Source organism: Maylandia zebra, linkage group LG1 (genome assembly GCF_041146795.1).
Source record: "Maylandia zebra isolate NMK-2024a linkage group LG1, Mzebra_GT3a, whole genome shotgun sequence".
Lineage (NCBI taxonomy): Eukaryota > Metazoa > Chordata > Actinopteri > Cichliformes > Cichlidae > Maylandia > Maylandia zebra.
The window spans coordinates 41,684,177-41,805,506 of record NC_135167.1 but is presented as its reverse complement, the minus strand read 5'-3'; the positions used below and the strand labels follow the sequence as shown (position 1 = coordinate 41,805,506).

Below are 121,330 nucleotides of genomic sequence, written 5' to 3'. Positions count from 1 at the left end.
AGTAATCTGGACGCTACAGCTTTAAGCAGCTGCGCGCTCCTGCGGACGGTAATCACTTTCTGCCCGACGACCACTTTCTGGCACAACACCTGGAGCTCAGGGGGCAAAACAATCACATGAGTGCTGCTGTTTGACTGAGGAAGAATAAAGTAGTCGTGGTAAGACAATCACATGACCACTTAAAGACAAAGCAACAAGGTGACATATACCATTTTTTAAATTGCATTGATAGGTCACGTAAAACCAGAGTCAGGATAAACAATATATACGCGTGTTTTTCCCTCAATAGTTTCATGTTTACTCTCTAAGGACAGCGCAGCGAGCGCCAGAGATGGGCAGTAACGCGTTACTTGTAACGCGTTACTGTAATCCGATTACTTTTTTCGAGTAACGAGTAAAGTAAGGGATTACTATTGCAAAAACGGTAATTAGATTACCGTTACTTTCCCGTAGGAGCGCTGCGTTACTGCGTTACTAAAACCGTGATTTTTTTTGCGAGAATGTCTCATGACAGTGACGTAAGCGAGTGCGACGTTTGTGACAACAGCTGTGTGCAGATCAACAATGGATCATATATCGAGTGCTAAAATACTGCTCATAGACCCAATGGGGAAAGAAGGTTTTTATGACAGGAAACTTCTGCGCAACTGGAGGTATGTATGATACTGAGGTATTATTCTTAGATAAAACATTTCTTGTTTCATTATAAATTGCTTTTTCAACTAGGAATTTTCTGAGGATGAGAGGGCATGAAGACACCATGGAGGTTACAGACTGCAACACAACAAGCAACAGGATTCCAGCAGTTGCGGAGTTTATTATTCAAATGAGTCCATTTATTGTTAACTATAATTAAGATTTTACATTATAATTATGATAAATCTCACCGTTTGCAGAAAACTACCTTGCTTTTTGAGAGGTCAGTGAGGTGTTAACCACTACGGAAGTAGTTGTGCTGGAGCGAATGCAGATAGCTTGCACCCTCGTTGAACATCGAGTCCAGTAACGTCCCTATCACGTTAGAGTGTGTAATTCCAATTTAAATAGTGTTTTTCAAACAGCACAGTACAAATAGTATTTTGTAAACACTTTCTGATAAGACCTTTCTTAAATTCTAATTAAAAAGATTCAGGAGACTAATTTGCCATGAAGTATTTTCGGAAAAAATGTGCTACTATTTTTTTTTATTATTCGAGAAATGATGTTTGAATAACAGCAAATGGCCATGAATGTCACGGTCCGGGGCAGCGGCCGTGTGAAGAGTGGAAAGGAGGACTCAAATGCAGCACTTACTCAGATGTGAAGGCGATTTATTGACAATATCAAACATAAAGTGGAGATGGCAAAACAGAACTAAGGATGAACTAAACTGGGTGAAACTACACAAAGGAGTGGCAAACCTGAACATGAAGGGAGAACAGCAGGGAGAGCACGCAGGGGATTCACCGGGTATGAACACAGACGACGCGACGAGGAGCAGAGGAAAACACACACTATAAGTACACAAAGAGACACTGGGAAATCACACACAGGTGGGGGAAACAGCTGGACCTGATTAACCTGACGAGACAGGGGAACACTAACACCAGGGACCAACAGAGGGAGCACAAACCCAGAACCCAGTGTCTAAAATCCCAAACACAAACCATCCCAAAACAGCCATGAATAATAATGAAAGTAATAACAATAAAGAACATAAACATAAAGTCAGTGAGTCATGGTCGCAGGACCATGACAGTACCCCCCCCTCAAGGGCCGGCCCCCGACAGCCACAGAAACACACCACCAGATCCGGGCGGGCGGCAGGGGGCCCAGGACGGAGGGACCGGGCCAAGACCAAAGACGGAGGCCCCAGAGTCCCAAACAAATGTACACAAAAAAAAACTCACAGGGGAGCAGAGTCCAAAACACAGTTCAGGTGGCCGGCCAGGGGCCCGATAACACAGGAGGCCAGGATGGGACAGTTCAGGAGGCCGGCCACGAAGAAGGCCGTGGAGGCGCACAAAAGGTTCAGGAGGCCGGCCGTGCGGAAGGCAACGGCGGCCACTCAGGCGAAGAGGGTCCGGGGGCCGGCCGTGCGGAAGGCAACGGCGGCCACTCAGGCGAAGAGGGTCCGGGGGCCGGCCGTGCGGAAGGCAACGGCGGCCGCTCAGGCAATGGCGGTCCGGGGGCCGGCCGTGCGGAAGGCAACGGCGGCCAGTCAGGCAACGGCGCCCGGCCAGTAGCCCGGCCAGCGGTCCAGAAAACGGCCGTTTAGCTCCAGACCCAAACGAGGCTGGGCCAGGCGAGGCTGAGGGCACGGAAGCCGGGACCGCAGCAGGCGGAGATGATGATGCAGACACGAAGGCCGGACCAGACGAGGATGCAGACACGAAGGCCGGACCAGACGAGGATGCAGACACGAAGGCCGGACCAGACGAGGATGCAGACACGAAGGCTGGACCAGGCGAGGCTGATGAGGATGCTGAAGCGGAGGCTGGACCAGGCGCAGTGGGTGAAGATGAGGATGCTGTGGCCGAGGATGCGGGCACGAAGGCTGGACCAGACGAGGATGCAGACACGAAGGCTGGACCAGGCGATGCTGAAGCAGAAGCCGAAGCCGGACCAGGCGTGGATGAAGCTGGAGATGAAACCGGGCCAGGCGTGGATGAAGCCGGACCAGGCGTGGATGAAGCTGGAGATGAAACCGGGCCAGGCGTGGATAAAGCCGGGCCAGGTGTGGATGAAGCCGGACCAGGCGTGGATGAAGCTGGAGATGAAACCGGGCCAGGCGTGGATGAAACCGGGCCAGGCGATGAAGAAGCTGTAGCTGAAGCCGGGCCGGGCGAGGACGAAGCTGTAGCTGAAGCTGGGCTAGGCGAAGCTGACGCTGTAGCTGAAGCTGGGCCAGGTGAGGATGAAGCTGGACCAGAATCAGGCGAGGATGAAGCCGAGGATGAAGCCGGACCAGGCGTGGATGAAACCGGGCCAGGCGAGGATGAAGCTGTAGCTGAAGCTGGGCTAGGCGAAGCTGACGCTGTAGCTGAAGCTTCAGGCTGAGGCGTGGCAGTAGCAGGTGGTAGCGCTGCAGGTGATGGTACTGCAGGAGGCGGCGCTGCAGCCACAGGTGGAGAAGCAGCCACAGGTGGAGAAGCAGCCACAGGTGGAGAAGCAGCCACAGGTGGCCGGACGGGATCCTCGGGCCCCCCAGCCGACGTGGCAGTCAGTGTGGCATGAGGCTGGACGGGCTCCTCGGGCCCCCCAGCAGGCGAAGCAGGAGGCTGGACGGGCTCCTCGGGCCCCCCAGCTGGCGAAGCAGGAGGCTGGATGGGCTCCTCGGGCCCCCCAGCTGGCGAAGCAGCCGCAGAACCAGTGGGCACCGGGGCCCCCGGCACACATGAAACAAAACCAGTAGGCACGTGGGCCTCTGGCACATATGAAACAAAACCAGTAGGCACGTGGGCCTCTGGCACATATGAAACAAAACCAGTAGGCACGTGGGCCTCCGGCACACATAAGGAGGGCTGCAGCTGCGCAGAGCACTGACCCTGCTCAGGCAGTGACAGCCCGGTGCAGTTCACAGCTGGCATCTTGGCCTCCAGGGGTCCAGAGTAAGCTGAGGGCAGAAACCCAGCCTCTGGGGAAGCCCCAGAGTGAGCAATAGTCTCTAATGTAGCCAGCTTTTGAGGAACAGGTCCGTAGTGAAACAGTTTGTCTCCCTGCTCAGAAACAGCGGTGGAAAAACAGTGTGAAAATTGTGGCTTAAGGGAGGCTAATGGTTGAGCTACAGACTGGGAAGCTTGTGGTTGGACACAGAACTGAGCTGGAGAATGGCAATAAAGTCCTGGCTCAGAAGGAGCGGCAGAGACACAGTCTGTCAGTTTTGCAGCGGGTTTGTACACGCCCACTTGGGAAGGATCCGTTACCACGAAGGTAGGTAAGCGACCCGTACAGTCTCCCATCCCGCTCTGAATAGCCCCAGAAAACAAAGTCCCGGAAACTGGGGAAAGCAATGCATCCCGCTGACTCACCGCATCGGGCTGCTCGAAAGTGAATGCAGACGGGGGGTGAAGTCCAAGGTCCAAAAGGAGAAACTCCTGCTCCCACGAACAGAGCGAGTCCAGCAGCCATGGGAGACCGGTCACCAGACGCTGTAGCCGCCTCTCTATAGCGCGCTGGGACGTGCCACCCGGGCTTTCCAGCCACAGGTCGATCAGCTCCTGTGTGGCATCGATGAGCGTCTCCCGTAGCTCCCTGGACGGATTAAGCGCTGCTGGGTCCATCTTGTGGTCGCGTCGTACTGTCACGGTCCGGGGCAGCGGCCGTGTGAAGAGTGGAAAGGAGGACTCAAATGCAGCACTTACTCAGATGTGAAGGCGATTTATTGACAATATCAAACATAAAGTGGAGATGGCAAAACAGAACTAAGGATGAACTAAACTGGGTGAAACTACACAAAGGAGTGGCAAACCTGAACATGAAGGGAGAACAGCAGGGAGAGCACGCAGGGGATTTCACAGGGTATGAACACAGACGACGCGACGAGGAGCAGAGGAAAACACACACTATAAGTACACAAAGAGACACTGGGAAATCACACACAGGTGGGGGAAACAGCTGGACCTGATTAACCTGACGAGACAGGGGAACACTAACACCAGGGACCAACAGAGGGAGCACAAACCCAGAACCCAGTGTCTAAAATCCCAAACACAAACCATCCCAAAACAGCCACGAATAATCATGAAAGTAATAACAATAAAGAACATAAACATAAAGTCACTGAGTCATGGTCGCAGGACCATGACAATGAATGTGTTTTAGGGAATGCTGAGGTCTACTGCATTGTTTGCTGTATGTTAGATGCTGATGCAGACCGCAGCATGACTGAAATATTAAAAACAAAAACATAAGTCTTATTACTTGCTAATCATGTTTAAAATGTTATATAATAGTATTTACCAAAAAGAATATGAGCTATTTATTTTTCCTTTCCAGGTGCCGTGTGATTTTTGCCAAAGATGGGCACATTTTGAATGTGCAAAATACAAGGAGAGCAACTGAGAATACAAATGCAAAAAATGTGAGGAAACATGTAACAACTTCTAATAAAAACAGCTATCTTTTCCTCTCCGTTTCTCCTTGTATTCTGTGTTAACATTAGATGACTGTGTGCTGGAAGCACGTTTTGATAGTGTGATTTGGCATCAGAGCCTCCTACCTTTAGATATGTACGATGGAGGCATAAACCACGTAAGGCAGTATATTCTGATTGATAGACATGACTATAAATTTACACAAAGGTACAACGTTTTGTCAGAACACCGGCAAATGCTCTGCTCAGCTGGTATAAAGTTGCCTACCGAGTGTCACAGAGTAAAAAGCTGCACACAATTGCAGAGGGATGAATACTTCCCTGTGCTATGGATATGGTTTCAACTATGATTGATGACACAGCAGCCAGCAAACTACAGGCCATTCCTCTGGCCAATAGTACCATTGGCAGGCGCATGTATGATATGTCAAAGGACATAGAGGATCCGCTTAATGATAAGGTGCGTGACAGCCGCCTGTCTATGCAGATGGATGAAGCCACTGACAGTAAGAAAGACTGCTTACTGATAACATGTCAGATTAATTGATGGAGATGAGATGAGGGAGGAATTGCTTTTCTGCAAACAAGTTCCTGGCAGAGCCACTGCAGAGAAACTGTTTAAAATCACTGAGGACGGTGTGGGGAGCTTATGGCTGGGAAACGAGGTCTCCTCCAATGTGCAGTGGATGCACTGTATGATACACCGCAAAGCACTGGCATCTAAACAGCTGGGGCCTGAGCTGAGGGACGTAATGACTGATTTCATTTTTGTCACAGTCAAGTACATCATCACACGACCTGAGAAAGCCCAGATTTCTCCGCCACTATGCGACCACATGGCCGCTCTGTATCACAGCAAGTCCCGATGGCTGTCACGTGGTAAGGTGCTGTCCAGGTCTTTGATCTGCGAGTTGAGATCTGCATGTTTTTGAAGGAAGAGAGCAGTGATATTGCCAACAAATTCAACTCTAAGATAGAATTTGAAGATTGTCTTGTAAAACAACAGCGCAGTGAGAATTGTTGCAGTCTGGTTTCCTCTAGGCTAGGGCGTAAACAGGATGCAGAACAACATGGACCCAAACGTCATTATCGATAATTGAATCAGACCGAAGGTTTGCCCAGAGCAGCATCCTGTTTGGCATCAGTCCTGATTTTTCTCTCATTTCCAGTTTGCTCTGGGACTTGATGCATCTAAAAGAAGCTGATGACATTTAAAGACCTGATCAGAACAACATCTGCTCGGTGACACATTCTACGATTTTATGTGTAAAAGAAACAAGCCTACAAGAGCTGAAGTATGTATGATATGTATGAATGTATGTATGAAATATGATGAAATGGTGAGTCTGAGTAAAACAGAAAAAAACAGTGAGCTCAACAAAACATGTCTGCAGCAATCTGCTAGAAACCTGAGCATTATTTTCTTTTCCAAAGTCATCCAGTGTTGCTTTGTACAGATTAGATTTGCAAAGATCTGAACAGCACTTCCAGCACAAGGCAGAGTAAATCAATTTGTTGATCAGTTATTAAGTCATGTACTAACAGAAACTTGGAAGAGAGAGACGTAATGTTTAATAATTCACATTTCACTGTTTTACTTTTTGGTGCTGTTGACGATACTGTATTGTGTATATATAAAACTAATATAACTTTGGTTTAGAAACCTGCTATAGAAAACTGTTGCAGGAACGGCAAACAGCTTGTACTGGATCATTTTCATGGCCGATGTGCCAAAATATAAATAAATGTTTACCAAAAATGAAGCTCAAGTGAGTAAAAAGCCTTTCTTTGGGATAAACATAGAAAGACCAGCCTTAGTCAGACATTTCACTTGAAGGAGCGAGCATCCAGTGAAAAAAGCAGTAGGAATGAGTCAGACAGCTGACGTCAGGGCAGACCCACCCCAGAGTTTATCTGCTACCAGCTGTGACTCTCGTGAGCTCAGACATGCAGCAATCTCCATCAGCAGGGGCGGCATCGGGCACCGTGGTCGTAGTTTTACGCCGGGACCACAGCATCACCAGAAAGCAACTGCCGGCACTGGGGGTGAGACACCTTTACATCCTGATGGGGTCAGATTGAATCCAGACAGAGATGATTAAACCACTGATCTTTAACCTGTGGATGCTGAAGGCATGTGATTCACAACCACGCTGCTGCTCTGCTGTCGATCTCTCAGCTGACTTTAATGACAGAGGACGTCTGTCCTCAGAGGCTTTTGGATCGCCTCGGAAAATAATCTCTGTTGGAAATTAAAGTTCAGAAAGATAATGTCCAGAAGACCAGCTAAATGTGAATACAGACTCGTTACCTTTTAAAGATAACCAACAAGTTTATCCCATTTATCTGCATGTGAAAATGTTTGGTGTGTTAGTTCAAACTTCCTCTCAGCAGAAAGTTGAATGGTACTCGTGGCCATTGATAAATGGTTTTTGATCAGTAGTTGTTGATCAATAGTCGTGACAATTTCCATATTAATGATCAAGGAACTGACCTCACAGCCCATTGCTCATTCAGTGGCGCTAGTTTCAGTCATTGAGCAAATGTACTGTTTATAATGTTGGAAACCTGCAGTCAGCTGAGACTGAAGAAGTCCCTTCTTGATGAAACGTTTGTCCACTGAAAATGCTGTGTCTAGTCACGTACGTCATCTTTGGCATCACTTGTTCTCACAAAGGCTGAATGAGCCAAAGGCTCTGAATGTTTCCTCTGAGACTTTATGTCTTCCTGCAGGTGATTCAGATCATGGTTGCTCTGACTGTCATGGTCTTTGGGATCCTGAGGGCAACACGGTCCAAAGGTCTGGTGTCTGATTCCTTGGTGTACATCTGGGGACCAGTGTTGGTGAGTATTATTGTAGGGTCTTTGAATTGAACTGAACTGAGTCAGCTAAGACTTCTTACTGCTCTCTCTTTCAGTTCATCATAGCTGGATGTATGAACATATATGATGGGACTTCAGAGAGACGATCAGGAACTCATCTCTGTGATATCACCATACCTGTACTTCAGGTGAGTCTCTGCAAATTTGTAGTCCTGCTGGAACACACTGGAGTGAGGCTCGACCTGATTTTTCTCCAACCGAGGAAACAGAAATTTAACATTTAGTGTAATTTGACTGAAATCCAGTCAGTAAAAACAAAATGAGGCCATAGCTCATTGTGAATTTTTAGAGCCAAACAACTCGATAATATCACAGCTCAGTTAACAAAGTGAGTTCAGTCCCATAAATGCTGTATTTCACTTTCCAGTGACTGATTATTTTGGACTTCAGCTTCTGGAGATACCTGGTCTGTTCTTCCTTGATCTTTCTGAGATGGTCTGATAATCCATCCATTAGAGTTTCTTCAGAACTCTTACACTGTTACAGACAATGTTGGATAACACCTCCCACCCACTCCATGACATGTTGGTCAGTCACAGGAGCTCGTTCAGTGAGAGACTGAGATTACCGAAAAGCACCACTGAACGACACAGGAAATCATTCCTGCCTGTGGCCATCTCCCTGTACAACGCATCCACTTAACACACTGTTTGCTGCTACAGCTACACATGTTTCTTTTCCAAATATTTATTTATAAGTGACTTATGTATGTATGTATGTATATATATGTATATATTGTACTATTCTTAGTTAGCGTATTGTCTGTCTTGTCTTAATGTTGGTTTAAAATGGAGCACTGTAACAAAAAATAATTTCCCCCAGGGATCAATAAAGTATTCTGATTCTGATTCTGATTCTGATTGCATGACCTGCTACCCACTCTAAAGTTTCAGTGGAAAGAAACACATTTCCTAACCAGGCTCTAACCTGTGATGGAAAACAAACCAGATAAATGGTACTTGAGTATGTCTGTAGTAGAGATGGCACGATACCACTTTTTTATGTCCGATACCGATATCATAAATTTGGATATCTGCCGATACCGATATGAATCCGATATAGTGTTTTTTAATCAACAAAACTGTTTTTTAAATATCTTGCTGCATTTTGTATGAGTTCATACTCAAGTTTAAAACAACAACTACACTAAAGCTATTCTGTTATACCTGTATGCAAAAAAAAATATTTCATAGTTCAGCAATACTGATCAATCTAATAAACTCAAACCTACACCATCCTCCCTATTCTGGTATTTTAAAGAGTACTTAGCATAAATATTAAGCAACCTAACTAATAGGGTTCCAACTCCCAGCAACAACAAAAATAAATAAATAAAAAATAGGGAACCACCCCTCACGCTCCACCTCATGATGCTTAATCGACGTAATCAACCTTAATTTGATGCAGTGTGAAAAAAAATGCACAGAAATCAATTATTTTTCAAGAAATATTAAATAGATTCAACATCTTTCTTCAACAAAATTGCAGACTGCACAGATGGTACCTTCCCAAAGGAAAAAGTACTATAGCTTACTAGGGTATATTAGACTTAACAGTTACTATATACAGTAATTGACTTCTATTCATTTTACATCAGATTAAAACTTTGGGTGTCAGATAATTATTTATTAAAAGCTAGACATTTTAAATGAGAATAAGAAAGAAAAGTATGTCTTTGTGCCCCCTTTTCCCTGTTAATGCCCTATCGGCCCCCCTGGCTAAACTTTGCTAGATCCGCCCCTGCACAGTTACCAGCGTCAGCTACGTAGAAAAAGATCCTCGAGTAGAAAGTAATATTAAATACATTCTAACAACAGCTGATCAAGCTTAAACGTGCTTCTGTTGTTCAGCCGCTGGTTTCCTCTTTCTGCTGCAAAGTGGGCCAAAAACAAAGGAGAGACGATCAGCTGATCATTGATCAGTTTCATGATTGAAGTAGCAGCAAGAAGAGGCAGTCGCTCCATATATCGTTTGTTAAGCTTAACGCAGGAATGCTTTACATTCAGAGATGGACTTACACACTTGCTTTACTTCTCTCGGGATAACTTTGTCGGAGATGAAATGCTGGGTTGCTAGCGAAGCTCCACATGCTATCCAGACCACCGACAGGTCCCGCATGCCACAGCCGCTCTATCACGTGATGCATACTGCTCCGACGTGCTAACGTTCTGAGGCGAGTTACGGCGTGTTGCAAGTTTTGTGAGGTGCTTTCGTGATATTTAATGGATCGGATTACATTTTTTATTTTTCTCCGATATCCGATCCAGTAATTTAGGTCAGTATCGGACCGATACGTAATATCGGATCGGTCCATCTCTAGTCTGTAGACAAGGAGAGCAAACACATCCAGAGAAATGAGAGAAGAACTTAGAGTGTGATTAAGATTGTCAGATGAATATGACTTTATGGTCAATTCGTAAAGTCAAACTAGCCTGCGATCATGGAGTGAGACCCCTGGTCCCCAATCAGACCAGGAGTGACATGTTTTGAAATCTGCCCAAATTTATTAAACCCCCAAAATATGACTATCCAGGGTTGAGACCAGGAAGCAGAGTTGCAGTCTTACACGCCTCTCTGCAGCTTCTCTCCTCCTGCTACCCCCCCAAAACCCATCTCCATAGAGACTGTGTCAGCTCCCAAACAGACAAAAAACAAACTAAAAACCAGCAACAAACAACTTAAACATAAACAATCACAAAGAAAGAACAATACAGTATCCACATCTGAACCAAAGAGTAAAACAGTGAAATGTGGATTATTAAATATTAGGTCTCTCTCCTCCAAGTCTCTGTTAGTACATGACTTAATAATTGATCAACAAATTTACTCTGCCTTACAGAAACATGGTTACTAGTGATGTGCGATACCACTGATTTCCTTTCCGATCCGATATCAAGTAAAATTCAGGGTGCTGCAGCAAGAGTCCTGACAGGGACTAGAAAGAGAGCAGATTTCTCCTGTTTTGGCTTCCTGTTAAATCCAGAATTCAAAATCCTGCTCCTCACATACAAGGTCTTAAATAATCAGGCCCCATCTTATCTTAATGACCTTGTAGTACCATATCACCCTATTAGAGCACTTCGCTCTCGCTCTGCAGGCCTACTTGTTGTTCCTAGAGTATTTAAAAGTAGAATGGGAGGCAGAGCCTTCAGTTTTCAGGCCCCTCTTCTGTGGAACCAGCTTCCAGTTTGGATTCAGGAGACAGACACTATCTCTACTTTCAAGATTAGGCTTCAAACTCGTTTCTCTAATTCAGAGTCAAGGCTGTGCCCTTGCCAGCTCTCATAGGGTGAGAGATGGAGTATACCACGGGCAGGTCACCAGTCAGATGAAAGTACAATATTAGCAGACTGACAGCATCAAAGTGTGACTGAGAGGAAAACGATTAAAAGTTCTGTTTAGTCAGGTTGGAAAAGAGCTCCATTTCTGTATTTATAAAGTTAATGTGAAGCAGAAAGGAAAGCTGTCCCATCATTAGGACACAGGTCTATAATCAATGTTAAATAAAGTGGTTAAATGTACTTTTTTCAGGATTAAATATTCTCTAACATCTGTTCTAAAACTAGTCTCCACACTGTCCCGTGACTCTGGTGAGCTGCAGTTTCTACAGGTTTAATCTGCCTTTCAGGTGCTGCCAGGTTTTCCAGGTGTGCTGACCCGTTTTGTGCTCTGCAGGTGAGAGGCGCTCTGGGAGCCAATATTATTGCTGCAGTTACTTCAGCTGCTGCCATCATCATCTACATCCTGGAAGCCTTTTGGCCACATTATGCTTATCATTATTATGGTAGCTCTTACTTGAACACCAGTACCCCCGACTGGTCATTCACTCACAACTATGAAAGGGTAAGACATTTTGTTTTATATTGTACAAAATCTTCTACACGTCTGATTTCAGCCTCTTGATCAAAGCTGCTGAAGGATTTTGGGGGGTGGATCTTGATTGTGGTCACACCTCCTCTGCAGGTACCAGATTCTCAGAAAGCGCTTCAGTGCTCTGTGTTCAGATGAGGGAGTTTTTAAAGACAGGAGAATCAGAGGAGCATTGAACATCGTTCTGATTTAGAAAACTACAGACCTGCTGCCAGTAACATCCATGTAAAAAGCAGCAGCTAACAGGGCATCTGAAGGACAGACGTCACTCAGTGGTTGTGTGGCGCAGAAGCAGCCCTGTTATTCTGTGTAAGAGCTGAAATGTATGTTTGATAAAGGAGGGATAGAATTTGGTTATTAGAAAAAGGGATTTCATGCAGTCACAGTGTACTAACATCTAAATGATCCCTGCATACTGGAATGACTGAACAGGTTGAATCATGCCTTAGGTGCACCAAGGTGAAAGAAAACCATCATCACTTTTACTACAGTCTTCTTTCCCAGCGTTCACTAACATGGCCTCTTATGTAGTATTTATTTTACCCTCCAGTGTTGTGACTAAATTATCCAGATGCCTGTAGAGGACAGTGCCATCTAGATGGCAGCTTGAACAGTTGTGTTTTTTCAGGAGCTCCGAAAGACCGCAAAATTTGCTAAGTAACTTTATTCTCCTTCCACTCGAACTATAACTATGGATGCCCAAAAGGTTATTAAGAATGCAAAGCTGCAATTTGTGTCGTCAAACCCCAATGCTAAGACGTCTTCGCATGCTAAAGTCAGTGACCATGGCTATGCTAGCACTGAAGCTGCCAACGTGGGCCTAAACAAGCGAGAACGGGGAGCAGACTCGGCGCCGCCAACTCCATCAAAACAACCGCCAGAGGAGAAGAGAACAAAATCTTCAGAGAAGGAAGATGATATCTCCAATAAAACTATTTTTGAAGCCATTCTGGGAAGAAGAAATTTGAAGTACAACTGGAAGATATCAAGGAACAAAACAGACAAAGTGCAGCTATGGTTGCCAGCTTGATTAAGGCTGTAGAGTTTAATGCTGCAGAGATAGTCGATTGCAAACTGAAAGTTGTTAAACTGGCAAATGCGAATGAACAGCTGCTTAAAGAAAATGAAGACTTGAAAAGAAGAGTGAGGGAACAAGAGCGCTACTGAATGAGGTGGTGCTTAAAGCTGAAAGGGGTGAAGGAAGACAAAGATGAAAACATTAGAGTGAAGGTTTTGCAAACGCTTCAGAAGATTGCCCCTGACTCGGACTTAGAAGAGGCCGTTGATATTGTCCACCGCTTAGGGAAACGAGTTGATGGCAGAAACAGAAACATCATTATTCTATTCACACAGAGGCGAATTAAAGAAGAATTGTGGAGGCGCACCAAAGACTCTTCAACCTGCAAGCAAGAAGGCATCAGCTTCGCAGAGATGTTGCCGCAGGAGGACATACAAGATCGACAGCGCCTATGGCCTCTGGTGGAGGAAGCAAGACGTGCGGGTAAACGAGCCTACTGTCGTGGTCCACATGCCTTCATTGATGGACGCAAAGTTGAGGAAAGACAGGAGAACTAAAAATGACAAAAACTGAAATAGTGGAAACTTGTTCGCGGTCTGAGGAGCTCAGCATTTAGTACTTTTTTTTTTCTTCTTTTTCTCACGTGGTGAGTGATATTCTGTCTATAGTTCATGTTGAATGTTAACATTTGTTTTGGTTCTTTAAATGTTAGGGGTTTAAGAGAATCTGTTAAAAGAAAAGCCTTATTTTTGTACTGCAGAGGTAAAAAATCAAACTGTATTTTTCTACAACAGACTCATTTATCTGATAGTGATGTATCTTTTTGGTCAAACCAATGGGGTAGCAAAATCCTGTTCAGCCATGGCTCAACGAGGTCGGGGGGTGTAGCGATTTTATTCAATAACTTTCCTGGGGATCTTGTAATACAACGAACTGACTTGAATGGTCATTGGTTGATTGCTGCAATGAGAGTTGAAAGTTTGTTTTTCATTTTAGTCAATGTTTATGGATATAACAATGAAAGTCAGAATAAAATTATGTTAGAAGATATAACTTCAAATATTTTTGAACTTAAAGATCGATACCCTACAGAATACATTTTAATGGGTGGTGATTGGAATATGACTCCTGATGAATGGACTGATAGATGGCCCCCAAGGACAGGTAGACCACAAAAAATAACCTAATTATAGATTTTTTGATAAACAACAATTTGACAGATATTTGGAGAGTAAGAAATCCAGGAATTAAGAGCTTTTCCTGGTTTAAACCAAATGGAGCTTGTAAGTCTAGAATAGACTATTGGCTAGGAAGTGACATCATTCTTAACCACACTGTTGATGTCAAATGCACCTCTTTCAGATCATTGCTTTATTGAACTGTGCTTAGAATCGGAAATTAGACAATCAAATAAAAGAAGTTATTGGAAGTTCAATGCCAAACTTTTACAAAATGAAGACTACTGCAACATAGTCAAAAAAATTATAAAAGATATTATGGCTGATCATCTAATTGTAGGATATATCAATAAATGGGAATTCATTAAATTCAAAATTAGAGAATTTAGTATTCAATTCAGTAAAAACACAAGTCAAAAGTGTGGAGCAGGGAAATTATTTTACTGCTATTGTTAAATAATTGTCATCATTACCATTGCATTAATAATATAATCTGGAGTTTATATTGCATTCAGATGTTTAAACAGTGTGTGTCTTTCAGAGAGACTAAGTTGCAGGCTGACAGGAAGTTGCAGGTTTGCAGAGTGTGCCTTTTGCAGAACTGAAACCGAAAGCAGAGTCTAAGTGTAGGTTATTTTGAGGAGCATTTGAGGACGAGACACAGACAGTTAAGAGGTGACACAAAGAGCATGTGAGGTCAACACATACACACATATTAGTTAGACTTATTTAGAGGAGAGATCAGTTATGTCTAGACAAGAAAGAGGAACAATTCACTTTGAGACAAGAACGGAAAGTACCAAGCCATGAAAATAGAAGATGATTTTCTGGGTGAAAAGTCATTCTGGTGTTGATCTGATCTATGTATAAAATGTACCGGTGACGCATGAAGGGGCGTCAGTAAACAAACCCTGATGCTATAAAATATCTGTTCATGCTTTGATTAAGTCGAGGACTACTGGCTGTCTGCGTACAGAGTGTCTTCCCACACGTGTGTTCATTAAAATCATTGTTTGACCAAGAGCTTCTGGACCAAGGCTGGTTTGTACTCTCCTTCCTCAATTTTGAACCTTAACATTTGGGGGCTTCGTCCGGTGGTTGAGGAGGGAGGATTGGAGGTGTAGACGGTGATGTATGGTCCGTTGTGGTCAGACAGGCAGGCGTGACCCGGCAACCAAACTGAGGGGACAGGCGCCTTTAAAAAGAGGTAGGCACAGGCCTGTTGATTTTATCCGAAGTGTGCTGAATTGGATGATAAAATTAAATGTCTATTCAGTAAAAGTTGCCGGTAAATGTCTGCTTTGATTTTGATGAGAATCTCATGACAGTACTGAGGATTTAAAAGCAGTTGGACTGCTGGTAATGATTGAATGCGGTTGGACCGCTAAAAGGAAAAGCAGTTGGACTGCTCAATGTTTTTAGTATCTTAGGGAATTTGGTTATTTTTTTGTTATAAGGTTGGACCTGCTTCAGTCTTACACTTTGTTGGGTGTTTTACTGTTGTTTCAAAGTATTATAAATTACTCAAGAACGCCAGTTGGACTGGTAGGAAGCGCAGTTCTCGGAGGTAATGCTCCCTCCCGGCCAAGGACGCTTGGCCCTGACCTATCGGCGAATAGGGTTAGTACGGTTGGCAACCGGGGAGAACTTGGGAACCTCCAAAATAGCTAGGAGTTAGAGTCTCCTTACCGTTTGGAACGGTATCTGCGCTTTTTTGGGCAGCAAAGGTTGGACCTTGGGTGTTGGACACTTTTAAATTGAGTTAGGGACTTTAGAGATGAGGCCAGAAACTGTTGGACAGATACTGGTTAATTGATTACAAAAAAGTTGGACTTTTATCGGTTAGACCGTTAACTTAAATTTTTCGAAATTCGGTAGGTGTTAAAAGGCCTAAAATCTGTGCAGTTGTAAATATAAGACGTCTTTGTGAATATAAAATAATAGATCTCTGTGTGAAAGGAGTCTGAGGCAATGCTGGAGCTATTTTCAGACGGTGTGTGTGTGAGTGAAAATGCAAATGAGTAAGCAGTGAACTGTTTAAACCACGGTTGGTTTTACAAATACTGCTGCAAACATTGCTGAGTGTGTGTTTAAAATGCCATTTATGTTTATTAGAGGACTATAAATAAAGTTTTGAGTTGCCGTAGTGGATGTATAGTAATTGACTGAGTTTGGATGCAGATATATAAATATATTGAGTGCACTGTATATACTTAAGACTAACAAATCACTTTCAGTAGTAACTTTTCTCCAGCATTAGTTGCTGGTGTGTTTTATTTTTTCAATTTCTTGTGTGAATGCGGTGACTAGAAGGTTTTGAATGATGAATAAAGGTGTGAGAGGTATTCCTTTGGTGATGTAAAGTAGGATGTTTTAAAGTTTGAAAGTGTTTTTAATTTAAGAGATGCATGAGTGATGTTATAAGAGTTTAGTTTATTTAAAAGGTGTGTGTGAGAGGATTATGAAATCATTGTGTGAATGATGCTACATTTTAGATCAAAAGTTAGTAGAATTACAGAGGGTTTGTAGATTGTAAATACAAAATAAGTTTGATTAGCCTGGAGAAACAGCAGAGCAGCTGCGTGCTGTGTGTGTGTAACAGGAAATGGTGTGGGTGACAGGAAGTTTGCATGCCCATATAAGGTGACGAGTGAGCACCCAGAGAGAGAAATAGAGGAGTTAAACTCTAGGCAGATAAAGCGAATGGAGGTTTTGAGAAAAGAAATGAAAAGGATAGTAATCGTATGCTTTAGTGTGTTAATACAGGTTCCAGATAAATGAAGGTGGACTTCTCTCAACCTGGAATTTTGAGTACGGCGCCAAAACCACTAGAGTAGCATAATTGGGAGAAAACAGGCCAGATTTTGGCTTAAAATTTTACAGCTTGACCTCGCACTTGTCCCCATCCTGAGAAGAAGCTCAAAGGACAGTTAATCTCCTGATGAAGACCGACAGAACATTGTGGACTTGAGAAGAATTAATAGCAGGCAAAAGACAGTGCAACTGAAACCACACTGACGACACCAGCAGCAGCATGAAAGGAACCACGAGGTGGAAACATGTACTGTAAATTACAGGCTGGGCAGTTGAACAGTGGGATAATGAACGGTGGTAAAGCACTGGACACTGATTGTCAGATTTGTCTTGCTTGGAGTAATCTTGAAAGGGACGAGTGAAAGGATCAACAGGAAAGAAGAAACGACGTGATGAACCATGCACGGTGGACAGCAGGCTGGTAAGAACAGTGTGACATGACTGTTTAAAGGCACTGAATGTGGTATTTTGCCAGGCTGGGACTTGATCCAAAAGGAAAATACTGAAGAGAAACAGAGAAGAAACAGACTGTGTTTGCTGGAATTCAAGACAACAAAAGGACACTGAGAGAAGAGGACGGTGACCAGTGAGAGGCGAAGCAGGACGAGTTCGACTGTGAGAATACAGGGTGTAATTGGACTGAAAGTGAAGCTTGAACTCATGATGGTTTAGAGATGTCCACCGTCACAAAGAAAAAGGGGTAAACAAGAATAGAAAACACACATAGACAAAGTGTTACATGTGAAATTATTTCTGGAAAGGATCAGAAGTGAGACAGTTTTGAATTAAGAAATCAGAGAAAAGATGCATGAATTAAACCTGACTATAACATATAGAGGCAATGAAGAAAGCAGCTTACACTTACTGAACATTAACAAAATACATAGGAAAAGCAATGAAGACCTGCTTACACGTATATACATGACATAAGTTGGGATTTCTGACCAGAGAAAGGGAAACGGGTAGTTTAAGTACTTATGATAATAATGAAAATGTCTCAGTTGTGTTTCTATAGGGGCGAAACAGATCTGGATCAATTTTCCACGTGCAGCGGTCGGAAGAAACCTGTAGGTTAACTTGACTGGACATGCCAAGGCAAGTTTCTGGTTGAATTGTTTACAGCGCCATGTCTCCATAAACCTGACAAGTGGGCCCTAACTTCTGGCTGAGGAGCAGGAAGGGTGTTAATAAGGTGGGAATTTAAAATTTGGGTTAGCAAATTTGGGAAAGAGAACTGACGGCTTAAGTGGAGAATTGTGCAGGAGTCTGACACACTGCAAAAGCAACATATGCAAGTTCACATACACAAACGGAAAATGCATTAACCTTATAAAGACAAGACAAGCTCATGGAGTTTAATGCATAGACACTGATTAAACCTGGCTAAGAACACAAACATATGCAATGAAGAACAGCTTGCTATTTTGTATGAATGACACAATGGTGTGAATGTTTAATAAAATACATTTGAGTTTGTAATTGAGGAATAGAAGAAGCCATATGACAAAGGGAGTTATGAAAACAAAAAAGTGATTAAAGTAGTTTTAAAAAGAGTGACTTAGGAGTGCTCTCGTACTGAGTGATCAAAAACAGTGATAACTGTAGAAAGAAATAACATAATTTAATAAGTTGGGAATGTTTAAACATATGTTTCTGTTGTTACAGCTTTTTGAGAGATGACTCAGTATGCAAATTAGCTGGAGTGAGTGGTGACGAAGGAACTTCCTGTATGTGTGTGACTGAGGAAGTGACTTTCAGGAGAGGAAGCATGGCAGACAAGAGAAGTGCAGATTGGGGTAGGAAATTTATAGTTTAGTGATATGTTGTTGTAAGGGGGTTATGTTTTATGCTGAATTGAAGTATGTTACAGAGCATAAGGGGGTGATTTTTGTGTGCAAATTGTGTGGTTTTAATGAGACTTTCGGTGTATTGAGGAGGTGAAATTATGTGGTGGCAAGACTTGTGTGTTTAAGGTTGTTGAGGTTGTTGTGGTGATGGGTTGATTTTGTCAGTTAGGTTTGGGTTGTTGTTTTTGTTTTTAATAGAGGGAGTTTTAGGAAACATGGACATGTCTAAAAATTGGGCCCATTATTTTGTAACAGTGCACTTAAAGAAAACCTGTCGGGTGATTTTGTTTTGTTTTTATGAGCTAACAATCAGCTCTATTTTTTCATTTCTGTTTTAAGCAGGCCTGCAACAGTGAATAACGGCGCTGAAAATATAAGGGGGCTCTCCAGATTACAATTGGCTGAGGAGAGCTACCTGTGGGGACTGATCAAGGTCGTAAGTCCCTGTAAAAAGGATTTTATGCGAGTCAATCCAGTCCAAAAGCATAAAGAAATATTTTCCTATGGAAAATAAAAAATGACTGAGCTCATTTTGCTGAGGGTGGAGTATCTGATCGTGCGGGAAGCTCCACTATCAGCAAATACATGGTGTGACTGCATGTGAGTGAATGTGTGACTGCATGTGAGTGAATGTGTGACTGCATGTGAGTGAGGATGAATTAATGTGGACAAACAATTTGCTTTTACCAGAGAAAATTTCTGTTTTGTTTTGTTGACTGGGGTTAGATTATGGGATTATAGTATATTGTTGGGAGAATGCCAAATGTTAAAGGGGAAATATTTTTTGATGTAACTCAGTTATCATTAATTGAAGAAACACATGACTGATAATTGTTCTGTTTTAAGTTTATTTTTATGATATAGATTGGATCATGAGTGGGGAAAACTGAGCATTTTTAAGTTTTGTATAGTATCTTGACACATGAAATGTATCAAGATAAAGGGGGTTTAGGGTTTAATAATTTAATTGTTTAATAATTTAGGATCATTTTAGGACCTTTTGGGTTTTTGATCATTTGGATATGGTAAAACTGAAACTGTTATTTTTAAGTTAAGGTTAAAGGATTAAAAGTGAACTTGTCACGGTTTGCGGGGCAAGCCGTGTGGAGTTGTAGAAAAGGACCCAAAAGGCGGCAGCTCTGGTGCAGGTGAATATTTATTTACAACGGTGGGCACAAAACAGCACTGGTGGAAAAACAAGAAACCGGAAACCTAAACTGGGTAAGCTAATAACACAAACCAGAAACGAGGATGCAGGGAGGTCCGGGGAAATACACAAGAGACGCAGGGAGACCGAGGGGAAACAACACAGACGAACCAGCAACTACCATAACAGAAGACACAACTTAAATACACCCAGAGAACACAGGGAGATTACACACAGGTGGGGAACACAGGTGACACTGATAAACATAACGAGACAGGGCAGGAGTGAACACAACATTACGCATACTGACGAGAGACTGTCAAAGTAAAACAGGAAGTACACAGAGGTTCAGACAGGAGGAGAGAAAGCACGGGGAGAACACAGACATAACAGGCTGGGGGAAACATGGGATAAACACAAAGAGAGACGAGAGCTCATAAATAGACAGAGGGGCACAAGGGGGTAAGAGTCACAAAGGGAAAAAACACTTAGGGAACACCACAACAGGACACCTCAGAAAACCTGGCCTAAATAAGGAGCGAAAATACAAGGAACCAAGAATACTGGGCCAACATGGCCCAGGACCATGACAGAACTGAATCCTGTTTAGAAGATACAATGCCGGTTTTTCAAAGCTGTGAATAATTCTTAGAGGGAAAATTAGTGAGGGTTGAAGGGGTAGAACAGCTTTGATTTCTTTTTGATTTCTAGAAGTAGTGGTTATAATGTAGGCTTACACATACAGATATTACATAGGAGGTATTTTTAGGATAAAGGGGGAGCTTATAAATAGAAATGATTTTTATACATATTGCATTTTGTGCTTTTAAAGGAGTTGTGGCTCAAATTTGTCTCTGGAGGGTCACGAGCCTTTGGCTAGCGCTATGATTAGCCAATCTACTGTGAGGATAATATGAGTTCATGAAGGATTGCACACGCTTACAGACACAGAGTTAAGAAACACACCTGACAGTATTGATTCCAGGCAAAAGGCCTTAAATTCATTTAGTTTTTAACTGAACTTAAAGAAGGACCTAAGAGGAAGGAAAGCATATATTTTGGTTAAGTCTGATAAACTAGAATTAGGAGGTATGGTTACATTAAAGGAGCAAAATGAAATAAAAAGGCTATACCAAAACGGGTTATAACATAGGAAATGTGAGGTTAAAATGAAGTTAGTGTTAACACACAGGAGTTGTTTCAAGGCAGCATTTAGCTATGATGAAATGTATACAGGAGTAATTGCTTATATGCTTAAACTTAATTGATTAAAGTGGTTGTTTTCTTTTGGAGTAGAGGAACTTGCAGCAGCGACAATTTGTGCACAGGATGTTGATGATCAGATAAGGGAAAAATAGAGCGAGCAACCGGACGTGAAAGCAGGGCTTAAAGAGTTTAAAGGGATGAGTAACGTTGAAGAATATATATACATATAAGTCAATAAGTTAAGAAGATAATTAGGATCAGGCTTTTGATTAAAGAGTCCCAGATAGGATAGGTTAGGGAGGTGCAGGAAAAGGTGTTTTGTTTCCTTTGCAGAAGATCTCGGCGACCACAGGAGGGGCGAGGATCCTGGAGATCTCGAGGTCCGAGACCACCAGAGAGGGTCTGAGCGAGGACACAATGTATTGCGACCTCTGGTGTTCCAGAGGTCGAGAGAGGGAGTGTGGAGCAGGGAAATTATTTTACTGCTATTGTTAAATAATTGTCATCATTACCATTGCATTAATAATATAATCTGGAGTTTATATTGCATTCAGATGTTTAAACAGTGTGTGTCTTTCAGAGAGACTAAGTTGCAGGCTGACAGGAAGTTGCAGGTTTGCAGAGTGTGCCTTTTGCAGAACTGAAACCGAAAGCAGAGTCTAAGTGTAGGTTATTTTGAGGAGCATTTGAGGACGAGACACAGACAGTTAAGAGGTGACACAAAGAGCATGTGAGGTCAACACATACACACATATTAGTTAGACTTATTTAGAGGAGAGATCAGTTATGTCTAGACAAGAAAGAGGAACAATTCACTTTGAGACAAGAACGGAAAGTACCAAGCCATGAAAATAGAAGATGATTTTCTGGGTGAAAAGTCATTCTGGTGTTGATCTGATCTATGTATAAAATGTACCGGTGACGCATGAAGGGGCGTCAGTAAACAAACCCTGATGCTATAAAATATCTGTTCATGCTTTGATTAAGTCGAGGACTACTGGCTGTCTGCGTACAGAGTGTCTTCCCACACGTGTGTTCATTAAAATCATTGTTTGACCAAAGAGCTTCTGGACCAAGGCTGGTTTGTACTCTCCTTCCTCAATTTTGAACCTTAACAAAAGCAAAGAGAATATGAATGTAAATTATTCCAAGAAATTACTTATTGCTGTAGTAAAGATGATCTAAATATCCAAGAAAGGAGTAAACTTATGGAGTTGCAGACTAAATTAGATCAGCTCTACCTAAATAAAGCAGAAGGAGCTTTTGTGCGTTCATGGGCCAAGTGGATTGAGGAGGGGGAAAGAAATTCCTCATATTTTTTTAATTTAGAAAAGAGCAGACAGAAAAGAAATTGTTGTTGTGGTGAGAAGTGCTCAATGAAATGTCTCAAAACACAGATCTGTGGTCCCGTCGTGCCTTATTCTCACCACAGTGAATTCAGAGCACAGGTGAATGTGGCATGTGAACCAGCTCCAGAGGTCTTTGGTACCGAGATAACAGGTGTTTCACCAGCTTGCGGTAGAAACAGTTTCGAGTTTTTAGTTAAGGTGAGGAAACTTCAGAAGCCTGTTTTTCTCTCTTTCAGTTCAACAGTCCATTTTGGGGATTTTCAGCCATGCTGTGCTTGGTTGAGCTGAGCCTGTGTGGCATTTGTCTAGGAGTAGGGGACTCTAATGGCAGTTACAATCCCACATTTCAGGTGAGTCCATCTGCAGAGTCCTCCTCAGACCAGTTTGTACACCTGCCTAATAAATAATGAAGTTAATATTTATCTGTGTAGCCAATTTAAAGATGACCCATCCTAAATCCATGTTACCAGTCAGCAAGCATTAATAGCATGCTAGTGTATTCTGATCAAAATCATCTTAATTGAGAGAAAAAGTGAAGGAAGAAGAGTGGTTTTATCCAGGCTGGAAATTAAAATCAAATGTTTTGTCCAAAGGCAGGTGGAATTCTTTATTTTACCCGTTTAGCGTCATTCGCGTTCATTAAGTACTAGCTGAGAGTGTCCCCCTGCTGCAAACCTGACCTATGACTAAACTAATAAAGCTTTATAAGCTTTAAATTATTTTAGTGTCTAATAACTGACATTTTTGTTGTTTAGATGCCATGTACCATCACCAATCAGCATTACGGAACTGCCTCAGTGACGGCACAGGATCCTTCCACGTAGACTCTGCCCACATACCTGAACCCACCCGCAGCAATGGCTCTGCCCTGCCCTCATCCAAGCTCTACACAAGTGACTGATAGTTCCGCTCAAAGGAGTGATGGGTCAACATTGTTAGTCATGTAATCTTCTTACTATTGAATAAAAATACTCCAGATTTACCTTTATGTTGCCGTGACACTTAAGGTGCTTTGCAGCTCTGAAAGATCCAAAGAATCAATAAACTGAAGCTGAAAGATTTATCCATGTACGGAGAGGTGTATCATCATCATTAATGTTGCTTACAGTTCAGTGCAGAGAGAGATCATTAGAAGGAATTGAACATGATTTATTTAAGTACAGAATTTAATTTGAGGTATTTGGTGGTTAGACGCCGATGGCCCATCACAGCAGAACGGAATCCCAGCGGCAATGACAATAAGTGAGAAAACAGAGGTCCAGCGAGCAGCGAGCAAAGGCAGAATAGAGACTGAGCCTGCAACAAAGTTTGAGGGCCATCAGAGGCCAGGAGGGTGCAGAGACACTGAGATAAGACCAGTGTTGGTCAAGTTACTTGAAAAAAGTAATTAGTTACTGATTACTTCTCCAAAAATTTAATCACAACACTACTGATTATTTATTTTAAAAAGTAATTAGTTACTTAGTTACTTTTCAAAAACATGATACACAAACTGAATAAGTAAGAACGCAATAGACCTTTCAGCCCACTTCTATTTTTACTGCGTAATCCATCATATAACTGTGATGGATAGTTACAGTGGGGCAAAAAAGTATTTAGTCAGCCACCGATTGTGCAAGTTCCCCCACCTAAAATGATGACAGAGGTCAGTAATTTGCACCAGAGGTACACTTCAACTGTGAGAGACAGAATGTGAAAAAAAAATCCATGAATCCACATGGTAGGATTTGTAAAGAATTTATTGGTAAATCAGGGTGGTAGTATTTGGTCAGCTCAAACAAGGAAAATCTCTGGCTCTCACAGACCTGTAACGTCTTCTGTAAGAAGCTTTTCTGTCCCCCACTCGTTACCTGTATGAATGGCACCTGTTTGAACTCATCATCTGTATAAAAGACACCTGTCCACAGCCTCAAACAGTCAGACTCCAAACTCCGCCATGGCCAAGACCAAAGAGCTTTCGAAGGACACCAGGAAAAGTATTGTAGACCTGCACCAGACTGGGAAGAGTGAATCTACAATAGGCAAGCAGCTTGGTGTGAAAAAATCAACTGTGGGAGCAATCATCAGAAAATGGAAGACATACAAGACCACTGATAATCTCCCGCGATCTGGGGCTCCACGCAAGATCTCATCCCGTGGGGTCAAAATGATCATGAGAACGGTGAGCAAAGATCCCAGAACCACACGGGGGGACCTGGTGAATGACCTGCAGAGAGCTGGGACCAAAGTAACAAAGGTCACCATCAGTAACACACTACAACGGCAGGGAATCAAATCCCGCAGTGCCAGACGTGTTCCGCTGCTGAAGCCAGTGCATGTCCAGGCCCGTCTGAAGTTTGCCAGAGAGCACATGGATGATACAGCAGAGGATTGGGAGAATGTCATGTGGTCAGATGAAACCAAAGTAGAACTTTTTGGTATAAACTCAACTCGTCGTGTTTGGAGGAAGAAGAATACTGAGTTGCATCCCAAGAACACCATACCTACTGTGAAGCATGGGGGTGGAAACATCATGCTATGGGGCTGTTTTTCTGCCAAGGGGACAGGACGACTGATCCGTGTTAAGGACAGAATGAATGGGGCCATGTATCGTGAGATTTTGAGCCAAAACCTCCTTCCATCAGTGAGAACTTTGAAGATGAAACCAGGCTGGGTCTTCCAACATGACAATAATCCAAAACACACCGCCCGGGCAACAAAGGAGTGGCTCCGTAAGAAGCATTTGAAAGTCCTGGAGTGGCCTAGCCAGTCTCCAGACCTCAACCCCATAGAAAATCTGTGGCGGGAGTTGAAAGTCCGTGTTGCTCGGCGACAGCCCCAAAACATCACTGCTCTCGAGAAGATCTGCATGGAGGAATGGGCCAAAATACCAGCTACTGTGTGTGCAAACCTGGTAAAGACCTATAGTAAACGTTTGACCTCTGTTATTGCCAACAAAGGTTATGTTACAAAGTATTGAGTTGTATTTTTGTTATTGACCAAATACTTATTTTCCACCCTGATTTACCAATAAATTCTTTACAAATCCTACCATGTGGATTCATGGATTTTTTTTTCACATTCTGTCTCTCACAGTTGAAGTGTACCTCTGGTGCAAATTACTGACCTCTGTCATCATTTTAGGTGGGGGAACTTGCACAATCGGTGGCTGACTAAATACTTTTTTGCCCCACTGTATCTGCTATCAATACCGTCTGAGATTTAATTTGGGTTGAGACTTTGTTGATATTATGATTAATATTCATGATTAATGATGATCAATATCCCTGATATTTACCAAGAGATGAATATTTGGACTCTTGTTCTATCATTTTAATAATTGGAAGGCTGGCTGTCATTCTCGAGAGGTCATCTTTCAGGGCAAGTGTCTTTGACTTCAGACTTGTGAGTGTTGGCCTTAAAGCCCCATAGGTTCACTCATCCCCTTGTAAGATGTCCAGAGCTGCTGTCAGGGGCTTCATCACAGTGCAGTACTCTTTCAAGAATTGGTACTCCCTTTCATTAAGGCACTTAATTCCCAGTTTTACACACAGGGGATTAAGTTCATTCAAGGGAATTGTGATGATTCTGGAAATGGCCTCATACAGGGAATTCCACCTTGTGGATGTGAGCACCCTTAGCTTCCTGCAGCTGACATCCTCCACCTGTTCAGAGGCTAATGTTGATCGACTTGCTTTAGTCCAAAGAGCAGAACATTTTGCAATGCTACTCCTACCTGTCTTGGCCTTGGTGTCGGCACAGGAATTTAGATGTTTATCAACATCAGTTGTTGGAATCAGGTTAATTGTGTACGATGCACATCTGTAGTATGGAGGGAGGCTAAACTGTGCATCACCAGATGTGGTTGAAAGAGCTTCTATTACATCAGTAAAAGTCGGTTCCTCATCATCACCTTCTTCATTTTCAGATTCAGACTCCAGATCACAGGGCTGACATACTCAATGCGTTGGCAAAATTGGATGCATTATCCATTACAGTGGCAACAACTTTAGCTTTTAGTCCATATGATAAATGGATTTCTTCAATCTCTGCTCTAATTACATCATAGGTATGGCTGCCTATAATTCTCTTGCATGCTAGGGCGGCCTTGTTGCGCTGTAAAGTGGAGACCCGTAAAACATTTATTATTTACTGTCCAGATGCCAGCAGTGGTGGAAACAAAGTCTACCTCTTCGAGTGTAGCCTTCAAGTTAGATTTCATTCAGTCGTATTTTCTCTCAGGGTTTCCTACCAATTACTTTCTCTGGGGCAGCTTGACACCACTTTTAGCCGGTATTTTTTCTACAATGCATCGCAATGATTCAGTCTACAGTGCACGATCGTACTCTCTCTCTGTTGAGCCAACCATCCCTTTAATGTTAACTAGTAATGACTTCATGAACTTCTTCACAAATAAAATTTTAATCATTAGAGAAAATCCCACAGATGTAATATTATCTACAGCTACTTTCAGTACCACTGATATTCATTTACTCTTTTTCTCCAATTGATCTTTCTGAGTTAACTTCAATAATTACTTCCTCCAAACCATCAACGTGTCTTTTAGACCCCATTCCTACAAAACTGCTCAAAGAAGTCCTGCCATTAATTAATGCTTCAATCTTAAATGTAATCAGTTTTCAACACCATCGACCATAATATCCTATTAGAGCGATTAGAACATGCTGTAGGTATTACAGGTACTGCACTGCAGTGGTTTGTATCATATCTATCTAATAGACTCCAGTTTGTGCATGTAAATGGAGAGTCCTCTTCACACACTGAGGTTAATTATGGAGTTCCACAGGGTTCAGTGCTAGGACCAATTCTGTTTACATTATACATGCTTCCCTTAGGCCAGGGGTCGGCAACCTTTAACACCCAAAGAGCCACCTGGACGCGGTTTCCACGCAAAAGAAAACTCTGGGAGCTGCAAATACTTTTTGACATCTAAAATGAAGATAACACTGTATATATTGTTTTTTACCTTTATGCTTTGTGTGAATAACTAAGGTGTGTTGCTTAAATCCATGAAGTGCTACAGAGAAAGTTACATTTTATTTATGCAATTAACACGTTTTGAACTCTTAAAGAAATATAACAAAAGGAAAGACACCCAGCTGAACTAAAATGATCCAGCAAACAAAAACTGCTGTGAGCCGCCACCCTTATATCTCCTTTGGGCTTTTGGAGCCTTGACCTGACTTGTAAAAAATAATTGGATAAAAGCTCTATGCTGCTGAAAGATGAAAAATAGATATTTGTTAAATTCTGCCTAAATATGTATTTTACCTGGTTAATGTGTGTGGGAGGGGGAGGCGGACGCACCTGAGCGGCACCCACAATCACGCCTCGCCGCCTTTACGTCTGTGCTCTCTCTGCTGTTGTGTTGGTGTGTGTCGGGCTGTGAGCTGCAAAGCTACAGTCGGCTGTGTGCGCACAGCAACCGTGTGTGAACAGTGGTCAATAAAGAGATGCTGAAAAGCCTGTTCATGGAAACATCGTCGGGTCTGCCGTGATATGTTTACAACGGGACTTCTGCTCCTGAACCTCTGCGCACAGCGTCTGCAGATCGGGGCTGTACGAAGTCACTTTCATCTTTACGCAGGACTGTAAGCTGTCGTCTGTGAGGCGTGAGCGTGTTTGTTTTAACATAGTTGGGGAACAGCTGCTGACATGATGTGGATCCGAAGAGCCATAATTGGCCTGGCTGGGGTTGAAAGTCTCGGTAAATGCACGCCGTTTCGGCAGGTACACCAGCTTCCACAAGTGTGACGCTTATTTTGAGCGATGAAAAAATAGAATATAATTTTATTTTTATATTTCAATATCACAATAATCTTCCAATTTAGAACTACAAGTTAAAAAAGAACTAACATAAATAAATTACACTTCAGCTAAATACTTTAATTTATTTTCCCAAACCACGCGGAGCCGCACTATAAGGACTAAAGAGCCGCAGGTTCTGCTACACTGGCAGGGCTAGGGGCCAGGACTCTCCTCTTCGTGTTTTTGGGGGATGTTGCTAACTCCGGGTTGATAACAGGCACCACACCCGCAGTAGATGTGCTCGGTGTGAGGTCTCGCAGCAAGCTATCAAATACGGTGCATTTCTCGGCTTTTAAAAAAACGCTATACGTCGCCAGGTGTTTCATCAGATTCGAGGTGTGACCTCCTTTGACAGCATCACAGTATCAGCTTAAAGCACTTGTTGCTGCTGAGTTTGCATATTTTGCTGTGAAGTACAGCCAGACTTTTGACCGCTTCGCCTTGGGCATTTTTAATCTGTAGCTCTGCTCTAAAAGAACCTACGTACCTGGCCCCGCCTACTATCCTCGGAAACGTAAAATGATTGGCTAGAATCCAAAGTGTATGACATCTCAGGAAAAAAAAAAAAAAAGAAGCAACATTCAGCTTGTTCGTGGCCATCATCAGTTTTTACACGCACTCGCACTCTTAGTCTTTTAACTTTTAAATTAAAAATAGAAATAATGACTGAAATGTTCATGTTTATTTATTGTAGCAAAGACAAAAGAAAAAGGAAATGACAGGAAATATTTACAGGCATTGATCAGCTGGTATTGATTGGTCACAGCTCAGTGCAGCTAAACATTACAACCAGACATCAGTGACCAATGCGCCACTACGGAGTCCTGAAAGGGTCAAACCTTTCAAAAATAAGACAGCTTAGTGTGGTTTGAATCCTGAGAAACAAACCAAGATGGGATAAAAACACTGATGTGTCACTCCTCCAAATTAAACTGAAACACACGTTCCCATACAAAGAGAGACACTGAGGTAAGATGCCTCACTCTGCACCACATCCAAATACTGTAGTGAGATATTAAAACAGGTGTTTGATTAGTATCATATAAACATGCATAAAAATATCACGTGAAATAAAAAAGAATCACTCTAGTTAAATTTTACAGACATAAAAACAAAGACAGCGCTGCAGACAGAGCACTAACTCAGTGATTACAGCACAGACAGGAGTATATGAAGACATCCCACTGAGCGAGATATAAAGTCAGTCAAATTTAGTGAGATTCATCCTGATCATTTGGTATAAAACGCCGTTCAGTTTCCTGTTTATAGACAGGAGTGTGGGACGAGGCCTCGCCGCAGAAGCCGAGTATGAGTGCCGCTCCTCTCACTTCTTGAAGAACTTCTTGTTGAGGAGGAAGATGAGGAGGTTCACATTGACTTTGGCCTTACTGAACATCTTCATCACAGCCACGCCCTCATACTGCAGCTGCAGCAGGTCCTAACACACACACACACACACACACACACACACACACACACGTTAAACTCGTATCACCTGGTTTATGTGGCCCGGTTCGACGTGGTCCGGCCTCGGTCCTACCTGGTATTTGAGCAGGAACTCCTCCATCTCCACGCCGAGGAATCGAGCTTTTACTTTGAAACTTCCTCTCTCAGGCCCGGCAGCAATCTCAAACATGACGTTCTTAAACCTGGAAACAGAGAGATCGTGAGCACGCGTCCTCACCGCGTGTCATACGTGTGCCGGCTGTGTGTTCTGCGCTCACTGCGTGACTGGCAGGTCTTCGATCTCCAGCAGAACGCCCTTCTCGTGCAGCCGGGTGGCACTGTAGCTCAGAGCAGGAAGCTTGTTCCTCCCTTTGCCGTCTGCCGCCTTCTGATTGGTCGATTTGCTGCAAGAACAAGCCAATCAGTGATGGACCTTACTGACAGGCCTATCGCCTCACTGACAGCCTCGTGACGTGCACCTTCAGGACACACGCGGTCTAAGCACCTCTTTCCTGTTTCAGGAGCCGTTGGTGGATATTTAAGATCAGCTGATGGCAGGTCAGCGTGGATGCCGGCTCAGCTCGTGACGCCAACGCTCTTGGTGATGTTTGAACTTTTCATGCAAACATTCAGCTCGTACCTCAGCGAGCTTCTCCTCACTCAGATTTTGAACGCACGGTTTAAAGCTCTCGTATTCTGGCGCCTCTGATAGAGCTTCCTGTACCCGGGGCTCGTGGTCAACCTCGGCTCACCTGTTCCCGAATTACTTTGTTTGTTGTACTTTAGTTTATCCCTTGTGTTGTTGATTGTGTGACAAACGTTTGTTCGTCCCGCCCCACCGCCTCACAGCTCTCGAGGTGAAAACGCCTGGTTCACACCACAGTGGTGTGATGTCACCACAGCCCCGCCCCATTACTGTTCATTGCTGCGGTACTTCTAAACATTTGGCGCCGCCACGTCCGAGAACAGAAAGTTATATCTGATGCTAATGGCCTGAGATGAAAAATGCTAGGTCGTTACCCAAAAACACCTGCTTGTGCATACCTGGCGGTGAGGTTGTCCAGACAGGAAGTGATGTAATGCCTGTAATAGTCCACCTGCTCACTGTGGAAGCTGCTCTTAGCCTGTAGGCTGCTGAGAGTCTGATGGAGCTTCAGGAGCTCCGCCCCTCGGCGCTGGCGGTGGAGACGTTGCTGACGGATGTCCTGGTGGGGAAACGTGCAGTGACATCATAGTCAGGGACGTTTTCAAAAACATGCAGGCAAAAAGAACAAAAAAACCGCAACCAAAACCAGAAACATGCCAGGATGTAGCGAAGGAGGACGCTGGAATAGGAGGAGATGGAGGCAGGTCTTGTTACCTTGGCGATCATCTGCAGGATCTGGTTCTCGCTGTCTGGCGGTTTCAGGGTGCCGAGTCCCTCCAGACGACGAAGACTCCTCAGGATCTTCCTCTTCTTCTCCTCCAGGCTCAGGTTGCCATTGGCGACCAGCGACTGGTTCCGCTTCATCTTCTCAGGAGTCCGAGCATCCTGCTGGGCGCGGCGCTGCATCAGCCAATCGTGACACACTTCCTGTTTGAAGAGATCAGATGACATCATTAGAGATGGGCCGATCCGATATTACGTATCCGTGTCGGTCCGATACGGACCTAAAATACTGGATCGGATATCAGAGAGAAATAAAAAATGAAATCCGATCCATTAAATATCACAAAAGCACCTCACAAAACTTGCGACATGGCGTAACTTGGCTCATAACCGTAGCACGTCAGAGCAGTGTGCGTCACATGATATAGCGCTGTGGCGTGCGAGACCTTTCGGCGGTCTGGTTGAAAGAGGAAACCAGCGGCTGAACAACAGCAGCACGTTTAAGCTTGATCAGCTGTTGTTAGAATGCATTTAATATTACTTTCTACACCAGGATCTTTTTCTACAGCTGATGGCTGTAACTGTGCAGGGGCGGATCTAGCAAAGTTTAGCCAGGGGGGCCGATAGGGCATGAACAGGGAAAAGGGGGCACAAAGACATACTTTTCTTTCTCATTGTCATGTCTAGCTTTTAATAAATAATTATCTGAATCTTACACCCAACGTTTTAATCTGATGTAAAATATATAGAAGTCCATTACTGTATATAGTAACTATAGTAAGTCTAATATACTCTAGTAAGCTATAGTACTTTTTCCCTTTGGGAAGATACCATCTGTGCAGTCTGCAGTTCTGTTGAAGAAAGATGTTGAATCTATTTAATTATTCTTGAAAAATAATTGATTTCTGTGCATTTTTTATTTTATTTTATGTTTTTTTACACGTGCATTAAATTTAGGTTGATTGCGTCGTTTAAGCATCATGAGGTGGAGGGTGGGGGGTGGTTCTAGTGCAGGGCGATATGACCAAAAATATTTATCACGATATACATTTGAAAATCTGCGATAACGATATAACTGACGATATAATTGATGCAAGACAAAATACTTTACAACTCCACAACTTTATTAGTGCAAAAAACAAAAAACAAAAAAAAAACGTCAAAGTATTTTCACTTAAACAAGCAGCTGTTTTTTATCTGCATTAAAGTTATATAAACATTTAACAGTGCAAACTGACAGTTTAACCAAAAGGCATTTCCAGTGGAAACTGGCCGACATATCCTCAGTGTAACCATGTATAATATCCACAACACTTAAAAAGAGGTCATACACACACAGTACGGTAACATTATGCTGAAGCGCAGTACGTATCACTCCGCGAGGCTCCGCCTACGACAGCCGTAACGCTCCGACAATCCATCAAGCGGTGCGGCTTCGTAGCTCAGCAAAGTCGTACTGAAACATTTGACAGATTTTCAAGCGCCGTGCACATAAAATCGTTTCGAGGTCAGTAAACACAACCAGAGTTCATACATAAGGCACACGGGATTATAAGGGGCTCTGTCGACTTTCAGAAAAATCAAAGGATGATTTTAAGTGCGCCGTATTTTCCAAACAACGCGGTAATAACGACGGCCCGCTAGCATGCGCTACCAAAAATAGTGCTTTGTTGTGTATCTGACGGACGAAAGCTAAACCAGTTCCACACCAGTGAAGCTGCAGCATTTTACAAACCAGTTCTGGTTCATGGTTTCATTCAACGATCCGCTTTCGCTCTTCTCCTTCTGCGTCGCCGCCATGTGCGCATGTAAACAAAGGCACAGCGCATGCACGTTTTACCCATATTCTATCGCCATGTTTCATTTTCTTATCGTTGCCCAACATTACACCGGTATCACCGTGAACGGTATGATATGATAATAAAAAAACGTTTTATTGATTATAAAATACACTATCGGATTCATATCTGTATCGACAGATATCAAAATTTATGATATCGGTCATGAAAAAGTGGTATCGTGCCATCTCTAGACATCAAGACTGCAGCGGGTGCCAGTCACCAACCAACCTATTAGTGCGAGTTTTACCTGGTCGCGTGACGGTGTCGTCCTCAGGATGTCACGCAGAGAGTCACCTGACTGCGTCCTGATGACATCGATGATCAGCTGCTTGGTGCTGGGAAAAACAAAACAAATGTTTTCTGTGAACACCGGGTTCTTCTTTAATGTTCAGGTAAACAAACTGACAGACACTGAGCAGGTGAGGCTAATGGCTTAGAGGCGGGGTTACCTGAGCAGAAGTCCTCTGGGGTCCGGTGTGTTGTTGGCGTCGTCGAAGATGTCAAACTTGTTGGTCAGGGTCAGAGAGACCTCCATCTTGCTACTCTGAGAGTCTGATCCTGGATCAGCCGCGGACTCACCTGAAGGACAGAAAACAGTCAGACTCTGACCGGCTCAGACCGGATGGCAACAGCAGAGCATCGGTTGGCTGTACCGATGAGTTCCTGCAGGCCGGGAACCGGACCGAGATCCTTCAGAATCAGGCCGAGGGGGTCTGAGGGGTCCGGGCACAAAACCTCCTGATGCTCCAGCAGCAGCTGCAGAGAGACATGTGAGAGGTTCACGGGTTTATGTAGACCAGGTACAGGTGCGCATGCACCTGTACCTGGTCTAAAGATGACGATACAGCTGGAGGCGGAGCTTCCTGACCTTGTGTGTGTTGAGCAGCTCGCTCACAGAGATGTAGATCACGGGTCTGTTCACGATCAGCAGCTCCGAGTACTCATCCATGCTGAATCTGTCCTCCGGTTCAGGAACGTCGCAGACGGACTGCAGGAACCTCCTGAGACACACAACACCGTCAGGAGAACCTCCACCTCCCCGACACCTCAGAACGGAGCAAGGTCACCTGAAACCCACCTGAACCTGCTGTGGGTCTGGCTGATGTACTGGTTCAGGGCTCTGATGTGGTAGCCACCTCCATGGAAGTGTTTGTTGGCAGCGGCATGCTGCAACACGCGGGCAATGGAGCCCAAGATGTGGCGCTGTTCGGGCTGCAGAGCAGAGCCGGCCGAACGGTCCACCACGTCGAAGCCGTCCGGGGCCACGATGGCCGGGTTCATGTAGCGGTAGTAGACCAGGTTACCGACGATCTGCGGGGAGTAGGGCAGACTCGGCGTTATTGGTTCAATTCAGGTCACGGCGTCAGAGCCACGTGGTTCTGACTTCAAGACCCGCCGCCGTACAGAGACTAAGCTTCACGTCAAGCGACCAATCAAATCTCAGCTCCGACCTGCGAGCTGTGATTTCTGTAGACCTCCAAATCTGCTGATCACACATCCATCATGAGTCTGAGCTCACCTGAGCACAGCAGGAGCAGAAATTCACGTGAAACACAGCCCACCTTCATCACCTGCAGCACAGGTGTCCAACTCCAGGCCTGGAGTCCTGCAGGCTTTAGATGCATCCTTGATCCAACACAGCTGCTTTAAATGACTAAATGACCTCCTCTACATGTCTTGAATTCTCCAGAGGCCTGGTAATGAACTAATCGTGTGATTCAGGTGTGTTGATCTGTGTTCTCACCTTGTAGAGCTCGTCCTCACCGGCTTCAGGAAACTTTGCCTTCAGGGCGTCTCTGAGGACCTTGGCAGTGTAACGCAGACCATACCTGCAACAACACAGAACCGTTTAGCAAAGAAGAGACTGGTGACGCGAGGTGCAGCAGCAGGCAGACACGTACGGCAGCTTGTGGAGGCTGGCGGTGATGGCTTTGAGGACTCTGTCCGTCAGGTTCTTCAGGTTGATGATGGAGATGTCGATGCGTCTCTGGACTTCAGGCTGAGCCAGAGCGTCTTCGGGAGAAACCTCATAGGGCAGCGAGCTGGTGAGACAGGTGAGACGCACAATAGAAGTGAGACGCGCAACGCAGGAGAGACGCGCAACGCAGGAGATTACGCGCAACGCAGGAGAGACGCGCAACGCAGGAGAGACGTGCTCTGACCTCTTGTGTCCGGTCTGCGTCTCGGTCTGGTTGATCCAGGTCTTGTAGACGTCCACGGGGTCGGTCCTGATGCTGAGCGTGCGGTCCTGCAGGACGTCCTGTAGAGCTGGACCCAGCACCTCGCGCAGGGCGTTTTGACCACGAGCATGGCGGTAGAAGTTTACCAACATCCTGATGACGGTGGGGTTTCCTGTGATCACGTCCTGGGGCTGCTCCACCTTCAGCCTGACATCACACACACAGGTAAGCAGTGACAACACGTTACTGCTCAGACACAGGTGCAGTGACATCATCGTTACCTGATCTCATAGCGGAGCGCTTCTGTGAAGAGCTGCAGCAGCAGAAAGGCCTCGCGGCGGTCGGAGCCATAGTTAAACAGACTGAACACCACCATCTCCATGAAGGAGGTGGAGCGACTCTGAGGCATCAGGAAGATCAGCTGAGCCAGGTACAGGGGCAGTGTCTGACACACACACACACACACACACACACACACACACACACACACACAAAATAACTGGCCAGCTGCAGATATAATGTATCGTCTGTTCCACTTGCAGTTGCACAATATCACCACCAGGTGGAGCCCCTGCCTTGTTGGTGAAGCAGAGATGACTGCACGAATCAGGCAGGTACAGTAATGTGATGCCATGGACCTGCTCAGGTCAGCTTGAGGTGAGCGAGCGGCGGGCAGGTGTGCCTTTTACCTGCAGCAGGTAGAAGAGGTGCTGGTAGGCCTCCAGTCTCTCCCTCCTGTCTCGGCTCAGAGCCTTCAGGCCTTTACTCCTCTCCACATCCATCATGTCTGACAGCTGCTCCTTGTTCTTCTTCGTTAGTTTCTTACAGTGAGACACCACTTCCTGTTCACAGACGGCGCTTTGTTAACGAGGACAACAAGGAGCCAATCAGTGTGTGTGTGTGTGTGTGTGTGTGTGTGTGTGTGTGTGTGTGTGTGTGTGTGTGTGTCGATGAGCTGAGGTGGCGGGGCCGTACCTGCAGCGTAGCACGGTTGCGGACCAGCAGCCCGATCTTCAGGTCCATCAGGTCCAGGTCGGCCTCCAGCTGTCGGTTGAAGCGAATGCTTCTCACCACCTCCTCCCTCAGACGCAGCAGCTCCGCCTCCTCTCTGATGTCACCATCCCCGAGGTCGAGGAGGTGAACGAACTTCCTGACCACAGATAGAGGGGGAGTGGCCGAGTGCACTAAAACAGGTGAGGGGGAAGAGGTCTTATTAATGAGTCATCGATGACACGGCAGCTTGACCAATCAGAGGCATCTGTGAACTCACCAAGCATCCTGTACTGCTCGCGAGCTCGGTTAGCTCTGAAGAAGGCCTGGATCTTTACGACGGCGCCCACCTGTGGACACAAACCGTTACTGTGGAAACAGGAGATTTTGTCTGACTGGCTGACGCAGTTGTACACACCGTCCTACGTACTGCATCAGGACCCCACAGGTGGATCTTGATGAGATGCTGAGAGTATCTGAGTCCACGAGTCATGTGAGAGTGACATCAGCAAAACTCACGTTACTATAAACTAGAATGTAGTAACCATCCTGAATATTGATCACAAGTTGTTCACACCCATCATCTCTAAGAGACTAGAAACAATATTACCTGGGTTAATACATAATGATCGAACAGAAACAGGACAACATCAGAAAGGTTTGGCACATAACGAGGCAGGTCGATAAACAAAAATTAGACCTTAGTGTTAAGTTTAGATGCTGAGAAGGCGTTTCAGTGAGGTGGTTCTTTTTATATAAGGTGCTTGAGAATTTTGGTTTTGATAAATCCGTAATTGATATTATTTCAGGGCTATACAATAATCCAACAGCTAAAATCAAAATCAATGGAGACCTCACTGAACCATTTATATTGGAAGGCGGGACACGACAGGGCTGCAGTATTTCACCACTGCTTTTTGCTTTGTTTGCTTTGTTTGTTGTCGGAAGGTTGCCGGTTCGAGCCCCGGCTTGGACAGTCTCGGTCGTTGTGTCCTTGGGCAAGACACCTCACCCGTTGCCTACTGGTGGTGGTCAGAGGGCCCGGTGGCGCCAGTGTCCGGCAGCCTCGCCTCTGTCAGTGCGCCCCAGGGTGGCTGTGGCTACAATGTAGCTGCCATCACCAGTGTGTGAATGTGTGGATGACTGGATATGTAAAGCGCTTTGGGGTCCTTAGGGACTAGTAAAGCGCTATATAAATACAGGCCATTTACCATTTGTTTGTAGAACCATTAAGTCAGTGGATCAGGCAGAGACAGGATATAACTGGAGAAAGAACAGCAGGAGGGGAACAGAAATCAGCACTATTTGCCGACAACTTACTATTAACGATATCCTATCCCTCACAGGCACTCCCCCAAACCATGGAAATGTTATCAGAGTATAAGGTTAAGTATTAACTTTAAACTATGAACCACCAGTCGAAATTAAGAATCGCTATAAATGGAAGTGAGATGCAGACAGAATTAGGTACCTATGGGTGGTAATACATCGTGACCTCACCAAAATGTTCAATGCCAACTACGCCCCGCTAAACGAACCTATACAATCAGACAAAGATGGAATACCATACACTCCAGGATCGAATCAGATTAAATATTCTTCCCCGACTGCTGTATTTGTTTCAGTCTTTACCGATTACTAATACCACAAACTGTGTGGTGGATACGATGTTCTCAAAACACATCTGGAACGGTTAAATATAAACGCCCCAACTAAAGAAAGAAAACGGAGGTCGTGGGCTTCCCTGTCTACGAGAATATTACTGCACAGCTAAGACCACTGATATAAAGATGTTGAAGGAACAATAGTTAAAGGAAAACCAGTTACAGCTTTAATATTGGACATAAAGTTACAGAATAAAATACAGATGGCAGACGCACCCAAATAATGACATCTGCTCTGAAAGAAGTAATCAGAATCTGCAGTTTGGAAAATGCCTCCAAGGTTTTAAGATTGTGTGCATATGATTCAGATTTTACCCCGAATCAGTACGATAATAGATTCAAGAGGATTTCAAAAGGTATAAAGGTATATGCCAAAGCTTTGAATTCTTAAGGAGAAACATGATTTAGGCTGAGATGACTTCTTTAGATATCTACAGGTCAGAAATGATTTTGATCAAAACTTAAAATCATGGTTCATTTTTATGAACCATGATTTTCTTTACGTTGAAGCCCTGAGTTGAATTCCCATTTCAATATTAAGATGCTGACTTACCTACCCGTGTGTTTCTTTCGTTCTCTTTTTTCTCTTTGTTTTTTTTCTCTTTTCAATTACAAGTTTAAAAAAGCAAAGACTGTAAAAAGTCAAACTACTGTTATGTTCGACTGCTTTCTCAATAAAACAGACAACGTTAACAAAAAACAACTCACGTTACGTCTGAAGAAACTCAGCCGAGCGCAATATCGTCTCCTCGCCAACCACATCCTCGCAAACGCCTGGATCTGTTCACACAAGCGGACGACGTGAATAACGCTCATCAGGTGAGCTGCACCTGCTAATCTAATCTCAGTCACATGATTAGGAACAGCAGCTGTTACCTTGACGACAGCTCTCCAGTTCATGTAGAGGAACTGCAGGCGCCGTCTGTAGACCCTCTGCTCGACGAACCTCCTCCAGTGAGACTGAACAGAGCAGAGCACACCTGTGACACACCTGTAGCTCCCAGACGAGCCTCAGCTCTCCAAGGGGGCTCATGCTCACCTGGATGACAACGACGGCGGCCATCTGATTCATCAGGAAGTGACGTCGTGCCGTCATCCGCCATCTGATCAGGAAGCCTCGACAGAGCGCCTGCAGGCGAACGACGAGGGCCTCGCTGTTCCGCCACAGCACGCCGCGACTGTACTGGGCCGAAACGCTGCTGACCACTTCCTGCAGGGGGGGGAAAGTGGCACAGCGAGCTTGTAGCCAATCAAACTTTCCAAGCACAGAAACACTGTTCTGGTTTGACAAGGAAGTGAGCAGGTAAGCCTCAGGTGTGTCTCACCTGTATGTCGTGGCGATCCAAGAAGACGCTGTTGTGCACGAAGCCGGGGGGCCGCTCCCAGCTGCCCTCCAGTCTGCTCAGGTGGAAGAAATGAACGGAGCCGTCCTGCAGGCGGACTCGAACCCACTGACTGCGGTTATCTCCTGAACACACACACGTGATTCTCTGTGTGTGTGTGTGTGTGTGTGTGTGTGTGTGTGTGTCTCTGTGTGTCTGTGTCTCACCTGTGCGTGTGCGGCGTGCCATCAGGGCGCTCAGCTCTCTCTGATATTCTGCAGCACAGTCAGGTAGAACTCCGTGAAGCTCCGCCTCCGGCAGAGACAGCACCCGCAGCGTCTGCTTCGCCCTGTTCTCCTTTACGGCCTGATTCACCGCGGCAACGGACAGACACACTGACGGACACACAACCAATAATCAACACACGGATCAATAATGAACACGCTGACGGGAAGTTCTGTCCTTTAGTCGTTTCTTCTTGTGCAACTCGGAGCGATGTTCACACCTGTCTCCCAGCACACCTTCAGTGATGTCACTGCTGACAGCTAACAGGTAAGATGAAGACGTTTCGCTCTCACAACCTTCCTCCGTCTGACACAAAGCGCCGCAGGTGCGTCGCAATGATCACGAATATCATCAAACACAAACGATGGCGGTCCAGCCTCTGATCGTTTCTAACCCACATGCTTAAAAACTGAACAGGTGTGGTTACTTGTGCAGGTAAATGAATCTGTGACTCACACTTTAGAGCTCTCTGACTCTGCTGATTGGCCATCCTCACGGCCTCCTGGATATCAGCCAACCACAGCTCGGCTCCCGGGTCTCTGCTCACCTGGTTGGACAGGAGGGGGACCTGTGACTGAAAGTTTAAACCTCACCTGGATTCTACCTCCAGAGGGTCATGATAAAGACTAAAGTCACAGTTCTGAGGGGCTGTTGAGGTGATGGCTCGGTTACCTGTGCAGTTACACCTGAGCAGTTACCTGAGCTTTGATCTGCCTGGCTTGGCTCAGCAGGGTCAGGTACTTGCAGGCATTGGCAGGTGAAACCTCGTCCACGCCACAGGAGGGCAGCAACAGGGCGGAGATAAGCCGCTGAGGGTCTCCGCTCATCACGGCCTTGTTTATTAGGCCGACAGCCAGGAGCTCTGAGGGTCACAGGGGTCAGAGGTCGCAGTGTCAGCTCAACAGAATTCAAAGAAGTTAATGTTTGTTGTTTATAATGACATCACTGTGTGTTTGTAACGATGTCATCGCGTTGTCGTACGCTGTTGTTCGTCCTGCGCCGAGCCGTTCACAGCGGCGATTCCTTCCTGCAGCTGGTTCCAGGTAAGCAGGTCTCGGCCCACCTGTTGTTTCACACCAGCCAGAGTCTCAAAGTACCTGTACGACAGTGACATCATCAACAGGGACGTCATTATCAACAGTGACATCATCAGCAGGTAAATGGGTAAGAGGCGGTACCTGTCGAGCAGGGCGGGCTCTACATCGGAGAGCCCTGCAGACGAACTGACCAATGAGGAGCTGAACTGCTGTAGGTGTCCCGCCTCCAGACCCTGATTGATGAGAACAACGGCTGACAGCATCTCCACGGCAACAAAGAGCTCCTCCTCCTGCAGCTCTCCCTGGAGGAGACAACAGGAAGTGCCAGCTGAATGACAGTGACGCCAGGGGCGGAGCTAGAGGAATTTTCTTAGGGTGGCAAAATCAAGGCTCCCCCCCCCCCCCAAACACACATGCAGGTGGTCAAAGGAGCTTGCAAAGAAAAGCGTCTGGACTTCTCTAAGTTACTTGAAGACGTTTCACCTCTCATCCGAGAAGCTTCTTCAGTTCTGAACTGAAGAAGCTTCATTGACATTATGTCATTATATAAACTGAAGAAGCTTCATTGACATAATGTCATTATATAAACTGAAGAAGCTTCTTCAGTTCTGAACTGAAGAAGCTTCTTCAGTTCAGAACTGAAGAAGCTTCTCGGATGAGAGGTGAAACGTCTTCAAGTAACTTAAAGAAGTCCAGACGCTTTTCTTTGCAAGCTCCTTTGACCACGATGACTGAGAACCTTCACAGACACACATGCAGGTGGTTACATATGGTTAAAATGATGCAAATGCAGTAAGTATACACGTTTTTCATAGAAATATAGTCCATAACTTAATTATTTTCTGTAGCCCCCATAATTAAACACTTTAGTGACATAAAACATGTGATGTTATGTACTGTATAGCCTGGATAATAAATAAAGATGTAACGCTGTAAGTATACGATCCAGAAAGCTACACCACATGGGGCGGTTCATTTACCAACACAAGTCTAACTTAAGTTTCACTGTTTATTGTTAGAAAAAAAGGTAAAATCGTTACAGCTTAAATTACACAAAATGTCAGAAATCTGCACTGTCATGCACAAAAATCTAAACCTAATTTTTCATGATTTGTTGGATTAACCCTCTGAGGCCCAAAATATAACCGGTCATTTTTGACTTCTTTTGATTTCACGTTTGTATTTCACCTTCAAATTGTGCCATTTTATTTTTTCCCCTCTTTGTTTGGTATCATTCTTTTCAGCTTGACCTCACGTGTCTGAATTTAGTTGTTTTTTCATTGACATACTGTGTTAACACAACTGATCTGAAATCACACAAACTTCAAATCCTAGTAGTATCTTTTTTACTGTAAACAAAAAAACAGACATGTTGAGTAAATTATTCTTATAACTTGAAATGTAAATATAAATTGTACATTTTGTAAACATATGCCACTATTTATCTAAAAAATGCAGCCAATACACCTGCCGTTTTTTTATTTTTATTTTGTACAACCATTTAAAAATATTACTAAAACTAAAATCAGGTGTCGCAATAAGATGCCCCACAAATTATGTGTGACAGTGAAAAGAAATTGTTTGTCCACCACAAGACAGGAGAACAGCACAGGGATAAACCTGCAGGCCTGACAACAGGAGGTGTATCACTCCACTGGTTTTCTACTTGGTGACAGTGCTGGGTCATATCATACCGTTCACGGTGATACCGGTGTAATGTTGGGCAACGATAAGAAAATGAGCACTATTTTTGGTAGCGCATGCTAGCGGGCCGTCATTATTACCGTGTTGTTTGGAAAATACGGCGCACTTAAAATCAATCCTTTGATTTGTCTGAAAGTCGACAGAGCCCCTTATAATCCCGTGTGCCTCATGTATGAACTCTGGTTGTGTTTACTGACCTCGAAACGATTTTATGTACACGGCGCTCGAAAATCTGTCAAATGTTTCAGTACGACTTTGCTAAGCTACAAAGCCGCACCGCTTGATGGATTGTCGGAGCATTACGGCTGTCGTAGGCGGAGCGATACGTACTGTGCTTCAACATACTTTTAGTTAATACGGTAATATTAAGTAAAATTTATTTATATAGCACATTTCACAGATAAAAATCACAAAGTGCTTTACAATAAGATCAGACATACAAGTTAAAATTAATTAAAAGCCCGTTTGTATAAAAATGTCTTCAGCTGCTTTTTAAAGGAGTCAGAGTCTAGACAGCGTAAAGACAACGGCAGGGTATTGTGTGTGTATGACCTCTTTTTAAGTGTTGTGGATGTTATACATGGTGATGCTGAGGATATGTCGGCCAGTTTCCACTGGAAATGCCTTTTGGTTAAACTGTCAGTTTGCACTGTTAAATGTTTATATAACTTTAATGCACATAAACAGCTGCTTGTTTAAGTGAAGATAGATTGATGGTTTTTTTGCACTAATAAAGTTGTGGAGTTGTAAAGTATTTTGTCTCGCATCAATTATATCGTCAGTCATATCGTTATCGCAGATTTTCAAATGTATATCGTGATAAATATTTTTGGTCATATCGCCCTGCACTAGTTGGTGACAGTGTTTACATTGCAATGTGCCTTTGTGACATTAATTGGTCGACATGGTACATTTTTCCACCAATAGGAAAGAGGCTCCCCCCCTTTCTTTACCATTTTCGTGTTGTCCTTAGAAAACATTTTTTGTTTTTAAACACAAAAAACGTGACGACAGTATTTAGAAATATATATGGCTCATATATATTTTTTTCATCACTCTGGATTTACTGGCCTGTAATTAAAATTAAAAACTTTGAAGTCCAAACTTCAACACGGGCTGAAAGACTCAGCGTGGCTGCAGCTTATTGCGGTGTCATCTTAAATCAGTCGTTTGATTTGGAGGTGCAGCGTGTGCGTGGACCCCAGAGGGTTAATAACTCTCACCTTCCTTCCATTTCCACAGTGTAACATCCACCCACCTGTGTGAAATCTGAAATTCCCATGGTGTTGTTTAAAATGTGCTCTGGCACAATCATAAGCATCGCTTGCTACTGAATACAAGGAAAAAGCCGGTCCTGCTATGGGCTGAACCATTTGTTACTGGTGCAGGGGGGGACACTATGCAATATATTCAGTTTTAGCATTTATATTCACTGTTGACTGTAACTATGCTCAAACTGTTAATGCTATCTTATTTTAATAAACAACACTGTCACATGCAAAACTAGGGTGGCACTTGCCACCCGATGCCACCCTTCTAGATCCACCCCTGAGTGACGCTGTCACTCATCTCCAGGTAAACCCGGTGTTGCACCTGTGCCGTCTGCCTCTGCAGCAGCTGCAGCTCTCGGTGATAAAATGTCGCCGCAAACGGAAACACTTCAGGCAGCTGGAGGTCAGAGGTCATCAGGCAGCTGACTGTGCGTCTGGGGTCATTTCCACGCAATGCCGCATTAACGCTCTGGAGGGCCGCCACCACTGAAACACACAAACACACACACATACTGAGGCGAGGTCAGAGGTCAAAAGGTGAGCCTGGTTCGGGCGTGGGAAGAAAATGGCGTACTGTTTCGCGTGCTCTGAGCTTCCTGGTTGGCAGCGGTGACGCCTTCCTGCAGCTCTTCATGCTCCAGAGGATCCACAGAGCCCTGATTCTGGGGTCAGAGGTCACAGAGAGGTCAGAGGTCACTGAGGTCAGAAAGAGGTCAGGGGCCGCACTTGTTAGTTTACCTGGGCCTTCTGCTGGCGGTCTGCGGTAAGCTGATCCAGGTACCAGGGCCCATTGTCAGTACGGAGGCCCCTGAGGGCCAAACACGGCAGCTGGAGTGCCGACAGCAAAGCAAGCTCGTTGGCGACATCCAGAGCCTCGTCGACCTGCTCCACCGCTGCCCGCACTGACGCCCACAGTGACATAATCGTTAGGTCATCAATACCAGCATTAATGCCATCAGAACAGGGGGAGGGGCTTATTTCTCACCATTGACGGCACTGATGTGGTCCTGGATCTCCCTCTGAGTCAGATACTCCTCGTACATGTCTTTGTCCTCTGCCACAGCCTGCTGACACACACGCACGAACACACACGTCAACAGTCTGCTCACCTGACTGGACGGACACAAATCTCTTTAACCAATCAATGTCTTACCCCGCCGGCGGCCCGTTCAGCCTTCCTCCTCCTCGCTCGTTGCAGAATCTCCTGGTAGACGCTCATCAACGCCTCCTGCAGGTCAGTGAGGAGAGCAGCGGGGTTCCTCAGAGCCACCGCCGTCACACCCACATCCCCTTGGTCCACAGCCTCATTAATGGCTACCACCGCCGCGTGGACTGTTGGCAGAATGCAGGGTCAGTACCCCCAGCAGCCAATCAGTCTGTTCCTATCCTGTAGCTCCATCCGCTATCAGCCAATCAGAGTCTGGTCCTACCTGCAGCCTCGTCCACTGACAGCTCATTGGCCAGGATTCCTCCGATCTTGTTGAAGGCGGGCATCTGGATCCCGTATTTGTCGAGCTCCAGCTTCATGTTGTTGATCTCTTCCTCTGAACAAAGTTACAGGTCAGCAAAATTGACCGTGATTGGTCCAACACCCAGTACTGTAGCACCCACCCCCCGGGTGTCAAAGCCCCTTCCAAACCTTCCCAGCACCAACTTCTGTGAAAGTACACTAAAGCCAAACTAATCCCAAATTATTAGTTACCTATGTGGCGTTTACCTGTGAACTTGACCTTTCCATACAGGTCGTGAATCTGTGGGGCCAAACCGAGTCTGTACAGGTACAGGCTGCAGAGAGACGTGAGCACAGGTGAGCACAAGTGAGAGGCGGCACAGAGGATAGGTGATCAGACGAGCAACGAGGCGTACCTGAGCGCGTGGATGCAGTACACCGCTCTCGGCATGTTCTTCTTGTCGTACACGTCGGTCGTTTCAGGATGGAAGATCTGGAAACAACAACAGGTGATCAGCCCAGCTTCAAACCAATCGGCTAATCGATACTATGATCCGTCGATGTGTTCACTGACCGCCGGCAGCCCAAGTGCCGTCATGGCGTTTCTCCAGTGGTTGATGTTGTCAGTGTGGCGGAACTGAAGACCGACAGCCTGCAGGGATCAATACAGAGCTGATCATCGAGTTGATCAATAACCCCGCCCCCCAAAGAGCGGTAGACCGGATCAGACTGGTTCTAGCTGGTGTGTGTCGTGACCTGGTATCGCAGCTGCTCCGGGTCGTAGATCTTCTTCTGAGGAACAGTGCTCGGAGCGAAGCGATGACCCAGTTTGGCGAGAATAACGCCGTTCCTCAGCGCCTCCTCCAGCTCTGTGGGAGCAGGAAGCTCCTCCCCCAGACATGCCTCCATCCACCTGAAGAAGAAACTGGTTCTGTTAACAAAAGTGAGCAAACACTTAAGGTGCTCCTGGTCCAGGTCACTGACCTCTTGGCCTCCTCCAGCCTGCACAGGTACTGATAGGCCACATTCTGGATCCTCTGTTCGTCCATCTGCTCGGCGGTCAGACGCTCATCTGCAACACGCCAGGAAACATGACATCACACCCGTGTCACTCCTTTAACCGCAGATCAATATTGTGCTCTCAGTTTGTTTAGATGACGCTGAGCCCGTTTCTAACACTACATCAGATCAAACTGTTGATTACAAAAGGTCGACTGTGTTCGTCTGAAGTGGGAGAAGCGTTTCACCCTCATCAGCTGACCAACGACAGGCCATGGGGTCAGTTCCGGGACCAATATTAAAGATATCACCTGATGATGATGGTGGTGAAACGTTTCTCCCTCTGAAAACGCTTCAGATGAACAGAAGCAACTTTTCCTTACCTGGATGATCGATCATCTTTATCAATGAATGTGATCAGCACCAAGTTACAGACAAAAACACTGAGTCACATCATTAAAACCAGCTGCACTCCTGATGCTTCCCTCACACCTGAAAAAAATTCCAGCTCAAAAATAGTCTTCTCACAGGAAGTGTGGAATATTCAGCTTCCTGCCATCATCAGTTTACAGTCCCGTAGGTGATGAAGGTCTCGAGGTCTGGAGCTCTTTGGGGTGAGCTCGGGCTGATGATGATGGAGGACGTGACGCACGTTTGATCCACAATCTTTGAATCGGTCTGAAGCAGCTGAAGCTTCCTCACACGTTACAAACGCGTCTTCATCCAGATGCAGGCTGATGTTCCCGGGAACCATCTTCATCACTTTAAGAAGTTTTATTGAAACTGATGACAGCAGGCTGCTGAGGACCTTTGACCTGGAATCTTCTTCAGGTAAGTCTGACATGGTCAGGTGGGAGGTAAACCAGTGAGCTCAGAAAGCAGTAATAATATTTGACGTAAACTCCGAGTCTTACAAAGGCTGCTTGACTCTGATCCCAATCACAGAGGAGCCACAAGGGACCGTCCTCTCATATTATAAAGTTACAAACATAAGAAATTGCTCTAATATTCACAAACGCTCGGTTATAAATATCCAGAACATTACAGAGGTGAAAGATATACGATTGACATTTAACCCGTGAAACTTTATTGCACATTGCTTCACTGGTTCGGCGCGTTGCTCTTATTGTCTTGAAGTGACTGTAAACACGTCATTTCATTAAAGTCTTGCAAACTTTGGTTTGTTTTTTCACACAGAAAAACTGCAGCACGTGGGGCTACGGGTCTTTTTTTTCCCCCAAACCTATGACATCATCACGCCGTAAACTAACCAGACCGAGAATGCCTCCTCCACAGGTTGTTTCACACCAGCGGTGTCCACCTGTGCAGGTGAACCAGAACACCGCATGCGGGAAAACGCCCTTAGATCTTAGACTGAGACCCGGATCATAAGGAGTCCACCTGGACAAGTGTCCATCGATCACCTGACCTGTGACAGGTGACTCACCTGTGGTGGTTTTAATGTTGTAGCTGATCGGTACAGCTGCAAGCAGCAGCACTGAGGTCAGCTCCTTTGAATTAACCCCACAGACGCAGAAAATCACGGAGTGTGACACCGAGTTAATTACATATGAATCTGATTGACGCTGCGGTCATTCCGGACTCTCTGACCGACACTCACAGTGGCCGTTCGCGGCTAAATCCGCCATGTTGTCCCCCCTCTCGGTCTCCCGGGTCTGTGTCGGGTCGTTGCGGGTGTCTCGGTGTCCCGGTCCGGGTCCTCTCGGTGCCCGAATGTGTCCCAAAGTCTCGGTTAAAAACACAGAAACCGCAGCGGAGCTCCAACCGTCCTCCGACTGTTTCCTGCCTGGAGTTTCAAAGCTCCCGCCGCTCTCTAATTGGTCGAGCCGTCAGCCTTGCCTCCTATTGGCTAGAACCTCATTGCGGTGGATTGTGGTCTATGGAGTTCACTGTCGTAATAGCTGAATCGAAAACGGTCTTCCCGCAAATATTTACATCTTATAACTCACCTGGCGTGACGTCATAATGCAAAGAGTTTACTTGCGAAGTCTTCTTCTGTTGCTGCCGGTTTTACCGACCACTTCCGCGTTACCATAGCAACGAGTCAACCTGCAGGTCAGAGCGGTTTAGCAGAGGGGCTAGCTGCTTCAAATGTTCGGTTTCAGGGGACAGGTGAGCAGTGAGGAGGAGGAGCTTCATCATCCCCTGCAAGCTGTGAGTGTTTGTTATCGGCAGCAATTCAGTGATGTACTCTGCTGTAGCTGATTCAGCCCTTTAATAACCTCAGTATAAGCTCTTACTGATTGATCAGACCTTTCCTCATGGATCAATAATAACGTAGATAATCACTGTTACTGATTTGTCTCACTGACCTGCGCCTGATCCTGAGGATGGATCTGACTGATTGGTCCACACACCTGAACCTGCAGGTTCTCCGGTAGTCAGCTGATTCATTGATGAAGGCAGCAGGTTAGCACATCTGCATGTCTTTATCCAGGTGACTCTTCCTCCTTCAGGTCCAGCATGACGTCCCGTGCAGCCCCTTCAGGTAAAGAAGCTGTGAAGGTGAAGAGGAGGAGTGGGAGTGTGGGGCGGAAGCAGACAGCAGACATTGAGGAATTGACATCTTCTGGGAACAAAGCGCTGCAGGAGGGACGCCCACAGGAGGCGCTGAGGTACTTCAGAGATGCCCTGAAGGCTGCAGAGCAGGTGAGGCGGTTACAAGAACAGATGTGGTGTCAGCAGTGTTAGTGGCACTCCTGGCACTACATTTCATATCATGCTCTCAGCTCCAGGACTCGCGGGTCCTGCGGGCCTGTTCCTTTAACCTCGGGGCTGCCTATGTGGAGGTAGGACGACCTCGGAAAGGTCTGGACTTCCTGCGGCATGCTCAGCCTGGTCCCAAGGCCGACCGCCTCCCTGACCTCCAGTTCAACCTTGCCCTGGCCCATGATGCACTGGGGCAGAGCCGGGAGGCCACCACCTACTTCCTGCAAGCTGCCCAGCTGTATAGGTCACAAGGAGACGGCTGCAGCGAGGGGGATGCCTGCGTGGAGATGAGCCGCTGTTACAGCAGGACACGGGTCAGGACCAAAACCTGAATTTGACACAGAATAGGTGAGCCAGGTGACTCAGGTGTGTCTGTCTGTGTGTCACAGGACTGGGCGCTGGCGGCTCAGGGTTACTTGCGAGCTGCAGAGAGTTACAGAGTGGCCAACATGTTGGACTATGCAGCCACCGCCCTGTCAGAAGCAGGAAGTCACATGACCCAATCAGATCAGTGCAACCAGGAGGACATCATCGGTGTGCTGTCAGAGTGTCTGAGTTTGATGGGGAGCATTACGGACCCGAGGACTCTGGGTAATCACCTGAAAGAAGGTTGCTTGATTCAGAATGGAATAGAATAGAATAGAATAGGCCTTTAGTGTCACTGTGCAATCGAGCTGTGGTGCTCCAAGGCAACTATGCAGGAATAAATAACACACAGGAGACACAAGAGAAAGCCGTTAGAGAAAAAACCTGCAAAATGCTTGGAGGTGGTGCAGAGACTTGGTCTAAGTAGAGTCTGTGTGTGACTGACCTGAGTGACGAGGGTTCAGGTTGGTGGGTGGCCAAGGTGGGGTGTGGGGGGAGGGTGTTTGTTAACCGTCCGAATGGTCCAGGGCAGGGGTCGGCAACCTGCGGCTCTTTAGTCCTTATAGTGCGGCTCCGCGTGGTTTGGGAAAATAAATTAGAAGTATTTAGCTGAAGTGTAATTTATTTATGTTAGTTCTTTTTTAACTTGTAGTTCTAAATTGGAAGATTATTGTGATATTGAAATATAAAAATAAAATTATATTCTATTTTTTCATCGCTCAAAATAAGCGTCACACTTGTGGAAGCTGGTGTACCTGCCGAAACGGCGTGCATTTACGGGAGACTTTCAACCCCAGCCAGGCCAATTATGGCTCTTCGGATCCACATCATGTCAGCAGCTGTTCCCCAACTATGTTAAAACAAACACGCTCACGCCTCACAGACGACAGCTTACAGTCCTGCGTAAAGATGAAAGTGACTTCGTACAGCCCCGATCTGCAGACGCTGTGCGCAGAGGTTCAGGAGCAGAAGTCCCGTTGTAAACATATCACGGCAGACCCGACGATGTTTCCATGAACAGGCTTTTCAGCATCTCTTTATTGACCACTTTTCACACACGGTTGCTGTGCGCACACAGCCGACTGTAGCTTTGCAGCTCACAGCCCGACACACACCAACACAACAGCAGAGAGAGCACAGACGTAAAGGCGGCGAGGCGTGATTGCGGGTGCCGCTCAGGTGCGTCCAGATGGCTCATTGGGTGTTAAAGGTTGCTGACCCCTGGTCCAGGGGAAGAGGTGAGTCTGGAGGTGTGGGACCTGATGGACCTGTGGTACCCACTAGAGAGCCGCGGGTCAAACGGGTTTGTGGGCGGGATGTGAGGCATCACATGGCCCTGGTTTACCTGAGACAGGAGGATCTGGCGATGGCCTCCAAGGCGGTGATAATAACCATCTGTGCAGCCTTCCTGTTCTCAGTCGTGGGCCCTGCGTACCAAACACCCAGGCAGGAGGAGAGCACGCACTAGTTACTGTAACTGCTTCTCTGTCACTCAGGTGAGCTGTACCTGTCGGTGGGCGTGTCTTACTGCCGGCTCAGGTCTTTCCAGGAGGCAGTGCAGTGTTTCCAGAAGGCTCTGAGCCCCGCGGCTAAGTGGCCCCCCCTGCTGCCCAAGGTCTTGCACAACCTGGGAGCGGCGCTGAACTCCATGGGCCAGTTCAGGTCCGCCGTGGACTACCACAGGCTGGCCGCTGGACTGTACGGTGAGGCGCACACCTGCGGCTCACCTGTTTAAGCAGTTCACCTTTGACCCTCACAAACACTTGCCACATCTTTAATCAGGAGTCTGACAGGAAAATCAGTTTAGCTATAACAATGCTCTGTGTTTGTGTACAGGCTCTCAGGGTTGCCGTGGCGACCAGGCTCGCTGTTTCAGTAACCTTGCGTTTGCCTTCAGTCGGATCGGTGAGGAAGAGGAAGCAGCAGAGAGCTTAATCCTCGCCCTACAGGGATTCAGAGACACAGGTAACATCAGTACTGTCTATGTACATCGGACAGGTGAGACCCCTGTGCTCACCTGTGTGTGTGTGTGTGTGTGTGTGTGTGTGTGTGTGTGTGTGTGTGTGTGTGTGTAGGGGACTACCTGGCACAGGCTCAGGTGTGCGAGGTGCTGGCTGAGTGTTACCTGGTGCAGAGGAAGCAACACAAAGCGGTTCAGCTCTACAAACAGGCTCTGAGTGCGCTCTCTCACTGCCAGGTAGGTACGGTGGTAATGTGAGGTCAGCACGAGTGTGTACTCACCTGTTGGAGGTTGTTTGATCAGTGAGAGCGATCAGAGCATGAAAGAGTCGCCACAGAGCAGCATTGTCGTGTCTCTGTTCAAACTGTCGATGCAAACTTTATTCATACAGCATTTCATCACACACATCAACTCTACACACTTCACACAAAACAAAACTACACAAAAAAACACAGACACACACACTCGGAGCAGTTCAAATATCTGAGCTGAGCAGGTCACAGCTGTATGACAGTATCGGGAACCAGAGGATGGACTTAAAGGTCATTCTGTGCTGACCTGCAAGCTGATGCAGTGACTTCAGATTTCTGCATACCCATGAGGACTCTGCGTTCTGTATGAGGTGCAGTCGTTGTGCTGCAAAGAAAGCCTTACAACAATCTGTCCTACTGAAAGCTTGGACCTCGGGTCAGAGTCAGTTTGACAGAAGTCCATTAAGATCTCTGTCAGATGATACACGGGAGCATCAAACCTCGTCTTCTTCGCTTTCAGGACAGCGGCGGCATCCAGGACCAACTGGTGGAGCGACTGACTGCCACGCTGCAGCAGAGTCTGACCGTCGGTCCTCAGGTCTTACCACAACACCCATTCACTAAACCCATCACTGGTTATAAAGCCCAATAACCTCAGTTTGATCTGAATTAAGAAGCAGAAAGTTAGCGGCCATCCAGGTCTTTTTGTCTTTAAGACATTCCTGCAATTTAACTCATTGGTGTGTGTTATCTGGCTTCATGGACAGATAGAGCTGGCTGTCATCAGCATAGCAGTGTGTCTGTGAAGGTTCTCAGTCATCCAGGTCATCGTAGTCTAAGGAGCTTGGAAAGAAAAGCGTCTGGACTTCTTTAAGTTGCTTGAAGACGTTTCACCTCTCATCCGAGAAGCTTCTTCAGTTCTAAGGTCAAATGGCGGAGAGTCCCAGATATAAACCCGGTGGGAGTTTCCCCCCACAGAGGGACAAAAGGACCCCCTGATGATCCTCTAATCACATGACCCAAGGTGTGAAACTGGGTGTGGGTCACAATCAGCCAGGGTTTCAGGTGAGTTCATTGTGAAACCTGGCCCCACCTTATCATGCGAATTCCTGAGGTCAGATGGCCCAGGATGTGAGTGGGCGTTAAGGCGTCTGGGGAGGATCTCAAAACTGGATTATAGATGGCAGAGAGTTGGTGTCGTAAACCACCGCCTCTGTTCAAAGATGGTCGCTCACAGTGGATATAAATGGCTTCTTTCACTCCTCTTTCAAACCATCTGTCCTCTCTGTCCAAAATGTGAACGTTGGCATCCTCGAAAGAGTGACCTTTGACCTTTAGATGCAGATGGACTGCTGAGTCTTGTCCTGTGGAGGTGGCTCTTCTTGCGCTTATGAAGTGGCTGTTTGGTCTCTCGAAAGGGACAAAATCATTGACCGCCTTACATATCACCGCCTTTACCCAGGGGATGCCATACCCTGCATCTACGGACTTCCTAAAATCCACAAGGAAGCTGTCCCACTCAGACCCATAGTCAGTAGCATAAACTCAGCCACTTATAACATTGCTAAACACCTTGCTACCATCCTTGCTCCTCTCGTGGGGAACACCCCACACCACATCAAGAACTCCACCGACTTCACCGACAAGGTCCAGAAACTTACCCTGGATCCAGATGAAACCATGGTGTCCTTTGATGTAGTCTTTCTCTTCACTTGCAAACCCACCACGGAGGCCGTGGAGACTGTCAGAAAACAACTACAAGAAGACAGCTCCTTGGAGGACAGGACCAACTTCAACCCCGATCAGATCTGCACACTGTTAGACCTCTGCCTCACCACTACATATTTCAAGTACAACGAGGGTTTCTACAGACAAAAACATGGCTGTGCCATGGGCTCCCCCGTGTCACCTATTGTAGCCAACCTTTACATGGAGGAAGTGGAAAGGAAGGCTCTTGGCTCTTTCAAAGGAAGAGTACCCAGCCACTGGTACAGATATGTGGACGACACCTGGGTCAAAATCAAGACACAAGAAGTGGAATCCTTCACTGCGCACATTAACTCTGTGGATAAAAACATCAAGTTCACCAGGGAAGACACAAAGGACAACTGTCTGCCTTTCCTGGACTGTGCTGTGCACATTGAAGAGAACGGCAACCTCAACATCGAAGTTTACCGGAAGCCCACACACACGGACCAGTACCTCCTCTTTGACTCCCATCACCCTCTGGAACACAAACTTGGAGTAATCAGGACCCTACACCACCGGGCAGAACATGTTCCCTCTAAGCCTGAAGGGAAAAGAAGGAACACACACATGTAAAGGAAGCACTTAAAACATACGGCTATCCTAAATGGGCGTTCTTAAAGTCAGCAAAGAGGCACAGAAAAGAAGACCAGACACCAGCGAGGGAGGATAAGAAGGACAGACGCAACAACATTGTCATCCCCTATGTAGCCGGTGTATCAGAGAAACTCAGGAGAGTTTTCTCCAAGCACGACATCCCGGTGTATTTCAGACCCAGCAACACGCTCAGACAGAAACTGGTTCACCCGAAAGACAAAACGCCAAAACACAAACTTAACAATGTGGTGTATGCTGTACAGTGCAGCGAGGAATGCTCAGACCTCTACATTGGAGAGACCAAACAGCCACTTCACAAGCGCATGGCACAACACAGAAGAGCCACCTCCACAGGACAAGACTCAGCAGTCCATCTGCATCTAAAGGTCAAAGGTCACTCTTTCGAGGATGCCAATGTTCTGCCATCTATAATCCAGTTTTGAGTTCCTTCCCAGACCCCTTAACGCCCACTCACATCCTGGGCCATCTGACCTCAGGAAATCACATGATAAGGTGGGGCCAGGTTTCACAATGAGCTCACCCGAAACTCTGGCTGATTGGGACCCACACCCAGTTTCACACCTTGTCTCATGTGATTAGAGGATCATCAGGGGTCCTTTTGTCCCTCTGTGGGGGGAAACTCCCACCGGGTTTAAATCTGGGACTCTCCACCATTTGACCTTAGAACTGAAGAAGCTTCTCGGATGAGAGGTGAAACGTCTTCAAGCAACTTAAAGAAGTCCAGACGCTTTTCTTTGCAAGCTACTTACATCTGCACAGCAGTGTAAATGTATGCTATGTCTTCTAATGATGCTGCCTAAGGGAAGCATGTATAATGTAAACAGAATTGGTCCTAGCACTGAACCCTGTGGAACTCCATAATTAACCTCAGTGTGTGAAGAGGACTCTCCATTTACATGCACAAACTGGAGTCTATTAGATAGATATGATACAAACCACTGCAGCACAGTACCTGTAATACCTACAGCATGTTCTAATCGCTCTAATAGGATATTATGGTCGATGGTATCGAACGCTGCACTGAGGTCTAGCAGGACAAGCACAGAGATGAGTCCACTGTCAGAGGCCATAAGAAGATCATTTGCAACCTTCACTAAAGCTGTTTCTGTGCTGTGATGAGCTCTGAAACCTGACTGAAACTCTTCAAATAAACCTCTGCAGATGATCTGTTAGCTGTTTGACAACTACTCTTTCAAGGATGTTTGATATAAAGGAAGGTTGGAGATTGGCCTATAATTAGCTAAGACTGCTGGGTCTAGAGATGCTTTTTGAGTAAAGGTTTAACTACAGCCAGCTTGAAGGCCTGTGGTACATAGCCGATCATTAGAGACAGGTTGATCATATTTAAGATCGAAGCATTAATTAATGGCAGGACTTCTTTGAGCAGTTTTGTAGGAATGGACATGGTGATGGTTTGGAGGATGAGAGTTCTGTCGTTAGTTCAAAGAAATCAATAAGAGAGGCAGGATTCAATAAATATAAGAATGTCACATGACATAGTACCACCTGCCCACACCTGTGAATGAGCACAGGTGATATCAAACAATATCAAACCATCAGACAGGTGAATATTGTCCTGACAGCAGTATAATATGTCCTCCTGTTTAAATGACTCAGAAGCCCCACCCACCGGCACCACACAGCCTCTGGCCACATCGACACAGCCTACCTATTGGACCTCATGTCAGGTAAGTCCCATTGTTACACGCTACACAAAAGGTCAGACAGGTCACTGATCAGCTTTGTCCTCACAGGAAGAGTGACATCACAAAGAGCCCGGGCACAGCAGCAAATCAGCAACCAGATGCTCCAGAGACTGATGCCCCAGGTGAGTCTCACCTGTTCCAGCTAGAAACAGGCTTGTGTAGGACTTCATAGTTTGTGTGATTCACGTTGGGTGTGTGTGTGAACAGGATCTCAGCAGGAGGCCTCTGAAACACCTGAATACATGAGCATAGCACCTGGACAGAGGTAAGACCAACACAGCCCAAATCTGGACCTCAGGTGGGCTCCTGTTTCCTCTGAACAAACCACAATGTTTGTATTTCTGTTTCCAGCTCAGACCAGTTAAACAAGCGGCAGCGCAGTGAGTCTCCACCACCTCATACACATCACAGCACACCTGAGGAACACCTGTGGGACATGTGGACACTATCACCCCATTAGAGCACTTCGCTCTCGCTCTGCAGGCCTACTTGTTGTTCCTAGAGTATTTAAAAGTAGAATGGGAGGCAGAGCCTTCAGTTTTCAGGCCCCTCTTCTGTGGAACCAGCTTCCAGTTTGGATTCAGGAGACAGACACTATCTCTACTTTCAAGATTAGGCTTCAAACTTTCCTTTTTGCTAAAGCATATAGTTAGGGCTGGACCAGGTGACCCTGAATCCTCCCTTAGTGATGCTGCAATAGACGTAGGCTGCCGGGGATTCCCATGATGCACTGGGTGTTTCTTCTTCACTCACTATGTGTTTATTGACCACTCTGCACTGAATCATTTAGCTCTCTTCCACGGCGTGTCTTTGTGTCGTCTTCCTCCTCTCACCCCCACCTTCCCTGAGCCTGGTTCAGCCGGAGGTTTCTTCCTGTTAAAAGGGAGTTTTTCCTTCCCACTGTTGCCAAAGTGCTGCTCATAGGGGGTCATATGATTGCTGGGTGTTACTCTGTGTTATTGTAGGCTACACCTTACAATACAAAGCATCTTGAGGTGACCGCTGTGATTTGAATTGAAATTGAGGTTGATGAAGAGCTGGGGTGCACCTGTTGCCTTGAGTCAGATTTATAAAGGTGTGCACAAACATGTTGTCTGATGTCTGTCTGCACCTGAACACCACAGGAAGAGGGAGGCAGGCTGTCACTGCCGGAGTCACTTCAGAGCTGAAGCTGTGTGAGGACGAAGAGAAGCTATTTAAAGCTTCACAGTCACCGTGAATAATAAGGAGCCTGATGAATTATTCACTTTGTACCCATGAATATATTTATATGTGAAAGCATGTGCACAGCTGCAGTGAGGTCTACGTGAGGTTATTATTCCACCTGCAGCGATCTAAATTTGGAGCTGCGCTTCCCGTTCGGGGACCTCCGGGCGTCTCCGTGAGCAAACAGCAGCAGAGTCTGAAAGCCTCCTGCTGATTGGATCAGAGAGAGCAGGCAGACCGATGCAGGCGGGAGTTCTGTGTGAGTGAGCTGCTGAGGATGGCGCCGGCTTCCTCACAGTGCTGTCGGTCAAACAGGGCTGGCTTTAAAAAATTTATTTTAATTTGAATAATGCAATATTGATTCATTAAATCCTGAACCGGCCTGGCTCTGCTGAAGGTTTCTTCCTGTTATAAGGGGTTTTTTCCTTCCCCCTGTCACCAAAGTGCTTGCTCACAGGGGCTGTTGCGGTTTCTCTGAATTATTGTAGGTGTTTGGGGCGACTACTGATATGAATGAAGCTGAATTGAACTGAAACCTAATTGGGCGATCACCTCGTCAAACAGGTGTGCTTTGCTTTAAATGCGACAGGAAGTGGAACTGATAACGTACCTGTGTGTTTCCAGGTGAGTTGTGGTTGGACAGAGGGAACCCTCGCACTGACAGGTGACACATCCATTAATCAAACTTTATTAATCAATTTTTTAAAAGTCAATAAATAAACCTTTTTTTTCCAGCAATGCTTCACTGGCTCAGGACAGTGAGGCCCCGCCCAGCAGCCCAGGTGACATCAGAGAGCAGTCCTCCCTTGTGTCCAGTTGGAGGTCTCAGTTTTGTTTGCTGATGTAAGCTCTCCTGATTGGACAGTCGGTAATCGGAGAGGACCTGTCAGCGTCACTGAAGTCCTTAGAGCTTCAGTCAGCTAATGCTGCAGCGTTGCCGTGGCTCAGACCGAGAATCAGAGCTGAGCCATCACATTGTGCTGCTCACTCTGACCCGAGACTCTGACAACAGAAAACCTAAAAAGAAATAAAAACACACAACCAGCCGTCTGTCTCCAGACAGAATTCTTTGGACTGTTTTTCTGTGTAAAACATTTATTATTTAATTGTAATTAAATTATTAGTGATGAAACTATTGAAACAGTGATTTTTGACTCAGCAGGAAGCACACACACACACACAGTGCTGTAGCTCCTCCCCCTCCTCCTCCTCACTGCAGCCTGTCTGAGTCTCAGTGGTTCTCTTCATTGCTGCAGCTGAGGATCAGGATCAGAGGCGGTTCTCTGGGTTCTTCTGGGTTCTGCTGTGCTGGAGTGCAGGAAGAACATGAGGAGGAGAGGAGGAGAACAGAGGAGTCCGACCTGAGGCGGAGAAACGATCCATAGCTGCTGAGCAGGTAGAAACAAACCCTTTCACAATAAAAGCCTCAGTGAAGGTGCTTTGATGTGATTGTGAACTGAGCTTGGTCTGTTGCTTAGCTCTCTGATCAAACTCAACCTGATCACATCATCCTGAGGGGTGGGGCTAACCTGTTGAAGGATCATCTGACAGCAATGAGCCCAGAACAGCTGTTTGATGATGTCATCTTGTTATTTCCTGTTTTATTTCTAACACTGCAGAGAGGAGACACCCTTCTTTTTCTTTGAGCAGGTCAGCTTGAGCTGCAGGTAAAAGGTGGATGTGTGGCGAGAGTTAGAAGCTGGGACTAATTTGCATATTCAAAACGGAGGTGAAGTAAGAGGGGCTGGGTTTGATGGCGTAGAAGAAGAACTTTAACAGGAAGTTTGTGCTCTAGTTCACCATTGTCGCCCCTGGCGTGGCACACGGCGGTGCAGGTTGTTGGTGATTGTTCACCTCCATCGTCTGGACTGAGTGAGCAGCTCGAGCTGTACAGGACTGTCACCATAGTGTGTGTGCATAGGCGTCATCTCACCTCACTGTACTCTTTACAATACTAAGGACCTTCAGGCGACTGGTCAGTGCTGAAGGTCAGGTGCTCTGAATCACATGTTTATGGAGACTTGGTTTAGTTAACAGGTTGTATTCACTCACACATACACGTGCGCGCACACACACACACACACACACACACACACTCTCGTTCATTGTTCAACACACTGATATTTCCCACCCAGCCCTCTGATTGGTGAAGGCTCTGCCTCTCTAGCATCAGACACAAACACGCTGGCCAAGGAGCTCAGCCAGTCAGACGTAGGAGGCGGAGTCTGAACCTCTGCAGTGACAGAGGTGAAGGTTGCCAAGGTAATATAATGAACACCCACAAACACACACACACACTGATCCTGGAGCCAAAATTAGCTGCAGACCTCTGAGCTGTAACCTGACCTGTGTGTGTGTGTGTGTTTTCCTATCTCAGGGGGACCAAAATCCAGGTCCCCACAAGTTAAAGGCATTTTTCACACTCAAAATGTGGTTTTAGTGTCAGGGTTACAATTGGGTTATGGTTGTGCGCCCCAGGGTGGCTGTGTAGCTTGCCATCACCAGTGTGTGAATGGGTGGATGACTGAATGTGTAAAGCACCATACAGGCCATTTACCATTTTTATGGTTAGGTTTACGGTTAGGATAAGCAGCTAGGGAAAGCATTGTGTCAATGGAATATCCCCACTAGGATAGCAACATCTGATGTGTGTGTGTGACGGTGACAGTAGTGACGGGCAGCAGACGTCACACCGTGAACAACGAGGGGAAATGGGACACTCGTGGTGCTGAAACACATGTGAAGGACCAGATGTGTTTCTCTTAGAGACAGTTTTCATATGGTCATATTTACCATTAGACTGCATCCACTCAGAGAGCACATTCGCCTCCATCTACCTGTGAGCATCATCTGCTGACAGCAGCCCAGACAGATTTCAGCTGCTTCTCCATCAGAAGCCTGAAGGTTCATTCCACCAATCAGTTGAAAACATTCCCTATTGTCTGGGATTTATCATCTGCATTATTGATCGCTGATTGGTTCTTTTTAATGCACCAACACTTAAAGGCCTTGGGCTTCCTGCTGGAGCTATTTTTATCTTTAACAGGTGAACCTGAGTCAACTGACTCCCCAGTTACCATGGTAACCCCATCCCCTTCTCCTCAGCCTTTAGGGAGATTCTTATCTGTGACAGATAGGAAGTCTATTACACAATAAGAGCTGTTGGACTACAGGTTGGTAGACAAAGAGAGAAACAGACAGGTGATCTGCAATATCCAATGAAAGGTCAGCAAGTGAATCATCTTCTGTGACTTAGGAACAGATTAAACCTAAATAAAACACCTGTACACCAAGTCTCTGTGTCTCTGCAAACTGAGGTTCAGTGACCCCCAGAAGCCTCGCATCACAATGCAGAGAAGGTCCACTGGTTATAAGATACAGAAGAAGAAGAATATCCCAAACGATAACATGAAGGAGAACATACTAGTGTGACCCCAGGAAAACATTTTAACTGTCAGACAACCCTGAGGGCACAGGTACACAAATGTACCTGCTATGAATGCTCAGCGTCCAATGAATACGCTGCTTAATGACTAAAAGAAAATGGTTATAAGAAGGTTTTTGCTAAGCTAACAGTTTCAGATTGCTTTTATAGCTTGTGCTAAGGTAAGCTAACAGTTTGTACCTGCTGCTAGTGTTTGTGCTAAGTTAACCCTACCTCCTAAAACTTACTAACTGAAAGCAGTTAGTAATTTTTAAGAATGTGATTGTGATTCTAAAACTTCATTTTCATTTTTCTTCTTCTGTACAGGATGGCAGGTAACTGGTCCATCCTGAGGTTGTCTTTACCCCCCACCAGTTCTACAGCCACTACCCTTCACAACACCTCCCAGTACCCTCCTCTACCAGACTGGGAGGCTCCCAGCTTCACCCGGGCTGCTCAGTTCCGAGTTGGAGCCACCTTTGTCCTCTTCTTGTTTGCTGCCTGCAGTAATCTTGCCCTATTGGTCAGTGTGTGGCGAGGGCAGCGTTTGGCATCTCACCTGCGCCCATTAATGCTGAGCCTGGCATCAGCCGACCTGATGATGACATTTGTGGTGATGCCTCTGGATGCAGTGTGGAACATGACAGTGCAGTGGTATGGTGGTGATGCGCTCTGCAAGCTGCTCTGCTTCCTGAAGCTGTTCGCCATGCACGCCTCTGCCTTCATCCTTGTTGTCATCAGCCTAGATCGCCAGCATGCGATTCTGCACCCACTGGATGCTCTGAGTGCGCACAGCAGGAACCGACGCATGTTGCTACTGGCTTGGACCCTCAGCATTCTGCTTGCATCACCACAGGTAACTGTGAGCAGAGGTAACTGTGAGCAGAAGTAACTGTGGGCAGAGGTAACTGTCAGCAGAGGTAACTGTGAGCAGAAGTAACTGTGAGCAGAGGTAACTGTGAGCAGAAGTAACTGTGAGCAGAGGTAACTGAGAGCAGAAGTAACTGTGAGCAGAGGTAACTGTCAGCAGAAGTAACTGTGAGCAGAGGTAACTGTGAGCAGAGGTAACTGTCAGCAGAAGTAACTGTGAGCAGAGGTAACTGTGAGCAGAGGTAACTGTGAGCAGAGGTAACTGAGAGCAGAGGTAACTGAGAGCAGAGGTAACTTTGATCAGAGGTAACTGAGAGCAGAGGTAACTGTGAGCAGAAGTAACTGTGAGCAGAGGTAACTGAGAGCAGAGGTAACTGAGAGCAGAAGTAACTGTGGGCAGAGGTAACTGTCAGCAGAGGTAACTTTGATCAGAGGTAACTTTGATCAGAGGTAACTGAGAGCAGAGGTAACTGTGAGCAGAAGTAACTGAGAGCAGAGGTAACTGAGAGCAGAAGTAACTGTGAGCAGAGGTAACTGTCAGCAGAGGTAACTGTGATCAGAGGTAACTTTGATCAGAGGTAACTGAGAGCAGAGGTAACTGTGAGCAGAAGTAACTGAGAGCAGAGGTAACTGTGAGCAGAAGTAACTGTGAGCAGAAGTAACTGAGAGCAGAGGTAACTGAGAGCAGAGGTAACTGAGAGCAGCAGTAACTGTGAGCAGAAGTAACTGAGAGCAGAAGTAACTGTGAGCAGAGGTAACTGTGAGCAGAGGTAACTGTGAGCAGAAGTAACTGTGGGCAGAGGTAACTGTCAGCAGAGGTAACTGTGAGCAGAAGTAACTGTGAGCAGAAGTAACTGTGAGCAGAGGTAACTGTGAGCAGAGGTAACTGAGAGCAGAGGTAACTGAGAGCAGAGGTAACTTTGATCAGAGGTAACTGAGAGCAGAGGTAACTGTGAGCAGAAGTAACTGTGAGCAGAGGTAACTGAGAGCAGAGGTAACTGAGAGCAGAAGTAACTGTGGGCAGAGGTAACTGTCAGCAGAGGTAACTTTGATCAGAGGTAACTTTGATCAGAGGTAACTGAGAGCAGAGGTAACTGTGAGCAGAAGTAACTGAGAGCAGAGGTAACTGAGAGCAGAAGTAACTGTGAGCAGAGGTAACTGTCAGCAGAGGTAACTTTGATCAGAGGTAACTTTGATCAGAGGTAACTGAGAGCAGAGGTAACTGTGAGCAGAAGTAACTGAGAGCAGAGGTAACTGTGAGCAGAAGTAACTGTGAGCAGAGGTAACTGTGAGCAGAGGTAACTTTAATCAGAGGTAACTGAGAGCAGAGGTAACTGTGAGCAGAAGTAACTGAGAGCAGAGGTAACTGAGAGCAGAGGTAACTGAGAGCAGCAGTAACTGTGAGCAGAAGTAACTGAGAGCAGAAGTAACTGTGAGCAGAGGTAACTGTGAGCAGAGGTAACTGTGAGCAGAAGTAACTGTGGGCAGAGGTAACTGTCAGCAGAGGTAACTGTGAGCAGAAGTAACTGTGAGCAGAGGTAACTTTGATCAGAGGTAACTTTGATCAGAGGTAACTGAGAGCAGAGGTAACTGTGAGCAGAAGTAACTTTGATCAGAGGTAACTGAGAGCAGAGGTAACTGAGAGCAGAGGTAACTGTGAGCAGAGGTAACTGAGAGCAGAGGTAACTGAGAGCAGAGGTAACTGAGAGCAGCAGTAACTGTGAGCAGAAGTAACTGTGAGCAGAAGTAACTGTGAGCAGAGGTAACTTTGATCAGAGGTAACTTTGATCAGAGGTAACTGAGAGCAGAGGTAACTGTGAGCAGAAGTAACTGTGAGCAGAGGTAACTGAGAGCAGAGGTAACTGAGAGCAGAGGTAACTTTGATCAGAGGTAACTGAGAGCAGAGGTAACTGAGAGCAGAGGTAACTGAGAGCAGAGGTAACTTTGATCAGAGGTAACTGAGAGCAGAGGTAACTGTGAGCAGAAGTAACTGTGAGCAGAGGTAACTGAGAGCAGAGGTAACTGTGAGCAGAAGTAACTGTGAGCAGAAGTAACTGTGAGCAGAGGTAACTTTGATCAGAGGTAACTGAGAGCAGAGGTAACTGTGAGCAGAAGTAACTGTGAGCAGAGGTAACTGAGAGCAGAGGTAACTGTGAGCAGAAGTAACTGTGAGCAGAGGTAACTGAGAGCAGAAGTAACTGAGAGCAGAGGTAACTGAGAGCAGAGGTCACTGAGAGCAGAGGTAACTGTGAGCAGAGGTAACTGAGAGCAGAGGTAACTGAGAGCACAGGTAACTGTGAGCAGAGGTAACTGTGGGCAGAGGTAACTGTGAGCAGAGGTAACTGTGGGCAAAGGTAACTGTGAGCAGAGGTAACTGTGAGCAGAGGTAACTGTGGGCAGAGGTAACTGTGAGCAGAGGTAACTGTGAGCAGAGGTAACTGAGAGCAGCAATAACTGAGAGCACAGGTAACTGAGAGCAGAGGTAACTTTGATCAGAGGTAACTGTGAGCAGAGGTAACTGAGAGCAGAAGTAACTGTGAGCAGAGGTAACTGAGAGCAGAGGTAACTGAGAGCAGAAGTAACTGTGAGCAGAGGTAACTGTGGGCAGAGGTAACTGTGAGCAGAGGTAACTGTGGGCAGAGGTAACTGTAAGCAGAAGTAACTGTGAGCAGAAGTAACTGTGAGCAGAAGTAACTGTCAGCAGAAGTAACTGTGAGCAGAGGTAACTGAGAGCAGCAATAACTGTGAGCAGAGGTAACTGAGAGCAGAGGTAACTGAGAGCAGAAGTAACTGAGAGCAGAGGTAACTGAGAGCAGAAGTAACTGAGAGCAGAAGTAACTGAGAGCAGAAGTAACTGAGAGCAGAGGTAACTGAGAGCAGAAGTAACTGAGAACAGAGGTAACTGAGAGCAGAAGTAACTGAGAGCAGAGGTAACTGTGAGCAGAAGTAACTGTGAGCAGAGGTAACTTTGATCAGAGGTAACTTTGATCAGAGGTAACTTTGATCAGAGGTAACTTTGATCAGAGGTAACTGAGAGCAGAGGTAACTGTGAGCAGAGGTAACTGAGAGCAGAGGTAACTGTGAGCAGAAGTAACTGTGAGCAGAAGTAACTGTGAGCAGAGGTAACTTTGATCAGAGGTAACTGAGAGCAGAGGTAACTGTGAGCAGAAGTAACTGTGAGCAGAAGTAACTGTGAGCAGAGGTAACTGTGAGCAGAAGTAACTGTGAGCAGAAGTAACTGTGAGCAGAAGTAACTGTGAGCAGAGGTAACTTTGATCAGAGGTAACTGAGAGCAGAGGTAACTGTGAGCAGAAGTAACTGTGAGCAGAGGTAACTTTGATCAGAGGTAACTGAGAGCAGAGGTAACTGAGAGCAGAGGTAACGGTAACTCACGGTTGGAGTTTTGTCTCTGACGTATACGCGAAAAATAAAACACCTGGAGATGACTCGCTTTGTTATGAAAGACATGAGTTTTTTCCACAGCTGAAAAGTGAATGCAGCAGTCTGTCATGTAACATAACATTAAGTTGTGTGTTGCTGCTACCTGTGCACCTGCTGCTCGCTCTGCACCCACATGTATGAGGCGACAAGAAACTTGATTTTATTAAAGCAGGTTAAATGATCACGTTTTCTTGTTAGAGATCCTCCTGTCTCAGCAGTCAGCAGCTTCTCCACCTGTCAGCAGGTGCCGGCTGCTCTCACATGCAGCTGATCCAGGTGAAAGTTCCTGCAGTAAATTCTGACTGCGTGTTAATCCTGGCAGGAATGCTCTGGATTATCCATGCACAACCTCCTGCTGATAGCTCAGGCTAACTGCTCCCCTTTGTTTCTATAAGGCATGCTACCGATCCTGAGACGTCAGTTGCTAGTTCAAAGTAAGAGCAGCTTCAGAGCAAAACTGAAACTCAGACCAGGACGTCACATCTGGATTTTTTATCTAATGAGCTGTTGTTTATTGTTAGAAATACTAATGTGAGGCCTCCAAAGTGTGACTCTGTCCGTCCATTAGCTATTTATCTTCAGGACCATCAGGGTGGACTCGGTGGACTTCACTCAGTGTGCGTCTCACGGTAGCTTCAGTCGCCGCTGGCAGGAAACTGTTTACAACATGTTTCACTTTACCACGCTGTATGTCGTCCCCCTGCTGGTGATGAGCTGCTGCTACAGCCGCATCCTGCTGCACATCCACCAGCAGCACCTGAGAGACAAAGGTAACACATCTGTGAACAACACCTGTAACGCATCTGAACCACACCTGTTCTCAGCCATCACAGCTGATTTGTTGTATGATCAGCAATGTAGACACTCCCTCTTTCAGCAGGTGAGTCGCCCCTGCGTCGCAGTGGCACCGACATCATCCCAAAGGCTCGGATGAAGACTCTGAAGATGACGGTGGTCATCGTGCTGTCCTTTGTCGTGTGCTGGACGCCATACTACCTGCTGGGGATTTGGTACTGGTTCCAGCCCGACATGCTGCGCATCACACCGGAGTACGTCCACCACGCCCTCTTTGTGTTTGGGAACCTGAACACCTGCTGCGACCCCATCATCTACGGCTTCTACACGCCGTCCTTTAGGGCCGACCTCGCCGCCTGCTGCCGCTGGGTGAGGAGTGATGCGGACACTTCGTCCCAATACATAGACCGAATGTCCACCAGAGAGGGTCCTCACAGCAGGGAGCACGAGCCGCAGCCCTCCACCAACAACCAGACTGCAGCAGATCAGCCAATGAAAGCACGTGACTTTAGCATGTGACTTATGCTTTGTGTCAGGTGATTTTTATTTGCAGGCGCCTGAGCAGAGTTGTTGCCACAGAATCAGAATAACGCGGTCATTTTGTCTGCATGTTGACTTTATCAGTTTAGATCACATGGTTTGTCACGCCCTCCACAGATGATGCTCAGAGAGAAGGCGCTGACCTCTGACCCTTGTGTCAGGCCTTTAAGAGAAGTGACTGCAGTCAAACAGCAGCAGCATGCTGATGCCTCTTGATTACAAATTAAAGTGCATCTTTTTTTCTCATTAATCTCAATCAATCATTAATCTCATCTGAATCCACAGAGCAGCTTCTAGTGTCTGGATGACCTCGTCAGGGACACCTCCAAAATGGACGTGCTCCCTCTGTGAACCACAGGGTGGAGCTCTAAGACAACAGGATGTGTCTGCATCCAGAGGCTGTATAGGCGTGGCATACAACAACATCAAATCTCACTCATTCAGAGCTCAGCCTTCTCAGTCTGTTAGTATGGTGACCTCACAGCAGTCATGTTATTGGTTAGATGATGTCTGACAGCACAAACGTGGTCCAGAGATCCAGTTCAGCCAAGCGGACAGCGAGCAGCTACAGCTGCCTGTTTCACCATCCACTTGTTAGTCAAGGAGGTCACGCCCCTAATGATGCAAGCTTTAAGCCTTAATCCAGTTCAAACAGGTGACCTGTGGGGGCATGGAAGTCTCTGGGGACTGACTCACTGGTACATCTGCTGGATGTTAGAGGAACTGCAGCTTTGGAGGTTCAAATGTGACCATACCCATGATGTGACTCATGCATGTTTGTTTGTGTTTCAGGTTTTTAGCAATGTTATCATCCTTGGCAGTGTTGGGGTAGTTACTCAAGAAAAGTAATGGATCACACATTAGCTTTTACTTTTCTTAAAAGTAATGTAGTAACTTATTTAATTCCTCGCCGGAGAAGTATGTTGTCAGACTACTGGTTACATTACTTTCTGATTTCTCTACAAAATGACCTCAAACCCATTGTTACCAGTTACCTACAGGCTACAGTCCCACACACCAACGCAAAGCCCTCCTAATGACCGCACACATATGGACTTTGGTTTTTAGTTTATCACTTATTAACTCAAATTAAAGATGAGCTCATAAGTTCAGGCTCTGGATGCTGGGCTAACGTCTGCTTTAACAACACTCTGGGTTCTTGGCTAGCTTAGCGTTAGCATGCCACCCGTTCACATGTTAGCAAAGTGTCTGTAACGTGGACTGTATTCAGTGGTCGACAGGAGGCAGCCGACACACTCAGCAGGACAGTCAAAAGCTTGCGACCATAGTGGCAGTGGGAAGTCCACAGTGTTTGTCCTTTAATAAACGCCAACCTTACAAGCCCGGCTGAACGGCTGCGGTCTCATCATACATGAAGTGAGCAGAGTTCATACAACCAACATACAGTTCATACAACATACTTTGAGTTAGTGAGGTAACGATATGAGGTCCATGTGTGAGCACGCCGCTCTACAGAGGGCAGTGGTGAATACTTGTGACATCACTAAACATCAACTTACGCTGTCTCAAGGAGACACCGCACTATTACGACTGTTACAAGTCAAAGTTGTGTTAGTAGAAAAGTCTGGTTGTTTGTGTCCTGGCTGCACTTTCCACTCTACCGTCTTCCTGTCCTTTTGTGTAGTAAAATAAAAGCAATGCCCACATCTCCACTCCTCGAACGCTATCGCTGTGCTGCTCCACCATTGTCCTCCTCCTGCACATGAACTGAATCAGCTGACTGTACCATACAAGAATGTTTTCTTTCTGTCCAGCTGGCACTATCTCAAGAACTTGTTCAATGAAAGTAATGACATAATTGCAACTGTAATGCGATTACATTACTGCATTACTGAAATGTAATGTGATTACAGTAACTTGTTACTTTGTAATCCCTAACACCCAAAACTGGCCGTGGAGTTCCTCAGGGTTCTGTGCTGGGACCAGTGATCTTAATGTACGCTTCCCTTATTTAATACTATTTGAAAACACTGCATCCATTTTTACAGCTATGCAGATGATACCCAGGTGATATCCGGGTGTTAAGGTGAGGTACAAAAGTACTTCACCTCACACCTGCACCAGCTGCTCGGCCATCAATCTCTTGCTGCACAGTTTTAGTGCTGATGCAGTCACAAATCTGTTTAACGTGTCTTTATCGGCAGTTCACATGACTGTACATTAAACTCACCTTGTCAAACCTCAGGTGTCGCTGCATGAGCAGCTCGTCCGCTAAATAAATGATCAACAAAGACATGTTTTCTACTTCAGCTTTATTTGGTTTTTATGTGTCTGAACAGCAGAAATTAGGACAGAGAAACAGTCTGTGGAGAGAATCTGCAGCACAAACAGGAGGCTCTGAATACGCGAGCTCAGAGCTCGGTTTAAAAAGCAGTTTAAAGCTTTGGGTGCTTTTATTTTTGTGACACATTATTCAAACATCTTTATAGAAAAAACAGAATCATTAAAGCATCATTTCTCTCATTGGTTCTAGGCTTCAGTCACTACGATCGCTACATCTCAGGTTTAGTTTCTACAGTGTGTCGACAGCAGGAGGTGGACTCAGCTCGGACAAACAATAAAACAGGTTTTTATGCACAGCATGGCTTTGAAATCACATATGGCTTATGGGTAAATATGGCTGTTTAATCAGAGGCTCTACCTTCAGCTTGGAACAGCTTTTATAACTCTACAAATATCTTCATATCAGCTACAAACATAAAGAATCAGAAAAAAGTCAAACTGGAAGAATCATAATATTATTAGAATAAAAATACAAATTTTAATGTCTTTATTTTGGCAGCTTTCCTCTTTGCTGCCAAACGGCAGCGACGGAAAGATAAGAATGAACAGAAAGCGGAAAGTTCAAGAACAAACTCAACAAAACACCTGAAAACTTTACTTTTAGAAACAATCGTCTCATTTCGGAGCAGAGATGAAGACAGCGGGGAGCTCTGCGACCTCTGACCTTTGACCCTGAAGAAAGCAAGGAGGGTGTTTTGTTGAACTGGGGGAGGAGGTCAAAGGTCCAAAATCAAAGACACTCTGACACAAAGATGGCTCACGACAGTTTTCACCTACGCTAGGGATGTCGAACTCCAGGCCCCGAGGGCCCTGGAGGTTTTAGACGTGTCCTTGATCCAACACAGCTGATTTAAATGCCTAAATGACCTCCTCAACATGTCGTGATGTACTCCATAGGCCTGGTAATGAACTCATCATGTAGTTGAGGTGCGTTGACTGTGAGATCCAAAACCTGGAGGACACTGGCCCTTGGAGTTCCCCACCCTGACCTACACTTTGGCACAGTTTACACTCTGGTCTGTTAAGTCTGGGCTTTAAGGAGGAGCGCTGGCTCCAGGAAAAAGGTTGAGATTCTTTTCTGCATCAGTGCGACTTAAAACATCCTAAAAGGTTTTAAACAGAAAGCAGTTCAATAGCATTCAAATATGACCCTTTATTTATGGGTGAAAACGATATTTGAAACAGGTGTTTTCAGGTATAGATCTCCGCATGTTTTAGGAAGTGAGTCCTGAACAGATGAGAAGAGCGAGGACTTCAGAAAATGATCACCACTGCCTGTAACGCAGGTGATGAAGGTTCTTTAGAGGACGGAGGAGAGCAGCGTGAGTAGAAAGAAAGCATTGAGAACCACAACTGTCTCAGCCGAGGACCACAAAGCACTTTCACATAAACTGTTATAGTGACGCTGCAATTAATGAGGGTGGAGGTGAGGCCAGAGAAGAACAGAGTTCCTGTTCTCCATGGTTTCTGCCATTTGTAGAGATAACTGTTGATTACACGGTTTTAAATGGCGAGTGATGGTGGTGCACCAATCAGCATGCACTTTGTCACTCAGAGAGTAAAAGTCCTGAATTAGCAGCTAAACAGGTTCCAAGAACTTTGGCAGTTTGTACTTCCTGCAGCATGGAGTGACCACAGCTACGAAAATGTTCCCGCAGTCCAAAAGCATCTATGGTGGCGTCATGGTTTGGGACTGCTTCAGTGCATACAGACCAGAACAGCTCACCATCACTGATGGAATGATGGATTTGGACTGAGAAGCAGGACATCTGCCTGTGGATTGAATCGTGCAGCAGAGACAACAACCCTCAGCTCACAAGGAGAACATTAAAGAAACGTTCAGGTGAGGAGATGTGAAGCTCAGAGTCCTCGGGGCTGATGGCCAAGCACAGCGTTCATGTACTCGAGGTGATACCGGATCATTTTCATCAGCAAATCCAATCTTTTCATTCTGTTTTTCTACTCTTTTAACTTGTTTTAGATAGCACCAATGCCAAAACATCAAAAACCAAAAAGAGTTCAATGTTCCCTGCAGAGAGAAAATATCATTTATGAGTTAAATTTGAAGAATGTATGTTTGGAAGAAGGACACGTTTCTAAAACATGGACGATTTTTCTCTGTTGGTCTGGAAAATGTTTGCACGGATCAGACACGGGACCTGGTCCCGGTCACAGAGGGCTACAGTAAAGTCCTCAGGATCAGGAGGTCAGGGGGTCGGAGGTCACTCGTAGAGACATTAATCCGCACAGAGTGAGCATGCTCTGTGGCGTAAATACAAACATAATATCTGGATATTTCTGAGCTTTTGGTCAGCGCGGCTTTATCCTTCATTTATTTGGTTTTCCTGACAGCTCATCCTACCACGACATAAGAAAATATACTTTCACTCCTTTTTCCAAAGTCTTTGTGTGAGACATAAAATGTGATGGCGAGGAATTATTTTGGTTTTGTTTGTTCTTCGACTCAGACAGGAACTGGAGTGAAAACAAACAGGAAATGCAGGTAAACTAGTTTTTCTTTTCTTTGGAAGGCATTCAGCTCATTTTAAATAATATTTGGCTGAACTCTACAGAAAGCTGCTCTTCATCTATATTCATTTGATGCATTAAAATACATCAGAGGTCAGTTTAGACATGGCTCATGGGGCTGTACACACCTGTGGGCAGGTAACGGGAAGTGGAAGCCCTTGAAAACATAAAAAAAATTCATTGAAATCGGGACAGACAAGGCCAGAGATGTCCCACACTTTCCTGTCTCACCTTTCCCAGGTGAAGCAGTCAGATCTTCTCAGGTACAGAGCTGCTCTTCCGTCCCTCATCAGCAGAAGCAAAGATGTCTACAGACAGCGAGGGATGGATCCAGAGCAACGAAGCCAAGGTCTCGTGGGCAAAAAGGTTAAAACAGGGAAAAGGTCCCAGAGGAGGCTTTTGGTTTGAGGTAGGTTAGCTTGACCTGCAGCGGGAGGCTAACAGCAATTTAGAGGTTTGGCATGAAGCCCGAGGTAGCTCTCTTTGGGGGGAAACAGTTTGGTGGAGGAGTTGGAGAGGGGAGGGGAGGAGAGGCAAGCCGACCGTGGGCCTCGTCCACATCCTGACCGGAGGCGAACGCGACGAGACAGACAAACACTGAAAGGCTAAAGCGGAGCAGAGGAGCGTTAGCGTCCTCTAAGGTTACCTGCTGACCAGAGAAACAATAATTCCCTTTGGCTCTGGGCCTCTGAGGACCGGCAAACGGCAGGTAGAACACCTTCTCAGGTGCATCTCAGAGGCCCGTCTCTGGTCAAGCCGGCAAAAGGCCTCATCGTCTCTGGAAACTCGGCACCGTCGGTGACTAAAACAAAATGAGCCCAAACTAAAGAAAAAAGCTTTTGGTTTCAACAGGAAGTAAGCATCAGCATCTGAACGCACAGGGGGAGGAGCCAGAGTCATGTGACCAACAATTTGTGTGTTTACAGGTGAAGAATTGCGCTTTGGTTTTGATCTGGAGACAACCTCATTTGGGATTGGTGTCACAGCAGTCAAGTTCAACGGGTTCAGTCTCCCTGTGGGATCAGACGCCACCTGGAGCTTCCTCAGACAAATCATCATCATCATTATAATCTATGCGTTAATCTCTTATCCTAAATGTGGTAAGGAGGAGAGAAGGCGCCACAGGCCGGCGTCCGGGGGTGGGGGGGAAATGTGTGGTGTTTTATCCGGTGCCTGTGCCCAGGTGAACAGGTAGAGCAGGTTCAACCATGACCATCAATGGAGGAAGGGTGGAATCGCATCTCTGTAGGCGGAACAAGGGAGAAGGGGGTCATTGACAGGAAGGTGTTTCCTCAGGCAGGTATTTGACCCCGAACTCTGGATCAGGACCATCCCTTAATAATCATCCAGGCGTGTGTGTGTGTGTTTACCTGGCTGAGCTCGAAGCTCTCAGGTGTGTGGCCTTTAGGACCACTGACGCCATTCAGAGTGGGTGGAGTCTCCCAGCTCTCCCCCTTCCTGCAGAAAAAACTGAGCACAGAATACAGTGAGAATGATGAAGACGATGATGGCGGTGGTGGTTGTGAGGACGGTGAGGACGATGATGGTGAAGGCCTTACTTGCGTCTGTATGCCAGCAGGACGAGCAGCAGGCAGCAGAGGATGCAGGCTAGGCCACTGTGAAGGCCGACCAGCAGAGCGGACGTCGAGCTGTCAGCCTGATCGCAGTTACAGCTTGAACCAGCTGAGGGCGACAAACATCACATGTTACACTGCTTCCATTGGTGACGGTGTGCAAGAGGTCAGAGGTCAGGCTCCTACCTGCTGCAGCTCTCTCTCCCTCTGCCAGAGATACAAGGCGGCGGTTGGACGGACTGTCTCCGTTCCCGTTAAACGCCACCAGCTGGATTTCGTAAATGGCCGCCGGCTCTACAGGAAGTAAACAAACAGATTATCACAACGCTGTATCCACTTCCTGTCGGGCTGCCTGTACACACCAGCCTCATACTCACCCAGGTGGGAGATGGTGTGGGTGTTGATGTGTGCTGGGAAGGTTTCCTGCCCCTGCACTTCTGGGTTGGAAACACTGCGGTACTCCAGTCTAAAGCCCTCCAGCTTCCCCGGCTTGCTCGGAAGCTCCCAGTACACCTGCATGGCGGTCTGGTTCAGGACCTTAGTGAAGAAACTGGGAGGACTGGGAACTGTGGGGCAGACAGTGCCTGCGGTCATTCACAGAGACAGCATCTCCAAAACGTTTAAACATGGTTTTATTGTGATCAGAGCAGGTCTACCCCACCCCAGGCCCGCACCTCTGAGGTCAAACCCTGTTCATGACATCAACACATCAAACAGTGTTTCTGCATTCATCCTCTGAAACATAAAGATGGTGCTTAAAGCCTCAGGCTGGGTGGGTGTGCCCTCTGCTGGCAGATGTGTGGAGCTGCACCATCCTTCTGTCAAACGTCTGATCAGATTACTGTTCACTAATATGAAGCCAATCCTTCTCTTTGTGTGTGGTAGGAAGCGCTGCCCTTACACCGATGCATCTTTACCAGAAACTTTTACCATCCTACAAATCTACAGCTTCATCAGCTCCATTCAGGACCAAGCTGCAGACCTTCATAGCAGGCTTCAGCTAATGTTTTCACGTCATTGTGAGTAGATCTGAAACACCTCGTGAACTCAGACCCAGGAGATTACTTTTAGGTGGAGGTCCTTTTCCGAAGCTGGAATGCTGTGGCACCATCTTCAGATGGCGAGGTTTTATAGATATTAGATATAGTGTGAGTGTTTTCAGTGTTAGCAGTCAGAGGTGACCTACCACCGCCCAGCGTGCTGGCCATGATGCTGTCAGACTGCTGGCTGCCTCCCAGCGCCGAGTACGCCTTCAGGTAGATGGAGTAGGTGGTGGCAGCTTCCAGGTTGCTGAATTCGTGTTTGAAGGTGGTTTTACTGACGGCCTCCTGCAGCTCAGCACTGTCCGGCTCTGAGGAGGTCACAGATCAAAGGTCAAACAGGTGAAAGCAACCACAGTCGGTGATGGTGCTGCAGACTGATTGATTGGGATTATCGGTTACACGCACCAATCAGTCTCCAGGCAATCAGGAACCAGTAATTATGCCCCCACAGAGAAAGTTCATATCACGTCATTACCCTTAAATCTCATTTCTAGTCTCCTCACACGGACGATCTCAGACTTAAAAATACCAACCCCACCCTTCTCTCACCGCCCAGTTTCCTGATGTGCAGGACATATCCGATGATCTGCTGGCTCACATGTTCTGCCGGCTGGTCCCAGGTCAGCTGCAGGCTGCTGGAGCTCAGCGCCGCCGCCTGGAGGCCGCTGGGGGCCTCGGGCAGCTCTGAGCCCTGGCTGATGGCGAGGCGAGCGCTGGCCTGATTGGTGCCAGCGCTGTTTTCGGCAATGCACTGGTAGATGGCTTCATCCTCGGGGGTGATGCGGGTGATGGCGAGCGTCCTGCAGGTGGTGGCAGAGAAGAGGTGGGACGTTAAACCGTGCAGTAACCTCACAGAGAGAAAGACCTTCTGAGCGTAAACAGAAGGATCTCACGTGTTCCCGTTGGTGAGCTTGACGTTGCCGCTGGGTATCAGCAGTTTGCCATTCTTCAGCCAGATGAGGTGGGGGTCGGGGACGCCGGACGCCGTGCAGCTGAAGACGGCGCTGGCCCCTGCTGGTCTGGAGACAGACTGTGGCCACTGAACAAACTCTGGAGGAGCTGCGGTCCAGAAGACAGAGCGTTACAATTTCAACACAGGGCAAACCTGAGCTGGTGGTTTACCCTCTGAAAACTTATTCTCTGTGAGGCCTGTGGGGGGATGTGCCGCAGCACCATCACGAGTGGAGACGACCAGGAAAACTGTCAGAATCAGACAGACTGTCATGATCCTGGGTCTTTTGACCCAGCGTTTTAAGTTTGAGTTTATTTTGTTCATTAGGTTATCTAAGTTCATTTGTTTATTAGATTCCCCTTGTGTTTCCAACCCCTGTTAAGTCTCCCTTGTCCTTCATGTGCTTCACGTCTGTGTTTCTTATGTTGTCATGTTTGCGTTTCATTATGTTTCCCATTTTATTTTGAAAGAGGTCCTGTGTCCCTGCATTTTGTTTTACTCTTCCCCTGTGGCGTTGTTATGTTCATGTTGATCTACTGTGCCTTTCTGTTCCATGTTTCAGATCCCTATGTTCTGTCTCCTCAGTCTGTTAAGTTCACGTCTTGAGTCCCGTCAGTGTGTTTCCTGTTTTACTTTCACAGTCTGTCCTATGTTAATGTTTCTAGTTTTGCTTCCCTTGTCTCGTCCTGCTTAATTACTCCCAGCTGTGCTCTCCTCCTGTTGCTCATTCCCCCTCGTTATCCCTCAGTGTATTTAAGCCCCATGTTTCTCTTTGTCAGGGTTGCGTCCTCCCTCATAGCTGTGTGATTTTTCCCTGTGGCTCCTTGTGCTTTAGTTTTCCTAGTTTAGTTTTGTGTTGTTTTTCGTGTCCCACTCCACGCCAGAGATAAAGCTGTGCTTTTTGAGTTTACTTTTCGTCTCTGCGAGTTTGCGTTTGGGTCCTACTCTTGCCTGCACACAGCCGTATTGTGACACAGACGTGCTCATTTTATCTAAAGAACCTCAGAAATACCACAAGTGAGGAACGCTATCAAACATCGTAGCAGCGCCGTAACGGGGAGAAAAGCCACGAGCCCAAGGTCAAAACGCTAACACGTATTTAATTTATATTTAATGTAACTGTAACAGAGGTTTATACATGTCTTCAAAGGTGATGCTGAGTCTTTGGAGCCACCTGGTGGATGAATAACTCGCTACATAAGGCTAATCACTAAAAACGCATCATGTTATCATCACACGCCGTGTCCTCAGAATGAAAACTTGAGCTTGTGTCTCTGTTATCTTTGAACAGCACTTTGACCTTTGACCCCACCACCACACACACACATACACACACACAGACACAGCTGTCTGTCTCCACCCACTTCATCTCCATGGCTACAGGGAAACCGTACACACACATCTCTGTCACCCCACAAGAGCCCCGCCCCCTCCCACTCTGAATGGAAAGAGGGGGAGGTCAGGGGTCAGAGGTCACAGGGGAGGGGAGGGGAGAGGTATGAATAGGAGTCATTTATAAAAGTGTGTGTGTGTTGCTCTTGAACTTGGGGTTCTGTATCTTAGGAGGTCAACGATCATTATCCCTCCACAAATAAAATGTATTTATGTGTCCACCCCCATATCTGACACACACACACACACACACACACACACACACACACACACACACACACACACACTTTTTATCATTTTTAGCAGGACTGTATTTTGTGTATTTGTACTTTCCTATTTTCTGTTCTGTTTCTGTGTTGTTGTTGTGTGGGCTGTACGCCAGCCTGAACGATGCACGGCAACAATAAAAGACTTTATCTTTAAAAACTCTTCTGATTAAACTGCTGAGAATATTTTTGTTCATTTTGCGTCTCCTCGCTTTTATTTTCGTGTCTCTGATTGACATGTTTGTCACGCGTGCTTTTTGTTTGCAGTTAGTTTCACAGTGGCACACGTGTAAAACGATGAAGTCGTCTTTGTAAAAACAACTCAGATGTGATAAAATGATAACTCACACCAGCTACAGACAAGAAAACGACGCACCCTGAAACTAACAATAGAAATAAGCTGAATTAAACACAACAATAATGATAATAATAATAATAGAAGAAATGATTTGATGTTAATGCGTCTGTCTCTGATGGGAGTCACGTGGACGTGTCGGTGAAAAGAAGGTTGTTACGGTGGCTTCTTCCTCCTACTGTTTAGGTCTCTGTGGGCGCTGCCGCTGATGATGTGTGAGCCATCTCCTCTGGATGCTGTTGTGTAACAACATGTTCGTCACATACTGTGTGAGTGGAAAGCACTTTGGGTGTTAGTTTTGTTTTTTGTTTTTTGATTTTCGGATTATGTGATGGTTTCAATTACTTCTATCGTTGTAAGTATTCTTCCCTTATGACTTGGATGTAAATTAAAATACTATTTCAGTATCTAAGGCAGATAACCTAAGTATGAAGAATGCTTACATGATGTACATATTGTGAATGCCTGCTTTTGAAACCTTAATAAAAATATGAATAAAAAAAAAAAAAAGGAAAGCACTTTGGGTGGTTTTACTTGTGCGTTAAGTCAAACTGACTTCAGATGGGTGCATGAGGGATGAACCCTTTCATGCAGGACAAGGAAAGCTGGATCATCACACAGAGCAGGAGCCGCGGTCGGGTTTAGACTGAGGCTGTCTGTTGTGGCCCTGCCCGTTTGTGCACTCGTGTTTTTGTGGTGAGGACAGTCTGCAAGTCTGAGTGTCAGAGTGACAGACGGAGTTTCAGTGGGAATAAAGTCCTCATTGTGAAGTGGGGCTCTTCTCATGCTAATCCAGATTCTCATGAAGCTCTCAGTCACACACACGTTCACAATGGGCCTGTGTGACCTCTGACCCCTCCTCCTACATGACCTCTGACTGAGCTGCAGCTGAGCGAGCAGGACAGGAGTCCCTGAACGTCTCACACGTCTGCGTGGAGCTGCAGAGGAAACTCTGATCGGAACCACATGGAGTCCTCGGGGCTGTGCGCTGGTCTTTCCACCGTGTGTGGGAAAACACTGTGCCTGCTGCGTAGATGACACATGGCTGCACGCACCCAGAAACTGCAGGAAAAGCTGCAGCCAGTGCGTTTTTCTCCCACAAATTCACATATAAGATCATCAACACCTCACGGTTTCAGAAACAAATGCGTCTGACGCGCTCACGTGAACAGGAAGTGAACTCTGAGGTGCTGCTGTCACCTCTCTGATTTACAGAGAGGGTCAGAAGTCACATGTTGGGGGTGAAGAGTCCGACAGCAGCAGGCTGAACTGAACTCGACACACAACCAGTCAAGTTCAAGAGCTGACAGATGAACACACACGCACACTGCATGTGTGTTTGCACACTCGACATGATGAGGTGGAGCTGAACAGATGGAGCGGTTGCTCTGCAGCTGCTCGCCGCTGTGTTCGCAGGAAGTCTGCCTTAGGCTTGTTCTGAGGATCTTATTGGTCAGTAATCGTGTTCTTTCCTGTTCCACCTGAGTGCTCGAAGCACTGCCTGATTCACACATAACACCAGCACTTTTTTCTGCACCTGTACTTCCTGTCTGACGTCCTCACTCTGGTGGATGCATCTGAGGGCATCTTTCCCAGGAATATTTGGGACTGAGTCACCGATCTTCCTATTAGTGGATGATTGGCTCTACATCCTACGCGCCCAACTTTCAAGGAGAAGTGTCAGTCATGAAGGAGCAGCAGGTTTGTTTCAGTCTGCACACCAATCATTGATGAGGGGCCAGCAAATCAGACTCGCTGCCCGCCATCTGAGTCACCAAAAGCTGCTCCTTCAGGAGAACCAGAACCAGAACTCGCTTTGAAAGGAGGACAGAGAATGACTCATTTTCAACCAGCAGCAGTTCCTTCATCGCTGTGCCTGACCGACTTTCTCTGATAATCACAACCATTCCGAATGGATTTGTCTGAAACTTAGTGTGAATAGAAATAAAGGTTTATTCAAACAGAACAGACGCCGTACATCCAGAAATGTCCCTCAGTCTGAAGATCAAAGATCTGACCTGCAGGACTTCTAAGGTGAAAAGTTTGAATGTTTAAGGTGAGGACAGCTCGGTCACATTTGGCCAGCTGATGTGTTGTTGCTGTGTGCAAGCGTACCTACCTTGTACAATGAGGCGTCCAAGCGCCGTCCTCCTGGACCTGCTGCCCGGTCTGTTAGCCGAACAAACGTAAACGCCTGAGTGCTGCAGAGTGGCATCAGAGATCATCAGGTTTCCTGTTCCCAGAACCTGGATCCCCTCCACGCCAATGGACCGGCCGTCTGACCGCACACAGACACCATCATTAACACAGCTGATCTTAACAGGTAATCAATACTAATGATTGGATCAATGAGTGCAGGAGGAGGCGTTACCGAGGCGACTCCAGGACACGATGGGCCGGGGGTTTCCTGTGGCAACACACTCCAGGATGGCGGTCTGGTGGACATTGATGGTGAGGTTCTGAGGGCCGGACAGGATTACGGGCTCCTTGTAGATCCTGGATCCTGCAGCTGTGTCCAGAAGACCAGAAACCCTCAAAAACACCCCAAGACTCTGTTTACCCTCACTCTAGACTCTTTCTACCCTCAGTCCGGACTGTTTCTACCCTCAGTCTGGACTCTTTCTACCCTCAGTCTGGACTCTTTCTACCCTCAGTCCGGACTCTTCTACCCTCATTCAGGACTCTTCTACCCTCAGTCTGGACTCTTTCTACCCTCAGTCTGGACTCTTCTACCCTCAGTCTGGACTGTTTCTACCCTCGTTCAGGACTCTTTCTACCCTCAGTCCGGACTGTTTCTACCCTCAGTCCGGACTCTTCTACCCTCATTCAGGACTCTTCTACCCTCAGTCTGGACTCTTCTACCCTCACTCTAGACTCTTTCTACCCTCAGTCCGGACTCTTTCTACCCTCAGTCCGGACTGTTTCTACCCTCATTCAGGACTCTTCTACCCTCATTCAGGACTCTTCTACCCTCAGTCTGGACTCTTCTACCCTCACTCTAGACTCTTTCTACCCTCAGTCCGGACTCTTTCTACCCTCAGTCCGGACTGTTTCTACCCTCACTCAGGACTCTTCTACCCTCATTCAGGACTCTTCTACCCTCACTCTAGACTCTTTCTACCCTCAGTCTGGACTCTTTCTACCCTCAGTCTGGACTCTTTCTACCCTCATTCAGGACTCTTCTACCCTCAGTCTGGACTCTTTCTACCCTCAGTCTGGACTCTTCTACCCTCAGTCTGGACTGTTTCTACCCTCGTTCAGGACTCTTTCTACCCTCAGTCCGGACTGTTTCTACCCTCAGTCCGGACTCTTCTACCCTCAGTCCGGACTCTTTCTACCCTCAGTCCGGACTCTTCTACCCTCATTCAGGACTCTTCTACCCTCAGTCTGGACTCTTTCTACCCTCAGTCTGGACTCTTTCTACCCTCAGTCCGGACTCTTCTACCCTCATTCAGGACTCTTTCTAACCTCAGTCTGGACTCTTTCTACCCTCAGTCTGGACTCTTTCTACCCTTAGTCCGGACTCTTCTACCCTCATTCAGGACTCTTCTACCCTCATTCAGGACTCTTCTACCCTCAGTCTGGACTCTTTCTACCCTCAGTCTGGACTCTTCTACCCTCAGTCTGGACTGTTTCTACCCTCGTTCAGGACTCTTTCTACCCTCAGTCCGGACTGTTTCTACCCTCAGTCCGGACTCTTCTACCCTCAGTCCGGACTCTTTCTACCCTCAGTCTGGACTCTTCTACCCTCATTCAGGACTCTTTCTACCCTCAGTCCGGACTCTTTCTACCCTCATTCAGGACTCTTTCTACCCTCATTCAGGACTCTTTCTACCCTCAGTCCGGACTCTTTCTACCCTCATTCAGGACTCTTTCTACCCTCATTCCGGACTCTTCTATCCTCAGTCCGGACTCTTTCTACCCTCATTCAGGACTCTTTCTACCCTCAGTCCGGACTCTTTCTACCCTCAGTCCGGACTCTTTCTACCCTCATTCAGGACTCTTCTACCCTCAGTCCGGACTCTTTCTACCCTCAGTCCGGACTCTTCTACCCTCATTCAGGACTCTTTCTACCCTCAGTCCTGACTCTTCTACCCTCATTCAGGACTCTTCTACCCTCAGTCTGGACTCTTTCTACCCTCAGTCCGGACTCTTCTACCCTCATTCAGGACTCTTCTACCCTCAGTCTGGACTCTTTCTACCCTCAGTCCGGACTCTTCTACCCTCATTCAGGACTCTTCTACCCTCAGTCCGGACTGTTTCTACCCTCATTCAGGACTCTTCTACCCTCATTCAGGACTCTTCTACCCTCAGTCTAGACTCTTCTACCCTCAGTCTGGACTCTTTCTACCCTCAGTCCGGACTCTTCTACCCTCATTCAGGACTCTTCTACCCTCAGTCTGGACTCTTTCTACCCTCAGTCCGGACTCTTCTACCCTCATTCAGGACTCTTCTACCCTCAGTCTGGACTCTTTCTACCCTCAGTCCGGACTGTTTCTACCCTCATTCAGGACTCTTCTACCCTCATTCAGGACTCTTCTACCCTCAGTCTGGACTCTTTCTACCCTCAGTCTGGACTCTTTCTACCCTCAGTCCGGACTGTTTCTACCCTCAGTCCGGACTGTTTCTACCCTCATTCAGGACTCTTCTACCCTCAGTCCGGACTCTTCTACCCTCAGTCCGGACTCTTTCTACCCTCAGTCCGGACTGTTTCTACCCTCATTCAGGACTCTTCTACCCTCAGTCCGGACTCTTTCTACCCTCAGTCCGGACTGTTTCTACCCTCATTCAGGACTCTTCTACCCTCAGTCTGGACTCTTTCTACCCTCAGTCCGGACTCTTCTACCCTCATTCAGGACTCTTCTACCCTCAGTCCGGACTCTTCTACCCTCAGTCCGGACTGTTTCTACCCTCAGTCTGGACTCTTTCTACCCTCAGTCCGGACTCTTCTACCCTCATTCAGGACTCTTCTACCCTCAGTCTGGACTCTTTCTACCCTCAGTCTGGACTCTTCTACCCTCAGTCTGGACTCTTCTACCCTCAGTCTGGACTCTTTCTACCCTCATTCAGGACTCTTTCTACCCTCAGTCCGGACTCTTTCTACCCTCAGTCCGGACTCTTCTACCCTCAGTCCGGACTCTTTCTACCCTCATTCAGGACTCTTTCTACCCTCATTCAGGACTCTTTCTACCCTCAGTCCGGACTGTTTCTACCCTCAGTCCGGACTCTTTCTACCCTCATTCAGGACTCTTTCTACCCTCAGTCTGGACTCTTTCACCCTCACTCTGGACTCTTTCTACCCTCACTCTAGACTCTTTCTACCGTCAGTCCGGACTCTTTCTACCCTCAGTCTGGACTCTTTTTACCCCCAAATCGGGCATTCAGTCTTTAATTATGTGAGTTTTGCCTTACAGAACCTTGCCCTCAGTTTTGTCTTACCAGTGACAGTCAGCTGGGCTTCGTGGCTGTAGCGAGTGTTGGCGATGTTTGAGGCGATGCAGCGAAACAAACCGCTGTCAGTCCGCTGAACGCCGGTGATCTGCAGCACGCCATTAGGAAGCAAGGTGTACCTGTACACAAAGCATATACATTATGTATGTATGTATGTATGTATATATATGTATATATTGTACTATTCTTAGTTAGCGTATTGTCTGTCTTGTCTTAATGTTGGTTTAAAATGGAGCACTGTAACAAAAAATAATTTCCCCCAGGGATCAATAAAGTATTCTGATTCTGATTCTGATTCTGATATACAAACAGGCTTGAATCCTTATACGTTAAAATTTAATCTCATCACACTTCACTAAAGACATACCTGTGGTTATCGGTGCTCAGTGAGCATCTGTCTTTCTGCCAGGTGATGTTGGCCTCTGGGATACCATTCACCTGACAGGTGAGTCTGGCCACACCCCCTACATCCACATGCATGGACTCTGGGTGAGAGAGGAACTTAGGGAGGGCTGGTGGGAGGTGGAGAAGAGACCGTTAGTACAGGTGGGTCACGTGTGTGTTACTGTGAGGTTTGTTTGATGTTTTTTGTGTGTTTGGGTGGACGGCAACTCACATGCGAGCTGGACGCGGGCCTTGCGGCTGACCAGCATGCCATAGCGGTTCTGCACTGCACACTCGTACTCTCCGGCATCCGTCTCGTTGCTCTCTCGTCTCTTGGAGAAATTTCTGATGAGCAGCGTGCCGTTGGTGAGCACTGTTGCTCTGGTACCAGTCGCTATGGGAACCCCGTTGAGTCTCCAGGTGATAGCGATAGGCCCCTCCCCCTCCACCTGACAGTCCAGCATCAGGGGACGGCCCCTGACCGCAATAACATCACCAGGCTCCTTCAAGAAGGCCAACTCCAACGCTCCGAGCACACCTAAGGGGAAGCAGGAGGGTCAGGGGCGGAGTCTCAGTGCACGTTTCTGATGGTGAAGCAGGTTTAAAAACACAAACACTCACTGACAGGAGGCAGATGTGGAGATGAGGGTTATGATGATAATAAGGGCGAGGAGGTGGCAATGAGGTGGCGATGATGATGACTGGAAACACCTGCCCAAAGCAGTATCCAGGTGACTCCGGCAGGCAGAACTCAGGGCTCGCGTTGACCCTCAGGCTATGATGAACACATGAATGTGACGATGGCAATGATGACAAAGATGGCAATGATGTATATGTACTGAAAGAATCAGAGCCAGTGTTTGTTATAAATAAACTGGGAACGTTAGAAGACTGCATGCACCCAATTATAATCAATCAGGTCTGTCACACAGACTGAGGTCTTTAAATTACGTGTTACTACACCTCTCATCATCTGAAGGCCTGGACTGAACAAGAAGCAGAAAGCAGCGGGGCTCAGGTCTGCAGTGTGTTGTTTCCATCACGTGGTGAACGAACTGCTACAGCGCTTTCCTGCTCCACCTCAGAGCAATTTATACCACACATTATTTCTACAGAATTCTTTCTGTGATGGATGTGTCAGAGAGCAAAGTGGACCTAACATCTTGTCCAGGGATATTTGGCATGCTGGAGCAACAAACTAAACCGCCACCTGCTCTACAGCCACAGCCACCCCTCAAACACAGCACAGATCAGCCTCTCTGCGGGCCCCCTCTGCGGACCAATGCAGGTCTTGTGTCTGTTTATTATGCTGTTCAGTGAATGCATCGTTCCTCCTCCTCCCTCCTCTGGCCCTTTTCAACTTGAACTTGGTTGAGGTGACTTTCCCAGGCTCCCCCCCTCCTCCCCATCGCCTCTTTGAGAGGATGCTGTGGGAGGAAAGACTGAGTCTGGCAGCAGGACCAAATCCTTTAGTGTGAACGACGACAATAGAGAAACAAAAGTTAACCAAGACACAACACCCCACCCCCAAAGGATCCCACAAACAACCAAACACACCAAACCCTGCAGCTGCCGGACCCCAGGACGCCTCCAGGCCTGCAGCTCCTCATAAACATCCATCACTTCAGCCTCTTTATACAGCTTCACGCTTGTTTCCACAGACTCTGAGCACAAATCACTCTAAAGGCCAATTTCATCTCCTTGAAGAGGAGAACAGGAAAACATGTCAAAATCTTCCTTCAGCACCAACACCGGGCTGGCACAGGGCCGGCAATGGGCCCACATCACTCCTCTTTATAAAAGCAACGATGAATCCTGATGACGTCACGTCAGGAAAAGTCAAAACTGGTTTAAACAGGAAATCATCAGCACGAGATCGGACCCGACACCATGTAGGTGTACAAACCAGGTGTGGACCGTTCACACCTTTTGGTGTCCCGTGACAACACATCTGGACCACAGCAGGGCGTGCTTTATGCCAGGGGTGTCCAACTCCAGGCCTCAAGGGCCGGTGTCCTGCAGGTTCTAGACCTCACCCTAGGTCAGCACACCTGAATCAAATGATTAGTTCATTACCATGCCTCTGAAGAACTTTAAGGCATGTTGAGGAGGTCATTTAGCCATTTAAATCAGTGGACACTTCTAAAACCTGCAGGACAGCGGCCTTCGAGGACTGCAGTTGGACACCCCTGCTTTATTCAGACTGTGACTCGATAAAGAAGCCGATGCAGTTCTGGCCACGGATCAACCCAGAGGCGTCTTTATTCTGGAGGACGTCAGTGGACACAGACAAATAACCTGGATCGTGGGCAGTATTGTGTCTCGTGTTCAGCAGGTGTGTGATAGCGAGTCATGCTCACAGATCACGACTCAGAAAAACATCAGCTGATGTTTCAAACCATCGAGCTGCTCAAGTGAAGCATCTGATGATGATGATGATGATGATGATGATGATGATGATGATGATAAGGAGGAGGAGGAGGAGGAGTTGTGATGGAGGTGGAGGACAGCTGTCTGATCAGTTGATGATGTCACATGTCTCCTCCTACAGGATTTAATCCTTCGCCTCCCATCTGGGTCCCCGCCATGGGGGTGGGGTTTTTAAGACACTGGAGCAGACAGTCTGCCCCCCACCCCTACCCCCCGTTTAACCCTAACCTGCCCCCTAAATCCCCTGAACTGAACTGAACCCCCCGAGGCCTCTGCAGGTCATGAGAGCTGCCCCCCCCCTCCCTTCCATTCTGCGGTGTGATGTCACACGCCGCTCTGACCGTGAACTTCACGGTTTCATGGTGCTGACAATGGATTCCCCACAGACACGGGAGGTCTGAGCCCTGAGAACCAGACTGTTACCCTGCCCACCCCCTTCCAGGTCACATGTCTGCATCTGCCGCCGACCCCACCCCCCACCCCATCCCACTACTGCTAATCACGCCAATTAACAGTCTGAGTTTTGTTTACCAGCTCGATTTTTACCAGAGTGCTCAGGTGTGCCAATCAGACCCCCACAGACCTGCACAGACCCCCCACAGACCCCCACAGACCCCTACAGACCCCCACAGACCTGCACAGACCTGCACAGACCAGCACAGACCCCCAGAGACCCCCACAGACCTGCACAGACCCCCACAGACCCCCACAGACCTGCACAGACCTGCACAGACCAGCACAGACCCCCACAGACCCCCACAGACCTGCACAGACCAGCACAGACCAGCACAGACCCTAACAGACCAGCACAGACCTGCACAGACCTGCACAGACCTGCACAGACCCCCAGAGACCAGCACAGACCCCACAGACCAGCACAGACCCCACAGACCTGCACAGACCTCCCATCAGCTCTTGGGCGCTCTGGGTCATCAGCTGACTGACAGTCTGGAGAGTTTCTCGCTCTCGACACATCATCAAGTTCAACAACAAAACACACTGAGCGCGCTCAGTCTACTGCATAGAAATGAGTCTGATGAATATGAACGTGACCTTCTGTCCTCATCACACACACACACACACACTGTGGTTTCATAGAGATGGGAACTTTAAACCAAACTGGAGTTCAGAGCCTCACAGACACACTGGGACCAGTTAAAACCAGTTTATTATGTTTTACTGTCCAGAAAGGAGCCAAGAAAACACCTGAGAGACTGTAAACAAACAAAGAGAGGAAAACAATGATGGAAGAAATGAAGGCATAATCAAAGATATAAAGAAGAAAGGAAGGAATAATAGGTGACCTTTCAAAGTTAAAGGAAGAAACAAAAGGAGGCATTAAAGGAAACAGGAAAAGGAAAGGAAGGATCACAGAGAATTACAAGGAATGAAGAAAATCAAGCTTTTATTGCTGTTTTTCATTTTACTGTCACGTGACTTCATGTCTTCTCATTCTGAGCTATGACATTTTTTCAGATCTTTCATTTGTGGTTTTCTGAATGAGCTCTGCCTCATCACACGCTATTCTGTAATCTAACTGGTTTAGTCAGTGTGAGTGTGAGTCTGACCTGAGCAGCAGAGTCCCTCCAGCAGCAGCAGCAGCGTCCAGCTCCACGTCTTCTTCATGCTTTAGGTTAAATCCAGAACATCAGATGCACGCAGGTCTCAGCACTGCTCTTCTTCCTTTGCACCTTCTTCTTCTGAATCTGAAACCTGTGCAGCTCACATGCGCTGCTGAACTCTGCAAGTCTGACTTCAAATTGAGCCTGCACTCAGGGGCTGAGGGGGAGGAGCCTACAACGGGGGGCGGGCAGGGAGGAGAGAGGAGGTGGGAGGAGGGGAGTATGGGAGAGGATGGAAATCAGGAAACCAGACCAAGGAAATGAAGGAAGGGGTTCTGCTGGCTTTATTTTAGTAGAAGTCTGAATTGGGTGTGCAGGTGTGCTGCAGGCAGGTCCTCACCTGTACCTGCTGCTGAGGTGCAGACGGTACGTGTTTGAAGACAGCAGCTGATAAGGCGGCACTGACAGCGGTTTTTTGGTTCAGTCTAAACGCCCACTTCCTTCAGCTCAAACATCCTGCTGTGGTCTCACTCTGTCCAAACGAGCACTTTAACAGGACAGAGTACAGGTGGAGGTGGAGGGGGCAGTCAGCAAGTGTAAGAATTCAAAGAACTGAAATTTAAACAGAAAGTGGAACACAGGGTCAAAGGTCAGATACTCATGTAATAACAGGAGAAAGTGGGGCAAAGAAACAGAAAGGAGGAAGTAATCACAGGGTTAGACACGCAGCCAATAACAGAGCAGATCCAGGGCAGCGTGGAAGGTGTCTCAGTGAAGACGGACAAGCTGAGAGCTTCCAGCTTTGATCCCACAGGTGAGCTGATCAATCTACAGGTGAGTGTTACACTGTTATTGTGTAACACTCACCTGTGATTTTAACTCGTCTATCCGAGTTAAAATCCTGGTTTACCTCTAATTTTCTAAAGCTCAATGAGGATAAAACTGAGATCCTCCTTATTGGCACCAAATCCAACCTTTTGAAGGCGAACCATTTCTCACTTACCATCGATAACTCCACAGTTTTCCCTTCTCCTCAGGTTAAGAGCCTTGGTGTCATCCTAGACAGTTCACTTTCTTATAAATCACACATCAATAATCTCACCCGTTCTGCCTACTTCCATCTACGTAACATTAACAGATTGCTTCCTTCTCTTTCCACCCAGTCTACGTCCATTCTTGTACATAGTCTTGTTACCTCCCGTATTGACTACTGCAACTCTCTTCTGCATGGTCTCCCCCAAAAATCCCTCCATAAGCTTCAACTGGTTCAGAACTCTGCTGCTCGCATTATCACCAGAACCCCTCCTACCAGCACATCACCCCTGTTCTTCAGGAACTTCACTGGCTCACAGTGAAAATCCAGATAATATTCAAACTTCTTCTACTCACCTTCAAGGCCATTCATAACCTCGCTCCTTCTTACCTTTCTGACCTGTTAACCACCACTTGTTCTGCCCGTTCACTTCGTTCTTCTTCTTCTGTCCAGCTTACTGTACCTTCCTTCCGCCTCACCACCATGGGAAGCAGAGCTTTCAGCTGCTCTGCTCCCAGGCTGTGGAACTCTCTGCCCCCTGAAATAAGAAATATTGGTTCTCTCCCCCAGTTTAAATCCCAACTCAAAACTCATCTGTTCAAATCTGCATATTCACTGTGAATCCACTGTTTGTTCATTTTATCTTGTGCTTTATTTTATTGTTCTTATTCTGCCATTGTTTTACTAAGTGTTTTATCCTATTGTAAAGTGTCCCTGTGACTTGAAAGGCGCTCATAAATAAAATTTATTATTATTATTATTATTATTGTGGCACAATGTTATGGACAAAACTGTTTTTGTCTAAAATTAACATTGTTGTTAACAAAAAGTAGCCATAAATGCCCAATGTATCAGATGCGATAAAAAAAATATATAATAAAAATATATCATACACAACATGATGCTGCAGAAAAAATGTGGATTTTGTTATAAGGGTTTATAAACATCTCAGTTCCAAAACATGAGAATTTTCTGGTTATTTTTTGATGGCCTGGGTCTTACAGGGTTAAAAACAAACACTTTATACTCCTTGAACATTAAGGTGGCCCTCCAGTGCCAGCCCGCTCATTTGAGTGTGAGACGCCTGGTTTAACTTCTTCTTTTTGTATTAGCACCGTCCACTGAGCTGGGTGAAGGTCCGAGAATCAGCAGCTTTTGAAATTATGGCACATGTTGATCATGATACAAAGGGTATTATAGGTTTAATTTCAAATATTATATAATAATAAAAACTGCAAATGTGAGTGCAAATCTTTTTTCCTCAGTCTTAATTAACTGAAGCTTTTGAGTGAACTAACAGTCAGACACATTAGTCCTCTGTTTCTGGACACACACATGACAGCACTTCTATCATTTAACACGATATTAATGCAGACACTTGTGTACACATTAGAGCTGTTGCACTCCACAACAAGTAAATCCTCCTAACAAAAAGGAACTTCCAGGACCAAACAGCATTATATGTTTTACGTGAATCTATGGTCCGGAACTGGAGGTGACACGGGCCGGAAGAGGCCCCTGTGCAGGGAGTTTGACACGCCTGAGCTAAACCGTCGGAAACACTTCTGACCTGTAGGTGGCGATGGCGGACCGAAGCAGCAGCACGCCGCAGAAAAAGAAGAAGCTGTGATGGCGCGGAGCAGCACGTAAACAGATGTGAACAGATGTTTTAGCGCATAGAAACAGGACAGCTGCTCCGACAGAGACCCGAGGAAGAGATGAGAGAGAGCGGAGTCAGAAGGCGCGACGGGACGGACTGAGGCTGCAGAGAGAGGCGCACTGACGGTTAGGGAGCTCCGCTAACACCGCTGCTAACAGCTAACACATGCTAACAGCGGTTAACAGCTACAACCCGCTGCTGGAGGTCCGCCTCACCAGGTGTCCAGGTGGGAACTGTCCCCACACCGTGATTGGCCTCTGTCTCCATACACACAGAAAGACATGACATGCACATAATGTGCACATAATGTGCATGTCATGTCTTATCTTTTTCATTCAAACAGCTTTGGCTTTTTAATCCGGTTACTCGGGTTTACTTGAATCTCTCGTGTGTGTCACCTGTGAGGTTCAAGGTTCTTTATTTGTCACATGCATAGTTATACAAGTATAACACACAGTGAAATGTAGCCTGACACGCTCCTCGACATGTGCAAAAATTGTGTGTGTGTGTGGGGGGGGGGGTGTAGAGGAAGAACATTATATATATATATATATATATATATATATATATGTAGTATATACACTGGGTGAATGTGCAGTAGTAGCAGCAAGCAGGTGAATTCTGTACATTAATATGAATAGACATCTGACTATTTTACAGGATAGACAATATAAACATATTTAAAATTAAAGGAATTGAAATGTACATTGTGCCTTGGTTTAGTGTCTGGAAGAGTCCTGTCTCAGTCAATTATAGATGATGTGAGAGGGCGGGTGTGTGTGTTTAGGGCACGGATGGCTTGGGGATAGAAGCTCCTCTTGAGTCTCTCTGTCCTTGCCCAGAAGATGCGGAACCTTCTACCAGATTGCAGAAGTTGGAACAGTTTGTTGCCAGGATGGGACGGGTCCTTCAGTATCTGCTCTAGTCCGGCATCTCCTGGTGTAGGTGTCCTGAAGCGGGGGGAGAGCAATCCTGCAGCAGCGTTCTGCTGTACGGATCACTCTCTGGAGGGCTTGCAAGCTGTCACATGTGAACTGAAGAAAAAGTCACGCAAATCATCAGTCATGTATCATCTCACCCCGATACACGTGACATAGGGCTGCTCAATTAATCGAATTTTAATCTAAATTACGATCTGGGCTTTCAACGATCATTAAAAATGACTGAGCCAATTATTAGCCCCTCCCTCATGCTTTACTCTGGCGCTGCTCCGTGTGGCAAATCGAGCGCACCTCTCTGCGTTTCGAACACGTGTCACAACAATTAAGAGGACACGAGGGAAGCTCGGAAAGCTAAGCAGAAGTTATTTGGAGAGGAGAGTGACTGCCGTTGGTTGAAAAGAGAAAAACCTTCAGTGGTGTGGAAACATTATGGGTTCGAGTTCTTCATCATGGTCTCATTGATGAAGCAGAGGACCTGTCACATGTCTGTTTTGATAATTACGTTTGTTTGCAGACATCACCCCCCCACACACACTCACGCACACTGTTAGCCCCGCCTCCACTTCAGCCTCGCATGTTTTGGAGACGGGTGGAGTTCTAATTGTGTTCCGTTGGTTCTGATCCAGGTTCTGCTCTAACTGCTGAGTGGATCTGTGTGACCCATCCGAGTAGCGATGGCGGCACGTGGGCGGGGGCAGAGGATGCTAAGTTTCACTATGGAAACAGTCAAAGGAGATGCTCCACCTCCATCGGTGCAGCAGCCCACACCTGTGTTTCCTGTAAGAGACTCACCTGCACCACTCGGGGGGGGGATAAGCATCAGACTAGGTGTGACCTAATGATGTCACTCAGTTCCCGCCAATAACTCATGCTGATAATAAAACGCCGTGTTATTGGCTCAGACTTTGGTCGTAAATATTTTGCACTTGTAACTCAGACGTTGTAGTTGTGTAAATATGTTTTACAAAAACACGATTTATTTATTTTTAAGGTCTGTTTGCAGATACAAAGACCCGCAGCCACGACAAACACACAAATCCTCATCTATGCACAAACATAACATTTTCGGATATTTTGGTTACAGGGTTACAAACACCACAATCTGAGCCGCATGTTATCTCAGCACTCAGCTTCTTGTCCTCTCAGATTATTGATTATTGATGTGTTCAGGAGTTTGACAGAGGTCTGTCTTCCATCACTGATCAATAATCTGATCAATGCACACAGACAGGCTGTAATTTAAGTCTAAAATTAAGTCATTAAAGTGGTGAAAGCAATGCATGTTGGAACATCGCGTTAATGCCTTGCTTTTGTCAAGGTGATGGAGCGGAAGCCCCTCCCCCTGACAGGCGGGGAGGAGGCGGAGTATCTGTTGGCCCTGAAGCAGGATTTCAGAGGCGCCATGAGGAGTCTGCCCTGCTTCATCCAGCCGCTGGTGACTCACAGAGGTCAGAGGTCACACGTCACACTTCGCTCGTCTTCCCGCTGATGATTTGCAGCTTTATTGTGAAAGTCTCACCTGTGCTTCATGTTTCCTGTCCAGATGTGGAGCGTTACTCTGATAAGTACAACAGAAGCGAGCAGATGGACAAGCTGCTGGACTGGGCTCCAGGTGAGGCTCCGCCCACAGCAAGTGATTAATCAAAAATCAGCAGCATTCACTGTTTTTTCAGGATTTATCCAATCAGAAACCAGGTGAATTTCTGCACATGCTCAGTAGAAGAATTTGGGATAAAAATTTTCAGGTATAAAATAAATATAAATACAGGATGCAGTAGCAGTACACAGTCATACTATACAGTAATACTTCACAGTAGCAGTACACAGTAGCAGTACACAGTCATACTATACAGTAATACTTCACAGTAGCAGTACACAGTAGCAGTACACAGTCATACTATACAGTAATACTTCACACTAGCAGTACACAGTAGCAGTACACAGTCATACTATACAGTAATACTTCACACTAGCAGTACACAGTAGCAGTACACAGTCATACTATACAGTAATACTTCACAGTAGCAGTACACAGTAGCAGTACACAGTCATACTATACAGTAATACTTCACAGTAGCAGTACACAGTAGCAGTACACAGTCATACTATACAGTAATACTTCACAGTAGCAGTACACAGTAGCAGTACACAGTCATACTATACAGTAATACTTCACAGTAGCAGTACACAGTGCTGTTAACCACTCCCTGTTTTCCAGACTGGAAGAGATTCCCCAGAGAGCTCCGAGTCCACGTCAGGCAACCTGCCAGAGACAGTCAGTACACTCTGATTACACTCTGTACTCTGATTACACTCCGTGTATACAGGTGATGGTCTGGTGTTTAGCGGTGCGCTGTGTGTGTGTTCAGGTGTATCGGCTGCCGTTCAGTCTCCTCCTCCTCCTCAGATGAAGAAGAAGGGTGTGAAGGATAAAGAGGAGGTGCTGCTCAAACTGGAGGTGAGTCTGGATTTAGTCTCGCTGTGAGTCACGTTCCACATTTCTGAGTTTGGTTGTTTCCGTCAGCTGCGTGGAGCGTTTGATGTTTAAAAAAAAATTGTAACGTTAATTCAGTTTGAAGGTGTTCCTAATAAAGTGTCACAGAGTTGGGTTTTATTGATCCAAGTTTACTTTCGGCTTCCTGCTGGTTCCACCTTAAACTAACGAGTCCACCTTAACTGTGCCAGAGCCTGGAGAAGAAGGAGGAGCAGGAGACGTCAGAGGACGAGGAGGGAGAGACGAAGAAGAAGCAGGAGGAGGAGGAGGCAGAGGGAGAGGAGGAGTACGACGAAGAGGAGTTCGAGGAGGTGAGACCAGATCGATCAGTTTATTCAAACGCTCCTCTAACGACGGTGTAACCAAATAATCCCAGATAATCTCTAAAGGTAGTTAATCTCATCATCAGTGATGTCACTGGGACGTCCTGTTCACACCTGCAGGATGTCTTCTGCTCTAAACTGGAATTAACTGGTTTAAAATGCAGCCAGTCAGAAACCAATCTGGGTTTAATCTGTTAATACAGTGGGGCAAAAAAGTATTTAGTCAGCCACCGATTGTGCAAGTTCCCCCACCTAAAATGATGACAGAGGTCAGTAATTTGCACCAGAGGTACACTTCAACTGTGAGAGACAGAATGTGAAAAAAAAATCCATGAATCCACATGGTAGGATTTGTAAAGAATTTATTGGTAAATCAGGGTGGAAAATAAGTATTTGGTCAATAACAAAAATACAACTCAATACTTTGTAACATAACCTTTGTTGGCAATAACAGAGGTCAAACGTTTACTATAGGTCTTTACCAGGTTTGCACACACAGTAGCTGGTATTTTGGCCCATTCCTCCATGCAGATCTTCTCGAGAGCAGTGATGTTTTGGGGCTGTCGCCGAGCAACACGGACTTTCAACTCCCGCCACAGATTTTCTATGGGGTTGAGGTCTGGAGACTGGCTAGGCCACTCCAGGACTTTCAAATGCTTCTTACGGAGCCACTCCTTTGTTGCCCGGGCGGTGTGTTTTGGATCATTGTCATGTTGGAAGACCCAGCCTGGTTTCATCTTCAAAGTTCTCACTGATGGAAGGAGGTTTTGGCTCAAAATCTCACGATACATGGCCCCATTCATTCTGTCCTTAACACGGATCAGTCGTCCTGTCCCCTTGGCAGAAAAACAGCCCCATAGCATGATGTTTCCACCCCCATGCTTCACAGTAGGTATGGTGTTCTTGGGATGCGACTCAGTATTCTTCTTCCTCCAAACACGACGAGTTGAGTTTATACCAAAAAGTTCTACTTTGGTTTCATCTGACCACATGACATTCTCCCAATCCTCTGCTGTATCATCCATGTGCTCTCTGGCAAACTTCAGACGGGCCTGGACATGCACTGGCTTCAGCAGCGGAACACGTCTGGCACTGCGGGATTTGATTCCCTGCCGTTGTAGTGTGTTACTGATGGTGACCTTTGTTACTTTGGTCCCAGCTCTCTGCAGGTCATTCACCAGGTCCCCCCGTGTGGTTCTGGGATCTTTGCTCACCGTTCTCATGATCATTTTGACCCCACGGGATGAGATCTTGCGTGGAGCCCCAGATCGAGGGAGATTATCAGTGGTCTTGTATGTCTTCCATTTTCTGATGATTGCTCCCACAGTTGATTTTTTCACACCAAGCTGCTTGCCTATTGTAGATTCACTCTTCCCAGTCTGGTGCAGGTTTACAATACTTTTCCTGGTGTCCTTCGAAAGCTCTTTGGTCTTGGCCATGGCGGAGTTTGGAGTCTGACTGTTTGAGGCTGTGGACAGGTGTCTTTTATACAGATGATGAGTTCAAACAGGTGCCATTCATACAGGTAACGAGTGGGGGACAGAAAAGCTTCTTACAGAAGACGTTACAGGTCTGTGAGAGCCAGAGATTTTCCTTGTTTGAGGTGACCAAATACTTATTTTCCACCCTGATTTACAAATAAATTCTTTACAAATCCTACCATGTGGATTCATGGATTTTTTTCACATTCTGTCTCTCACAGTTGAAGTGTACCTCTGGTGCAAATTACTGACCTCTGTCATCATTTTAAGTGGGGGAACTTGCACAATCGGTGGCTGACTAAATACTTTTTTGCCCCACTGTAACATGGGATTGATCTCGTGGATTTTCTGAGGCTCTAATTGATGTTTTCTTGGCGCCGCAGGAGACGGATTACATCATGTCATACTTTGATAACGGCGAGGATTTTGGTGGCGACAGCGATGACAACATGGACGAGGCTATTTACTAAAGCACCAGCACACATGACTTCCAGTCACATGTTCCTGCGGTCTGACCGAAGCCGAGTCAGACCGACGACGATGATGATGATGATGATGATGAGACTTTTTCTGAATGTTTTTAAACTTTTGTACAAAATGTAATCAGTTTTATTTTCTGCTGCTGGACCAATAAAAACAGCACGTCTCACACACGCTCTGTAAGCATTTCAGGGAACGTTCCTCCTGGAACCAGCTGATCGTGACAGGAAGCAGCAGCTGGTCTGAGGAGGACCATCGTTACACTCGTGCCTGTGGTAAAACAAAAACTAGTAACACACAGCAACAACAACAGCATCTGGTAACATCTAGCACCCAGGCCTCACAGTCAGAGGACATGCACAGCTGTGGAGGAGCGTCATATCAAAATAGACGGAGGGACATCGTCATTAGGAAAGGAGAGACTGAGGTCAGATGAATGGCTGCTTTCATCATGAGTCACTCGCTGTGTCCGAATTCAGGGGAAGGATGCTCAAAATGCCATATTTGGAGGCAATGACGTCACAGCAACGCGACGAAGGCTGTCCGAATTCAAAGAGCGACAAATGCGTCCTACTTTTACCCAAATGTTAAGGATGGGTCCGATGTATCCTTCGTGTCCTACTATATCCCAGGATTCATTGCGGGTCATACAGGAGATTTGTTCCTGATAACGATGGTGGTCGAAGAGGAAAACACTTTCAAATGTAAGTATATAAAATCTGGTTGTACAAAAGTTAAATTGTTGTAGCGGCCGTGTTGTTAAGCTTTGGGCATCTGCAGAGACATGTTCCTTTTATTTAAATAACCATAAACCAGCTTGTATTGCGGGTCCCGCGGTTTTTCATGTAATGCCACTTACATACAGCTAATTTAGCCCTGCGACAGACTGGCGACCTGTCCAGGGTGTACCCCGCCTTTCGCCCTATGACAGCTGGGATAGGCTCCAGCGCCCCCCGCGACCCTGAAAAGGATAAGCGGAAGCGAATGGATGGATGGATACAGCTAATTTAGATTTTTTGAATTGGTGACATGTTGTGGGGAACAAAGACCAAACGGCTTAATTTATTAAAACGAGGAGAAAACGATCACCTCTTCACTGGGGTGAAGAATTGGGCCGCTACGGCGTGGAGGTACAAGAATAAATCAATGTACACATCATATTCATATGAGTGCGGTCCTATTAACCCTCATGCTGCACAGCAGCGGTCCCCAACCTTTGTTGCGCCACAGACACGGAGCCTTTAAGGTGTCGCGGATGAATGCAACCACATAAAATGACCAAGACAAAAACTGGTATTTTGTAAATATAATAACAAACGTGAATGTACTGAGTAATTGTGTAACTTTATTAGCAGCGTCCTCCTGAAAATGTGCCAACATTGAGAGTAACGTCCTCCTCTCTGCCGCTTAATGCTCTCTGGTCGCTATGGTAACGTGTAAATATTTCTTTCAAAATAAGACGCACAACTACAACAAGGGAAAGACCCAGGGAAACCGAGTTAACGATACAAACCCTGAAAACCATAAATTTCACAGCGGAGCCTCAACTCCCGTGGCCCGGTACCACACCACTCACGGACCGCTGCTGACCTGTGATGTCCACACGGCGTTCCTCTGGTGTCTGAAAGTCACCCCCTTGCAGGCCAGAAGACATGAGATAACTTTAAAGAATACAAAGTACGTCTGTGTGTTATCAAGAAGATGATTCTTAAGAACACAAGTTAATAAATGTGCAACTACTAAGAGTTGTTGTGGTGTTTTTATTTGCCTGCTGTCATCTTTGATTTCCTCTGCCTTTAGGATTGCGAGTATCCAGGCTCAGGAGAGGGGTCAGTGGGAAGCCCACTGCTGTGCTTGGCCCTGGTTTGCCCTCATGGATGAGGTGATAGGACAGATGCCTTCCACTAAGCCTCCTGTCCTAATGTCCTCTCTCCCCGAGGACACCCCAGGGCCAAGCACAGCAGTGGGTGACCAAAACGACAGCGATGACGAAGCCACCTACGACAGGGAGGAAGAGGAGAAGATGATGAGCTGCTAGACCTCATCAGAGAGGACATGAGGCAGCAAAGAGAGGAGAGGAGAGCAGGGAGAGGATGGACCGACTGTTTCACTTCTAGAAAGATCAGTTCCCAAATGAGTTACGTACTGAGAAATGTGTTTATTTGAATATATTTCTTATGTGTTGCATTGGTTTGAAGGTTTTATGGTATTAATAAATTGATTCAAACAAACAGTAATTGTCACTGAACTCAATTTGATTTATGAACATAACTTTGAACAATATTACTTGGATATTTATTTGATAGCAATAAATAAATAACAAAAACAATTAAACAAGAATATTTCAAATACACAGTAAAGATGAAAAAACAATATTTACAGTTGTTCAGACAGGATTAAGCTGAGTGACCTGGTCCTGGACCGTTTCTTTTACAACTGTAATAGATTACAGGAAGTCTCTGGCAGTGTTACTGAAGATCAGACGTGGATGGTGCTGCAACTGAGACCTGCGGTTTGTCTTTTCTGGTCAGCGAGTGGAGAATCACACAGGGTGGTCTGCAAAGAGAGCTTTAGGATCCTCCCACTGTCCACTGCATCGTCCATCCACAGGGTTTGCAGGGCTCACTCGTGGCTGCCACACCACTCAGATGTTTTCAGAAATATGCAAGCAGGAGATGGTGGATGCTGTATTATTAGTATAATACTTGTAACTCTGTAGCAGACAACAGTTTGATAAAGTGCTGTGTAAAAACAAACAAAAGATTAGATTCTATCAGTTTCAAAGATATTTAGTTTATATATGTTATATGACACAGTACATGTGTAAGAATGACCGATGTTGTGCCAAAAAATGATCGTCTGCCAAAAACTGATTTCCGGTTTTTGCCCTAAACTGATTGCTCGTATTTAACCTGCTATGAATAACTTGTTGTTTTATAATATGTGAAACATGTCAAATGTTTCCCTCATTAATGATATCAGGTCACTTTGAGCAACCAGCAACATTCCTGGAACAGGTAGAAGCTGCAACCAGTTTTTGGCAGTGACTTTTATCCTTTATTTATCCAGTTCACAAACAATCTTGTTGACATTAGAAATTTATTTTTTAAGAGTAATCTGGCCAAGAGGACAGCAGACAGCAAAACAAATATATCAATTGTATCTACATTAGAACCAGAGTTATAAAGATACTTGAACAACAGGTAATTATTGTATATATAAAACTCCTTTGTAAACCATGTTCACCGAAGTCTATTTACCAACATACATAAAGATATTACACATATTACACTTGGAAACATTGGAAATCAGTTTTGGCAGGCGAACACTTCTTGGCACAACGCCGGTAATAATTCAATTATCGTGTAATTAGCTGAGTAATTCCTAAATGCGTGTAGATTAAAGGACATTATTTTACCTGGACATGATTGTCTCTGATGAGCCTAAGGTACAAAACGTGCGGGCGACGACGATAAGGTTTTTCTAGCTCCTCGAGAATTAAAATTGTCCAAACAACTGAGCGACATTTCTGGGTCCATTTTAAAGTTTTCGCGCTGTGGCGCTAGCGACGGGAAAAACACGTAAGTAAGGGCGGAGTTGAAGACTAGGAGGCTGTCCACAGCCCGTCTGTTATGTTGGATACTCATTGTTTGTTCAATAAAGTTTCTATGGAGAAAAAAAGGGGGCTGCCCACAGCCGCTCACTTCCTGACTACCCGTCCGTCTAAGGACACTACCTTGTGACGTAGGTAGTTAGTGTCCTTATGAGCGTCCTTCCCCTGAATTCGGACACAGCAACTGCTAGCAGGTAAAGGTGGTTCGATCCCAGGCTGCCTCCTGGCTGCATAGCGAATATCCTTGGGCAAAATGCTAACCCATGTTTGCCTACTGGTGGTGGTCAGAGGGCCCGGTGGCGCCAGTGTCCGGCAGCCTCGCCTCTGTCAGTGCGCCCCAGGGTGGCTGTGGCTACAATGTAGCTGCCATCACCAGTGTGTGAATGGGTGGATGACTGAATGTAGTGTGAAGCGCTTTGGGGTCCTTAGGGACTGAGTAAAGCACTATACAAATACAGGCCATTTACCATTTACCAAAGTGCAACGTTTAGTGATCGGCACATGCTGCGGTGCAGCTGAGGACTAACCCAGCTCCGCCTGTACCAGCCTGATGTCTCTCTCACCATTACGGCCCACACTTTGGGAGTCACTGCACGGATTACGGTGCAGGTGAATGATGTGTCCCTGGACTCTGTCGTGCTTTGGAATAACGTCAGGTGTATGAACCAGGTGTACACCTCCCACAGGCTTCAGACCAGGTGTTTCAGCCTGGCTCAGATTCAGCAGATGAAGTTTACCGTAAAACACCATATTTGGAGGACAGGGTCACCGTCAAGGCTGGACTGGGACAAAAAATCGGCCCGGGCATTTTGACTAGAGACCGGCCCACCAGGACAAAGATTGAAAATGTGACGTCATTCAGGGGTAAAACCGCAAAGGATTCTGGGAACTTGTGGCAAGAGGTACTAGCGCACGCAGGCTTTCAATTGAACTCAGTTACACAGCGATAAAAAGAAACCCAAAAAATGGCAAGAAGCTGTTGTATTATTAACTGCAATAGCCGGTCGCATGACAGCCACGGGAAGCCGACGGGTAAAGAGATCGTTTTTTTTAATCGGATTACGTCGTTGAAGAGAAATTTTTTAAGCCATGTTTCCGAAGTAAGAGCCGACGGATGGTCTGGATATACCAAATATAACGTCCCAGAACACTCCAGCTCACATGTTAGTCTGCTCCAAATCAAATCAAATCACTTTTATTGTCACATCACATGTGCAGGTACATTGGTACAGCACATGTGAGTGAAATTCTTGTGTGCGAGCTTCACAAGCAACAGCTTCCAAGCATTTCCACACAGGTCAGTTAATGCGTCATTTTCATAACATAATTAGTGATATGAATGTGACAGGTGAGACCTGGAGACTTGGGACCGCCCCTGGTGGGCGGAGCTGGTCTTCGCTCCTTTCATAAGCGCAGGTGTGGGCAATTGGGTATTCCTTTGCAAACCTGAAGCTGCGAGTGCTTGGTCCGAGTTGGGCAAGTTGGTGTTTCTTAACTATGAAAGTCTGATACGTGTCCTCCCCTAAACTTCTGTTAGAACGGTAGGTTACACAAAAATGTACCACTTGAGCTCTGGCTGTTGGCAGAGGTTTACAGTTATTTGCACCCTTGTAGGTGGGAAACATTGCTCCCGTGAGAACGGTATAGTGGACTTCATCGCCACTGACCCACATTTATTAGGGTGTGACACGAACTTGTGGACAGGTAACAAAACCAATTCAGTGGAGGAACTTTCCTGTGTTTTATTGTCCAGCTAGTGATCTCCTGCCTTTTATTCACAGAGTACCGAGCTGCTGCTTTGCCAGGTGGATTTCTGGCTGCGGGCAAAGGACCCGACACATCAGTGTGTTTTAATTTGTTTTAAACTGGTGTAAGCCGACAGACTGACTGCTGCGGCTGTCGATGGTTTTGGTTTTTTGTTTTACTTTTTCTGTATCAGTAGGCACCACAGATATTGATTCGCAGGCGGTGAAGGCGCTGCAGGGAAAACAAATCCTTTTTTTGTCTCCCCGCTCTTGCATGCACAGCGGGGGGCCCGAGTGAAGACAGCACCGAAGATTTGCCTTTTTTTCTATAGTTTTTTACCCATTTGGGGTCATGTGTGAGTTGCTGTCCATTTTTAACCTGTGTGCTATGTCGATTTGTTTTTAAACTGTTCTCCGCAGCGCTTGTCCTGCCTCACGGGCAATCGTACAGTCTTATCGTTTTTTAATAAGGTAACGTTTTTAATTGTTTTTAGGTGCTGCTGTTACACTGTTTCTTTTATTTTGTATTAAAAATTAAACTCTTTTAAACTGACTGTGCGCCTACGGCTCTGTCCTATTTTAAATAGGTACCTACCATGGGTCACATAGGTTACAAGCAAGTCTGGCGCTGAACAGAAATTGTCGCGCTATGCTCCTTTGTTTATTGTGCATAAATAGTGAATTGTCCTGACACAATATTGCGTTTCACTTCTGTTATTATGGTACATTGACAAAAACATATACTTTTATTCACAGGATAAAACAGTTGTTTGTATCACTAATTGCCCAGTACGATTACAGCATACAGTATTATTGTCACTGCTACATTTCTGTAATGAACCAGAAATTATTTCCACTACTAATTAATTACCGTTGAGCTCAAAGGTCCTATTAATAAACGGTTAACGAATGTGTATCTATGACGACGATTTGTGAGACTGGTAAACTTATGATACGTACGATGGTCTTTACTTTCTACACGGTGCATTTCAAGGTCCTGCACCCATCCGTCGGTAAACTGTACCTGGGCTTGTTGCAGTGACCTGAAGTTACTAAACTTCACGAGTGTATGCACTCACTCCAAGAACCGTATGATTATAAATCTGAGCGTGGTGAAAGTTGGGCAGCACGCTGACGTCTTTTGTCCCTCTGTGTGCTCGTAAGGGTCTGACCCTTTCACTCCTTTGATTTTTTCCTCGTATCTTTTCTTTGTCTTTTCGTCGAGTCTGTCTTTGTACGGACCGGCATTGTTCTCTTTTTGTTTTGTACATTCCTTTTTTGTGCGGCAAAGAAAAAACAAGAAGGTATTGGAACCGGAGAATGAACGTTTTGCGGTGCTGCAAATGCTTGCATTTGATGCGGTACTTGGATTGTTTTGCCACGAGTTCCCAACATGCAATGCGCGAAAATCACGTGATTGCTAAACAAGGGGGAGGGTGCATCCGGCCTCCTCGGCTGTAATTGGTCCAGCCCAGAGTCGATCATGACCAATTGGCCAATCCAACACCTTTCATTATATATACCCTTCCTTAAAAAAAAAAAAAATCCATCAGCCCATAAAAACAAAAAATCGCCAGCGGCCCACCGGGCAAATGCCCGGTATGCCCGATGGCCAGTCCAGCTATGGTCACCGTTAAGATACAAACCTCTGCAGCTGTGGCCAACCACCTGCTTTCTTTCTGTGAACTGATGACCTTTGCCCTCTGAGCATTCCTCCTGGCTCTGATTTTTAAATTTGATGTTTTCTTGTCTTTGCGACTCCAGACATGCCGATCCATGTTTTCTTCGCGTCTCCTCAGACACAAACTGGACCTCTTTGTTCTTATTTTAACTGAAGTCTGAAATTATGTGTAAATGATTTCTTTTCCTTTGCATGTGTCACGGTGTGTGCTGCAGCAGGCAGGGACCCAAACGCAGGACTCGTACACGGGATGAAAACTTAAAGCGGACACAGAGGAAAACACAGCAGGACAACGAGAGGACGGGGACAGGAGGGAACACAGCTGGGACCATCAGGGGGCGCCACGCCAGTGCCACAAATGTTGGGAAAAAAAAAAGAAGTTGGTACTATTATTTCTAAATACAAAAAATAATCCCACGTTAATTAAAATGCAAAGTAAATCTTATTTAATAGAAATATTATTTGTTACAACATTACGCCCCCCTCCCCGTACAATGCGCCCCCTCCCTTCCCGTATCATGGTTCCTTTTGGACACAAAACTGTCAGGTGGCCAGGGAAGAAAAAAGAGAGAAGAAGAGGAGGAGAAACGAGAAAAAGACAGAGGTAGGTAACGTTAGCCTACATGAAATTATTTGAATGTGATAGTAACCTAAATTTTTAGCATTAAGCTAATGTTACATGATTCGCTAATTGCTAATCAATAAATAGCTAGTTAACTGTTTTAACGTCAGTTAATATTGTGGAGGGGGCTAAATTGTTATGGAAAATAATAATGTAACGTTAGGTAATTACAGTACTCCCACCTTTCCCACCATTCCTCATTTGTATTCATCTTTTAAGCAGGTGTTTTTTGTTTACATTGTTATTGCCTTCTGGTTAGCTAACGTTTACCCTGCAGGTAATAGTCACTTTTCCACCCCTGTATATATTATAGTTGTAAGCCTAGTTGTTAAAGCGCACATCATTAATGTTAATTAAGCAATATCACATGAGAGGGAATGCTGTTTTTTAATATGAGCACTGCTGTGATTCGGTCAAAGATAATCATAACATAACATTCTCATATGATATTATACTGTTACTTTGCATTCTGCTATTCAGCATTTCACTGTAACGATGACAATAAATTGAATCTAATCTAATTTGCATATCAGTTAACATCATACATATATCTCTTTGGTTTTTCATTTATATTATATCATTTCATTTTATTCCTGGAATCATATGTTTTTATTATTAGACTTTAATACTCAGTGGTGTCACATACTCCTCTCTTCAGATGCACTGTTGAAGTTTCTAAATCCCACCCCTGGGCCATCTACCACATCTACCGCTGCTGCCTCCACTTCAGCAGCACAACCCACCAGTTTTGCAGCAGCATCAAGCGGTGTTATTGTATTTCATATATTCATTTTTTATTTTTTTGTATTCATTTATTTATTCATATATTTTTTTATCTTGTTAATTATTCTGATTGTGAATTTGCTTTCTTTAAGTAAAAAAAAAAAGGTCAAAGACAAAGCTATTCGGTTTCTTGTGAGTACATACACTACACTGCCGATGTAGGGGGGCGCCACCTAAAATCTTGCCTAGGGCGCCAGATTGGTTAGGGCCGGGCCTGGCTGGGACACATCAGACCTAATGAGACAGGGGGAAGCAAAACTAGATACACTGCACACAGGACAGGAACTATCAAAATAAAACAGGAAACACACAGACTCAGGACACACAGCTTACACAATGAGTGGGGAGACATGAAACGTGGGACATGGGAAATCACAGAGTATACACTGCTGAGGTAAATACTAAGGGAGGAACAATCACTAAAGAAAGCCAAAACCATGAACAACAATAAGAACATAGTGTTACGTTACGTAGTTACAACGTTTGAAACACAAAAACTCGTGACAGCATCCATCAATAGATAAATATGACACAAATAAAATCATGACTTTATTATAAATAACAGAAGGACATTTCTGTTTGTGGGTTCATTTTGAAGCTTCTAGTATTTTGAAGCACTGTGTTATTAATTCATTTATTTCACATGCTGGGTCCACGCCCTCATTTTATGTTTGACAGCGTTTTAGTAGGTAAAAGCTTAGACATGAGCTGAGCTGCGGTTTGGGGAAGGCCTCGAAGGGGCCAGGCAGAACCCGTGTACTACACAGAAGTGAAGAAGTTGGAGAATTGAAAAGGGAGGGTGGGGCTCGTAAATGAGAATAAACAGCTTGCAGAAGTGGGGGAACATATAGAGATGAGAATCAGAAGGGGCGTGTTTGGAGGCGGGGTCACACTCCTGAAATTCCGATACTTAATCTCCATTATTTGTTTCAGGAAGTGACCTTAATTGGTCGCGAGTGCCTAATGCTAGTTAGACTGACTATCAGTCTGCATCCACACATACTGCTAATTAGTAAAATCCAATCTAAACCGTAGAATTTCTCTCACTACAACTGGAGCTCCGCCTCCACAGATGCTCTGTTAGTACAGAGGTCATGATGGAAATATGTTATATGCAAATATATTTTTGTACATGTTAATATTTCATACATGTTACTGTGTTCTGTTTGCAGCGAGAGCAGCGACAAACTGGAGCTCAGTTCCTTCTGTAGGTTGTTAGGTTTTGTATTGTTGATTGTCATTTATGCTTAGAAATATTTAACCATATATGCTTAGAGGTGTATAATCAATTGTGTAGTGATAGGATGTGTGATCTTTAGCAGGCTGCAAAGGCTTGGTGTGTATTCCACACTGGAATGCACACCTACATCCTGGGAGCATGGGAAGAGGTCGTACCTTGTTTTATTGTTTTATGGTAGGATAAACGTGGCTGTATCTGTTTTAGGCTAAGTGCCTTTTGTTTAGATGAACTGTTGGACTTCCAGACCAGCAGGTTTAGGGAAGTCATTTATGGGGTCACACTCTGACCCCCCACACACACACACACACACACACACACACACACACACACACACTCACACACACACACACACACACACACACACGGTACTCTTTGTTTGTATGTAGACGTCATATGTTAATGACCCTATGCATATTCATGTAACCACAATAAAAGGAGTGCTATGGGGAACCTGGCTGAGAGTCTGATGGAGGTCAAGTGGTGGGACGACACTTGGCTCCAGGCAGGTCTCCCTCATGCATGAGTAACACGAAGAACTCTGCCTACTTGGTGTTCAATGCTTTTGCTGTGTAATTATATTGTCTTCAACGTTCCAGCGAATAGGTTCAAGCTACAAACCTATCAAGGTACACCCATAAAGGTGATTCTGATGCCACACAGAGTCACGTCACGAGGTCGTCTGACTGCTCTCTCTCTCCCACCTGCTCCTGTGTTTCTGTGGCCACGCCCTCTGACCTCTCCTTCCTCCTCCTTCTCCTCCTCCTCAGCACCAGCAGCAGCAGGACGGCAGCGAGCAGCAGGAAGACCAGAGGCGAGATGGAATGAACTCTGTGAGAGTTCGATGACTCCGCCCTCCAGTTTACCCTCAGCCGGTTGTCCAGGCTCAGGTGAGACGCCTCACAGGTGTAGTTGTGTTTCCTCTGCAGCTCCTTTTCGTCGACCATCAATGTCTTCCTCACTTGGTAGAGGCCGTTCCCATTGGGCAGCACCGAGCCGATGCGCAGCTCGCCTTCGTCCACGGGCTGGCCGTCCCGCAGCAGGCTCAGGTTAATGTGGCGAGGGTAGAAGTCAGTGGCCAGGCAGGTGACCTGAGCCCCGCCCACCACTTGCCTGGTGATAAAGCGGAGTCGAGGCTTCACCCTTCGCATCACAAGGTGCTTCTCGCGCTCCAGGAAGTGTTGGAGCGTCCGCACACAGAACGGTAGATATATGTTTGAATACAGCATCTGGAAGGATGTTTTCTTTAGGGCGTCCCACTGGATCTCCCAGCCTTCCCTGACAGCATACGTGAAGTGGGTCATGTTGTAGAGCAGGCTGTCGGCGTCCTGCCCGTTGAAGCCGTCTCTGAACATGATGAGTGCCGGCTGGCCGTCCTCCAGTACCTCGCAGCCCGTTACCCTCTGCTGGACATGAACGCCATCGATGGTCAGGTTAAAGCGATGCTTCACCAGATTCAGCCTCTTCTTCATGCTGGAGTAAATGTCTCGTAGCACAGTCACGGGCTCCTGGCCCAGGTTGAGTTCCGCTTCGTGGTCAGATGCCGTGCTCGCCCTCATCACCCGGTCGACCTTTGAGTCATAGTATCCCACCTGGATGTCATCCAACATCAGAACAACAGTGAACTCTGGGAAGTGGGCAGAGCCTGGGATGTAGGAGGCAAGCGCCCAGAGGGAGTGTCGTCCTGTGCCTGATGGAACAAATTTACAACAGTGTTACTTAAAATAACGTAAAACTTCAGGCTAATGTTCCCAAAGCTCCCGACCTCTGGGCTCTACCCTTCCCCACTACTGGCTCCTGCTGAACCCGATTATCATGCCATTGGCTGAGGTCGGAGTCCTGCAACCAGTGGCTGCTCTCCGTGGCCTGTGTAAGCACAGTGGTTGTTGTGTTGGTGTGTTAGCCTTGTTTGAGACATTTCATCCCAGAAGCGTGTTCAGTTCTAAAACCAAATGGTAAAAAGTCCCAGGTGCTTCATGTGCTTCATCACATGAACCATTGTAAAAAAACCCAAAAGCATGTAGGTCATTATCAGGTTTTGGGTGAAACCATTGTTTCACTCTATATCACAGGTGTCAAACTCCAGGCCTCGAGGGCACAACTGTACCCTCAAACACAATAATAACATGGACTGAACCACCACTCACAACCACTAGCACTTTATATAGCCTCTGTAGAAACTATCTACACCCTCACTTATCTTAACTGCACTACTGTATAGCTCTGTGTAAATAATCATTCTGTGCATTCAATAATCTTTAATCCTACAACTGTTTACAACTTGCATAGTTCCCATTTCTGTATAGCTGTATATCTCAGATTTCTGTAAAGTTATTTATTTCATATTCTGTATAGTTTTTCATATTTATATCCTGTTCATAGCCTGCACATAGCTTGTACTCACTACAGCCTGTACATACTTATAGTTATAGAATATTCACAACATACTTCATACCGTGTACATTATAACTGTCACGACCTGCGGGGTCGGCAAGGCACTGATCAGCAATCTCTCTCCCCCTCCCCTGTTTTGCCGGGGCGGAACTCATGGCAGGTTCACGCCCTCAGCCCACGCCCTCCCGGATCATGCACACCTGGGCCTCATCAGACCAGCTGGTATATCAGAAGGAGGAGATCAGCTGTTCAACGCTGGATTGTTGTGAAGACTCCTGTCAGTACACGTCGAGCCCTAGTTTCCCACACTTCCGCCTCAGAAAGTAACATTTGTCTCTCTGTTCTAGATTCCCCGGACCCGTCCCCGTGTTTCCCCGTGTGGAGCGTGTTTCCCCGTGTGGAGCGTGTAAGAGGTGGCTGGTCACTAGCGGAGAGAGGTTGGCGTGAGCGTGTGTGTGATCCCCTTGTTTTCCCTGGAGCCCTGGAACCCGTCCTCGCACATCTTGTATATAGCACTGTCCTCGCACTGCCTGTAAATACACTTGGTGAAGATTTTTGTGAATAAACGGTCTCTGTTACAACGCACTCCGGAGTCCTGCGAGTGGATCCTCAGAGCAACCCGTGACAATAACATACCATAATAGACCCATTTCTGTCATGGTTCGGCTGTGTGGCAGGCAGGAGAAGGACCCAAACGCAAACTCACGGAGACGAAACGTAAACTCAAAAACACAGCTTTAATGCTGGCATAAAGTGAAACAAAAAACAGTACTAAACTTAAACTGGGGAGACTAAAGCACGAGGAGCCACAGGGAAAAATCACACAGCTATGAGGGAGACTACGACACTGACAAAGAGAAACACAGGGCTTAAATACACAGAGGGATAACGAGGGAATGAGACACAGAAGGAGGGCACAGCTGGGAGAAATCAGGACTGGACGAGACAGAGACGCAAAACTAGAAACACTCACATGAGGCATGGACCTTCAAAGTAAAACAGGAAGTATCACACAGAGACGCGAACTAGACACAGTGGAGACAGCAACTAAGAAACAGAGACAAACCATAAGGCAGAGGTCTAAGAACCAAAATACACAGAGGGAAATACTCAGCTTTGAACACAAGAGACTAGACTAGAGGGAGTAACAAAAGACCAACCATGAGAACATAATGCACAATGCAGGGTGACAGAAAACAAGAAACTCAAACATGCAAAGACCCACAATAAACAGAACAGAGGGGGCACAGAGAGACATGAAGGGCAGGGGAGACTTAACATGGGTTGAAACACAAGGGGGAACTAATAAGCAAATGAACATAGGAGGCCTAATGAGCTAAACATACTATAAACATCAAAATGAACTAGAACTCAAAACACTGGGTCCTAAGACCCAGGATCGTGACAATTTCTGTAATATACTTACATATCTATACTATTGCTAATATATATTGTAATATATCTATATCACTAAAGCACTTCTGGATGGATGCAAACTGCATTTCGTTGCCCTGTACTTGTGCATTTGCAATGACAATAAAGTTGAATTCTATTCTATTCTATTCTATTCTATCTTGACAGCAAAATTATTTCAAGCAAGGAAAATTCATTTCTGCGTGCAGGAAATGTGTTTTAATGTTTGCTATCATTCAATTTCAATTTCAATTTTATTTATGTAGCACCAAATCACAACAGCAGTCGCCTCAAGGTGCTTTACATTGTAAGGTAGACCCTACAATAATACATACAGAGAAAATCCCAACAATCATATGACCCCCTATGAGCAAGCACTCTGGTGACAGTGGGAAGGAAAAACTCCCTTTTAACAGGAAGAAACCTCCGGCAGAACCAGGCTCAGGGAGGGGCGGGGCCATCTGCTGTGATTGGTTGGGGTGAGAGATTCATATACACACACAATAACAGCCCCTCTCACTCAGCTCTGTGTGCTGACAGACCTGCCCCACATGGCTGGGACATTTGACCTCAGAACTGAAGAAGCTTCTCGAATGAAACGTCTTCAAGCAACTTAAAGAAGTCCAGACGCTTTTCTTCCCGGGCTCCTTAGACTACTCAGGGATTAATAAAGTATTCTAGTTCTGATTTGGTGTTATATAAATAAAATTGATCTGAACTGAATTGAAAATTTAATATTTTTGATCAATTATTAAATGATTTAACTAGAGATGGACCGATCCGATATTACGTATCGGTATCGGTCCATCGGTCCATATGCGTATCGGTATCGGCTACACCTAGTCACTTCCGTATGTCCTCGTTAATAACCCGGTCCCATCTCGTTATTCCCATTCTCCATCGGAGCACGTGCATCTCCGTGTTGGCCCGCATTGACCACACATGAGCAGGCCCTAAACACCACGGAGATCGTGGTGTTTAGGGCCTGCTCATGTGTGGTCAATGCGGGCCAACATGCGCAGCCATTTTCCCATGAGTCGATCTGGCATTTTTGTGTCACAAAGTACACCAGTGACCTCTCGCCATTTTAACCAGGCTGCATTATTCGTGCTCGGACATCGGAGGTGATATTTCCGTTGTAGCTGATGACTGAACACAGGTAGTGGAACTTCAACTCTGTGTTATGATGGTGCCATCAGTTTGGGGAGTCTCCTTCCAGGTATTCAGTCTTTTTCATATTGACCCCCATACCATAGTTGTCGAGCCGGGTCTTCCAGAGTTGAGTTGTCGTTTGAGTCTCTTCCCTGACCATATGAAGACAATCTTACCAAACAAAACGAGGCACACTGATGTCTAGATTTCACATAATTTCATGATGTGGTAAATGATGAATACCTGGGAAAGGAGAAGTGTGAAATCTGTCATGGTCCTGAGTCTGTGGACTTTTTCTGTTTGTATTAGTTATCCTTGATTTCATGATGTGTTTTTGCTCGTCTCTTGGTTTTGATTTCTGTCTCTAGTATTCCCCTCTCCTCAGGTCCTTTGCATTTCTTGTGTTCTAGTTCTTTGGTTGTGGTTCTGTGCTCCTTCTGTTTAGTGTACACTCATCCCTGCCGGTGTGTTCCCTTTGTTCTCTGTCAGCTGTATCCCCTCGTCAAGTCCGCGTCTGTTATGTTTCCTATTTTACTTTGAAAGTCTGTGTCCTATGTCAGTGTTTTGAGTTTTGCTTCCCCTGGTGTTGTCATGTCAGATTACGCCCAGCTGTGCTCTCCACCTGTGTCTCATTCCCCTCTTTATCCTTCAGTGTAGCCCTGTGTTTCTCCCTCATGCTGTGTGTTTCCCTGTGTGCCTCCACGTATGCTTAGTTTTCCTGATTCCCAGTTTAGGTTTTGTATGTTTTTTTGTTCAGTAATAAAGCTGCTTTTTGACTTAGACTTTCGCCTCTGTTGAATCTGCACTTTGGGTCAATCCCTGCCTGCCACACAGCCCTAACATGACGAAATCCTTACAAATGCTGTCAAAGTTAGGGTTTTTTTTTTTTTTTCTTCCTTTTCTAAAATCAAGTTTGAATCCAGTTTTTACACTATGCCGAGCAACATTTTAAATGTACAGAGAGATTAAAAAGTTTGAACCTGTAAAATCAGTCTGACATCACAGGTCCATCGGTGAAATCACTAACCATGTTTTTATCTTTTACCTTTGATTTAAAAATGTGACATTTGAGTCTCTGAATGATTGAATTAATCAGGACGTTGAATCGAACAGATAACCAAACACTGACAGATACAGGTACAGTCAGACAGGTGAGCACAGCAGCTTTCACTACCTGAGCTCATGGTGCGGTGGAGCAACAGAGACATCAACATCAGCTGCAGGACAAACATGTCGATGAAGCTGATCAGTCCTGATCTATTCCGGTTGGTCCTGATCCGTATTCGATCCGTCTGTGTCTCAGAGAGTCTTCACTTTCATTTTCTGAGCTCTGAGTTCCGGGGCAGTTTAGGCCAATCAGCATCCTTCTTTCACTGTCTCTGGGCAGATTTGAGGATTGTGACCAATCAGACAAAAATAATAAAAACGGTTTGCATTCTTTGCCACGGCTGCAGCATGACCAGCTTAACCTGGACTGTTTGTCCAGCAGCTGCTTCTTTGAGTGTGTCCATGAACACGTTATTAAAAAGTCGTTATTTGACTTCCTGAGTTTGTAAAATGAATAAAATCTGCTATTCGGTTTTTAAGTGATGACATGATGAGTCCTGCTTCCAGGCCCGAAGTAGTCTGCATTTAATAAGGCTTTTGTGTTTTTAATATGTTTTAATGCTTTGTATCTTGTTCTATTTAATCTCAACAAGCCCCTAAAAACAGTCAGTGATTGCTGTCGGCCTCTTTCGGTTTTATTACCGCTAATCGTTTTAAAGCTCAGTTTTAAACCTCACGATGTAACTCCAGCCCAGCAGCAGTATATTAATGACTAACCTCGTATTGTGGATGGATTATCTCAGTTGTTCTCCTGACTGAAGTTTGGTCCGTTTACAGCATCCTGCCATGCGATTACATTTGTCCCGAACCATCAAGTTAACTTTTATCAAGTGGAAAAAAGTTAGCATTCATCCTCCAGCTTCACTGTGTTTATGCTAACATAGCTGTGTTGCTAGCGGCCACGTAGCACATCATTATATACCAGCTAGCCCAACTTCAGTAACCCTACAAACGTCACTGCTGTTTAGTTTCCTGTCTTCATTTATGTTGGAAGTGATAGCAGAGCTGTACGTTTGAATGCTTAAGAAATCTCTCAGTCAGAGCATGCTATATCATGTTTAGGTGGAAGCTAGCGAGCTAACTTCCTGCTAACTTCTAACTCTGTTAAATGTAATAAATTTGGTTTTCATGGATGTTAAACGTAATTGTTTCACCTGGTAAAGCAGCAACGCTGATCATTTTATTAAAGATGAAAGAATTTAGAAGTTTTTCAACTCTCAGTAATGCTACAGTGATCATTTGACTTTGGGACCTGCAGCAGAGTTTGGGCCCAGACATGGCTAATGACGTCAGACTTAAAGACCTGATTGTAAGGAAACAAGAAGGAAATGAGCCTGTGACTTTCTGCCCCAAAAGTGTCAGTGCTGGACTCATGCAGACACAGATAATCCAGAGTACATCACGGTCAGGCCGACACAGGTGAGCTCTGAAACAGGCTGAAGGGTTCAGGTCATACTAACTAAAGGTGCAGGTAAATATTAATAAATAACAATCATAATAAAGCAGAGGCTCGTTAGCAACCTGCTGACCTGTTGTCCTTAAAGTGAGTGTGGAGCTGCAGGTGCAGTGTGTGGATTCAGACATTAGGCTGTGATACTGACCTTTGCCCTGCTTTCTGCCTGCAGGCTCTAAAAGTGGAAGCAGAGCTGGAAACATGAGTGGCTGAGTCAGAAGCTGTCACGCTGATCCTCAGCCAATCACACACCACCGCTGACACACACACACACACACACACACTGGTTTTCATATCTTAGTGAGGACATCCCATTGACATAATGCTTTCCCTAGCTGCTTACCCTCACCATCAAAAATGAATGCCTAACCCAACTGTAACCCTGACACTAAAACCACATTTTGAGCCTCAAAATTACCTTCAAACCCGCAGGGACAGACATGATGTCCCCATAAGGGCTGTTGGTCCCCACAAGTATAGTGGCATGCCAATTCTCTGTCCTCACAAAAACGTCTAAACGTGTACACACACACACACACACTGCAGTGAGTCAGTGGTTTCTAAAAACGCCCTTGTCCAGCGTGTCCTCATCTTTCCAGGAAAAACAGGAAGTTAAAAATACAGATGCACCTGTGCTGCTCAGAAATGCATCTGTGCGACCTCTTACCCACTTCAGTACACACACACACGCACACATTTGTGGTCCTCTGTGTCAGGTATCTCTGGATGTTATGTGTGGACTGTTTTTTCTTGTTTATTTGACATGTTTCAGTCACGTGTTCATTTCTCCTGCCAGCAGGGGGCAGTTCAATTCAATTTAAGTGATATAGCACCGCCACAAGAACAGCCGGCTCAAGGAGCTTTATACTGTCAGGCAAAGACTACAGTGTTACACAGAAACTCCATTTAGACGACCTCGTGTGTGAGCAAGCACTTTGGTGACAGTGGGAAGGAAAAACTCCCTTTTAACAGGAAGAAACCTCCAGCAGAACCAGGCTCAGGGACTGGCTGGGGTGAGGAGAGCTGCACTGACAGTGCTGTTATGAAGTAAACCTGAACATGTTTAAATCACAGAGCAGGAAGTGCCCCTCTCACCGTGTTTAACAACATCAAACAGGAAGTGGAGAACCCGAAACATTTAAACACAACTTATTTTTCCTCTAAGCTCCTCCTCCTCATCATCATTAAAGGAGAACACTTTCAGAAAGTATTTTAATTCTGAAAGAAACAAAATTCAAAGTTCATCTGACAGCCCTGCTCTGTACTTTATTATGGCGGGCCAACACTATTTTACTTTGGCGGGGCACTGCACTTTGCCATTGAGGCTGTTTTTTCAGTTTTTGTACTCATCTTCATTTCATGAAACTGTAGCAATATTTAGTTTCTACAACAAAAAGAAAATGAATAAAAGTCAACATTCTTCATGATCGCTTTATTTTTGCTGTTTGGGAACAAACTGAAAACACCCAAACATTTTCAACTCATGTATCACATAAAAAAAATAAAAAATAGGCTCTTATTTACAAAATCTTACACACAGGTAACTTCCTGTTACTACAGTAAATAATGCAACAACAAGTATCTAAAAAAAACAAACATTTTCTCTGTTTTCACTGACAGGAAACAGCTGAATCAGAGGGGAATGGCTGTCAGGTCAGATCTCGAGGCAGAGCTGAGGCTCCGCCCTCAACCCGTGTCCTGGTGGAGAGACCGTTGGACCGTTTAAAGGGGACGCTGTCCTCAGAAGATGGGAACCACCTGAGAGGAGTTCTCAGAGTTCTGATCTACCTGAAGAAGAGAAAGAAAAACGAATGGATGACATCATCAGGACAGGATTAGCTGACAGCAGACCGCCAAACGACCCCGTGATGTCCAAAGTGCTGCTGCTGTCGCTGAGATCACACTAAGTTAAACTGGCGCGCTCACCTCACTGTATACGGGGGGAGGGGGGCAGTGAAGTTCAGGCGCTCTCATTATGAGCCCACCCTCCTCCTCCTCGTCCTCGGTGCCATCGTAGTCGTGGAGCAGCGGCGTGCGGGGGCCGTCCACCCTGAGGTCGCGGTGGATGTTGCTGTAGCTGGGTGGAGCCGAGGGGAAGGAGGTCCAGCTGGAGCCGGCCTGGCTACACATGCTGCTCGTCCGGCTGCCCACGCCGCTGAACGGGATCGTTCCGATGACCAGCGGCAGCTCCAGAGTCAGCTTCTCGCTGCCGGGGATGTGCAGGTAGATCTGAGGGGGTGGGGCTACAGGTTAAGCCTGCATCATTCCATTTTACTCATTTTACTTCTGATCTTATGACAACATTAGTGGTCTCTCACCATGAGAGCGTAGTCCACCTGGATGATGTCACAGCCAAGCAGAGAGGGCTTCAGTTTGGGCACCTTGATGGTCCTGCCCTGCCACATGTCGCACATCCCAGAAATTATGTGGTTTCCTCGCACCGCCGACAGCTTCTGACGCAACACCTGCACACAGGAAACCGCACAGGTCACACTTCCTGTCCCATGGCACTCACGTCTGAAAGTAAAGGTTAGGGCGTCACCTTGGTGCGTCCGTCCACGGCATACGAGTGTTTGGCGATGATGGCAGCCTTCGGCACCACAATGCGGGAGCACGTGTTCTCGAACTTGGCGTTGATGAAGATGTCCTCGCCCTCGCAGAAGCCCTTCCTGTCGATTTGAGCGCTAATGGACACCTGGCCATCAGGGATGAACATGCAGGTGACTTTCTTCTGAGCGGAGGCTGCCACCGGCGCCTGAGGGGAGGGGGAGGAGTTAATGAGCAGCACAGGTGACATCTCACAGCAGAGCTGTGCTGCATGGCCTTATGCAAGGATTATTCTGAACTGCACAGTTCAGAATAATCCTTCTTTACTGATACTGAGCCCCCCTTACTTTGAGCTCCACCCCCTTTAAGACTACTATCCTCTGACTGGCTACCCCTCACTGACAACAGATGGGTAGGGTTCTAGCCCTCTCTATGACATCACAGAGATCAGAGAGTAGAAAAGCCTGTAACAAACTGAGCGTTTCTCCGTGTCTGATATGAACATCTAACAGTAGAACAGGAAGTCAGCGGCAGGAGATGTGCATTAACCAGAATCTACTTCCTGTCTGAAGTTTGATTCCCGGGCGTTTCGTACCAGCAGGTCGGCTCGGTTCACGTCCAGCGGCTCCTCCACCTCAAATTCCTTCTCACACTGCAGGACATGCTCGGACGGGCGGCGCAGCTCGGCCCGCACGTAATACCGCACCGAGCCCAACTTCCCTCTGAAGGACGACACCAGGCACCTGAAAGCAGAGCAGTGGCGTTCAGCAGCATGATCAACACGCCATCAGAAAGCAGCGGCGGGACTGGAAACTCACCCGGGTGGCGGCAGCTCGAAGCCGAACTGGAAGCTGAAGGTTTTACCAGCAGGAAGCAGGAAGCAGCCGTCAGAGTCTGAGACACAGGAAATAAGTAATGAACAACTTCCTGTTTCACATTAAAGCTCAATTCTCTGACTGCAGAAAATGGAGCTTTTACTTCTTGGGAGTAAAAAGAGCGACTTCCTCCGTTTCTTTTTGTTTTTATCCTGTCTCACATCCTGCAGTTCCTCTGGAGTCCAGCAGAGACAGTAGTGAGCCAGACCCGCAGACTCCTATGTTAAAATGAACATGTTTACAGAGTGAAGCAGACACTGCTCTGGTCCCTGAAGACAATCTCCTCCTTCATTCGTGGGTTTTTATAAGTACAATTAAAGTTTGCATTACATCAGTCAATCACTGAGAGACTGCAGGAAATCCTAAAATCATGCAGATTCAGATTCTTCCGCGTGTTTCTCTAACTGATCTGGATAATAAAGTTTTTTTTATGTGAGCTTTGAATCGATACCTGTATTGATTAACTAATTCCTGTACTGTCTGATCTCGGAGCTTCACCTGGGCTAAGCGCCTCCTCCAGCCGCACATCCTCGTCGTACTTCAGGTACTCCACCTCCTGGCTCCTCCCGCGCTTCTTGCGGGGCTGGACGCGCGCGCAGCCGGCGGCGGTGACGCGGAGGCCGTCCACCCTGCAGGGCTGCTCGGCCTCCAGCTGCACGGAGCCGGACAGCTTGTCCCCGCTGCTATAGAAGGCGCGGCCGGGTTCGGAAAACACCACCCGGAACAGCCGCAGCCTGCTGGCCGGGGACAGAACCATGACGACGGCCGAAACGGACCGGAAGTCAAGGGGTCAGAGTGTCACGGAGCGACGGTGAAATGTCCGGTTAGTGCAGAAACCGCCACCGAGGCGCGAAAACAAAATGAAATAAGGGTTTAATGAACCAGGGAAGCTGCTAAATTAGAGAACTGGAAGTGCCACCGGGCCAGGCTGTCGGTACCGTCTGTGATTCTTTCTGTAAACAACCCCGGCCCGTTTTATACCGCAGGAGGGGCGGGGGTCCCGCTACCCTCCGAGCAGCACGTGCGGACAGCGTGAACTCGCCAAGCCTCTGCTACAGGGAACTCTGTGATTGGCCGGCCCAGAACGTCAGCCAATCGGAGCGCGAAGTGGACGCGTGAACAGTGCGTGAAATGGACTGTGGGCGGGGCGTCAAGCTGGCGGGCCATAAATGAGAGAGAGCGCCCAAAGAGCGGAGTCATCAGAGTGAGAATAGAAACCTTCAGTAAACAGCTCGTATACACAGGCAGCGACACCTCCATCCACAGCTTACACCCATCGCCATACACTACACCTCCATCCACAGCTTACACCCATCACTATGCCTGGGTGGAGGTCAGGGCTGGACTGGGACAAAAAAATCGGCCTGGGCATTTTGACTAGAGACCGGCCCACCAGGTATTATAGGAAAAACCATAAAGCCTTTGAATGAAAACAAACGCTGTTGTCACAGTGATGGACGCTGTCTTGTTGGTATATATGTATCAGTCTCATAAACTTAAATCTACACCATCCTCCTTATTCTGGTATTCTAAACAGTACCCGAAAGTAGACTGCTTGGTCGAGTTAACCTGAACTATCTACAACACATGGTGAAAACCTGAAATTAAGACAGAGGAGACTAGAGGTGAGACATGATCATTACTGATTACTGATGACAGATTTAGATATATTTTCATAAACCATTCATTTTCCACATCAATAAACAGCATGGCAGGGCAAAATATTCTTTCTAACATGGCAACCTTTACAAAGTGAAAGGAGATAGAAAGACAGCTGAGAAAGAATAAAACTTAATTGACTTTTTGATGGCATTTTACACACAGCACTGGTACAGTATCTAGAAAATGTGGGAAATACTGGCATCATATACAGTACTTCTGAAGAAATTATGATGGGACCCTAAAAAAATTACTATGTACAATAACCCTAAACAAAACATATTAATGCCCTACCTGGCCCCCTGGCAACACTTTGCTAGACCCGCCCCTGCACAGTTACCAGCTGTCAGCTACTTAGAAAAGGATCCTGGTGTTATTAGTCTCTCAGAAACAGTTCATAACTTCCCTACACAGAATAACTCCAGCTTTGTGTCTTTTTCATTCTAGCTGAAGTCCGGGACAAACTGTGTTCCTTTTCACTTCAATACGAAACGCATAATATTTTCTCTGAATACGAGACGATTCCGTTTTTTTTACGGGACAGTTGGAAACTCTACTAACTAACCTTATAAATAAAATAAGATAAAACAAGTTCAACATCAGTAACATCATAGCACCCGCCCAGCAGTATATAAACTCCGTCATGCTAGCTAGTACGCAGTACGAGTTACTGTAACTGACTGTAAAAAGTCAGCAAAACGAAAATAAACTCCACCTAAACTTGGTTCATATCTGACCCAGATAGACTGCAGGTCATAACTTCTTACCTGAAGTTCAGTTCATCGCCTCGGGTCTCTGCTCCTCCTGCCTTTCCGTCATCCACCTGCCAGCGTGTTGCATCTGCTGGCCTCCATCACTTGCTAATGTTACTGAATCTGTGGAAGCTCCGCAATAGCCAAACAACTGAGTTATTTTTACACATCTCCCAGCATCTGGCCAATCCACCACCTTTCAGTGTGTATACCGTTACGGAAAAAAACGGAAAAAAAACAAACAAACCCATCGGCCCACCGGGCAAATGCCGATGGCCAGTCCGGCTATGGTGGAGCTGTACGCCATGGCTAGAACCAGACTGAGAGACAGCTCCATCCATCAGGCTGTCAGGATGCTGAACTCTCTCCCTGCTCTTACACACACCAACTCCAGACCTGCATCCACCTCTTCCCTCTGAACCCCCCCAGACATAAATAAAACAAACTGAACATCCACCATCACCCTTTCACTGACTGCCCCCCCCCCCCCCCCACACACGAACTCTTGCCCACAGTCACTATGGTTGTGTTGGACACTGTTGTTTATGAAAGACTGCATTGTGTTGTATATTAGACTTCTATTTTTTAATCTTTATATTGTTTTACTGTAACACTGAGGGCTGTTTGTGTTTGACTCCACCCACACATACCTATACACTACACCACCACCAGCTCACACCCATCACCATCCAGCTACAGCTGATCACCACCTACAGGAAACCTGAGAGCTGACACACAGCCGGAGCCGGTGCACGGCTCACGTAAAAGATACTTTCACACTTTTATAACTGTCCATGTACGGTCTCACATGTGCATGGGGTGGTGCTCTTTTTGTGTTTTGCCGAATGCTCTTCCAGTTTGTGAGGTCACATCCAATCAAAATCCTCAAATTTTACTCATTAAAGCTCAGCCCTCACAGACAGTTTGTTATGATTACCTGTCGGTCACAGAGGCCACGCCCCTATTTACAGTGGCTTGCAAAAGTATTTGGCCCCCTTGAACTTTCCCACATTTTGCAGTTATTTATTTGTAAAACATGTTTGGAATCATGTCTGATTTTCGTTCCACTCCTCACGTGTTTGTGTTGGTCTTTCATGTGGAATTCCAATAACATTGATTTATGTTTGTGGCTGTAATGTGACAAAATGTGGGAAAGTTGAAAGGGGCCGAATACTTTTGCAAGCCACTGTATGTAAACAGTTGAGTTCTGGTGCAGGTGAAACAGCCCACACTGCTTACATAACAGAACACTGGAGTAAACTCTCGACCATCTCATACTTCTGTTTAATCAGTTTTCTTTTTGATGTTTATTCAGCTGTGTGAGAACTATAACTTTAATCTCAGCCAAACCGATTTACTCACAAACAAATCAGACACTGAAAAAAGCCAAACAATGACATTTATAAGTATCTAATTGACTTATATATCATGTTTGACCTGAGTAGCCAAAGACCACGGTGGGGTTGAAAACGATGTGCGGGGAGTTCGTCTCCCAAAACGTCGGAGCACTTTTGCAAATATGTGAAATCGTGATAAGCCGAGCAGATGTTTGAAGTTCACGCAGCTACATTTTTGCCTGAAAGTATGTTTTGTGACACAGAGTAATATTAAAAGTAGCTGCTGCCATTGTTGGAAACTGGAATATGAATATGAATTCTGGGATAATATAGGCCACAAAGGATACACCCGACCCATCCTTCAAATCTGGGAAAAGGGGAACGCATTTGGAGCAGCTTTTGAATTTGGACAGGCTTCATCGCGTCGCTGTGACGTAATCGGGCTACAAATGCGGCCTCAGGAGGATGCAGCCCATGAACTTGGACACCCCCAATGTCATAGTTTTTCCAATACTGACACCTTTATGAAAGCAGCAGTGTGCGTGCTACTGTGATTTTCACTTTTCACAATAATGATTTAACACAACACCTTTGAGCTTTTATTTTGAAATTGTGCGTTTTGGAAAGCTGAACGTAGAGCACTTGGAGACGAGCACAGGCTGTAAAAAACAGACGAGAGTGATCACGGAAAGGTTTGGACGTGTGAGAGAAAAGATGTAAATCACAGTCACAGCAGGGCGCTCTGACACAGTTCAGTGGGCTGAACTCACGTTGGTGTTGATACTGTTGATGTTTGGATTGAGCTGTTCCCTGCAGGCCATTCAGAAAGAAGAATACAGGTCACCTGACAATCATTTCAGCCAGTAAGCACTCGCGTTTACACTGTGTGGAAAATGAATAATTCTGTGAACTCAAAACTAAAAAGAAAAACTAAATAATTGTCCTGTCCACAGCTGTCAACATTACCTCGTCAAGCCTAAGAGCCCGCTGCTGACCCTGAAACGGCGGTGAGGTCGCAAACCGTGAGTCAGCGTCACGCGTTTTCAGGTAGACGGGACCTCATGAAACAAACAGGACGAGTCAGGCTGCTTGATCCATGCTTTATTACAGGAAGTGAAACACAGTCAGCAGCCAGTCAGCAACTTTCCGCAGTGAAGCTCCACTCACGTGTTTCACATGGACATGAAAACCAAAACAGATTCTATCACCTGGATTACAGAGCCCGATTAGCCCCACCCCCCACACGTCCATAGATCTGAGGCTCAGACAGAAACGTGACGGCGCGATGTGTCGGGTGTCTCGCTCTCACCGCCGTCTTAAATACGCCAATAAATAAACAGTAAGTTAGCGTTTGTTCAAGTTTAGAGGAAAGAAGCAGCAGAGTTCCCGTTAGCATGTTCGTCCTCTCCGAGTCCGAACGCCACCAGCACACAGACGTACAGCAGTCTGCTCATATGTACACGCCACAGGTCAAAGGTCAGCAGGCTTCCTGACCCTGTGGCCTCCTGGGTCCCTCCAGTGTGACGTGTGAGAGGGTCATCTGTTCAGCTTCTCATCAAACCTGCAGAGAGACAGGAAGTGGATTCATGAACCGCGCCAACATCAGCAGGCCTTAACGTCTCTGTGAGCGTCTTCGTCTTCTCTCCGTCTTCCTCACGGCACAGATCACGTGACATTTCTGCAATCGTTTCTCAATAAAAGGCTCAATGCAAACTGATGGAGGGCTTTTAATTTGGAAATGATACAGGAAGTATGACTCAGTAAAATAGGAGTTAGTCAAACAGAAGGAATAAGAAAAGGCTGTTATCACCAGCTGTTAAGGTGAATAGGGGTCAAAGGTCAGTATGGGTTAGGTCTAAAACATACAGAAATAGCAGCTAACCCAGCTGCCACTGTTAGCCTTTTTGTGAGGTGTTATAAGCGTTTTCTTGCATTTTGTATTTAATCTGTGTGTTCAATCGATCATCAAAGTTATCTTAGAGCCAGATTAGAGTTACAATGGAGTCCAAGCCAGAGTGGAGTCAGAGTGGAGTCAGAGTGGAGTCAGAGCAGAGTTAGAGTGGAGTCAGAGTGGAGTCAGAGTCAGAGTGGAGTTAGAGTGGAGTCAGAGTCAGAGTGGAGTCAGACTGGAGTCAGAGTGGAGTCAGAGTCAGAGTGGAGTCAGAGCAGAGTTAGAGCGGAGTCAGAGTCAGACTGGAGTCAGAGTGGAGTCAGAGTCAGAGTGGAGTTGGAGTGGAGTCAGAGTGGAGTCAGAGTCAGAGTGGAGTTAGAGTGGAGTCAGAGTCAGAGTGGAGTCAGACTGGAGTCAGAGTGGAGTCAGAGTCAGAGTGGAGTTGGAGTGGAGTCAGAGTCAGAGTGGAGTCAGAGCAGAGTTAGAGCGGAGTCAGAGTGGAGTCAGAGTGGAGTTAGAGGGGAGTCAGAGTCAGAGTGGAGTCAGAGTGGAGTTAGAGTGGAGTCAGAGTCAGAGTGGAGTCAGACTGGAGTCAGAGTGGAGTCAGAGTGGAGTTGGAGTGGAGTCAGAGTCAGAGTGGAGTCAGAGTCAGAGTGGAGTTGGAGTGGAGTCAGAGTGGAGTCAGAGCAGAGTTAGAGCGGAGTCAGAGTGGAGTCAGAGTGGAGTCAGAGTCAGAGTGGAGTCAGAGCGGAGTCAGAGTCAGAGTGGAGTCAGAGTCAGAGTGGAGTTAGAGGGGAGTCAGAGTGGAGTCAGAGTCAGAGTGGAGTTAGAGTGGAGTCAGAGTCAGAGTGGAGTTAGAGTGGAGTCAGAGTCAGAGTGGAGTCAGACTGGAGTCAGAGTGGAGTCAGAGTCAGAGTGGAGTTGGAGTGGAGTCAGAGTCAGAGTGGAGTCAGAGCAGAGTTAGAGCGGAGTCAGAGTGGAGTCAGAGTGGAGTTAGAGGGGAGTCAGAG

At 46.1% G+C, this 121,330-nt stretch overlaps 9 protein-coding genes and 2 long non-coding RNA genes across 24 annotated transcripts in view; 6 read left to right on the top strand and 5 right to left on the bottom strand.

Annotated features, from left to right (window-relative positions):
- The first annotated feature begins 7,042 nt into the window (after positions 1–7,042).
- Positions 7,043–8,669, top strand: LOC143414470 (uncharacterized). The gene is made up of 4 exons (XR_013095129.1): positions 7,043–7,120; positions 7,808–7,918; positions 7,993–8,085; positions 8,325–8,669. It is a non-coding gene; the product is annotated as an uncharacterized LOC143414470 (long non-coding RNA).
- Positions 8,670–16,252: 7,583 nt separating this feature from the next.
- Positions 16,253–23,464, top strand: LOC143419551 (uncharacterized). Its single transcript, XR_013099556.1, has 3 exons — positions 16,253–18,633; positions 22,623–22,736; positions 23,142–23,464. It is a non-coding gene; the product is annotated as an uncharacterized LOC143419551 (long non-coding RNA).
- A 5,393-nt stretch (positions 23,465–28,857) lies between these two features.
- On the bottom strand, positions 28,858–47,618 carry iqgap3 (IQ motif containing GTPase activating protein 3). Of its 2 annotated transcripts, none has more exons than XM_014411090.3 (38): positions 47,374–47,618; positions 45,738–45,825; positions 45,510–45,666; positions 45,328–45,405; positions 45,170–45,246; positions 45,021–45,088; positions 44,734–44,847; positions 44,457–44,635; positions 44,289–44,370; positions 44,042–44,205; positions 43,878–43,965; positions 43,626–43,789; positions 40,470–40,630; positions 40,273–40,388; positions 39,990–40,153; positions 39,748–39,838; positions 39,234–39,401; positions 39,010–39,152; positions 38,724–38,894; positions 38,561–38,644; positions 38,393–38,464; positions 36,301–36,370; positions 36,006–36,214; positions 35,720–35,872; positions 35,312–35,475; positions 35,013–35,237; positions 34,752–34,892; positions 34,595–34,679; positions 33,929–34,161; positions 33,719–33,851; positions 33,504–33,606; positions 33,300–33,429; positions 33,098–33,185; positions 31,001–31,213; positions 30,685–30,845; positions 29,919–30,044; positions 29,735–29,843; positions 28,858–29,632 (listed from the first exon to the last, which is right to left on the bottom strand). In XM_014411090.3, the coding sequence occupies exons 1-38, from the start codon at positions 47,399–47,401 to the stop codon at positions 29,519–29,521; spliced, it is 4,914 nt and encodes a 1,637-aa protein (XP_014266576.3). In that variant the 5' UTR covers positions 47,402–47,618; the 3' UTR covers positions 28,858–29,518. The 2 variants fall into 2 exon arrangements, with proteins under 2 accessions (XP_014266576.3, XP_014266577.3); XM_014411091.3 differs by having other exon boundaries at positions 44,289–44,367.
- A 55-nt stretch (positions 47,619–47,673) lies between these two features.
- Positions 47,674–57,470, top strand: LOC101476313 (tetratricopeptide repeat protein 24). Of its 5 annotated transcripts, none has more exons than XM_004572156.6 (14): positions 47,674–47,927; positions 48,230–48,422; positions 48,503–48,796; positions 48,872–49,073; positions 50,345–50,551; positions 50,685–50,813; positions 50,924–51,045; positions 51,580–51,657; positions 55,041–55,111; positions 55,178–55,251; positions 55,337–55,394; positions 55,481–55,509; positions 56,960–56,999; positions 57,071–57,470. In XM_004572156.6, the coding sequence occupies exons 2-14, from the start codon at positions 48,237–48,239 to the stop codon at positions 57,180–57,182; spliced, it is 1,602 nt and encodes a 533-aa protein (XP_004572213.2). In that variant the 5' UTR covers positions 47,674–47,927; positions 48,230–48,236; the 3' UTR covers positions 57,183–57,470. The 5 variants fall into 5 exon arrangements, 4 of the variants coding, with proteins under 4 accessions (XP_004572213.2, XP_004572214.2, XP_076742852.1 ...); XM_004572157.6 differs by having other exon boundaries at positions 48,211–48,422; XR_013099553.1 differs by lacking the exons at positions 47,674–47,927; positions 56,960–56,999 and adding exons at positions 47,938–48,150; positions 56,254–56,959 and having other exon boundaries at positions 57,071–57,184.
- Positions 57,471–57,557: 87 nt separating this feature from the next.
- On the top strand, positions 57,558–67,693 carry LOC101476979 (gonadotropin-releasing hormone II receptor). 3 transcript variants are annotated; one of them, XM_004572160.5, is made up of 4 exons: positions 57,558–57,731; positions 60,087–60,615; positions 64,639–64,840; positions 64,951–67,693. In XM_004572160.5, exons 2-4 carry the CDS (start codon positions 60,088–60,090, stop codon positions 65,382–65,384), a joined length of 1,164 nt encoding a protein of 387 aa, XP_004572217.1. In that variant the 5' UTR covers positions 57,558–57,731; position 60,087; the 3' UTR covers positions 65,385–67,693. The 3 variants fall into 3 exon arrangements, with proteins under 3 accessions (XP_004572217.1, XP_004572216.1, XP_076742855.1); XM_004572159.5 differs by having other exon boundaries at positions 64,948–67,693; XM_076886740.1 differs by lacking the exon at positions 57,558–57,731 and adding an exon at positions 59,722–59,941 and having other exon boundaries at positions 64,948–67,693.
- Positions 67,694–67,857: 164 nt separating this feature from the next.
- LOC101480860 (immunoglobulin superfamily DCC subclass member 3) lies at positions 67,858–85,832 on the bottom strand. 4 transcript variants are annotated; one of them, XR_013099545.1, is made up of 15 exons: positions 85,654–85,832; positions 81,888–82,193; positions 81,639–81,783; positions 81,260–81,390; positions 78,192–78,329; positions 77,940–78,098; positions 73,749–73,914; positions 73,405–73,655; positions 72,999–73,163; positions 72,190–72,378; positions 71,999–72,106; positions 71,798–71,921; positions 71,609–71,708; positions 68,456–71,481; positions 67,858–68,373 (listed from the first exon to the last, which is right to left on the bottom strand). XR_013099545.1 is itself a non-coding variant. In XM_012924985.3 (14 exons), exons 1-14 carry the CDS (start codon positions 85,709–85,711, stop codon positions 71,401–71,403), a joined length of 2,121 nt encoding a protein of 706 aa, XP_012780439.1. In that variant the 5' UTR covers positions 85,712–85,832; the 3' UTR covers positions 67,858–71,400. The 4 variants fall into 4 exon arrangements, 3 of the variants coding, with proteins under 3 accessions (XP_012780439.1, XP_076742841.1, XP_076742845.1); XM_012924985.3 differs by having other exon boundaries at positions 67,858–71,481; XM_076886726.1 differs by lacking the exon at positions 85,654–85,832 and adding an exon at positions 82,277–82,557 and having other exon boundaries at positions 67,858–71,481.
- A 2,419-nt stretch (positions 85,833–88,251) lies between these two features.
- On the top strand, positions 88,252–94,230 carry polr3glb (RNA polymerase III subunit GL b). Of its 3 annotated transcripts, none has more exons than XM_012924973.2 (8): positions 88,252–88,465; positions 89,908–90,060; positions 90,600–90,729; positions 90,825–90,893; positions 91,500–91,556; positions 91,651–91,739; positions 91,967–92,086; positions 93,963–94,230. In XM_012924973.2, exons 2-8 carry the CDS (start codon positions 89,956–89,958, stop codon positions 94,047–94,049), a joined length of 657 nt encoding a protein of 218 aa, XP_012780427.1. In that variant the 5' UTR covers positions 88,252–88,465; positions 89,908–89,955; the 3' UTR covers positions 94,050–94,230. The 3 variants fall into 3 exon arrangements, with proteins under 3 accessions (XP_012780427.1, XP_004572212.1, XP_076742862.1); XM_004572155.2 differs by having other exon boundaries at positions 88,252–88,566; XM_076886747.1 differs by lacking the exon at positions 89,908–90,060 and having other exon boundaries at positions 88,252–88,566.
- A 153-nt stretch (positions 94,231–94,383) lies between these two features.
- LOC143419550 (uncharacterized) lies at positions 94,384–96,290 on the top strand. Its single transcript, XM_076886751.1, has 2 exons — positions 94,384–95,736; positions 95,860–96,290. Exons 1-2 carry the CDS (start codon positions 95,486–95,488, stop codon positions 96,095–96,097), a joined length of 489 nt encoding a protein of 162 aa, XP_076742866.1. The 5' UTR covers positions 94,384–95,485; the 3' UTR covers positions 96,098–96,290.
- Positions 96,291–101,658: 5,368 nt separating this feature from the next.
- Positions 101,659–109,996, bottom strand: LOC143419542 (major histocompatibility complex class I-related protein 1-like). Its single transcript, XM_076886716.1, has 2 exons — positions 109,874–109,996; positions 101,659–105,430 (listed from the first exon to the last, which is right to left on the bottom strand). The coding sequence occupies exons 1-2, from the start codon at positions 109,929–109,931 to the stop codon at positions 104,406–104,408; spliced, it is 1,083 nt and encodes a 360-aa protein (XP_076742831.1). The 5' UTR covers positions 109,932–109,996; the 3' UTR covers positions 101,659–104,405.
- Positions 109,997–112,676: 2,680 nt separating this feature from the next.
- LOC101475238 (thioredoxin-interacting protein) lies at positions 112,677–115,745 on the bottom strand. 2 transcript variants are annotated; one of them, XM_004572153.5, is made up of 8 exons: positions 115,180–115,341; positions 114,785–114,899; positions 114,625–114,700; positions 114,402–114,549; positions 113,802–114,014; positions 113,578–113,724; positions 113,186–113,488; positions 112,677–113,047 (listed from the first exon to the last, which is right to left on the bottom strand). In XM_004572153.5, the coding sequence occupies exons 1-8, from the start codon at positions 115,207–115,209 to the stop codon at positions 113,000–113,002; spliced, it is 1,080 nt and encodes a 359-aa protein (XP_004572210.1). In that variant the 5' UTR covers positions 115,210–115,341; the 3' UTR covers positions 112,677–112,999. The 2 variants fall into 2 exon arrangements, with proteins under 2 accessions (XP_004572210.1, XP_004572209.1); XM_004572152.5 differs by lacking the exon at positions 114,785–114,899 and having other exon boundaries at positions 115,180–115,745.
- A 3,270-nt stretch (positions 115,746–119,015) lies between these two features.
- Positions 119,016–121,330, bottom strand: part of bnipl (BCL2 interacting protein like) — a 15,542-nt gene continuing 13,227 nt past the window's right edge. Inside the window, exon 10 of the mRNA XM_004572151.2 lies at positions 119,016–119,990. Coding sequence (XP_004572208.1) covers positions 119,966–119,990 — 25 coding nt within the window. The 3' untranslated portion in view covers positions 119,016–119,965. The remainder of the gene's footprint in view (positions 119,991–121,330) is intronic.

What these genes read in the sequence shown, in the direction of transcription:
- iqgap3 (XM_014411090.3), bottom strand. Translation starts at nt 47,401, where the DNA reads ATGGCGGATTTAGCCGCGAACGGCCACT. An exon ending in TGAGTTTCTTCAGACGTAAC is followed by an intron (nt 36,371 to 38,392) that starts GTGAGTTGTTTT and finishes TTGTGTCCACAG; the next exon opens with GTGGGCGCCGTCGTAAAGAT. An exon ending in CGACACCGTCACGCGACCAG is followed by an intron (nt 31,214 to 33,097) that starts GTAAAACTCGCA and finishes CTCTTCAAACAG; the next exon opens with GAAGTGTGTCACGATTGGCT.
- LOC143419542 (XM_076886716.1), bottom strand. Translation starts at nt 109,931, where the DNA reads ATGTTTGTCCTGCAGCTGATGTTGATGTCTCTGTTGCTCCACCGCACC. An exon ending in CCACCGCACCATGAGCTCAG is followed by an intron (nt 105,431 to 109,873) that starts GTAGTGAAAGCT and finishes TTGTTCCATCAG; the next exon opens with GCACAGGACGACACTCCCTC.
- LOC101480860 (XM_012924985.3), bottom strand. Translation starts at nt 85,711, where the DNA reads ATGAAGAAGACGTGGAGCTGGACGCTGCTGCTGCTGCTGGAGGGACTC. An exon ending in CCACACCATCTCCCACCTGG is followed by an intron (nt 72,107 to 72,189) that starts GTGAGTATGAGG and finishes TACTTCCTGTAG; the next exon opens with AGCCGGCGGCCATTTACGAA. An exon ending in AGAGCTTCGAGCTCAGCCAG is followed by an intron (nt 71,482 to 71,608) that starts GTAAACACACAC and finishes TTCCGCCTACAG; the next exon opens with AGATGCGATTCCACCCTTCC.
- polr3glb (XM_012924973.2), top strand. Translation starts at nt 89,956, where the DNA reads ATGGCGGCACGTGGGCGGGGGCAGAGGATGCTAAGTTTCACTATGGAA. An exon ending in GCCGCTGGTGACTCACAGAG is followed by an intron (nt 90,730 to 90,824) that starts GTCAGAGGTCAC and finishes TTTCCTGTCCAG; the next exon opens with ATGTGGAGCGTTACTCTGAT. An exon ending in ACGAAGAGGAGTTCGAGGAG is followed by an intron (nt 92,087 to 93,962) that starts GTGAGACCAGAT and finishes TTGGCGCCGCAG; the next exon opens with GAGACGGATTACATCATGTC.
- LOC101475238 (XM_004572152.5), bottom strand. Translation starts at nt 115,438, where the DNA reads ATGGTTCTGTCCCCGGCCAGCAGGCTGCGGCTGTTCCGGGTGGTGTTT. An exon ending in CCGTGGACGGACGCACCAAG is followed by an intron (nt 113,725 to 113,801) that starts GTGACGCCCTAA and finishes TCCTGTGTGCAG; the next exon opens with GTGTTGCGTCAGAAGCTGTC. An exon ending in CTCCCCCCGTATACAGTGAG is followed by an intron (nt 113,048 to 113,185) that starts GTGAGCGCGCCA and finishes TCTCTTCTTCAG; the next exon opens with GTAGATCAGAACTCTGAGAA.
- LOC101476313 (XM_076886733.1), top strand. Translation starts at nt 48,104, where the DNA reads ATGGATCTGACTGATTGGTCCACACACCTGAACCTGCAGGTTCTCCG. An exon ending in CTGAACCTGCAGGTTCTCCG is followed by an intron (nt 48,151 to 48,229) that starts GTAGTCAGCTGA and finishes TTCCTCCTTCAG; the next exon opens with GTCCAGCATGACGTCCCGTG. An exon ending in AGCATAGCACCTGGACAGAG is followed by an intron (nt 55,395 to 55,480) that starts GTAAGACCAACA and finishes TTCTGTTTCCAG; the next exon opens with CTCAGACCAGTTAAACAAGC.
- LOC143419550 (XM_076886751.1), top strand. Translation starts at nt 95,486, where the DNA reads ATGGTAACGTGTAAATATTTCTTTCAAAATAAGACGCACAACTACAAC. An exon ending in ATAACTTTAAAGAATACAAA is followed by an intron (nt 95,737 to 95,859) that starts GTACGTCTGTGT and finishes CTCTGCCTTTAG; the next exon opens with GATTGCGAGTATCCAGGCTC.
- LOC101476979 (XM_004572159.5), top strand. Translation starts at nt 60,088, where the DNA reads ATGGCAGGTAACTGGTCCATCCTGAGGTTGTCTTTACCCCCCACCAGT. An exon ending in TTCTGCTTGCATCACCACAG is followed by an intron (nt 60,616 to 64,638) that starts GTAACTGTGAGC and finishes TCCGTCCATTAG; the next exon opens with CTATTTATCTTCAGGACCAT. An exon ending in GCAGCACCTGAGAGACAAAG is followed by an intron (nt 64,841 to 64,947) that starts GTAACACATCTG and finishes TCCCTCTTTCAG; the next exon opens with CAGGTGAGTCGCCCCTGCGT.